Below are 138,922 nucleotides of genomic sequence, written 5' to 3' on the forward strand. Positions count from 1 at the left end.
GAGAGCACTTTGAAGATCCTGAAAAAGTCGTTTTCGACGTCCGTTTTTGAGGCCAAAAATGGGCTACAAAAATGCCATATCTCGGCTCTCGTAGAAGCTACGATCTTGCGGATGGTCTCGTTGGATTCAAAATGCCGAAACTAAGACAAGATTGTTGGAATTTTCCCGATAGTTCCCATAGAAGCCGAGATATCGACCTCCAAATTTTATTTTTTTTCATTTTTCGGGCATACCCCCCCGTATCGAATTTTTCACCAAAAATTGATTTTTTTCGAAATCAAACTAAGTATACCAGCGTCTTATTTGGATCACCTAGATTACGAAAACACCGGGTTATAACAGGATCCGAGCAGAACTAAGGGAATGAGAGCACTTTGAAAATCCTGAAAAAGTCGTTTTCGACGTCCGATTTTGAGGCCAAAAATGGGCATCAAAAATGCCATATCTCGGCTATCGTAAGAGCTACGACATTGCGGATGGTCTCGTTGGATTTAGAATGACGAAACTAAGACAAAACCGTTGGAATTTTTCCGATAGCTCCCATAGAAGCCGAGATATCGACCTTCAAAGTTTGGGTTTTTTCATTTTTCGGGTATACCCCCCCGTATCGAATTTTTCACCAAAAATTGATTTTTTTCGAAATCAAACTAAGTATACCAGCGTCTTATTTGGATCACCTAGATTACGAAAACACCGGGTTATAACAGGATCCGAGCAGAACTAAGGGAATGAGAGCACTTTGAAAATCCTGAAAAAGTCGTTTTCGACGTCCGATTTTGAGGCCAAAAATGGGCATCAAAAATGCCATATCTCGGCTATCGTAAGAGCTACGACCTTGCGGATGGTCTCGTTGGATTCAAAATGACGAAACTAAGACAAAACCGTTGGAATTTTCCCGATAGCTCCCATAGAAGCCGAGATATCGACCTTCAAAGTTTGGGTTTATTCATTTTTCGGGTATACCCCCCCGTATCGAATTTTTCACCAAAAATTGATTTTTTTTGAAATCAAACTAAGTATACCAGCGTCTTATTTGGATCACCTAGATTACGAAAACACCGGGTTATAACAGGATCCGAGCAGAACTAAGGGAATGAGAGCACTTTGAAAATCCTGAAAAAGTCGTTTTCGACGTCCGTTTTTGAGGCCAAAAATGGGCATCAAAAATGCCATATCTCGGCTATCGTAAGAGCTACGACCTTGCGGATGGTCTCGTTGGATTTAGAATGACGAAACTAAGACAAAACCGTTGGAATTTTCCCGATAGCTCCCATAGAAGCCGAGATATCGACCTTCAAAGTTTGGGTTTATTCATTTTTCGGGTATACCCCCCCGTATCGAATTTTTCACCAAAAATTGATTTTTTTCGAAATCAAACTAAGTATACCAGCGTCTTATTTGGATCACCTAGATTACGAAAACACCGGGTTATAACAGGATCCGAGCAGAACTAAGGGAATGAGAGCACTTTGAAAATCCTGAAAAAGTCGTTTTCGACGTCCGTTTTTGAGGCCAAAAATGGGCATCAAAAATGCCATATCTCGGCTATCGTAAGAGCTACGATCTTGCGAATGGTCTCGTTGGATTTAGAATGACGAAACTAAGACAAAACCGTTGGAATTTTTCCGATAGCTCCCATAGAAGCCGAGATATCGACTTTCAAAGTTTGGATTTTTTCATTTTTTGGGTATACCCCCCCGTATCGAATTTTTCACCAAAAATTGGTTTTTTTCGAAATCAAACTAAGTATACCAGCGTCTTATTTGGATCACCTAGATTACGAGAACACCGGGTTATAACAGGATCCGAGCAGAACTAAGGGAATGAGAGCACTTTGAAAATCCTGAAAAAGTCGTTTTCGACGTCCGTTTTTGAGGCCAAAAATGGGCATCAAAAATGCCATATCTCGGCTATCGTAAGAGCTACGACCTTGCGGATGGTCTCGTTGAATTTAGAATGACGAAACTAAGACAAAATTGTTGGAATTTTCCCGATAGCTCCCATAGAAGCCGAGATATCGACCTTCAAAGTTTGGGTTTTTTCATTTTTCGGGTATACCCCCCCGTATCGAATTTTTCACCAAAAATTGGTTTTTTTCGAAATCAAACTAAGTATACCAGCGTCTTATTTGGATCACCTAGATTACGAGAACACCGGGTTATAACAGGATCCGAGCAGAACTAAGGGAATGAGAGCACTTTGAAAATCCTGAAAAAGTCGTTTTCGACGTCCGTTTTTGAGGCCAAAAATGGGCATCAAAAATGCCATATCTCGGCTATCGTAAGAGCTACGACCTTGCGGATGGTCTCGTTGGATTTAGAATGACGAAACTAAGACAAAACCGTTGGAATTTTCCCGATAGCTCCCATAGAAGCCGAGATATCGACCTTCAAAGTTTGGGTTTATTCATTTTTCGGGTATACCCCCCCGTATCGAATTTTTCACCAAAAATTGATTTTTTTCGAAATCAAACTAAGTATACCAGCGTCTTATTTGGATCACCTAGATTACGAAAACACCGGGTTATAACAGGATCCGAGCAGAACTAAGGAAATGAGAGCACTTTGAAAATCCTGAAAAAGTCGTTTTCGACGTCCGTTTTTGAGGCCAAAAATGGGCATCAAAAATGCCATATCTCGGCTATCGTAAGAGCTACGACCTTGCGGATGGTCTCGTTGGATTTAGAATGACGAAACTAAGACAAAACCGTTGGAATTTTCCGGATAGCTCCCATAGAAGCCGAGATATCGACCTTCAAAGTTTGGGTTTTTTCATTTTTCGGGTATACCCCCCCGTATCGAATTTTTCACCAAAAATTGATTTTTTTCGAAATCAAACTAAGTATACCAGCGTCTTATTTGGATCACCTAGATTACGAAAACACCGGGTTATAACAGGATCCGAGCAGAACTAAGGCAATGAGAGCACTTTGAAAATCCTGAAAAAGTCGTTTTCGACGTCCGTTTTTGAGGCCAAAAATGGGCTACAAAAATGCCATATCTCGGCTCTCGTAGAAGCTACGACCTTGCGGATGGTCTCGTTGGATTCAGAAGGACGAAGCTAAGACAAGACCGTTGGAATTTTCCCGATAGCGCCCATAGAAGCCGAGATATGAGTCTTCAAAGTTTGGGTTTTTTCATTTTTCGGGTATACCCCCCCGTATCGAATTTTTTCACCAAAAATTGATTTTTTTCAAAGTCAAACTAAGTATACCAGCGTCTTATTCTGATCACCTAGATTTCGAAAACAGCGGGTTATACCAGGATCCGAGCAGAACTAAGGGAATGAGAGCACTTTGAAGATCCTGAAAAAGTCGTTTTCGACGTCCGTTTTTGAAGCCAAAAATGGGCTACAAAAATGCCATATCTCGGCTCTCGTAGAAGCTACGATCTTGCGGATGGTCTCGTTGGATTCAAAATGCCGAAACTAAGACAAGACCGTTGGAATTTTCCCGATAGCTCCCATAGAAGCTGAGATATGAGCCTTCAAAGTTTGGGTTTTTTCATTTTTCGGGTATACCCCCCCGTATCGAATTTTTTCACCAAAAATTGATTTTTTTCAAAGTCAAACTAAGTATACCAGCGTCTTATTCTGATCACCTAGATTTCGAAAACAGCGGGTTATACCAGGATCCGAGCAGAACTAAGGGAATGAGAGCACTTTGAAGATCCTGAAAAAGTCGTTTTCGACGTCCGTTTTTGAGGCCAAAAATAGGCTACAAAAATGCCATATCTCGGCTCTCGTAGAAGCTACGACCTTGCGGATGGTCTCGTTGGATTCAGAAGGACGAAGCTAAGATAAGACCGTTGGAATTTTCCCGATAGCTCCCATAGAAGCTGAGATATGAGCCTTCAAAGTTTGGGTTTTTTCATTTTTCGGGTATACCCCCCCGTATCGAATTTTTTCACCAAAAATTGATTTTTTTCAAAGTCAAACTAAGTATACCAGCGTCTTATTCTGATTACCTAGATTACGAAAACACCGGGTTATAACAGGATCCGAGCAGAACTAAGGGATTGAGAGCACTTTGAAAATCCTGAAAAAGGAGTTTTCGACGTCCGATTTTGAGACCAAAAATGGGCTACAAAAATGCCATATCTCGGCTCTCGTAGAAGCTACGATCTTGCGGATGGTGTCGTTGGATTCAGAAGGACGAAACTAAGATAACACCGTTGGAATTTTCCCGATAGCTCCCATAGAAGCCGAGATATGAGCCTTCAAAGTTTGGGTTTTTTCATTTTTCGGGTATATCCCCCCGTATCGAATTTTTTCACCAAAAATTGATTTTTTTCAAAGTCAAACTAAGTATACCAGCGTCTTATTCTGATCACCTAGATTACGAAAACACCGGGTTATACCAGGATCCGAGCAGAACTAAGGGAATGAGAGCACTTTGAAAATCCTGAAAAAGTCGTTTTCGACGTCCGTTTTTGAGGCCAAAAATGGGCTACAAAAATGCCATATCTCGGCTCATGTAGAAGCTACGACCTTGCGGATCGTCTCGTTGGATTCAGAAGGACGAAACTAAGATAACACCGTTGGAATTTTCCCGATAGCTCCTATAGAAGCTGAGATATGAGCCTTCAAAGTTTGGGTTTTTTCATTTTTCGGGTATACCCCTCCGTATCGAATTTTTTTACCAAAAATTGATTTTTTTCAAAGTCAAACTAAGTATACCAGCGTCTTATTCTGATCACCTAGATTTCGAAAACAGCGGGTTATACCAGGATCCGAGCAGAACTAAGGGATTGAGAGCACTTTGAAAATCCTGAAAAAGGAGTTTTCGACGTCCGATTTTGAGACCAAAAATGGGCTACAAAAATGCCATATCTCGGCTCTCGTAGAAGCTACGACCTTGCGGATGGTCTCGTTGGATTCAGAAGGACGAAGCTAAGATAGGACCGTTGGAATTTTCCCGATAGCTCCCATAGAAGCTGAGATATGAGCCTTCAAAGTTTGGGTTTTTTCATTTTTCGGGTATACCCCCCCGTATCGAATTTTTTCACCAAAAATTGATTTTTTTCAAAGTCAAACTAAGTATACCAGCGTCTTATTCTGATCACCTAGATTACGAAAACACCGGGTTATAACAGGATCCGAGCAGAACTAAGGGATTGAGAGCACTTTGAAAATCCTGAAAAAGGAGTTTTCGACGTCCGATTTTGAGACCAAAAATGGGCTACAAAAATGCCATATCTCGGCTCTCGTAGAAGCTACGATCTTGCGGATGGTGTCGTTGAATTCAGAAGGACGAAACTAAGATAACACCGTTGGAATTTTCCCGATAGCTCCCATAGAAGCCGAGATATGAGCCTTCAAAGTTTGGGTTTTTTCATTTTTCGGGTATACCCCCCCGTATCGAATTTTTTCACCAAAAATTGATTTTTTTCAAAGTCAAACTAAGTATACCAGCGTCTTATTCTGATCACCTAGATTACGAAAACACCGGGTTATACCAGGATCCGAGCAGAACTAAGGGATTGAGAGCACTTTGAAAATCCTGAAAAAATCGTTTTCGACGTCCGTTTTTGAGGCCAAAAATGGGCTACAAAAATGCTATATCTCGGTTCTCGTAGAAGCTACGACCTTGCGGATGGTCTCGTTGGATTTAGAAGGACGAAACTAAGACAACAATGTTAAAATCTTCCCGATAGCTCCCACAGAAGCCCAGATATCGATCTTCAAAGTTTGGGTTTTTTCATTTTTCGGGTATACCCCCCCGTATCGAATTTTTTTACCAAAAATTGATTTTTTTCAAAGTCAAACTAAGTATACCAGCGTCTTATTCTGATCACCTAGATTACGAAAACACCGGGTTATAACAGGATTCGAGCAGAACTAAGGGATTGAGAGCACTTTGAAAATCCTGAAAAAGTCGTTTTCGACGTCCGTTTTTGAGGCCAAAAATGGGCTACAAAAATGCCATATCTCGGCTCTCGTAGAAGCTACGACCTTGCGGATGGTCTCGTTGGATTCAGAAGGACGAAGCTAAGATAAGACCGTTGGAATTTTCCCGATAGCTCCCATAGAAGCTGAGATATGAGCCTTCAAAGTTTGGGTTTTTTCATTTTTCGGGTATACCCCCCCGTATCGAATTTTTTCACCAAAAATTGATTTTTTTCAAAGTCAAACTAAGTATACCAGCGTCTTATTCTGATCACCTAGATTACGAAAACACCGGGTTATAACAGGATCCGAGCAGAACTAAGGGATTGAGAGCACTTTGAAAATCCTGAAAAAGGAGTTTTCGACGTCCGATTTTGAGACCAAAAATGGGCTACAAAAATGCCATATCTCGGCTCTCGTAGAAGCTACGACCTTGCGGATGGTCTCGTTGGATTCAAAATGCCGAAACTAAGACAAGACCGTTGGAATTTTCCCGATAGCTCCCATAGAAGCTGAGATATGAGCCTTCAAAGTTTGGGTTTTTTCATTTTTCGGGTATACCCCCCCGTATCGAATTTTTTCACCAAAAATTGATTTTTTTCAAAGTCAAACTAAGTATACCAGCGTCTTATTCTGATCACCTAGATTACGAAAACACCGGGTTATACCAGGATCCGAGCAGAACTAAGGGAATGAGAGCACTTTCAAAATCCTGAAAAAGTCGTTTTCGACGTCCGTTTTTGAGGCCAAAAATGGGCTACAAAAATGCCATATCTCGGCTCTCGTAAAAGCTACGATTTTGCGGATGGTCTCGTTGGATTCAAAATGCCAAAACTAAGACAAGACCGTTGGAATTTTCCCGATAGCTCCCATAGAAGCTGAGATATGAGTCTTCAAAGTTTGGGTTTTTTCATTTTTCGGGTATACCCCCCCGTATCGAATTTTTTCACCAAAAATTGATTTTTTTCAAAGTCAAACTAAGTATACCAGCGTCTTATTCTGATCACCTAGATTTCGAAAACACCGGGTTATACCAGGATCCGAGCAGAACTAAGGGAATGAGAGCACTTTGAAAATCCTGAAAAAGTCGTTTTCGACGTCCGTTTTTGAGGCCAAAAATGGGCTACAAAAATGCCATATCTCGGCTCTCGTAGAAGCTACGACCTTGCGGATGGTCTCGTTGGATTCAAAATGCCGAAACTAAGACAAGACCGTTGGAATTTTCCCGATAGCTCCCATAGAAGCTGAGATATGAGTCTTCAAAGTTTGGGTTTTTTTCATTTTTCGGGTATACCCCCCCGTATCGAATTTTTTCACCAAAAATTGATTTTTTTCAAAGTCAAACTAAGTATACCAGCGTCTTATTCTGATCACCTAGATTTCGAAAACACCGGGTTATACCAGGATCCGAGCAGAACTAAGGGAATGAGAGCACTTTGAAAATCCTGAAAAAGTCGTTTTCGACGTCCTTTTTTGAGGCCAAAAATGGGCTACAAAAATGCCATATTTCGGCTCTCGTAGAAGCTACGACCTTGAGGATGGTCTCGTTGGATTCAGAAGGACGAAACTAAGACAACAATGTTGAAATCTTCCCGATAGCTCCCACAGAAGCCCAGATATCGATCTTCAAAGTTTGGGTTTTTTCATTTTTCGGGTATACCCCCCGTATCGAATTTTTTCACCAAAAATTGATTTTTTTCAAAGTCAAACTAAGTATACCAGCGTCTTATTCTGATCACCTAGATTACGAAAACACCGGGTTATGCCAGGATCCGAGCAGAACTAAGGGAATGAGAGCACTTTGAAAATCCTGAAAAAGTCGTTTTCGACGTCCGTTTTTGAGGCCAAAAATGGGCTACAAAAATGCCATATCTCGGCTCTCGTAGAAGCTACGACCTTGCGGATGGTCTCGTTGGATTCAGAAGGACGAAACTAAGATAACACCGTTGGAATTTTCCCGATAGCTCCTATAGAAGCTGAGATATGAGCCTTCAAAGTTTGGGTTTTTTCATTATTCGGGTATACCCCCCCGTATCGAATTTTTTCACCAAAAATTGATTTTTTTCAAAGTCAAACTAAGTATACCAGCGTCTTATTCTGATCACCTAGATTACGAAAACACCGGGTTATACCAGGATCCGAGCAGAACTAAGGGAATGAGAGCACTTTGAAGATCCTGAAAAAGTCGTTTTCGACGTCCGTTTTTGAGGCCAAAAATGGGCTACAAAAATGCCATATCTCGGCTCTTGTAGTAGCTACGATCTTGCGGATAATCTCGTTGGATTCAAAATGCCGAAACTAAGACAAGACCGTTGGAATTTTCCCGATAGCTCCCATAGAAGCCGAGATATGAGCCTTCAAAGTTTGGGTTTTTTTCATTTTTCGGGTATATCCCCCCGTATCGAATTTTTTCACCAAAAATTGATTTTTTTCAAAGTCAAACTAAGTATACCAGCGTCTTATTCTGATCACCTAGATTACGAAAACACCGGGTTATACCAGGATCCGAGCAGAACTAAGGGATTGAGAGCACTTTGAAAATCCTGAAAAAATCGTTTTCGACGTCCGTTTTTGAGGCCAAAAATGGGCTACAAAAATGCTATATCTCGGTTCTCGTAGAAGCTACGACCTTGCGGATGGTCTCGTTGGATTCAGAAGGACGAAACTAAGATAACAATGTTAAAATCTTCCCGATAGCTCCCACAGAAGCCCAGATATCGATCTTCAAAGTTTGGGTTTTTTCATTTTTCGGGTATACCCCCCCGTATCGAATTTTTTCACCAAAAATTGATTTTTTTCAAAGTCAAACTAAGTATACCAGCGTCTTATTCTGATCACCTAGATTACGAAAACACCGGGTTATACCAGGATCCGAGCAGAACTAAGGGATTGAGAGCACTTTGAAAATCCTGAAAAAATCGTTTTCGACGTCCGTTTTTGAGGCCAAAAATGGGCTACAAAAATGCCATATCTCGGTTCTCGTAGAAGCTACGACCTTGCGGATGGTCTCGTTGGATTCAGAAGGACGAAACTAAGACAACAATGTTAAAATCTTCCCGATAGCTCCCACAGAAGCCCAGATATCGATCTTCAAAGTTTGGGTTTTTTCATTTTTCGGGTATACCCCCCCGTATCGAATTTTTTCACCAAAAATTGATTTTTTTCAAAGTCAAACTAAGTATACCAGCGTCTTATTCTGATCACCTAGATTACGAAAACACCGGGTTATACCAGGATCCGAGCAGAACTAAGGGAATGAGAGCACTTTGAAGATCCTGAAAAAGTCGTTTTCGACGTCCGTTTTTGAGGCCAAAAATGGGCTACAAAAATGCCATATCTCGGCTCTCGTAGAAGCTACGACCTTGCGGATGGTCTCGTTGGATTCAGAAGGACGAAGCTAAGATAAGACCGTTGGAATTTTCCCGATAGCTCCCATAGAAGCTGAGATATGAGCCTTCAAAGTTTGGGTTTTTTCATTTTTCGGGTATACCCCCCCGTATCGAATTTTTTCACCAAAAATTGATTTTTTTCAAAGTCAAACTAAGTATACCAGCGTCTTATTCTGATCACCTAGATTACGAAAACACCGGGTTATACCAGGATCCGAGCAGAACTAAGGGATTGAGAGCACTTTGAAAATCCTGAAAAAATCGTTTTCGACGTCCGTTTTTGAGGCCAAAAATGGGCTACAAAAATGCCATATCTCGGTTCTCGTAGAAGCTACGACCTTGCGGATGGTCTCGTTGGATTCAGAAGGACGAAACTAAGACAACAATGTTGAAATCTTCCCGATAGCTCCCACAGAAGCCCAGATATCGATCTTCAAAGTTTGGGTTTTTTCATTTTTCGGGTATACCCCCCGTATCGAATTTTTTCACCAAAAATTGATTTTTTTCAAAGTCAAACTAAGTATACCAGCGTCTTATTCTGATCACCTAGATTTCGAAAACACCGGGTTATACCAGGATCCGAGCAGAACTAAGGGAATGAGAGCACTTTGAAAATCCTGAAAAAGGAGTTTTCGACGTCCGATTTTGAGACCAAAAATGGGCTACAAAAATGCCATATCTCGGCTCTCGTAGAAGCTACGACCTTGCGGATGGTCTCGTTGGATTCAGAAGGACGAAACTAAGATAACACCGTTGGAATTTTCTTGATAGCTCCCATAGAAGCTGAGATATGAGCCTGCAAAGTTTAAGTTTTTTCATTTTTCGGGTATATCCCCCCGTATCGAATTTTTTCACCAAAAATTGATTTTTTTCAAAGTCAAACTAAGTATACCAGCGTCTTATTCTGATCACCTAGATTTCGAAAACACCGGGTTATACCAGGATCCGAGCAGAACTAAGGGAATGAGAGCACTTTGAAGATCCTGAAAAAGTCGTTTTCGACGTCCGTTTTTGAGGCCAAAAATGGGCTACAAAAATGCCATATCTCGGCTCTTGTAGAAGCTACGATCTTGCGGATGGTCTCGTTGGATTCAAAATGCCGAAACTAAGACAAGACCGTTGGAATTTTCCCGATAGCTCCCATAGAAGCTGAGATATGAGCCTTCAAAGTTTGGGTTTTTTCATTTTTTGGGTATACCCCCCCGTATCGAATTTTTTCACCAAAAATTGATTTTTTTCAAAGACAAACTAAGTATACCAGCGTCTTATTCTGATCACCTAGATTACAAAAACACCGGGTTATAACAGGATCCGAGCAGAACTAAGGGATTGAGAGCACTTTGAAAATCCTGAAAAAGGAGTTTTCGACGTCCGATTTTGAGACCAAAAATGGGCTACAAAAATGCCATATCTCGGCTCTCGTAGAAGCTACGACCTTGCGGATGGTCTCGTTGGATTCAGAAGGACGAAGCTAAGATAACACCGTTGGAATTTTCCCGATAGCTCCCATAGAAGCTGAGATATGAGCCTGCAAAGTTTGGGTTTTTTCATTTTTCGGGTATATCCCCCCGTATCGAATTTTTTCACCAAAAATTGATTTTTTTCAAAGTCAAACTAAGTATACCAGCGTCTTATTCTGATCACCTAGATTACGAAAACACCGGGTTATACCAGGATCCGAGCAGAACTAAGGGAATGAGAGCACTTTGAAGATCCTGAAAAAGTCGTTTTCGACGTCCGTTTTTGAGGCCAAAAATGGGCTACAAAAATGCCATATCTCGGCTCTCGTAGAAGCTACGATCTTGCGGATGGTCTCGTTGGATTCAAAATGCCGAAACTAAGACAAGATTGTTGGAATTTTCCCGATAGCTCCCATAGAAGCTGAGATATGAGCCTTCAAAGTTTGGGTTTTTTCATTTTTCGGGTATACCCCCCCGTATCGAATTTTTTCACCAAAAATTGATTTTTTTCAAAGTCAAACTAAGTATACCAGCGTCTTATTCTGATCACCTAGATTACAAAAACACCGGGTTATAACAGGATCCGAGCAGAACTAAGGGATTGAGAGCACTTTGAAAATCCTGAAAAAGGAGTTTTCGACGTCCGATTTTGAGACCAAAAATGGGCTACAAAAATGCCATATCTCGGCTCTCGTAGAAGCTACGACCTTGCGGATGGTGTCGTTGGATTCAGAAGGACGAAACTAAGATAACACCGTTGGAATTTTCCCGATAGCTCCCATAGAAGCTGAGATATGAGCCTTCAAAATTTGGGTTTTTTCATTTTTCGGGTATACCCCCGTATCGAATTTTTTCACCAAAAATTGATTTTTTTCAAAGTCAAACTAAGTATACCAGCGTCTTATTCTGATCACCTAGATTACGAAAACACCGGATTATACCAGGATCCGAGCAGAACTAAGGGAATGAGAGCACTTTGAAGATCCTGAAAAAGTCGTTTTCGACGTCCGTTTTTGAGGCCAAAAATGGGCTACAAAAATGCCATATCTCGGCTCTCGTAGAAGCTACGATCTTGCGGATGGTGTCGTTGGATTCAGAAGGACGAAACTAAGATAACACCGTTGGAATTTTCCCGATAGCTCCCATAGAAGCCGAGATATGAGCCTTCAAAGTTTGGGTTTTTTCATTTTTCGGGTATACCCCCCCGTATCGAATTTTTTCACCAAAAATTGATTTTTTTCAAAGTCAAACTAAGTATACCAGCGTCTTATTCTGATCACCTAGATTACGAAAACACCGGGTTATACCAGGATCCGAGCAGAACTAAGGGATTGAGAGCACTTTGAAAATCCTGAAAAAATCGTTTTCGACGTCCGTTTTTGAGGCCAAAAATGGGCTACAAAAATGCCATATCTCGGTTATCGTAGAAGCTACGACCTTGCGGATGGTCTCGTTGGATTCAGAAGGACGAAACTAAGACAACAATGTTAAAATCTTCCCGATAGCTCCCACAGAAGCCCAGATATCGATCTTCAAAGTTTGGGTTTTTTCATTTTTCGGGTATACCCCCCCGTATCGAATTTTTTCACCAAAAATTGATCTTTTTCAAAGTCAAACTAAGTATACCAGCGTCTTATTCTGATCACCTAGATTACGAAAACACCGGGTTATAACAGGATCCGAGCAGAACTAAGGGATTGAGAGCACTTTGAAAATCCTGAAAAAGGAGTTTTCGACGTCCGATTTTGAGACCAAAAATGGGCTACAAAAATGCCATATCTCGGCTCTCGTAGAAGCTACGACCTTGAGGATGGTCTCGTTGGATTCAGAAGGACGAAACTAAGACAACAATGTTGAAATCTTCCCGATAGCTCCCACAGAAGCCCAGATATCGATCTTCAAAGTTTGGGTTTTTTCATTTTTCGGGTATACCCCCCCGTATCGAATTTTTTCACCAAAAATTGATTTTTTTCAAAGTCAAACTAAGTATACCAGCGTCTTATTCTGATCACCTAGATTACGAAAACACCGGGTTATACCAGGATCCGAGCAGAACTAAGGGAATGAGAGCACTTTGAAGATCCTGAAAAAGTCGTTTTCGACGTCCGTTTTTGAGGCCAAAAATGGGCTACAAAAATGCCATATCTCGGCTCTTGTAGAAGCTACGATCTTGCGGATCGTCTCGTTGGATTCAGAAGGACGAAACTAAGATAACACCGTTGGAATTTTCCCGATAGCTCCCATAGAAGCTGAGATATGAGCCTTCAAAGTTTGGGTTTTTTCATTTTTCGGGTATACCCCCCCGTATCGATTTTTTTCACCAAAAATTAATTTTTTTCAAAGTCAAACTAAGTATACCAGCGTCTTATTCTGATCACCTAGATTACGAAAACACCGGGTTATACCAGGATCCGAGCAGAACTAAGGGAATGAGAGCACTTTGAAGATCCTGAAAAAGTCGTTTTCGACGTCCGTTTTTGAGGCCAAAAATGGGCTACAAAAATGCCATATCTCGGCTCTTGTAGAAGCTACGATCTTGCGGATGGTCTCGTTGGATTCAAAATGCCGAAACTAAGACAAGACCGTTGGAATTTTCCCGATAGCTCCCATAGAAGCTGAGATATGAGCCTTCAAAGTTTGGGTTTTTTCATTTTTTGGGTATACCCCCCCGTATCGAATTTTTTCACCAAAAATTGATTTTTTTCAAAGACAAACTAAGTATACCAGCGTCTTATTCTGATCACCTAGATTACAAAAACACCGGGTTATAACAGGATCCGAGCAGAACTAAGGGATTGAGAGCACTTTAAAAATCCTGAAAAAATCGTTTTCGACGTCCGTTTTTGAGGCCAAAAATGGGCTACAAAAATGCCATATCTCGGCTCTTGTAGAAGCTACGATCTTGCGGATGGTCTCGTTGGATTCAAAATGCCGAAACTAAGACAAGATTGTTGGAATTTTCCCGATAGCTCCCATAGAAGCTGAGATATGAGCCTTCAAAATTTGGGTTTTTTCATTTTTCGGGTATACCCCCCCGTATCGAATTTTTTCACCAAAAATTGATTTTTTTCAAAGTCAAACTAAGTATACCAGCGTCTTATTCTGATCACCTAGATTACAAAAACACCGGGTTATAACAGGATCCGAGCAGAACTAAGGGATTGAGAGCACTTTGAAAATCCTGAAAAAGGAGTTTTCGACGTCCGATTTTGAGACCAAAAATGGGCTACAAAAATGCCATATCTCGGCTCTCGTAGAAGCTACGACCTTGCGGATGGTCTCGTTGGATTCAGAAGGACGAAGCTAAGATAACACCGTTGGAATTTTCCCGATAGCTCCCATAGAAGCTGAGATATGAGCCTGCAAAGTTTGGGTTTTTTCATTTTTCGGGTATATCCCCCCGTATCGAATTTTTTCACCAAAAATTGATTTTTTTCAAAGTCAAACTAAGTATACCAGCGTCTTATTCTGATCACCTAGATTACGAAAACACCGGGTTATACCAGGATCCGAGCAGAACTAAGGGAATGAGAGCACTTTGAAGATCCTGAAAAAGTCGTTTTCGACGTCCGTTTTTGAGGCCAAAAATGGGCTACAAAAATGCCATATCTCGGCTCTCGTAGAAGCTACGATCTTGCGGATGGTCTCGTTGGATTCAAAATGCCGAAACTAAGACAAGATTGTTGGAATTTTCCCGATAGCTCCCATGGAAGCTGAGATATGAGCCTTCAAAGTTTGGGTTTTTTCATTTTTCGGGTATACCCCCCCGTATCGAATTTTTCCACCAAAAATTGATTTTTTTCAAAGTCAAACTAAGTATACCAGCGTCTTATTCTGATCACCTAGATTACAAAAACACCGGGTTATAACAGGATCCGAGCAGAACTAAGGGATTGAGAGCACTTTGAAAATCCTGAAAAAGGAGTTTTCGACGTCCGATTTTGAGACCAAAAATGGGCTACAAAAATGCCATATCTCGGCTCTCGTAGAAGCTACGACCTTGCGGATGGTGTCGTTGGATTCAGAAGGACGAAACTAAGATAACACCGTTGGAATTTTCCCGATAGCTCCCATAGAAGCTGAGATATGAGCCTTCAAAATTTGGGTTTTTTCATTTTTCGGGTATACCCCCGTATCGAATTTTTTCACCAAAAATTGATTTTTTTCAAAGTCAAACTAAGTATACCAGCGTCTTATTCTGATCACCTAGATTACGAAAACACCGGGTTATGCCAGGATCCGAGCAGAACTAAGGGAATGAGAGCACTTTGAAAATCCTGAAAAAGTCGTTTTCGACGTCCGTTTTTGAGGCCAAAAATGGGCTACAAAAATGCCATATCTCGGCTCTCGTAAAAGCTACGACCTTGCGGATGGTCTCGTTGGATTCAGAAGGACCAAACTAAGATAACACCATTGGAATTTTCCCGATAGCTCCCATAGAAGCTGAGATATGAGCCTTCAAAGTTTGGGTTTTTTCATTTTTCGGGTATACCCCCCCGTATCGAATTTTTTCACCAAAAATTGATTTTTTTCAAAGTCAAACTAAGTATACCAGCGTCTTATTCTGATCACCTAGATTACGAAAACACCGGGTTATACCAGGATCCGAGCAGAACTAAGGGAATGAGAGCACTTTGAAAATCCTGAAAAAGTCGTTTTCGACGTCCGTTTTTGAGGCCAAAAATGGGCTACAAAAATGCCATATCTCGGCTCTCGTAAAAGCTACGATTTTGCGGATGGTCTCGTTGGATTCAAAATGCCAAAACTAAGACAAGACCGTTGGAATTTTCCCGATAGCGCCCATAGAAGCCGAGATATGAGTCTTCAAAGTTTGGGTTTTTTCATTTTTCGGGTATACCCCCCGTATCGAATTTTTTCACCAAAAATTGATTTTTTTCAAAGTCAAACTAAGTATACCAGCGTCTTATTCTGATCACCTAGATTTCGAAAACACCGGGTTATACCAGGATCCGAGCAGAACTAAGGGAATGAGAGCACTTTGAAAATCCTGAAAAAGTCGTTTTCGACGTCCGTTTTTGAGGCCAAAAATGGGCTACAAAAATGCCATATTTCGGCTCTCGTAGAAGCTACGACCTTGAGGATGGTCTCGTTGGATTCAGAAGGACGAAACTAAGACAACAATGTTGAAATCTTCCCGATAGCTCCCACAGAAGCCCAGATATCGATCTTCAAAGTTTGGGTTTTTTCATTTTTCGGGTATACCCCCCGTATCGAATTTTTTCACCAAAAATTGATTTTTTTCAAAGTCAAACTAAGTATACCAGCGTCTTATTCTGATCACCTAGATTACGAAAACACCGGGTTATACCAGGATCCGAGCAGAACTAAGGGAATGAGAGCACTTTGAAGATCCTGAAAAAGTCGTTTTCGACGTCCGTTTTTGAGGCCAAAAATGGGCTACAAAAATGCCATATCTCGGCTCTCGTAGAAGCTACGACCTTGCGGATGGTCTCGTTGGATTCAGAAGGACGAAACTAAGATAACACCGTTGGAATTTTCCCGATAGCTCCCATAGAAGCTGAGATATGAGCCTTCAAAGTTTGGGTTTTTTCATTTTTCGGGTATATCCCCCCGTATCGAATTTTTTCACCAAAAATTGATTTTTTTCAAAGTCAAACTAAGTATACCAGCGTCTTATTCTGATCACCTAGATTACGAAAACACCGGGTTATACCAGGATCCGAGCAGAACTAAGGGAATGAGAGCACTTTGAAGATCCTGAAAAAGTCGTTTTCGACGTCCGTTTTTGAGGCCAAAAATGGGCTACAAAAATGCCATATCTCGGCTCTCGTAGAAGCTACGACCTTGCGGATGGTCTCGTTGGATTCAGAAGGACGAAGCTAAGATAAGACCGTTGGAATTTTCCCGATAGCTCCCATAGAAGCTGAGATATGAGCCTTCAAAGTTTGGGTTTTTTCATTTTTCGGGTATACCCCCCCGTATCGAATTTTTTCACCAAAAATTGATTTTTTTCAAAGTCAAACTAAGTATACCAGCGTCTTATTCTGATCACCTAGATTACGAAAACACCGGGTTATAACAGGATCCGAGCAGAACTAAGGGATTGAGAGCACTTTGAAAATCCTGAAAAAGGAGTTTTCGACGTCCGATTTTGAGACCAAAAATGGGCTACAAAAATGCCATATCTCGGTTCTCGTAGAAGCTACGATCTTGCGGATGGTGTCGTTGGATTCAGAAGGACGAAACTAAGATAACACCGTTGGAATTTTCCCGATAGCTCCCATAGAAGCCGAGATATGAGCCTTCAAAGTTTGGGTTTTTTCATTTTTCGGGTATACCCCCCCGTATCGAATTTTTTCACCAAAAATTGATTTTTTTCAAAGTCAAACTAAGTATACCAGCGTCTTATTCTGATCACCTAGATTACGAAAACACCGGGTTATAACAGGATCCGAGCAGAACTAAGGGATTGAGAGCACTTTGAAAATCCTGAAAAAGGAGTTTTCGACGTCCGATTTTGAGACCAAAAATGGGCTACAAAAATGCCATATCTCGGCTCTCGTAGAAGCTACAATCTTGCGGATGGTCTCGTTGGATTCAAAATGCCGAAACTAAGACAAGATTGTTGGAATTTTCCCGATAGCTCCCATAGAAGCTGAGATATGAGCCTTCAAAGTTTGGGTTTTTTCATTTTTCGGGTATACCCCCCCGTATCAAATTTTTTCGATTTTTCTTAAAAACTATATTTTTTTCAATTTTAATAATTATGTGCAAGGTGCCCCTTTGCCAGGAGTGCTTGGTAGTTTTTAAATGAAAGCTTTATCTTTAATACCAAAAAAGTTATGCAAAATTTTCGATCTAAAAAAGTACATGTTAATTGTAAAAAACCGAAATTTCGATTTTTTTCAAAAACTATAATTTTTTCAATTTTAATAATTATGTGCAAGGTGCCCCTTTGCAAGGAGTACTTGACAGTTTTTAAATGAAAGCTCTATCTTAAATACCAAAAAAGTTATGCAAAATTTACGATCTTATAAAGTACATGTTAATGGTAAAAAACCGAAATTTCGATTTTTTTCAAAAACTACAATTTTTTTAGTTTTTAATTATTATGTACAAGGTGCCCCTTTGTAAAAATTAAAAATAAATAATTATAAAAACAAACACGATATAGCTTGACTTGCCTTAATCCTAACTTCTTCTGACTCGTCTTGCATCAGTCTGGTCTGGTCTGGATCATGCGGTATACCTCCGGAAAATCCAGATAAGGGCCAACCTTCTGGATTGTACTTTTAGAGGCCTAAATGGGGTCCATGCATGAGTTAAGTGAGTAAAATGATCCAAAAAAGTCATACCTTGACAACATACACGTCTGGATCGCATAGATGCAAGAGTAAAGTGATGAGGTTCCCTTGGATCTCACTCGATCCTTGAATGCCTCAAAATTGGTCTCCTGGCCAAGGGATGTTGCCAGATCTCCTAATAACTGGATCGAGGATCTCCTTAGACGTGGATCCTCTTGACTGAATAGCAACTTGATCCTCACTGCTCCGGTAACTTGAAAGGAACTGAATTTGAACCCTGGCAAACTGTTCAGGAGTTTCGAGAAGGATTGCAGGGACTCCAGGATCAGCTCGCTTTCGTTCCTAGATAAGGAAGAATGGGTCGATCATTTTGTAAATGATTAAATTAAAAGTAGAACCTTTCAAGGAACCTACAGTTGAGTAGCTCGTTGTCGAGTTATTTCTTCGGGTCCTATTTATTTATTAAGAAATAAATCCTGGAATTTTTACTGACTTGACTTAGAAAATGGACAATATTGATAATGTGGACTAAAAACTCATTAAAATCCATATTGAGATTTGATCACCAGAAACAAAGTCTGTGATAATCACAGAAAAGCTTGCCGGTCAATAAAATCAATCAATTAATAAATTGTCACTGTCAAAATTAGATGTTTTATTTGTAATTCTTATGGTAGAGATTTATTCAAAGTAAGTATATGTAAACGGAATCCAGGTATTAGAGGTTTTTAAAGAAGAAGAGGGAGAAGAAGAAGAAGAAAAAGAAGAAGCAGAAGAAACTTTGGGCTCAACTGCTTGTAAAAAATCAATAATTTTGTCCAGGCATTTAAAAAAGAGGAAGAAGAAGAAGGAGAAGAGAAGTAGCAGTAGCCAAAGTGCGAGAGAAAAGAAGAGAGATGAGAGATGAGAGAGAGAAAAGAGGACTCGTATGTCAAAGAAACCACTTATGTCGGGAAATCTCAGTTAATTCACCTCAGTTATGGGCTTAGTTTTAACACCTTTTAATAACAAAATAGATAACATAAATTGCTAGCCAAGAAACAGGACAGTTGTAACCTTACCTATTAATAATAAAAGCACTAACCCGGATTAAAACCTTTTAACGAAACCACGGAGTCAAAAGCGCCATACTTCTTTATTAAATAATGTAAACGAAGTGTGATAAACGAAGTAATAATCATAAGTATACTCCGAGCAGAAATGTAGGGTTTAAAGAATGTCATACATTTCCACAAATAAATAAAACATTTAAGACGCCCGATATTCTAATAGAACGAACTATAGCAAATTTAGAGGTCGTTCCGCTACATTATATATTTAAGAAAGAACTACGGGTTTGATAAATTTTTTTAATTTTCAAAATTTTTATAGACACTTTTTGTTCCAAATTAAAAATAGAACAAAATACAAAGAATAACATTTAACCGTAAAACGAAAAATAAAGGAGTTATGGGAGGTTTTTGAAATTTTTGAAAAATTGAAAAAAAAAATATTTTTTTTGGCAAATCGATAGACCATTTAAAACACTTTAAAAAAATTATATAAAACTTTTCGAAAAATGCATCAAAAAAAAGTTATACGCAAAAAGTCTTTCTCAAAAATGCAAAGGGTTATCCCTGGAAAATTGCTCATAAAATCGGTTTTTATTTTTTTTCGGGAAAAATATTGGTTGCAGAAAAAAAATTGTATTAGCAAAAGTTGTTTGGAACCTCAATGCCCATCAGATTCAATAAAAAAAAGATTTTTAAGTCTAACAGTTTTCCAGAAAATTGAAAAAAGCCTTTAAACAGTTTATCTTTATTTTCTCGAAAAATAGATGTAATATTAAAAAAAAAATTTTTGCACCGAATTTCCGATCAAAAACAGAACAAATCATAATGAACGATATTTAATCGTAAAACAAGAAATACCAGAATTATAAAAGATTTTTGAGAAAAGTTAAGAAACTTACCCCAAATTGTGATAATCCAAACAGTTCATTAAAATGCCCAGTATCTGATTGCAGTACCGCACCACGAGCTCCTTATTCAAATTCTCCGGGGCATACCCCGATCTTCCGCACCCAGCAGCTCTGGTCCAGCTGGACATCCAAAATCATCTCCAATAGGTTTTCTATTAAAACCGCCTGTTTGCACTCTACATTGTCCTTGATCAAGTAGGTAAAGAAAGCGAACACTACCGTCCACTAAGGTATCAGGTCCGACCGAATACTGGGCCCATAAAGGAGACGATCCATGACAAAGTGTGCTACATGTCTGCACATACGTCTCCTACCACTGTTTCGGTCATTTTTAGAAAGAGAAGTTAGTCCTGGTCGCTGCAGAGAGAGCTGGAGAATAAAAGGTACGGTCACATGTGAACGAGTGAGTCAACCCATATCCCCCACCCGCCCCACACTGTTTATCAGTAAGAAATTAAATACCCCCCCCCCCTTTCAAATTTTTTCATAATTTTTTTTTATTCGAATTCCAACTAACTATAACAGCGGATTATTCTCATCAAGTAGATCACGAAAATACCGGGTTATAAGGGAATCTAAGCAGAACTAAGAAATCAAGTATTTTTTCGACCTCGTTTTTGAGGCCAAAAATGGGCTACAAAAATGCCATATCTCGGCTATCGTAAAATCTACGACCTTGCGGATGGTCTCGTTGGATTCAGAAGGACAAAACTAAGACAAGACCGTTGGAATTTTCCCGATAGCTTCCATAGAAGCCGAGATATGAGTCTTCAAAGTTTGGGTTTTTTCATTTTTCGGGTATACCCCCCCGTATCGAATTTTTCACTAAAAATTGAATTTTTTCAAAGTCAAACTAAGTATACCAGCGTTTTATTTGGATCACCTAGATTACGAAAACACCGGGTTATAACAGGATCCGAGCAGAACTAAGGGAATGAGACCACTTTGAAAATCCTGAAAAAGTCGTTTTCGACGTCCGTTTTTGAGGCCAAAAATGGGCTACAAAAATGCCATATCTCGGCTCTCGTAGAAGCTACGACCTTGCGGATGGTCTCGTTGGATTCAGAAGGACGAAACTAAGATTAGACCGTTGGAATTTTCCCGATAGCTTCCATAGAAGCCGAGATATGAGTCTTCAAAGTTTGGGTTTTTTCATTTTTCGGGTATACCCCCCCGTATCGAATTTTTCACTAAAAATTGAATTTTTTCAAAGTCAAACTAAGTATACCAGCGTCTTATTCCGATCACCTAGATTACGAAAACACCGGGTTATAACAGGATCTGAGCAGAACTAAGGCAATGAGAGCACTTTGAAAATCCTGAAAAAGTCGTTTTCGACGTCCGTTTTTGAGGCAAAAAATGGGCATCAAAAATGCCATATCTCGGCTATCGTAAGACCTACGACCTTGCGGATGGTCTCGTTGGATTCAGAATGACGAAACTAAGACAAAACCGTTGGAATTTTCCCGATAGCTCCTATAGAAGCCGAGATATCGACCTTCAAAGTTTGGGTTTTTTTATTTTTCGGGTATACCCCCCCGTATCGAATTTTTTCACCAAAAATTGATTTTTTTCGAAATCAAACAAAGTATACCAGCGTTTTATTTGGATTACCTAGATTACGAAAACACCGGGTTATAACAGGATCCGAGCAGAACTAAGGGAATGAGAGCACTTTGAAAATCCTGAAAAAGTCGTTTTCGACGTCCGTTTTTGAGGCCAAAAATTGGCATCAAAAATGCCATATTTCGGCTCTCGTAGAAGCTACGACTTTGCGGATGGTCTCGTTGGATTCAGAAGGACGAAACTAAGACAAAACCGTTGGAATTTTCCCGATAGCTCCCATAGAAGCCGAGATATCGACCTTCAAAATTTGGGTTTTTTCATTTTTCGGGTATTCCCCCCCGTATCGAATTTTTCACCAAAAATTGATTTTTTTCGAAATCAAACTAAGTATACCAGCGTCTTATTTGGATCACCTAGATTACGAAAACACCGGGTTATAACAGAATCCGAGCAGAACTAAGGGAATGAGAGCACTTTGAAAATCCTGAAAAAGTCGTTTTCGACGTCCGTTTTTGAGGCCAAAAATGGGCTACAAAAATGCCATATTTCGGCTCTCGTAGAAGCTACGACTTTGCGGATGGTCTCGTTGGATTCAGAAGGACGAAACTAAGACAACAATGTTGAAATCTTCCCGATAGCTCCCACAGAAGCCCAGATATCGATCTTCAAAGTTTGGGTTTTTTCATTTTTCGGGTATACCCCCCCGTATCGAATTTTTTCACCAAAAATTGATTTTTTTCAAAGTCAAACTAAGTATACCAGCGTCTTATTCTGATCACCTAGATTACGAAAACACCGGGTTATAACAGGATCCGAGCAGAACTAAGAGATTGAGAGCACTTTGAAAATCCTGAAAAAGGAGTTTTCGACGTCCGATTTTGAGACCAAAAATGGGCTACAAAAATGCCATATCTCGGCTCTCGTAGAAGCTACGATCTTGCGGATGGTCTCGTTGGATTCAAAATGCCGAAACTAAGACAAGATTGTTGGAATTTTCCCGATAGCTCCCATAGAAGCTGAGATATGAGCCTTCAAAGTTTGGGTTTTTTCATTTTTCGGGTATACCCCCCCGTATCGAATTTTTTCACCAAAAATTGATTTTTTTCAAAGTCAAACTAAGTATACCAGCGTCTTATTCTGATCACCTAGATTACGAAAACACCGGGTTATAACAGGATCCGAGCAGAACTAAGGGATTGAGAGCACTTTGAAAATCCTGAAAAAGGAGTTTTCGACGTCCGATTTTGAGACCAAAAATGGGCTACAAAAATGCCATATCTCGGCTCTCGTAGAAGCTACGATCTTGCGGATGGTGTCGTTGGATTCAGAAGGACGAAACTAAGATAACACCGTTGGAATTTTCCCGATAGCTCCCATAGAAGCCAAGATATGAGCCTTCAAAGTTTGGGTTTTTTCATTTTTCGGGTATACCCCCCCGTATCGAATTTTTTCACCAAAAATTGATTTTTTTCAAAGTCAAACTAAGTATACCAGCGTCTTATTCTGATCACCTAGATTACGAAAACACCGGGTTATACCAGGATCCGAGCAGAACTAAGGGAATGAGAGCACTTTGAAAATCCTGAAAAAATCGTTTTCGACGTCCGTTTTTGAGGCCAAAAATGGGCTACAAAAATGCCATATCTCGGCTCTCGTAGAAGCTACGATCTTGCGGATGGTGTCGTTGGATTCAGAAGGACAAAACTAAGATAACACCGTTGGAATTTTCCCGATAGCTCCCATAGAAGCCGAGATATGAGCCTTCAAAGTTTGGGTTTTTTCATTTTTCGGGTATACCCCCCCGTATCGAATTTTTTCACCAAAAATTGATTTTTTTCAAAGTCAAACTAAATATACCAGCGTCTTATTCTGATCACCTAGATTACGAAAACACCGGATTATACCAGGATCCGAGCAGAACTAAGGGAATGAGAGCACTTTGAAAATCCTGAAAAAATCGTTTTCGCCGTCCGTTTTTGAGGCCAAAAATGGGCTACAAAAATGCCATATCTCGGTTCTCGTAGAAGCTACGACCTTGCGGATGGTCTCGTTGGATTCAGAAGGACGAAACTAAGACAACAATGTTAAAATCTTGCCGATAGCTCCCACAGAAGCCCAGATATCGACCTTCAAAGTTTGGGTTTTTTTATTTTTCGGGTATACCCCCCCGTATCGAATTTTTTCACCAAAAATTGATTTTTTTCAAAATCAAACTAAGTATACCAGCGTCTTATTTGGATCACCTAGATTACGAAAACACCGGGTTATAACAGGATCCGAGCAGAACTAAGGGAATGAGAGCACTTTGAAAATCCTGAAAAAGTCGTTTTCGACGTCCGTTTTTGAGGCCAAAAATGGGCTACAAAAATGCCATATCTCGGCTCTCGTAGAAGCTACGACCTTGCGGGTGGTCTCGTTGGATTCAGAAGGACGAAACTAAGACAACACTGTTGGAATCTTCCCGATAGCTCCCATAGAAGCCGAGATATCGACCTTCAAAATTTGGGTTTTTTCATTTTTCGGGTATTCCCCCCCGTATCGAATTTTTCACCAAAAATTGATTTTTTTCGAAATCAAACTAAGTATACCAGCGTCTTATTTGGATCACCTAGATTACGAAAACACCGGGTTATAACAGGATCCGAGCAGAACTAAGGGAATGAGAGCACTTTGAAAATCTTGAAAAAGTCGTTTTCGACGTCCGTTTTTGAGGCCAAAAATGGGCATCAAAAATGCCATATCTCGGCGATCGTAAGAGCTACGACCTTGCGGATGGTCTCGTTGGATTCAGAATGACGAAACTAAGACAAAACCGTTGGAATTTTCCCGATAGCTCCCATAGAAGCCGAGATATCGACCTTCAAAGTTTGGGTTTTTTCATTTTTCGGGTATACCCCTCCGTATCGAATTTTTCACCAAAAATTGATTTTTTTCGAAATCAAACTAAGTATACCAGCGTCTTATTTAGATCACCTAGATTACGAAAACACCGGGATATAACAGGATCCGAGCAGAACTAAGGGAATGAGAGCACTTTGAAAATCCTGAAAAAATCGTTTTCGACGTCCGTTTTTGAGGCCAAAAATGGGCTACAAAAATGCCATATCTCGGCTCTCGTAGAAGCTACGATCTTGCGGATGGTCTCGTTGGATTCAAAATGCCGAAACTAAGACAAGATTGTTGGAATTTTCCCGATAGCTCCCATAGAAGCTGAGATATGAGCCTTCAAAGTTTGGGTTTTTTCATTTTTCGGGTATACCCCCCCGTATCGAATTTTTTCACCAAAAATTGATTTTTTTCAAAGTCAAACTAAGTATACCAGCGTCTTATTCTGATCACCTAGATTACGAAAACACCGGGTTATAACAATATCCGAGCAGAACTAAGGGATTGAGAGCACTTTGAAAATCCTGAAAAAGGAGTTTTCGACGTCCGATTTTGAGACCAAAAATGGGCTACAAAAATGCCATATCTCGGCTCTCGTAGAAGCTACGACCTTGCGGATGGTCTCGTTGGATTCAGAAGGACGAAACTAAGATAACACCGTTGGAATTTTCCCGATAGCTCCCATAGAAGCTGAGATATGAGCCTGCAAAGTTTGGGTTTTTTCATTTTTCGGGTATATCCCCCCGTATCGAATTTTTTCACCAAAAATTGATTTTTTTCAAAGTCAAACTAAGTATACCAGCGTCTTATTCTGATCACCTAGATTACGAAAACACCGGGTTATACCAGGATCCGAGCAGAACTAAGGGAATGAGAGCACTTTGAAGATCCTGAAAAAGTCGTTTTCGACGTCCGTTTTTGAGGCCAAAAATGGGCTACAAAAATGCCATATCTCGGCTCTCGTAGAAGCTACGATCTTGCGGATGGTCTCTTTGGATTCAAAATGCCGAAACTAAGACAAGATTGTTGGAATTTTCCCGATAGCTCCCATAGAAGCTGAGATATGAGCCTTCAAAGTTTGGGTTTTTTCATTTTTCGGGTATACCCCCCCGTATCGAATTTTTTCACCAAAAATTGATTTTTTTCAAAGTCAAACTAAGTATACCAGCGTCTTATTCTGATCACCTAGATTACGAAAACACCGGGTTATAACAGGATCCGAGCAGAACTAAGGGATTGAGAGCACTTTGAAAATCCTGAAAAAGGAGTTTTCGACGTCCGATTTTGAGAACAAAAATGGGGTACAAAAATGCCATATCTCGGCTCTCGTAGAAGCTACGACCTTGCGGATGGTGTCGTTGGATTCAGAAGGACGAAACTAAGATAACACCGTTGGAATTTTCCCGATAGCTCCCATAGAAGCTGAGATATGAGCCTTCAAAGTTTGGATTTTTTCATTTTTCGGGTATACCCCCCCGTATCGAATTTTTTCACCAAAAATTGATTTTTTTCAAAGTCAAACTAATTATACCAGCGTCTTATTCTGATCACCTAGATTACGAAAACACCGGGTTATACCAGGATCCGAGCAGAACTAAGGGAATGAGAGCACTTTGAAGATCCTGAAAAAGTCGTTTTCGACGTCCGTTTTTGAGGCCAAAAATGGGCATCAAAAATGCCATATCTCGGCGATCGTAAAAGCTACGACCTTGCGGATGGTCTCGTTGGATTCAGAAGGACGAAAATAAGATTAGACCGTTGCAATTTTCCCGATAGCTTCCATAGAAGCCGAGATATGAGTCTTCAAAGTTTGGGTTTTTTCATTTTTCGGGTATACCCCCCCGTATCGAATTTTTCACCAAAAATTGAATTTTTTCAAAGTCAAACTAAGTATACCAGCGTCTTATTCTGATCACCTAGATTACGAAAACACCGGGTTGTAAGAGGATCCGAGCAGAACTAAGGGAATGAGAGCACTTTGAAAATCCTGAAAAAGTCGTTTTCGACGTCCGTTTTTGAGGCCAAAAATGGGCATCAAAAATGCCATATCTCGGCGATCGTAAGAGCTACGACCTTGCGGATGGTCTCGTTGGATTCAGAATGACGAAACTAAGACAAAATCGTTGGAATTTTCCCGATAGCTCCCATAGAAGCCGAGATATCGACCTTCAAAGTTTGGGTTTTTTCATTTTTTCGGGTATACCCCCCCGTATCGAATTTTTTCACCAAAAATTGATTTTTTTGAAATCAAACTAAGTATACCAGCGTTTTATTTGGATCACCTAGATTACGAAAACACCGGGTTATAACAGGATCCGAGCAGAACTAAGGGAATGAGAGCACTTTGAAAATCCTGAAAAAGTCGTTTTCGACGTCCGTTTTTGAGGCCAAAAATGGGCTACAAAAATGCCATATCTCGGCTCTCGTAGAAGCTACGACCTTGCGGATGGTCTCGTTGGATTCAGAAGAACGAAACTAAGATTGGACCGTTGGAATTTTCCCGATAGCTTCCATAGAAGCCGAGATATGAGTCTTCAAAGTTTGGGTTTTTTCATTTTTCGGGTATACCCCCCCGTATCAAATTTTTTCACCAATAATTGATTTTTTTCGAAATCAAACTAAGTATACCAGCGTCTTCTTTGGATCACCTAGATTACGAAAACACCGGGTTATAACAGGATCCGAGCAGAACTAAGGGAATGAGAGCACTCTGAAAATCCTGAAAAAGTCGTTTTCGACGTCCGTTTTTGAGGCCAAAAATGGGCATCAAAAATGCCATATCTCGGCTATCGTAAGACCTACGACCCTGCGGATGGTCTCGTTGGATTCAGAATGACGAAACTAAGACAAAACCGTTGGAATTTTCCCGATAGCTCCCATAGAAGCCGAGATATCGACCTTCAAAGTTTGGGTTTTTTCATTTTTCGGGTATACCCCCCCGTATCGAATTTTTTCACCAAAAATTGATTTTTTTGAAATCAAACTAAGTATACCAGCGTTTTATTTGGATCACCTAGATTACGAAAACACCGGGTTATAACAGGATCCGAGCAGAACTAAGGGAATGAGAGCACTTTGAAAATCCTGAAAAAGTCGTTTTCGACGTCCGTTTTTGAGGCCAAAAATGGGCTACAAAAATGCCATATCTCGGCTCTCGTAGAAGCTACGACCTTGCGGATGGTCTCGTTGGATTCAGAAGGACGAAACTAAGACAAAACCGTTGGAATTTTCCCGATAGCTCCCATAGAAGCCGAGATATCGACCTTCAAAATTTGGGTTTTTTCATTTTTCGGTTATACCCCCCCGTATCGAATTTTTTCACCAAAAATTGATTTTTTTCGAAATCAAACTAAGTATACCAGCGTCTTATTCTGATCACCTAGATTACGAAAACCCTGGGTTATACCAGGATCCGAGCAGAACTAAGGGAATGAGAGCACTTTGAAAATCCTGAAAAAGTCGTTTTCGACGTCCGTTTTTGAGGCCAAAAATGGGATACAAAAATGCCATATCTCGGCTCTCGTAGAAGCTACGACCTTGCGGATGGTCTCGTTGGATTCAGAAGGACGAAACTAAGACAAAACCGTTGGAATTTTCCCGATAGCTCCCATAGAAGCCGAGATATCGACCTTCAAAATTTGGGTTTTTTCATTTTTCGGTTATACCCCCCCGTATCGAATTTTTTCACCAAAAATTGATTTTTTTCGAAATCAAACTAAGTATACCAGCGTTTTATTTGGATCACCTAGATTACGAAAACACCGGGTTATAACAGGATCCGAGCAGAACTAAGGGAATGAGAGCACTTTGAAAATCCTGAAAAAGTCGTTTTTGACGTCCGTTTTTAAGGCCAAAAATGGGCTACAAAAATGCGATATCTCGGCTATCGTAAAAGATACGATCTTGCGGATGGTCTCGCTGATGGTACTACAAGGTGCCCCTTTGCAAGGAGTACTTGACAGTTTTTAAATGAAAGCTCTATCTTTAATAACAAAAAAGTTATGCAAAATTTTCGATCTAAAAAAGTACATGTTAATTGCAATAAACCGAAATTTCGATTTTTCTTAAAAACTATAATTTTTTTAGTTTTTGATAATTATGTGCAAGGTGCCCCTTTGTCAGGAGTACTTGGCAGTTTTTAAATGAAAGCTCTATCTTTAATAACAAAAAAGTTATGCAAAATTTTCGATCTAAAAAAGTACATGTTAATTGTAAAAAACCGAAATTTCGATTTTTCTCAAAAACTATATTTTTTTCAATTTTGATAATTATGTGCAAGGTGCCCCTTTGCAAGGAGTACTTGGCAGTTTTTAAATGAAAGCTTTATCTTTAATAACAAAAAAGTTATGCAAAATTTTCGATCTAAAAAAGTACATGTTAATTGTAAAAAACCGAAATTTCAATTTTTCTCAAAAACTATAATTTTTTCAATTTTGATAATTATGTGCAAGGTGCCCCTTCGCTAGGAGTACTTAACAGTTTTTAAATGAAAGCTCTATTTTTAATAACAAAAAAGTTATGCAAAATTTTCGATCTAAAAAAGTACATGTTAATGGTAAAAAACGGAAATTTCGATTTTTTTCCAAAACTACAATTTTTTTTATTTTTTTATTATTACGTACAAGGTGCCCCTTTGCAAGGAGTACTTGACAGTTTTTAAATGAAAGCTCTATCTTTAATACCAAAAAAGTTATGCAAAATTTTCGATCTAAAAAAGTACATGTTAATTGTAAAAAACCGAAATTTCGATTTTTCTCAAAAACTATAATTTTTTCAATTTTGATAATTATGTGCAAGGTGCCCCTTCGCTAGGAGTACTTAACAGTTTTTAAATGAAAGCTCTATTTTTAATAACAAAAAAGTTATGCAAAATTTTCGATCTAAAAAAGTACATGTTAATTGTAAAAAACCGAAATTTCAATTTTTCTCAAAAACTATAATTTTTTCAATTTTGATAATTATGTGCAAGGTGCCCCTTCGCTAGGAGTACTTGACAGTTTTTAAATGAAAGCTCTATCTTTAATACCAAAAAAGTTATGCAAAATTTTCGATCTAAAAAAGTACATGTTAATTGTAAAAAATCGAAATTTCGATTTTTCTCAAAAACTATAATTTTTTCAATTTTGATAATTATGTGCAAGGTGCCCCTTTGCAAGGAGTACTTGACAGTTTTTAAATGAAAGCCTTATCTTTAATAACAAAAAAGTTATGCCAAATTTTCGATCTAAAAAAGTACATGTTAATGGTAAAAAACGGAAATTTCGATTTTTTTCAAAAACTACAATTTTTTTAGTTTTTTATTATTACGTACAAGGTGCCCCTTTGAAAGGAGTACTTGACAGTTTTTAAATGAAAGCTCTATCTTTAATAACAAAAAAGTTATGCAAAATTTTCGATCTAAAAAAGTACATGTTAATTGTAAAAAACCGAAATTTCGATTTTGCTCAAGAACTACCATTTTTTTAGTTTTTGATTCTCACGTACAAGGTGCCCCTTTGCAAGAAGTACTTCACAGTTTTTAAATAAAAGCTCTATCTTCAATAACAAAAAAGTTATGCAAAATTTTCGATCTAAAAAAGTACATGTTAATTGTTAAAAACCGAAATTTCGATTTTTCTCAAAAACTATAATTTTTTCAGTTTTTGATAATTATGAGCAAGGTGCCTCTTTGTGAGGAGTACTTGGCAGTGTTTAAATGAAAGCTCTATCTTATATACCAAAAAATTTATGCAAAATTTACGAACTTATAAAGTACATGTTAATGGTAAAAAACCGAAATTTCGATTTTTCTCAAAAACTATAATTTTTTCAATTTTGATAATTATGTGCAAGGTGTCCCTTTGCAAGGAGTATTTGACAGTTTTTAAATGAAAGCTCTATCTTTAATAACAAGAAAGTTATGCAAAATTTTCAATCTAAAAAAAGTACATGTTAATTGTAAAAAACCGAAATTTCGATTTTTCTCAAAAACTATAATTTTTTCAATTTTGATAATTATTTGCAAGGTGTCCCTTTGCAAGGAGTATTTGGCAGTTTTTAAATGAAAGCTCTATCTTTAATAACAAAAAAGTTATGCAAAATTTTCGATCTAAAAAAGTACATGTTAATTGTTAAAAACCGAAATTTCGATTTTTCTCAAAAACTATAATTTTTTCAGTTTTTGATAATTATGTGAAAGGTGTCCCTTTGCCAGGAGTACTTGGCAGTTTTTAAATGAGAGCTTTATCTTTAATAACAAAAAAGTTATGCAAAATTTTCGATCTAAAAAAGTACATGTTAATTGTTAAAAACCGAAATTTCGATTTTTCTCAAAAACTATAATTTTTTCAGTTTTTGATAATTATGTGCAAGGTGCTTCTTTGCCAGGAGTACTTGGCAGTTTTTAAATGAAAGCTCTATCTTTAATAACAAAAAAGTTATGCAAAATTTTCGATCTAAAAAAGTACATGTTAATTGTTAAAAACCGAAATTTCGATTTTTCTCAAAAACTATTATTTTTTCAGTTTTTGATAATTATGTGCAAGGTGCCCCTTTGCCAGGAGCACTTGGCAGTTTTTAAATGAAAGCTCTATCTTTAATAACAAAAAAGTTATGCAAAATTTTCGATCTAAAAAAGTACATGTTAATTGTAAAAAACCGAAATTTCGATTTTTCTCAAAAACTATAATTTTTTCAGTTTTTGATATTTATGTGCAAGGTGCCCCTTTGCCAGGAGTACTTGGCAGTTTTTAAATGAAAGCTCTATCTTTAATAACAAAAAAGTTATGCAAAATTTTCGATCTAAAAAAGTACATGTTAACTGTAAAAAACCAAAATTTCGATTTTTCTCAAAAACTATAATTTTTTTCAGTTTTTGATAATTATGTGCAAGGTCCCCCTTTGCCAGGAGTACTTGGCAGTTTTTAAATGAAAGCTCTATCTTTAATAACAAAAAAGTTATGCAAAATTTTCGATCTAAAAAAGTACATGTTAACTGTAAAAAACCGAAATTTCGATTTTTCTCAAAAACTATAATTTTTTCAGTTTTTGATAATTACGTACAAGGTGCCCCTTTGCAAGGAGTACTTGACAGTTTTTAAATGAAAGCTCTATCTTTAATAACAAAAAAGTTATGCAAAATTTTCGATCTAAAAAAGTACGTGTTAATTGTAAAAAACCGAAACTTCGATTTTTCTCAAAAACTATAATTTTTTCAATTTTGATAATTATGTGCAAGGTGCTCCTTCACTAGAAGTACTTGGCAGTTTTTAAATGAAAGCTTTATCTTTAATAACAATAAAGTTATGCAAAATTCTCGATCTAAAAAAGTACATGTTAATGGTAAAAAACCGAAATTTCGATTTTTCTCAAAAACTATAATTTTTTAAATTTTGATAATTATGTGCAAGATGCCCCTTTGCCAGGAGTGCATGGCAGTTTTTAAATAAAAGCTTTATCTTTAATAACAAAAAAGTTATGCAAAATTTTCGATCTAAAAAAGTACATGTTAATTGTAAAAAACCGAAATTTCGATTTTTTTCAAAAACTACAATTTTTTTAGTTTTTGGTTATTACGTACAAGGTGTCCCTTTGCAAGGAGTACTTGACAGTTTTTAAATGAAAGCTCTATCTTTAATAACAAAAAAGTTATGCAAAATTTTCGATCTAAAAAAGTACATGTTAATTGTAAAAAACCGAAATTTCGATTTTTCTCAAAAACCATAATTTTTTCAATTTTGATAATCATATGCAAGGTGCTTCTTTGCCAGGAGTACTTGACAGTTTTTAAATAAAAGCTTTATCTTTAATAATAAAAAAGTTATGCAAAATTTTCGATCTAAAAAAGTACATGTTAATTGTAAAAAACCAAACTTTCGATTTTTCTCAAAAACTATAATTTTTTTAATTTTGATAATTATGTGCAAGGTGCCCCTTTGCGAGGAGTACTTATCAGTTTTTAAATGAAAGCTCTATCTTTAATAACAAAAAAGTTATGCAAAATTTTCGATCTAAAAAAGTACATGTTAATTTTAAAAAATCGAAATTTCGATTTTTCTCAAAAACCATAATTTTTTCAATTTTGATAATCATATGCAAGGTGCTTCTTTGCCAGGAGTACTTGACAGTTTTTAAATGAAAGCTCTATTTTTAATAACAAAAAAGTTATGCAAAATTTTCGATCTAAAAAAGTACATGTTAATTGTAAAAAACCGAAATTTCGATTTTTCTCAAAAACCATAATTTTTTCAATTTTGATAATTATATGCAAGGTGCCCCTTTGCGAGGAGTACTTATCAGTTTTTAAATGAAAGGTCTATCTTTAATACCAAAAAAGTTATGCAAAATTTTCGATCTAAAAAAGTACATGTTAATTGTAAAAAACCTAAATTTCGATTTTTCTCAAAAACTATAATTTTTTCAATTTTGATAATTATGTGCAAGGTGCCCCTTCACTAGGAGTATTTGACAGTTTTTAAATAAAAGCTTTATCTTTAATAACAAAAAAGTTATGCAAAATTTTCGATCTAAAAAAGTACATGTTAATTGTAAAAAAAACGAAATTTCGATTTTTCTCAAAAACTATAATTTTTTCAATTTTGATAATTATGTGCAAGGTGCCCCTTTGCAAGGAGTACTTGACAGTTTTTAAATGAAAGCTCTATCTTTAATAACAAAAAAGTTATGCAAAATTTTCGATCTAAAAAAGTACATGTTAATTGTAAAAAACCGAAATTTCGATTTTTCTCAAAAACCATAATTTTTTCAATTTTGATAATCATAGGCAAGGTGCCCCTTTGCGAGGAGTACTTATCAGTTTTTAAATGAAAGCTCTATCTTTAATACCAAAAAAGTTATGCAAAATTTTCGATCTAAAAAAGTACATGTTAATTGTAAAAAACCGAAATTTCGATTTTTCTCAAAAACCATAATTTTTTCAATTTTGATAATTATATGCAAGGTGCCCCTTTGCGAGGAGTACTTATCAGTTTTTAAATGAAAGCTCTATCTTTAATACCAAAAAAGTTATGCAAAATTTTCGATCTAAAAAAGTACATGTTAATTGTAAAAAACCGAAATTTCGATTTTTCTCAAAAACCATAATTTTTTCAATTTTGATAATCATAGGCAAGGTGCCCCTTTGCGAGGAGTACTTATCAGTTTTTAAATGAAAGCTATATCTTTAATACCAAAAAAGTTATGCTAAATTTTCGATCTAAAAAAGTACATGTTAATTGTAAAAAACCGAAATTTCGATTTTTCTCAAAAACCATAATTTTTTCAATTTTGATAATTATATGCAAGGTGCCCCTTTGCGAGGAGTACTTATCAGTTTTTAAATGAAAGCTCTATCTTTAATACCAAAAAAGTTATGCAAAATTTTCGATCTAAAAAAGTACATGTTAATTGTAAAAAACCGAAATTTCGATTTTTCTCAAAAACTATAATTTTTTCAATTTTGATAATTATGTGCAAGGTGCCCCTTTGCAAGGAGTACTTGACAGTTTTTAAATGAAAGCTCTATCTTTAATAACAAAAAAGTTATGCAAAATTTTCGATCTAAAAAAGTACATGTTAATTGTAAAAAACCGAAATTTCAATTTTTCTCAAAAACTATAATTTTTTCAATTTTGATAATTATGTGCAAGGTGTCCCTTCGCTAGGAGTACTTGACAGTTTTTAAATGAAAGCTCTATCTTTAATATAAAAAAAGTTATGCAAAATTTTCGATCTAAAAAAGTACATGTTAATTGTAAAAAACCGAAATTTCAATTTTTCTCAAAAACTATAATTTTTTCAATTTTGATAATTATGTGCAAGGTGCCCCTTTGCTAGGAGTACTTGACAGTTTTTAAATGAAAGCTCTATCTTTAATAACAAAAAAGTTATGCAACATTTTCGATCTAAAAAAGTACATGTTAATTGTAAAAAATTGAAATTTCGATTTTTCTCAAAAACTATAATTTTTTTCAAAAACTACAATTTTTTTAGTTTTTGATTATTACGTACAAGGTGCCCCTTTGCAAGGAGTACTTGACAGTTTTTAAATGAAAGCTCTATCTTTAATAACAAAAAAGTTATGCAAAATTTTCGATCTAAAAAGTACATGTTAATTGTAAAAAACCGAAATTTCGATTTTTCTCAAAAACTATAATTTTTTCAATTTTGATAATTATGTGCAAGTTGCGTCTTCGCTAGGAGTACTTAACAGTTTTTAAATGAAAGCTCTATCCTAAATAACAAAAAAGTTATGCAAAATTTTCGATCTAAAAAAGTACATGTTAATTGTTAAAAACCGAAATTTCGATTTTTCTCAAAAACTATAATTTTTTCAATTTTGATAATTAGGTGCAAGGTGCCCCTTTGCCAGAAGTGCTTGGCAGTTTTTAAATGAAAGCTTTATCTTTAATAACAAAAAAGTTATGCAAAATTTTCGATCTAAAAAAGTACATGTTAATTGTAAAAAATCGAAATTTCGATTTTTCTCAAAAACTATAATTTTTTCAATTTTGATAATTATGTGCAAGGTGCCCCTTTGCGAGGAGTACTTGGCAGTTTTTAAATGAAAGCTCTATCTTGAATAACAAAAAAGTTATGCAAAATTTTCGATGTAAAAAAGTACATGTTAATTGTAAAAAACCGAAATTTCGATTTTTCACAAATATTATATTTTTTTAAATTTTGATAATTATGTGCAAGGTGCCCCTTCACTAGAAGTACTTGACCGTTTTTAAATGAAAGCTCTATCTTTAATAACAAGAAAGTTATGCAAAATTTTCGATCTAAAAAAGTACATGTTAATTGTAAAAAACAGAAATTTCGATTTTTTTCAAAAACTACAATTTTTTTAGTTTTTGATTATTACGTACAAGGTGCCCCTTTGCAACGAGTACTTGACAGTTTTTAAATGAAAGCTCTATCTTTAATAACAAAAAAGTTATGCAAAATTTTCGATCTAAAAAGTACATGTTAATTGTAAAAAACCGAAATTTCGATTTTTCTCAAAAACTATAATTTTTTCAATTTTGATAATTATTTGCAAGGTGTCCCTTTGCAAGGAGTATTTGGCAGTTTTTAAATGAAAGCTCTATCTTTAATAACAAAAAAGTTATGCAAAATTTTCGATCTAAAAAAGTACATGTTCAAATTCAAATTCAAATTCAAATATATTACTTAAAATTGTACAGTATTGTTACAAAGTTAGTGTTTGTGCCCTAAGTCACAAGTGACTTGTCGGGACACAGTATTTCAGAATACAATAATAATTTAATAATAAATTTGAGAGCTTGTTATAAAAACCAAATTAAATTAACTTAGATTAAATTTGTAAAAGTAATATTTAAATTAATTCATTCTTTTATTCTATCATTAAATAATATTTGCAAATATACCTGTAATTATAACATTTTTTTACATTAGAAAAGGTAGCTTTAATAAAATATTTTCATAGTTACACCTGATCCATTCGGTTATGCGTATATTAAATAGTTTTTTTCTTATAGCCTTAAAAGCGTGTGGTATGAAATTAAAGATTCTTGGCCCCACATAAGATATATGACGTTGACAAATTGTAAAATCTACTTTAGTCAAATAAACATGTTCTCTCGTGACAGATCTAGTAATATTAAGGCGTTGGGGTAGAATCTTATAAATGTTTTTATTCTTCATAAAGTTAAGGGTGCTCTTCAGGTAAAGTTCTCTTACAGTAAGAGCACCACTTTCCAAAAACAAATTAACTGTTGGGTATCTTTTTGGTTTTTTATTTATTATTTTTAGTATATATTTTTGAGTGATAACCAGGTTTGTTAACATTGTGCTACACGCACTACCCCAAATTCTTATACCATAATTTAGAATGGATTCAACCAGAGCCTGATAGACCATCTCCAATAACTCACGAGGCATAAATTCGCGTAGTTGATATAACTTATAAATTGTTTTCCTTATCTTTTTAGTTATGTAATCAATGTGCATATTGTATCTTAAATTTCTATCAATATAGACGCCGAGGTATTTTGTGTACGAAACTGAAGAAATCCTAGAGTCGCAAGTACAATTTTCCATCTGATTTGCAAAACAAGGATAAGTATGTATAGTTAGTTCCACAGGTTCTTCTTGTTGATTAGTGTTATAAATCGAGAAATTTATAAAGTGGGTTTTATTACTATTTAGAGTTAGAAGATGCTGATCCGTCCAAAGTTTAATTAATGTGATATATTTTTCAGCTAGCTTTTGCACTTCTGACCATGATTTTGCTTTTACTAGAATTACTGTATCATCAGCGTAACAAATAATAGAACAATTTATTTCAGGTAAAATTCTTGTAAGGTTGTTTATATAGATCAAAAATAAGAGTGGCCCCAGGACTGTACCCTGTGGCACACCACATTTAACTGTACCCATCTCTCCAACAAGATTATTAATTTTTACTTGTTGTGTTCGATCACTAAGATATGATTCAAAGAGTGCTAACTCAGTACCTCTTAAACCTACGTCACCCAGTATTTGCAAGAGAATGTGATGTGCCACAGTGTCAAAGGCTCTTGCGAGATCAATAAAAATGCCTAAGGTCTTATAACCCTCATTAAAACCATTCAATATTGTTAATTGTAAAAAACCAAAATTTCGATTTTGCTTAAAAACTACAATTTTTTTAGTTTTTGATTCTTACGTACAAGGTGCCCCTTTGCAAGGAGTATTTGACAGTTTTTAAATGAAAGCTCTATCTTTAATAACAAAAAAGTTATGCAAAATTTTCAATCTAAAAAATTACATGTTAATTGTAAAAAACCGAAATTTCGATTTTTCTCAAAAACAATAATTTTTTCAATTTTGATAATTATGTGCAAGGTGCCTCTTTGCGAGGAGTACTTGGCAGTTTTTAAATGAAAGCTCTATCTTGAATAACAAAAAAGTTATGCAAAATTTTCGATGTAAAAAAGTACATGTTAATTGTAAAAAACCGAAATTTCGATTTTTCTCAAAAACTATAATTTTTTTAATTTTGATAATTAGGTGCAAGGTGCCCCTTTGCCAGAAGTGCTTGGCAGTTTTTAAATGAAAGCTTTATCTTTAATAACAAAAAAGTTATGCAAAATTTTCGATCTAAAAAAGTACATGTTAATTGTAAAAAATCGAAATTTCGATTTTTCTCAAAAACTATAATTTTTTCAATTTTGATAATTATGTGCAAGGTGCCCCTCTGCGAGGAGTACTTGGCAGTTTTTAAATGAAAGCTCTATCTTGAATAACAAAAAAGTTATGCAAAATTTTCGATGTAAAAAAGTACATGTTAATTGTAAAAAACCGAAATTTCGAATTTTCTCAAAAACTATAATTTTTTCAATTTTGATAATTAGGTGCAAGGTGCCCCTTTGCCAGAAGTGCTTGGCAGTTTTTAAATGAAAGCTTTATCTTTAATAACAAAAAAGTTATGCAAAATTTTCGATCTAAAAAAGTACATGTTAATTGTAAAAAATCAAAATTTCGATTTTTCTCAAAAACTATAATTTTTTCAATTTTGATAATTATTTGCAAGGTGTCCCTTTGCAAGGAGTATTTGGCAGTTATTAAATGAAAGCTCTATCTTTAATAACAAAAAAGTTATGCAAAATTTTCGATCTAAAAAAGTACATGTTAATTGTAAAAAACCGAAATTTCGATTTTGCTTAAAAACTACAATTTTTTTAGTTTTTGATTCTTACGTACAAGGTGCCCCTTTGCAAGGAGTACTTGACAGTTTTTAAATAAAAGCTCTATCTTCAATAACAAAAAAGTAATGCAAAAATTTTCGATGTAAAAAAGTACATGTTAATTGTAAAAAACCGAAATTTCGATTTTTCTCAAAAACTATAATTTTTTCAATTTTGATAATTAGGTGCAAGGTGCCCCTTTGCCAGAAGTGCTTGGCAGTTTTTAAATAAAAGCTTTATCTTTAATAACAAAAAAGTTATGCAAAATTTTCGATCTAAAAAAGTACATGTTAATTGTAAAAAACCGAAATTTCGATTTTTCTCAAAAACTATAATTTTTTCAATTTTTATAATTATGTGCAAGGTGCCCCTTCGCTAGGAGTACTTAACAGTTTTTAAATGAAAGCTCTATCTTAAATAACAAAAAAGTTATGCAAAATTTTCGATGTAAAAAAGTACATGTTAATTGTTAAAAACCGAAATTTCGATTTTTCTCAAAAACTATAATTTTTTCAATTTTGATAATTAGGTGCAAGGTGCCCCTTTGCCAGAAGTGCTTGGCAGTTTTTAAATGAAAGCTTTATCTTTAATAACAAAAAAGTTATGCAAAATTTTCGATCTAAAAAAGTACATGTTAATTGTAAAAAATCGAAATTTCGATTTTTCTCAAAAACTATAATTTTTTCAATTTTGATAATTATCTGCAAGGTGCCCCTTTGCGAGGAGTACTTGGCAGTTTTTAAATGAAAGCTCTATCTTGAATAACAAAAAAGTTATGCAAAATTTTCGATGTAAAAAAGTACATGTTAATTGTAAAAAACCGAAATTTCGATTTTTCACAAATATTATATTTTTTTAAATTTTGATAATTATGTGCAAGGTGCCCCTTCACTAGAAGTACTTGACCGTTTTTAAATGAAAGCTCTATCTTTAATAACAAGAAAGTTATGCAAAATTTTCGATCTAAAAAAGTACATGTTAATTGTAAAAACAGAAATTTCGATTTTTTTCAAAAACTACAGTTTTTTTAGTTTTTGATTATTACGTACAAGGTGCCCCTTTGCAAGGAGTACTTGACAGTTTTTAAATGAAAGCTCTATCTTTAATAACAAAAAAGTTATGCAAAATTTTCGATCTAAAAAGTACATGTTAATTGTAAAAAACCGAAATTTCGATTTTGCTTAAAAACTACAATTTTTTTAGTTTTTGATTCTTACGTACAAGGTGCCCCTTTGCAAGGAGTACTTGACAGTTTTTAAATAAAAGCTCTATCTTCAATAACAAAAAAGTAATGCAAAAATTTTCGATGTAAAAAAGTACATGTTAATTGTAAAAAACCGAAATTTCGATTTTTCTCAAAAACTATAATTTTTTCAATTTTGATAATTAGGTGCAAGGTGCCCCTTTGCCAGAAGTGCTTGGCAGTTTTTAAATAAAAGCTTTATCTTTAATAACAAAAAAGTTATGCAAAATTTTCGATCTAAAAAAGTACATGTTAATTGTAAAAAACCGAAATTTCGATTTTTCTCAAAAACTATAATTTTTTCAATTTTTATAATTATGTGCAAGGTGCCCCTTCGCTAGGAGTACTTAACAGTTTTTAAATGAAAGCTCTATCTTAAATAACAAAAAAGTTATGCAAAATTTTCGATGTAAAAAAGTACATGTTAATTGTTAAAAACCGAAATTTCGATTTTTCTCAAAAACTATAATTTTTTCAATTTTGATAATTAGGTGCAAGGTGCCCCTTTGCCAGAAGTGCTTGGCAGTTTTTAAATGAAAGCTTTATCTTTAATAACAAAAAAGTTATGCAAAATTTTCGATCTAAAAAAGTACATGTTAATTGTAAAAAATCGAAATTTCGATTTTTCTCAAAAACTATAATTTTTTCAATTTTGATAATTATCTGCAAGGTGCCCCTTTGCGAGGAGTACTTGGCAGTTTTTAAATGAAAGCTCTATCTTGAATAACAAAAAAGTTATGCAAAATTTTCGATGTAAAAAAGTACATGTTAATTGTAAAAAACCGAAATTTCGATTTTTCACAAATATTATATTTTTTTAAATTTTGATAATTATGTGCAAGGTGCCCCTTCACTAGAAGTACTTGACCGTTTTTAAATGAAAGCTCTATCTTTAATAACAAGAAAGTTATGCAAAATTTTCGATCTAAAAAAGTACATGTTAATTGTAAAAACAGAAATTTCGATTTTTTTCAAAAACTACAGTTTTTTTAGTTTTTGATTATTACGTACAAGGTGCCCCTTTGCAAGGAGTACTTGACAGTTTTTAAATGAAAGCTCTATCTTTAATAACAAAAAAGTTATGCAAAATTTTCGATCTAAAAAGTACATGTTAATTGTAAAAAACCGAAATTTCGATTTTTCTCAAAAACTATAATTTTTTAAATTTTGATAATTGTGTGCAAGTTGCGTCTTCGCTAGGAGTACTTAACAGTTTTTAAATGAAAGCTCTATCCTAAATAACAAAAAAGTTATGCAAAATTTTCGATCTAAAAAAGTACATGTTAATTGTAAAAAACCGAAATTTCGATTTTTCTCAAAAACTATAATTTTTTCAATTTTGATAATTATTTGCAAGGTGTCCCTTTGCAAGGAGTATTTGGCAGTTTTTAAATGAAAGCTCTATCTTTAATAACAAAAAAGTTATGCAAAATTTTCGATCTAAAAAAGTACATGTTAATTGTAAAAAACCGAAATTTGGATTTTTCTCAAAAACTATAATTTTTTAAATTTTGATAATTATGTGCAAGTTGCGTCTTCGCTAGGAGTACTTAACAGTTTTTAAATGAAAGCTCTATCCTAAATAACAAAAAAGTTATGCAAAATTTTCGATCTAAAAAAGTACATGTTAATTGTAAAAAACCGAAATTTCGATTTTTCTCAAAAACTATAATTTTTTCAATTTTGATAATTATTTGCAAGGTGTCCCTTTGCAAGGAGTATTTGGCAGTTTTTAATTGAAAGCTCTATCTTTAATAACAAAAAAGTTATGCAAAATTTTCGATCTAAAAAAGTACATGTTAATTGTTAAAAACCGAAATTTTGATTTTTCTCAAAAACTATAATTTTTTCAGTTTTTGATAATTATGTGCAAGGTGCCCCTTTGCCAGGAGTACTTGGCAGTTTTTAAATGAAAGCTCTATCCTAAATAACAAAAAAGTTATGCAAAATTTTCGATCTAAAAAAGTACATGTTAATTGTAAAAAACCGAAATTTCGATTTTTCTCAAAAACTATAATTTTTTCAATTTTGATAATTATTTGCAAGGTGTCCCTTTGCAAGGAGTACTTGACAGTTTTTAAATAAAAGCTCTATCTTAAATAACAAAAAAGTTATGCAAAATTTTCGATCTAAAAAAGTACATGTTAATTGTTAAAAACCGAAATTTTGATTTTTCTCAAAAACTATAATTTTTTCAGTTTTCGATAATTATGTGCAAGGTGCCCCTTTGCCAGGAGTACTTGGCAGTTTTTAAATGAAAGCTCTATCTTTAATAACAAAAAAGTTATGCAAAATTTTCGATCTAAAAAAGTACATATTAATTGTAAAAAACCAAAATTTCGATTTTTCTCAAAAACTATAATTTTTTCAATTTTGATAATTATGTGCAAGGTGTCCCTTTGCAAGGAGTATTTGACAGTTTTTAAATGAAAGCTCTATCTTTAATAACAAAAAAGTTATGCAAAATTTTCAATCTAAAAAAAGTACATGTTAATTGTAAAAAACCGAAATTTCGATTTTTCTCAAAAACTATAATTTTTTCAATTTTGATAATTATTTGCAAGGTGTCCCTTTGCAAGGAGTATTTGGCAGTTTTTAAATGAAAGCTCTATCTCTAATAACAAAAAAGTTATGCAAAATTTTCGATCTAAAAAAGTACATGTTAATTGTTAAAAACCGAAATTTTGATTTTTCTCAAAAACTATAATTTTTTCAGTTTTTGATAATTATGTGCAAGGTGCCCCTTTGCCAGGAGTACTTGGCAGTTTATAAATGAAAGCTCTATCTTTAATAACAAAAAAGTTATGCAAAATTTTCGATCTAAAAAAGTACATGTTAATTGTAAAAAACCGAAATTTCGATTTTTCTCAAAAACAATAATTTTTTCAATTTTGATAATTATGTGCAAGGTGTCCCTTCACTAGGAGTACTTGACAGTTTTTAAATGAAAGCTCTATCTTTAATAACAAAAAAGTTATGCAAAATTTTCGATCTAAAAAAGTACATGTTAACTGTAAAAAACCAAAATTTCGATTTTTCTCAAAAACTATAATTTTTTTCAGTTTTTGATAATTATGTGCAAGGTCCCCCTTTGCGAGGAGTACTTGGCAGTTTTTAAATGAAAGCTCTATCTTTAATAACAAAAAAGTTATGCAAAATTTTCGATCTAAAAAAGTACATGTTAATTGTAAAAAACCGAAATTTCGATTTTTCTCAAAAACTATAATTTTTTTCAGTTTTTGATAATTATGTGCAAGGTCCCCCTTTGCGAGGAGTACTTGGCAGTTTTTAAATGAAAGCTCTATCTTTAATAACAAAAAAGTTATGCAAAATTTTCGATCTAAAAAAGTACATGTTAATTGTAAAAAACCGAAATTTCGATTTTTCTCAAAAACAATAATTTTTTCAATTTCGATAATTATGTGCAAGGTGTCCCTTCACTAGGAGTACTTGACAGTTTTTAAATGAAAGCTCTATCTTTAATAACAAAAAAGTTATGCAAAATTTTCGATCTAAAAAAGTACATGTTAACTGTAAAAAACCAAAATTTCGATTTTTCTCAAAAACTATAATTTTTTTCAGTTTTTGATAATTATGTGCAAGGTCCCCCTTTGCCAGGAGTACTTGGCAGTTTTTAAATGAAAGCTCTATCTTTAATAACAAAAAAGTTATGCAAAATTTTCGATCTAAAAAATTACATGTTAATTGTAAAAAACCGAAATTTCGATTTTTCTCAAAAACAATAATTTTTTCATTTTTGATAATTATGTGCAAGGTGCCCCTTTGCGAGGAGTACTTGGCAGTTTTTAAATAAAAGCTCTATCTTGAATAACAAAAAAGTTATGCAAAATTTTCGATGTAAAAAAGTACATGTTAATTGTAAAAAACCGAAATTTCGATTTTTCTCAAAAACTATAATTTTTTCAATTTTGATAATTAGGTGCAAGGTGCCCCTTTGCCAGAAGTGCTTGGCAGTTTTTAAATGAAAGCTTTATCTTTAATAACAAAAAAGTTATGCAAAATTTTCGATCTAAAAAAGTACATGTTAATTGTAAAAAATCGAAATTTCGATTTTTCTTAAAAACTATAATTTTTTCAATTTTGATAATTATGTGCAAGGTGCCCCTTTGCGAGGAGTACTTGGCAGTTTTTAAATGAAAGCTCTATCTTTAATAACAAAAAAGTTATGCAAAATTTTCGATCTAAAAAAGTACATGTTAATTGTAAAAAACAGAAATTTCGATTTTTTTCAAAAACTACAATTTTTTTAGTTTTTGATTATTACGTACAAGGTGCCCCTTTGCAAGGAGTACTTGACAGTTTTTAAATGAAAGCTCTATCTTTAATAACAAAAAAGTTATGCAAAATTTTCTATCTAAAAAGTACATGTTAATTGTAAAAAACCGAAATTTCGATTTTTCTCAAAAACTATAATTTTTTTCAGTTTTTGATAATTATGTGCAAGGTCCCCCTTTGCGAGGAGTACTTGGCAGTTTTTAAATGAAAGCTCTATCTTTAATAACAAAAAAGTTATGCAAAATTTTCGATCTAAAAAAGTACATGTTAATTGTAAAAAACCGAAATTTCGATTTTTCTCAAAAACTATAATTTTTTTCAGTTTTTGATAATTATGTGCAAGGTCCCCCTTTGCGAGGAGTACTTGGCAGTTTTTAAATGAAAGCTCTATCTTTAATAACAAAAAAGTTATGCAAAATTTTCGATCTAAAAAAGTACATGTTAATTGTAAAAAACCGAAATTTCGATTTTTCTCAAAAACAATAATTTTTTCAATTTTGATAATTATGTGCAAGGTGTCCCTTCACTAGGAGTACTTGACAGTTTTTAAATGAAAGCTCTATCTTTAATAACAAAAAAGTTATGCAAAATTTTCGATCTAAAAAAGTACATGTTAACTGTAAAAAACCAAAATTTCGATTTTTCTCAAAAACTATAATTTTTTTCAGTTTTTGATAATTATGTGCAAGGTCCCCCTTTGCGAGGAGTACTTGGCAGTTTTTAAATGAAAGCTCTATCTATAATAACAAAAAAGTTATGCAAAATTTTCGATCTAAAAAATTACATGTTAATTGTAAAAAACGAAATTTCGATTTTTCTCAAAAACAATAATTTTTTCATTTTTGATAATTATGTGCAAGGTGCCCCTTTGCGAGGAGTACTTGGCAGTTTTTAAATAAAAGCTCTATCTTGAATAACAAAAAAGTTATGCAAAATTTTCGATGTAAAAAAGTACATGTTAATTGTAAAAAACCGAAATTTCGATTTTTCTCAAAAACTATAATTTTTTCATTTTTGATAATTATGTGCAAGGTGCCCCTTTGCGAGGAGTACTTGGCAGTTTTTAAATAAAAGCTCTATCTTGAATAACAAAAAAGTTATGCAAAATTTTCGATCTAAAAAAGTACATGTTAATTGTAAAAAACAGAAATTTCGATTTTTTTCAAAAACTACAATTTTTTTAGTTTTTGATTTTTACGTACAAGGTGCCCCTTTGCAAGGAGTACTTGACAGTTTTTAAATGAAAGCTCTATCTTTAATAACAAAAAAGTTATGCAAAATTTTCTATCTAAAAAGTACATGTTAATTGTAAAAAACCGAAATTTCGATTTTTCTCAAAAACTATAATTTTTTTCAGTTTTTGATAATTATGTGCAAGGTCCCCCTTTGCGAGGAGTACTTGGCAGTTTTTAAATGAAAGCTCTATCTTTAATAACAAAAAAGTTATGCAAAATTTTCGATCTAAAAAAGTACATGTTAATTGTAAAAAACAGAAATTTCGATTTTTTTCAAAAACTACAATTTTTTTAGTTTTTGATTATTACGTACAAGGTGCCCCTTTGCAAGGAGTACTTGACAGTTTTTAAATGAAAGCTCTATCTTTAATAACAAAAAAGTTATGCAAAATTTTCTATCTAAAAAGTACATGTTAATTGTAAAAAACCGAAATTTCGATTTTTCTCAAAAACTATAATTTTTTTCAGTTTTTGATAATTATGTGCAAGGTCCCCCTTTGCGAGGAGTACTTGGCAGTTTTTAAATGAAAGCTCTATCTTTAATAACAAAAAAGTTATGCAAAATTTTCGATCTAAAAAAGTACATGTTAATTGTAAAAAACCGAAATTTCGATTTTTCTCAAAAACTATAATTTTTTTCAGTTTTTGATAATTATGTGCAAGGTCCCCCTTTGCGAGGAGTACTTGGCAGTTTTTAAATGAAAGCTCTATCTTTAATAACAAAAAAGTTATGCAAAATTTTCGATCTAAAAAAGTACATGTTAATTGTAAAAAACCGAAATTTCGATTTTTCTCAAAAACAATAATTTTTTCAATTTTGATAATTATGTGCAAGGTGTCCCTTCACTAGGAGTACTTGACAGTTTTTAAATGAAAGCTCTATCTTTAATAACAAAAAAGTTATGCAAAATTTTCGATCTAAAAAAGTACATGTTAACTGTAAAAAACCAAAATTTCGATTTTTCTCAAAAACTATAATTTTTTTCAGTTTTTGATAATTATGTGCAAGGTCCCCCTTTGCGAGGAGTACTTGGCAGTTTTTAAATGAAAGCTCTATCTTTAATAACAAAAAAGTTATGCAAAATTTTCGATCTAAAAAATTACATGTTAATTGTAAAAAACCGAAATTTCGATTTTTCTCAAAAACAATAATTTTTTCATTTTTGATAATTATGTGCAAGGTGCCCCTTTGCGAGGAGTACTTGGCAGTTTTTAAATAAAAGCTCTATCTTGAATAACAAAAAAGTTATGCAAAATTTTCGATGTAAAAAAGTACATGTTAATTGTAAAAAACCGAAATTTCGATTTTTCTCAAAAACTATAATTTTTTCAATTTTGATAATTAGGTGCAAGGTGCCCCTTTGCCAGAAGTGCTTGGCAGTTTTTAAATGAAAGCTTTATCTTTAATAACAAAAAAGTTATGCAAAATTTTCGATCTAAAAAAGTACATGTTAATTGTAAAAAATCGAAATTTCGATTTTTCTTAAAAACTATAATTTTTTCAATTTTGATAATTATGTGCAAGGTGCCCCTTTGCGAGGAGTACTTGGCAGTTTTTAAATGAAAGCTCTATCTTTAATAACAAAAAAGTTATGCAAAATTTTCGATCTAAAAAAGTACATGTTAATTGTAAAAAACAGAAATTTCGATTTTTTTCAAAAACTACAATTTTTTTAGTTTTTGATTATTACGTACAAGGTGCCCCTTTGCAAGGAGTACTTGACAGTTTTTAAATGAAAGCTCTATCTTTAATAACAAAAAAGTTATGCAAAATTTTCTATCTAAAAAGTACATGTTAATTGTAAAAAACCGAAATTTCGATTTTTCTCAAAAACTATAATTTTTTTCAGTTTTTGATAATTATGTGCAAGGTCCCCCTTTGCCAGGAGTACTTGGCAGTTTTTAAATAAAAGCTCTATCTTAAATAACAAAAAAGTTATGCAAAATTTTCGATCTAAAAAAGTACATGTTAACTGTAAAAAACCAAAATTTCGATTTTTCTCAAAAACTATAATTTTTTTCAGTTTTTGATAATTATGTGCAAGGTCCCCATTTGCCAGGAGTACTTGGCAGTTTTTAAATGAAAGCTCTATCTTAAATAACAAAAAAGTTATGCAAAATTTTCGATCTAAAAAAGTACATGTTAACTGTAAAAAACCAAAATTTCGATTTTTCTCAAAAACTATAATTTTTTTCAGTTTTTGATAATTATGTGCAAGGTCCCCCTTTGCCAGGAGTACTTGGCAGTTTTTAAATGAAAGCTCTATCTTTAATAACAAAAAAGTTATGCAAAATTTTCGATCTAAAAAATTACATGTTAATTGTAAAAAACCGAAATTTCGATTTTTCTCAAAGACAATAATTTTTTCAATTTTGATAATTATGTGCAAGGTCCCCCTTTGCGAGGAGTACTTGGCAGTTTTTAAATGAAAGCTCTATCTTTAATAACAAAAAAGTTATGCAAAATTTTCGATCTAAAAAAGTACATGTTAATTGTAAAAAACCGAAATTTCGATTTTTCTCAAAAACTATAATTTTTTTCAGTTTTTGATAATTATGTGCAAGGTCCCCCTTTGCCAGGAGTACTTGGCAGTTTTTAAATGAAAGCTCTATCTTTAATAACAAAAAAGTTATGCAAAATTTTCGATCTAAAAAAGTACATGTTAATTGTAAAAAACCGAAATTTCGATTTTTCTCAAAAACAATAATTTTTTCAATTTTGATAATTATGTGCAAGGTGCCCCTTTGCGAGGAGTACTTGGCAGTTTTTAAATGAAAGCTCTATCTTTAATAACAAAAAAGTTATGCAAAATTTTCGATCTAAAAAATTACATGTTAATTGTAAAAAACCGAAATTTCGATTTTTCTCAAAGACAATAATTTTTTCAATTTTGATAATTATGTGCAAGGTCCCCCTTTGCGAGGAGTACTTGGCAGTTTTTAAATGAAAGCTCTATCTTTAATAACAAAAAAGTTATGCAAAATTTTCGATCTAAAAAAGTACATGTTAATTGTAAAAAACCGAAATTTCGATTTTTCTCAAAAACTATAATTTTTTTCAGTTTTTGATAATTATGTGCAAGGTCCCCCTTTGCCAGGAGTACTTGGCAGTTTTTAAATGAAAGCTCTATCTTTAATAACAAAAAAGTTATGCAAAATTTTCGATCTAAAAAAGTACATGTTAATTGTAAAAAACCGAAATTTCGATTTTTCTCAAAAACTATAATTTTTTCAATTTTGATAATTAGGTGCAAGGTGCCCCTTTGCCAGAAGTGCTTGGCAGTTTTTAAATGAAAGCTTTATCTTTATTAACAAAAAAGTTATGCAAAATTTTCGATCTAAAAAAGTACATGTTAATTGTAAAAAACCGAAATTTCGATTTTTCTCAAAAACAATAATTTTTTCAATTTTGATAATTATGTGCAAGGTGCCCCTTTGCGAGGAGTACTTGGCAGTTTTTAAATGAAAGCTCTATCTTTAATAACAAAAAAGTTATGCAAAATTTTCGATCTAAAAAAGTACATGTTAATTGTAAAAAACCGAAATTTCGATTTTTCTCAAAAACTATAATTTTTTCAATTTTGATAATTAGGTGCAAGGTGCCCCTTTGCCAGAAGTGCTTGGCAGTTTTTAAATGAAAGCTTTATCTTTATTAACAAAAAAGTTATGCAAAATTTTCGATCTAAAAAAGTACATGTTAATTGTAAAAAACCGAAATTTCGATTTTTCTCAAAAACTATAATTTTTTCAATTTTGATAATTAGGTGCAAGGTGCCCCTTTGCCAGAAGTGCTTGGCAGTTTTTAAATGAAAGCTTTATCTTTAATAACAAAAAAGTTATGCAAAATTTTCGATCTAAAAAAGTACATGTTAATTGTAAAAAACCGAAATTTCGATTTTTCTCAAAAACCATAATTTTTTCAATTTTGATAATTATATGCAAGGTGCCCCTTTGCGAGGAGTACTTATCAGTTTTTAATTGAAAGCTTTATCTTTAATAACAAAAAAGTTATGCAAAATTTTCGATCTAAAAAAGTACATGTTAATTGTAAAAAACCGAAATTTCGATTTTTCTCAAAAACTATAATTTTTTCAATTTTGATAATTATGTGCAAGGTGCCCCTTCACTAGGAGTACTTGACTGTTTTTAAATGAAAGCTCTATATTTAATAACAAAAAAGTTATGCAAAATTTTCGATCTAAAAAAGTACATGTTAATTGTAAAAAACCGAAATTTCGATTTTTCTCAAAAACTATAATTTTTTCAATTTTGATAATTAGGTGCAAGGTGCCCCTTTGCCAGAAGTGCTTGGCAGTTTTTAAATGAAAGCTTTATCTTTAATAACAAAAAAGTTATGCAAAATTTTCGATCTAAAAAAGTACATGTTAATTGTAAAAAACCGAAATTTCGATTTTTCTCAAAAACCATAATTTTTTTAATTTTGATAATTATATGCAAGGTGCCCCTTTGCGAGGAGTACTTATCAGTTTTTAAATGAAAGCTTTATCTTTAATAACAAAAAAGTTATGCAAAATTTTCGATCTAAAAAAGTACATGTTAATTGTAAAAAACCGAAATTTCGATTTTTCTCAAAAACTATAATTTTTTCAATTTTGATAATTATGTGCAAGGTGCCCCTTCACTAGGAGTACTTGACTGTTTTTAAATGAAAGCTCTATATTTAATAATAAAAACGTTATGCAAAATTTTCGATCTAAAAAAGTACATGTTAATTGTAAACAACAGAAATTTCGATTTTTCTCAAAAACTATAATTTTTTCAATTTTGATAATTATGTGCAAGATGCCCCTTTGCCAGGAGTGCATGGCAGTTTTTAAATAAAAGCTTTATCTTTAATAACAAAAAAGTTATGCAAAAATTTCGATCTAAAAAATTACATGTTAATTGTAAAAAACCGAAATTTCGATTTTTTTTAAAAACTAAAATTTTTTTAGTTTTTGATTATTATGTACAAGGTGTCCCTTTGCAAGGAGTACTTGACAGTTTTTAAATGAAAGCTCTATCTTTAATAACAAAAAAGTTATGCAAAATTTTCGATCTAAAAAAATACATATTAATTGTAAAAAACCGAAATTTCGATTTTTCTCAAAAACTATAATTTTTGAAATTTTGATAATTATGTGCAAGGTGTCCCTTCACTAGGAGTACTTGACAGTTTTTAAATGAAAGCTCTATCTTTACTAACAAAAAAGTTATGCAAAATTTTCGATCCAAAAAAGTACATGTTAATTGTAAAAAACCGAAATTTCGATGTTTTTTAAAAACTACAATTTTTTTAGTTTTTTATTAATACGTACAAGGTGCCCCTTTGTAAAAATTAAAAATAAATAATTATAAAAACAAACACGATATAGCTTGACTTGCCTTAATCCTAACTTCTTCTGACTCGTCTTGCATCAGTCTGATCAGTTTATCGCAGACAGTTTCCAGTGAAACTTTAGTAGTTTGGCGTAGAACAAACCGGTGACAAGGGCGGGATTGGCCCTTAGACACCACCATTAAACCAACTCGTCCTCGATTTGATCCCCAAATAACCTTGATATCATTGATTCCATAAATCCCTAATTAAATTCAAAATAGATCACAGACAAACTGCATGAATATTACATTTAAGGTGCTGCCATTTACTTACTATGCGTTTAATTAACTCCTTAATAAAATCCGTGAACATCAAGTCGGTGTCGTCGCCCAAACACTCCTGGATCATGCGGTATACCTCCGGAAAATCCAGATAAGGGCCAACCTTCTGGATTGTACTTTTAGAGGCCTAAATGGGGTCCATGCATGAGTTAAGTGAGTAAAATGATCCGAAAAAGTCATACCTTGACAACATACACGTCTGGATCGCATAGATGCAAGAGTAGAGTGATGAGGTTTTCTTGGTTCTGCTCCTTGAATACCTCCAAATTGGTCTTCTGGCCAAGGGATGTTGCCAGATCTCCTAATAACTGGATCGAGGATCTCCTTAGACCTGGATCCTCTTGACTGAATAGCAACTTGATCCTCACTGCTCCGGTAACTTGAAAGGAACTGAATTTGAACCCTGGCAAACTGTTCAGGAGTTTCGAGAAGGATTGCAGGGACTCCAGGATCAGCTCGCTTTCGTTCCTAGATAAGGAAGAATAGGTCGATCATTTTGTAAATGATTAAATTAAGAGTAGAACCTTTCAAGGAACCTACGGTTGAGATATAGAATAGATAATAGAACAAATTAGAAAGAATAACATTTAACCGTAAAACGAAATATAAAGGAGTTATGGGAGGTTTTTGAAAAATTGAAAAAAAAAATTTTTTGGAAACTCGATAGACCACTCAAAATGCTTGAAAAAAGTCTTATAAAACTTTTTTGAAAAATTTACCAGTAAAAAGTTACGAGCAATTTTCCCAAAAACTCGTCTGCAAAAAATTCAAAGGGGTATCCATGGAAAAATGTTCATAATTTCTGTTTATATTTTTTTTCTGGAAGACTATTGGTTGCAGAAAAAAATTGTTTATGTAAAAGTTGTTTGGAATCTCAATGCGCATAAGATGCAATAGACAAATAATTTTTAAGTCCAGCAGTTGTACAGAAAATTGAAAAAAAACTATTAAATAGTTTTTCCTCATTTTCTCGAAAACCAATGGGAAGATTAAAAATTTTCTTCTACCACTGAATTCCTGATCAAAAATAGAACAAACCCTAAGGAACAATTTTTAGTTGAAAAATAAAAAATAAAGAAGTTATGAGAGATTTTTAAAAAATTTGACGATTTTTAAGCCCAAATTGAAAAAAAAAAATTGAATTTTTTTCTTTTTTGGAAACCGATAAATCACCCAAAACACTTCACAAATGTCTCATAAGACTTTTTTGAAAAATGTACCAAAAAAAAGTTATACGCAAAAAGTCTTCCTCAAAAATGCAGAGGGGTACCCCTGAAAAATTGCTCATAAAATCGGTTTTTATTTTTTTTTCGGGAAACTATTAGTTGCAAAAAAAAATTGTTTAAACAAAAGTTGTTTGGGACCTCAATGCCCATCAGATTCAATAAAAAAAAGATTTTTTTTAAGTCTAACAGTTATCCAGAAAATTAAAAAAAACCTTTAAACAGTTTATCTTCATTTTCTCGAAAACTAGATGTAATATTAAAAAAAAAATTTTGCAATGCATGCGTTTTGCATTTTGCATGCCGAATTCCTAATCAAAAATAGAACAAATCATACAGAACGACATTTATTCGTAAAACAAAAAATACCAGAGTTATAAAAGATTTTTGAGAAAAGTTAAGAAACTTACCCCAAATTGTGATAATCCAAACAGTTCATTAAAATGCCCAGTATTTGATTGCAGTACCGCACTACGAGCTCCTTATTCAAATTCTCCGGGGTATACCCCAATCCTTGAACCTCGATGTTCCGCACCCAGCAGCTCTGGTCCAGCTGGACATCCAGAATCATCTCCAGTAGATTTTCTATTAAAACCGCCTGTTTGCTCTCTACATTGTCCTTGATCAAGTAGGTAAAGAAAGCTACCACTAACGTCCTCTGGGGTATCAGGTCCGACCGAATAATGGGCCCATAAAGGAGACGATCCATGACAAAGTGTGCTGCATGTCTCGACATACGTCCCCCACCACTGTTTCGGTCATTTTTATAAAGAGAAGTTGGTACCGGCCGGTGCAGAGAGAGCTGAAGGATAAAAGGTTCGGTCAGATGTGAACGAGTGAGTCAACCCTATTATCCCCCCACCCACCCCACACTGTTTATCAGTAAGAAATTATATACCCCCTCCGATCTAATAAAGTACATGTTAATAGTAAAAAACCGAAATTTCGGTTTTTCTCAAAAACTATATATTTTTGAGTTTTTGATAATTACGTACAAGATGCCCCTTCACAAGGAGCACTTAACAGTTTTTAAATGAAGGCTCTATCTTTAATTACAAAAAATTTATGCAAAATTTTCTGGATCGAAGATCTCCTTAGCATGGATCCTCTTGACTGAATAGCAACTTGATCCTCACGGCTGCGGTAACTTAAATTTTTAAAAAATTGAAAAAAAAAACTTTTTTAAATCATAAATCGATAATGTTAATCGATAGACCACTCAAAATACTTTAAAAAAGTCCTATAAAACTTTATTAAAAAATTTACCAGTAAAAAGTTACAACAAATTTTCCCAAAAACTCGTCTGCAAAAAATCCAAAGGGGTACCCATGGAAAAATGTTCATAATTTCTTTTTTTGATTTTTAATCTGAATTATCCCATCACTAGATTTAGTACCAGTTCCTACCACAGCGGTATCCTCCGACGTCGATGAGTCATCGGACGAATCAGTTTCAGGCGCTTTGTGACGCGGCATTTTTATTTTATTAAATATTTTAAACTTACTTTCCTAATGAGTTTATCCGTTAACTCAATACAAATTACTAAATTTTACTTTATATAGCAACTTATACCTAACCAGAAATATGCTATTTAGCTTTCTTTTCACTAAATGCATAAACAAGAAGAGTTTAGTTTATACGTTAACAATAACGTCAAAACAATACGGAATTAAAAAAAACTATTATAAAGAACTATTTTCTTTAAACCAACACCGTACACCGTACTTATAAGGCTAATGTATACGATAATTAGCTAAATTAAACACCCTTATACTTTAAATATCTAAGAAACCCAATTTATACGTTAATTGGTACTTACTAAACTTTTTTTTTCAAACAAATATTATAAAATCTGTGTACAATAAAAACACTTCATTAGTTTTAATTATTTTAGGATCACAATAAGCACTACTACTACTACACTAGTTTCAAAGGTGAATCCAACCGCTGCTTCTATGAACTATCGGGACACACTTTTAATTAAATCAAACAACTTGATTCGCAAAACAAATTATAATAAATAATTTAGGAACCAATCTAGACGCGAATGCACAGGCGAACATATGGGTCTAACTCTTCAGACTTCAGCCGCTGCAATTTACTTACACGAGAATTCCAAATAGCGCTAAGGAATTTCGTAGTTCGACGTTTTGCATTGATAACTTTTTATAGGGTCGGAATGTGAACGAGTTACGTGCATAAGCTTATAGAGGAAAGCGCTCTCCAAAATCGAATTTTACTCTTATTTTTTGTTCAATTTCTCTCTTTTGACCGTCGTGTACATACCTGTAAGAAAAACACCCGGTAGGTTGAATAAAATTATATTTATTTAAATTTTACCCGTTTTTGTGCATAGTATTTTACTGAAAAGTTAAAATATCGCAAAAAGTACTTGGTTTAGCTATAGGATATATTAAATAAGAAATGAAGGTATTTGAGGGAAAAACTTAATTAGATAAAAATATACAGGGTGTTCCATTTGAAAAATTTGAGATATTGCGTATTTAATTTCAACAAGTTTGAAAGTTCTTTTAAAACACCCTGTATTAAAAAATTATCATAGTCAGCCTAGAGGAAGTACCCTAGACTAACTGTGGTACAAGTTTCATAGGCGCAGAATAAATTTTAAGTTAATTATGATTTTTTAAACGAACCCTCTAAAAGGCAAAAAATAACATAAAAAAATTAATTACGTTGCAACGTCGCACGCAAATTTTAAAAACGTTATACCAAAGTAAAGTACTCTTTTTGCCTCACATTTTAGTACCATTAAAAAAAAATCATATTTTATAGTAACTTTTTTGTGACACACCCAGTATACATAAAAATATTTTTAGTTCGTAGGTTTTTGTCAACCCTACAACTTTGCTGTAGAACTTTTTGCTCTACCTCGTATAGTTAAGGCGCTATTTTAGCCGTACACCTTGTTGGCACACCCTGTATATGTTTCCCTAATTCCTAATTTGTCCAAACTAGTTAAACCAAGTAAACCTATAAAGTCACCATGAAAGGCATGGATTTTTCGATATTTATTGAACTCTTAAAATTGAACATTATTTGCTGTGCGTGCTTTCTAGTTAAAAAATATTTCCCGCTAACTATTTAGTTCCTGTGTAACTCTGTCTATTGAACTATTTTTGAGTTTTTTCTGTATAAACATCTACCGTCCACTTGAGAATAATGGCTGAATTCAAGTGCGATTCCTGCCAAAAAATCGTTTTGGATAAGGAGAAATACAAACTTCGTTGCAGTGGGGAATGCCGCCGTAATTTCTGTATGGGCTGCACAGGTCTGGACAAGGTAACTACAAAGGTCCTTCATCAGCAGAAATACAAATTAGATTTTTCAGCAGTGTTTGCGATTCACCAACATTAAAATATCTTCATGATAAAGTTTCGCAGCTGCAAAACTCTCAGATATCTCCAGAAAATGTCAATGCTCTGGGTACCAGTCTAAAGAAGAATAACGACCTTCTTCCAGTATTTTTAGAGATGTAAGACATTTTAAATTCTCACGACTCCAAATGGAAGAATCTCTATGACAAAATTGATGACATTCATCGCCTCCATACTATCTCTGAAAATGGACAAGAATCTCTTTTCCATTCAATCAGAGATATGAAACAGGAAATTGATTGATTCATGTTGATTCAATTGATCCATGATTCTTCCAATGAAGAGTTAAAAAGTGAAGTAGAGAATCTGAGGAAAGATGTTAAACAAATGGCTCGCACCATAGAATAATTAGCTTGATTGAAAACCAAGGACATTGCACATTCCGACTTCAAAATTGGTGTGCAGAACTTAAATCACTTAAAGCGGCTGAAGGATATTAGTATGTGGCCACCGGGCACTCTCATAAATTCATATTTGGAAACCTCTACAGCGCCAGTCCAAATAAATAGTACCACCTCGCCCAAATCTAAGCCTTCCCAGTTTAAGTCTCAGCCTCACTGTTCAGACAGCCATAACCTGCCACATCGCTCAGTTTCATCAACATCTGCTACAATATCCAGAGAGGTTCAATCTTTGAAAATTAGTTCTGATAGGGAGGCCATTGCTGCCTCTAAATCCCTTGTAACAGAATTATTAGAGGTTGATTTTGTCATCGATAATAATTCAGTGGCGAATAAAGCAGCAAATATGGACCCGTTGACTCCACCAATAGTGCGACTATCAAGAGACTCAGATGCGACTGATGGTCGCTATTTATTGGCCAGACTGAGAGACCCTTTCATCTTAAAACCTCTTAGGCTATTCCTTGCCTATCTGCATGGTCAACCTCCAGTGTGTGTTTTGAAGGACATACCAACACCAGCATCCGATTGGCACTTGCATCAGAGGGACTTCCTGGTGGCGTGGACGCTTTGCGGAGGCTCTACTTTCGGTACCATGATGCCTATGATATTGACATAAAACTAATGATTTATTTCTTTTACTAGAAGTACTTCATTTTTCAGAAATCGTTGCCATAACTGAACATTGATTGCATGTTGGTGAGCCTGTGGTGGTGGATAATTATACTACAGTTGCCAGATTTGATAGAACAAATTTAACTCATGGAGGTACTGTGATATTATCTACTAGCAACGACTTTTCAATGGTAACCAGGTTCGATAATTTAGTTTCTGAAAAAATTTTTGAATTTTCCATTGTCTACAATAATAATTTTGATCTTTACGTTGTTTGTATTTACAGAACACCTGATGCTGACGTAAATGTTTTTTTCCAAAAAATTACTAAGCTTGCTTGAGTCTCTGCCGTTAACAAGTAAACTCATTTTATGTGGCGACCTAAACATTGATTTTTCCAGTGTGTGTGCTGCTCAAGAATCTCTCCAGTCCATTTTCGACTCTTTTGGCTTAATCATGCACATTAAATCACCTACCAGCATAACTAAAACCAGCTCTAGTTTAATAGATTATGTCGTATCTTCCTTTGAGCCAGATTTCATCGATTGTACTGTCTTAAGCTCATGTTTCTCAGACCATGAAGCAGTGTTAACAAAGTTTTCCATAACTAAATCTAAAAGTAAAAATGTTCCACGCAAATTAGGCCGTATTTTCTCTGATTAAAATTTTTTACATTTTAGGCACCTTTGTCAATCAACTGACTGGAATATTTTCTCTGACGACGTTGATTCAGAATTCTCTAGATTTGTAAAAACGCTATCTAGTCTTTCTCACAAGTCCTTTCCTTTGAGACCTCTTAAAAAGAAGCAACATAACCCCTGGTCTACCCAAGGCTTGCGTACATCTGCTAAGAACATACGCTTATTATCTCATCTTAAGAAATTTTCAGACAGCGCTTTTTTTCATGAATGCGTAAGACTTTACAAAAAGATTTATCAGAGAACTTTAAAAGCAGCCAAGGATATTTACTATAATAGGGACTGGCTAAATCTAAAAATGTGGCTAAGGAAACATGGTCGATTGTTAATGCTTTGAGAAATAAGCCTTCTTTGTCAAATACTATCTCCACTTGATCTGAGAACCTTAATGATTATTTTGTAAATGTGGCAAATAATTTAATGAGTACCATAACTCCTTCCCATAATCCACTTTCATATCTTGCCATTGCAAATGAGAATTTCCACAGTTTTTTCTTTACGCCCGTAGTGTTACCAGAGCTTTGCAGTTTAATTAGGGAAATCAAAAACAAAGGCTCTTCTGGAATTGATGGACTTACTCTCAAAATGTTTTCAAATCTGCCTGAATGTACATTATGTCATCTTATTACTATAATTAATCAGTCTTTTCAAAAAGGTGTTTTTCCTAACTGCATTAAGATGGCGATAATAATTCCACTACATAAAGGAGAAGACAAAGATCAGTCTTCCAACTATCGCCCTATCACTCTTCTTCCCACACTTTCAAAAATTATTGAAAGATTAGTTAAAAAAAGACTTCTATCATTTTTGCTAAAATATAAAATACTTACTTCCCATCAATTTGGATTTTTAAATAACAAATGCACAAATGATGCTATGTTTTCTCTTTTTAATAATGTATACTCTAAAACAACCAACACCCTACAGCAACAATTGTCTGTGATTTTTCTAAAGCCTTTGATTGTGTTAATCATGACATCTTATTAAAAAAGTTGCAATATTACGGGTTCAGAGGAGCGCCTTTTGAATGGTTTAAGTCGTATCTCAGTAACAGAAGTCAAGCTGTGAGAATTGATTCGACTATGTCTTCTTGCAAGCCAATACAAAGTGGAGTGCCTCAAGGTTCCGTATTTGGCCCTATTTTGTTTCTTATCTTCATCAATGACATTGCTAATCTAAATATTAACGGTAAAGTCTGTCTATTTGCTGATGATACTAGTACCTGGAGTAATCCGGATATTTCTACACTTCATACAACCTTCCATTCTGGGGTACATGTAGTGCAACTCAATTTGACCGTATTTTTAGACTACAAAAGAGAGCTTTACGTTATACACTGAGACTTAAATACAGAAGTCATTGCCAGCATTTCTTCAAAAAATTTCAAATATTAACTCTTCCATCTTTATTCATATTTGAGTCCGTTTGTCTAATACGCAAACACGGTTCAGCATCTGATAGGCCTTCCCATAGTTATCCACTTAGAAACACGGAACATGATCTATACCTGCCTACCCCACATTCAGAGTTGGTCAAAAGTTCCATATTATATAATGCAAAAAAAATGCACAATCATCTGCCATTCGAAATTAAATCCATCACATCTTTTTTTGCATTTCGTAAAGCATTAAAAGCATTCTTACTGGAGAGAGCTTTTTACACAGTTAACGATTTTTTTTTTGTAATCATTGATTTGAAATTTCGCACTAGCTGATTATGTATTTTTACTATCTGTACATGTTTAGGTATACTGCGTTGTGTAGCTATTTTAGAATTTTTTATTATTTTTTACTTTTTTAAGCATTTTTTACATTTTTTTTTAACATAGAGAGATTTTTTAATGATTTTTTTTTTGACATTGTGTACATTAAATTGTATATTTGATAATAATATTTCTGACTACTTACAATTTTTAAATTGTATTAATCTGTATATATTGTAGATTTTCTATTTTATTCTATTTATTTATTTTTTTTAAATTTTGTTTTGTTTTTCTTTTCTTTAATTGTGTTTTGTTTGTATTTTTGTGTCTTTTTTGTTTTACAGCTTTGTCTACAAATTGTAACAATTTCTTGACAATAAAGCATTGATTGATTGATTGCCAATCCAGACGTGTCCAGGCACACCGAATTATTGTTATTCATTTATTTTTAATTGTAAAAAAAAACGTGATATTGTGAGATTTGAAAATCACTGTCGTAATAAATATTATTGTTTTCCGACAAAAATTCCTGTCGTGTTAATTTTTAAGCTATATGAATTTTTTTTAAAAGTAAATATTATAGTTTCTCTCAAACTTGATACTGAATATTTATCACGACAGTGATCCCAAGCTGATGAGGAATAGATCTTAAAAATCACTGATGTGATAAATAATTTAGTATGCATGAACAATAGATGATTTCGTCGATAATATCCAATCTAATCACATCAATTGTTTATTTAAATTTAATTAAATTTTATATATATAATTATTTAGTGTAAAAATTGGTATAAGATTATGTATTATCAACGAAATCATTGGATGACGAAACACGAAAAACAGTGATTTTGCAGAAAAATTTCTTACTGGTAAATTGTGTGGGGTGGGTGGGGGGCTAAGGGTAGTGCAACTGAGAAACGGTGTTTTTTGCAGTAAATAATTGTCTTTAACGAGACAATTAAATGTATTAAATAATTTGCTTTTTTAGGTTACAGAAAATTAACAATAACTTGTTTATTTTTTATCAACACTACCCTTGCCCCCCCACCCACCCACATCTTTAACCAGTGAGAAATTCTTGTGAAAAATCACTGTTTTACAAAAAAGTGTGCGTGAACAATAAATGAGTTCGTCGAATCCAATTTTAGTAACACTGTTTGTTTATTTAAATTTGATACAATTTTATATATATTATTTATAAATTTTTAGTGCAAAAACAGTGTTCCTAGATTGGATATTATGGACGAAATCTTTTGTTCATGCGTACTATGAACGAAAAACACTGATTTTGCAAAACAATGTTTCACTGGAAAATTGTCCGGGGTGGGTGGGGGGCTAAGGGTAGTGTTACTGAAAAACGGTGTTTCTTACAGAAAATAACTGTTTTTTTATAACATTACCCTTGCCTCCCCACCCACCCCGCACAATTTTCCAGTGAAACATTCTTCTGCAAAAACACTGTTTTTGGTCAACAATTCTTAATTTATTAACACTTTTTTGTATTAAATATTTCTGTATAATATTATTATCGAATTGAAAAACTATATATTGGATCATGGTCTTTGTTCTATTTTAAAAAACAATGATTTTGCAGAAGAATTTCTCACTGGTAAGGTGTGTGGGGTGGGTGGGGGTAAGAGTAATTTTATTAAAAAACAGTTATTTTCTGCAACAAACACCGTTTTTCAGTAACATTACCCTTAGCCCCCCACCCACCCCACACACGTTACCAGTGAGAAATTCTTCTGCAAAATCACAGTTTTTCGTCCATAATCCTTAATTAATTAACACTGTTTTTGTATTAATTATTTATATATAAAATAATTAACAAATTCAAATACTATATATTGGGTCAGGGCCTTTGTTCTTCTGGGGCTATTTTTTTATTTAAATTTTAACTACTGAATAAATATCAAAATATAATAAAAGAAAAAGAGGGCACCTTTTTAACAGCTCCTTAGCTTAATTTAACAAATCCTGATTCAACTTCAAATAAGCAAATGTAAAAAGTAGTAATTCTAATCTTTTCTTCGTTTCTTTAGATGATTCTCAATTAATAAAAATTAAACTCGAAACTGAACTGGGTCGAATTTTGGACGATCTAAATGCGATTTGAACGGCAAATTTAAGGTACATACGGTAACTTTCATAAAATATAAATAGGTAAAAAAAATAAGCGAGCGGTGCTAAATCGGGTATGCGGAGAGGCCGTTCGATCCGTCCCCTTTGACCACCCATTAGAAAAGGTCTCATTTAACATTTTTATTAATTTATTTAATTCACAATAATAATAACTATCTTGTATACATGTTATATCCAACGTCTAATTTCATACATTTTATTTTGGTCGTTTTTAGATGGTAAATCAGGTGAGACATATGGGTAAGGAACTGTAGCACATTTCCGGGGAAATCGAGAAGGAATTCACCGATTTGGAGCGGAAGTGTCGTCAGAATAAAGCGGAAGTGGTGAACAAGGATGACGCGAAACCGGGAACAAGCGGGTCTAGTGGGTTTCATGAAAATTTGGTGAGTATTTACTTCCGATTTTACTGTTTTATTGTAAAAATTTGCCCTTTTTGCTACTGTACCTTGGTTTTTTGTATTTTTTTTGTTTAATCCTAAAGTGCGCTTTTATCAACAATTAAACAAATATAAGAAATCTATTCTCCATTGATTTTTATTCTGTTGTTTTAGCCTTTGTAAGTGTGAATCCGCGGTCCTTAATGCACGGTAAATAACGTAAAAATCAAGCGGTCAAAGGGTTTTATGAGACTTTTTTAAAGGTTTTTGAGCAATTTTGATGAATTTTCCTAAAAAAAATTTTTTCGCACAAAATTTTTTTAATTTTTCGAAAATCTTTTATAACTTCTTTATTTTTGGATTTTATAGCAAAATGTTATTCTATATGGTTTATTCTATTTTCGATTGTGAATCTAATGCTAAAAGAAAATTTTCTATTTTCCCACTAGTTTTTGAGAAAATAAGGAAAAACTGTCTAGAGATTTTTATCAATTTTCTGGAAAACTGTTGGACCTAAAAAATATTTTTCTATTGCATCTGATGCGTATTAAAATTCCCAACAACTTTTATTTTAACAGTTTCTTTCTACGACCAACAGTTTTCCAGAAAAAAAATAAAAACCGAAATCATGAACATTTTTCCAGGGGCCCTTTGGATTTTTTGACGAAGACTTTTGCGGTATAACTTTTTTCAGTTATATTTTTCAAAAAAGTTTTATAAGACTTTTTTGAAGCACTTTAAGTGAATTATCGATTTGCCAAAAAAAAATTCAATTTTAAAAAAAAAATTTTTTTTACAATTTTGCACCTAAAATTTTTCATTTTTTCGAAAATCCTCCATAACTTCTTTATTTTTTGATTTACGGTAAAATGCTATTCCATATAATTTGTTCTATTTTTGATTGTGAATCTAACGCTAAAAGAAAATTTTCCATTTTCCCACTAGTTTTCGAGAAAATGAGAAAAAACTGTTTAGAGGTTTTTATCAATTTTCTGGAAAACTGTTGGACCTAAAAAATATTTTTCTACTGCATCTGATGGGTATTGAAATTCCCAACAACTTTCATTTTAACAGTTTCTTTCTACGACCAACAGTTTTCCCGAAAAAAAATAAAAACCGAAATCATGAACATTTTTCCAGGGGCCCTTTGGATTTTTTGACGAAGACTTTTGGGGTATAACTTTTTTCAGGTATAATTTTCAAAAAAGTTTTATGAGACTTTTTTGACGCATTTTGAGTGAGTTATCGATTTGCCCAAAAAAAATTAAAATTTTTCGAAAAAATTTTTTTTTCAATTTTGCACTTAAAATTTTTCATTTTCTCGAAAATCCTCCATAACTTCTTTATTTTTCGATTTAGGGCAAAATGTTATTCTATATGTTTTGTTCTATTTTGGATTGTTAATTTAATGCTGAAAGAAAAATTTCCATTTTCCTACTAGTTTTCGAGAAAATGAGGAAAAACCTGTTGAGAGATTCCAAATTTTCCAGGCGTATTTTTATACAGGTAAATTCGTTCCAAACGTATTTTTACCCATGTAGTTACACGTATAATTAAAAAATTGGTGCAAGTGAGTTTGACCTCGCGGATAATTTTCAAGTTCACTAGAAGGTCGACACAAGGTGAGAGGTTCGAAGAAAAATTGGTGCAAGTGGGTTTGACCTCGCGGTTAATTCTCAAGGTCACTAGAAGGTCGACACAAGGTGAGAGGTTCGAAGAAAAATTGGTGCAAGTAAGTTTGACCTCGCGGTTAATTCTCAAGTTCACTAGAAGGTCGACACAAGGTGACAAGGTCGAAGAAAAATCGGTGCAAGTGACTTTGACCTCGCGAATAATTTTCAAGGTCACTAGAAGGTCGAGACAAGGTGCAGGGTCGAAGAAAAATTGGTGCAAGTGAGTTTGACCTCGCGGATAATTTTCAAGGTAACTAGAAGGTCGACATAAGGTGACAGGGTCTAAGAAACATTGGTGCAAGTGAGTCTGACCTCGCAGATAATTTTCAAGGTCACTAGAAGGTCGACGCAAGGTGACAGGGTCAAAGAAAAATTGGTGCAAGTGAGTTTGACCTCGCGGATAATTTTCAAGATCACTTGAAGGCCAAATCAAGGTAAATAATTCTCTTCGATCCTGTCACCGTGTGTCGACCTTCTAGTGACCTTGAAAATTAACCGCGAGGTCATATTTACTTGTACTTATTTTCTACGAACCACTTAACTTGTGTAGACCTTCTAGTGACCTTGAAAATTATCCGCAAGGTCAAAGTCCCTTGAATTAATTTTTCTAACAACTATTCACCTTGTGTCGACCTTGTAGTGACCTCGAAAATTAACCGCGAGATCATATTCACTTGCACTTATTTTCTGCGATCTACTTACCTTGTCACGACCTTCTAGTGACCTTGAAAATTATCCGCGAGGTCAAACTCACTTGCACCAATTTTTCTAAGAGCTACTTACCTTGTGTCGACCTTCTAGTGACCTTGAAAATTATTCGCGAGATCAAACTCAGTTGCACCAATTTTTCTAACATCTACTTACCTTGATTCGACCTTCAAGTGACCTTGAAAATACCTTTCAAGGTCAAATTTTCTTAGTACAATAAACTGTCTTCTTCTGTCCCAACTTAGGCTTCTATTTGATGGTACTTCTAGAGTACCATCATTATTTGACTTCTTCTTCTTCTTCTTCTTCTTCTTTAATGTTGTAAAATTTGCAGATGACCACTCGACCACCGAGGACGAGAGAAAGAAGAAGAAGAATCAGAAACGTAACGAACAAAGACAACACAAAACCGAGATAGAGAAACGCAAGGGTTAGTGCGGGTATACACGGTCCGGTTTCAACGGATGCGGAAGAAACGCATCCGTTTCTACTTCATGGGATTTACGTGATACACACTGCGTTGAAAACGGATATGCAGTAAGAAAATTTCCAAAATTTAGTTGCTTCGAGATTTTCATAGAGAGACGATGTCTTCGTTGCTGAGGATTATTTGTGGCCTTGAAGCAGAAGGTCTTTTGCGAGAGCCAAGACAACGTAAATATTTGAGGCATCCATATTTTGAAAGTCGTGTAGAAAAAAAAAATTCGAAAAATTTTATACAAATATTCGGCAGTACAATGACAAGTTTTTCAATTATTACCGAATGTCGAAAAAATTATTTGACGAATTGTTATCTGTGTTAAAACAAGATATTTCAAGAAGAAATACAACGATGAGGACAGCCATATCAGCAGAGGAGCGATTAACAATTACATTGAGGTAATTATACAAAATTATATTTTATATACAGTGACAGATACATGTGGCATCTACAATACATTATAACCATGATTTGATGTTAACAATTATCAGCAGGATTATTCAATTCTTCCAATTGTGTCATATTTTCATAGCTCTGTGGTTGTCTTGTCTGCATGGTAGAGGGTCAAGGTATAGAGGTTTGTTGATGACTGACCAATAAAGAGGATTGGTCAGGCGGATAGGGTCCACAGTGAGGTGACCGTGATGGTGGCCTACCAGAAGGCAGCGGAAATGCTCCGAAGGTTGGTGATGGGGATGGATCATGACGTGGCGATGGAGACGGTCCAGGAGTTATTGATGGCGATGGACTGTAGCTGGCTGATCCATAGTTCATGGGTGGTGATTGGGCTGGAAAATGAGATGATGGAGGCATATATATGCCAGTTGATGGTGGCCCATATGAACTATAGACGTTCGTTGAGGATGTGTGAGGATGGCATGGTTGGAATTGATAATGAGGTTGCTGCGTTGCAAGAGAATGACGTCGTTGATGATAATTTTGAAAAAATTGTAATGTCATTAATTTGAATTCAAGCTTTGCTTGATCATTCAATTGCTTGTAATCCGGCAGCAATGACATCATGAAAAATTTGTCAGCATCGTCCTTTTCTGGAGGTTTTTCAGATTTTTCTATTGATTTAAGTAATTGTATCTGGAATGCTGTCATTTTCTTCGTACCCGGACGTAAACTGGCTTCTGGTGGTGACTGAATAAGTGTTGGATCTCTTGATGAGCCAGCAATGTCATCAGGAGTTTCTTCGTCCTGCTGTGAATTTTCATTGTCCTCTACGTCCTGGGTATCCATATTGCCTGATGTTTTTCTCTTATCAACGGTAGTCAATAAGAACTGCAATGAATCAGCGTAGATGTATTTCCGCATTTTCATCGCTGGATCTCCACCTTTCCCGCGGTTCAGAGATTTTAAGAAATTATCTCTCACATGGCGCCATTTATTTTTCATGTCATTCACTAAAAAAAAAATATATTTAATTATCGATTTTTTATATTAGATTTCTTATTATTATCTTAATTTATCTATTATGTTATAGATATAAAAAATAATTGGAATAATTTTTTTCCAGGTATTTGTCAACTGGTAACTCCTTTGCGGCCTTACAATTTGAATTTAATATTGCCCGGTGTACAATTGGAAAAATAATACGTGAAGTGTGCCGAGCTATTTGGACCTGCTTAAAAGATAGAGAAATGCCAGAACCCACTACAGAAATGTGGCTAGATATTGCCGATAAATTTTATATGAAAACTGATTTCCCAAATTGTGTTGGAGCTATAGATGGCAAACATATACGTTGTATAAATCCACATAATAGTGGTTCTAATTATTTCAACTACAAAAAATATTTTTCGGTCGTATTGATGGCTGTGGTCGATGCAAATTTAAGTTTTATTGCTATAAATGTTGGAGCCTATGGAAAGGAAGGAGATTCTACAGTATTCCGAGATAGTCCGTTGGGGAAAAAATTATACTCAGGAGCCTTGAATTTGCCACCACCTCGTTGTTTACCGAATACAGACGACAATCCTCAGCCATTTGTAATGGTTGGAGATGAAGCCTTTAAAATATCATCAAATTTGCTGCGCCCGTATCCATCTCGTAATCTTACTCCATGTAAAAGAGTGTTTAATTATCGCCTCTCACGATGCAGACGTACGGTAGAATGTGCTTTCGGTGTTTTATCAAATAAATGGCGCGTTTTTCATTCCGCCATATTAGTACAACCCGAATTCATTGACGATATTGTTAAGGCTTGCTGTATCTTACACAATTATGTACGTAAAAGAGATGGAATTAATTTCGAAGATATGGATACTTATTCATTAAGTGACATTGATAATTTTGGCGAATCAATAAGGGGCCAAGGTTTAGATATTAGAGATTATTTTGCAAATTATTTTATGGGTCCCGGGGCAGTCAGTTTTCAAGACAAATATATGTATTAATCCGTATGTATACGCTTATAGGTATATCACATTAAAAATAATAAAATTTATTCATGTTACACTCAATAAATAAAATAAAATAAAATCTAGTGAATCTTAGTTATTAATATTATCTTACCTTTCTTGTTTCGTTCCTCCGCTGTCATGACCTCCCAATTTTCATACATCACCGCACCACAAGAAACCCAAGCCTTCTCTCTGGAGTCTTTATTACTATACTCCTTCGTCGCTTTGTCCCAAAGCACAGGTTGATCTTGTATAGAAATTATAAATTTGTCGGTATCGAACATGTTGCGCGGAGTAGATTTTCAAAAGGAAAAACACTTGAATTTTTGTTATATATTTAAGCGAGTACCGTACTCGTAAGTATCTGCGAATGCAACTGAAATGTCTGAGGAATGTAAGTCAAAATGCTTGACACCGCGCGTTTCAACCGGAAGGTGGAACATCATACATTGAAGTACGTGTGTTGCCCAGGATGATCCGGTTATCCGGCGCGCGGTCTTGCCGCAGCAAGCTGCGGCGCTGATCCGTCGATCCGGCATTGACGCATCCATGTATCGTCTTCTATTAAAACCTATGTGTTGTCGTGACGATCCGGCGCCGGACCGTTTTCGCCGGACCGTTCATACCGGATCGTGTATACCCGGCCTTACGCCGAAGACGCCTTCAAAGGAGAACTACAGCATGTGGATACCACAAGCCGATCAAACCGGAGACGGTCGTACCAGTTTGAATGAAAAATTCGGTTATTAATTAAAGAAACAACAAAATCAAGTTTATTAATATTTTATTATTATTATTATTTAGTGTCCACTTAACTATAAAGATTCAAAGCGTTCTATTCCTAACAGTCTATTGGATACAATAAATGGTACTTATTAAATATCACATAGGAAAATTTTATTTATTTGCTCTTTCTCCTTACGAAAATATATGGGGTAAGTATAGTTATAAATGAAATCTCTATCTTTAATACCAAAAAAGTACTGCAAAATTTACGATCTTATAAAGTACTCGTTAATGGTAAAAAACTGAAATTTCGATTTTTTTCCAAAACTACAATTTTTTTAGTTTTTTATTATTACGTACAAGGTGCCCCTTTGTAAGGAATACTTGACAGTTTTTAAATGAAAGCTCTATCTTTAATAACAAAAAAGTTATGCAAAATTTACGATCTAATAAAGTACATCTTAATTGTAAAAACCGAAATTTCGATTTTTCTCAAAAACTATAAATTTTTCAGTTTTTGATAATTACGTACAAGGTGCCCCTTTGCAAGGAGTACTTGGCAGTTTTTAAATGAAAGCTCTATCTTTAATAGCAAAAAATTAAGCAAAATTTACGATCTAATAAAGTACATGTTAATTGTAAAAAACCGAAATTCCGATTTTTCTCAAACACTACAATTTTTTTAGTTCTCGATTATTACGTACAAGGTGCCCCTTTGCAAGGAATACTTGACAGTTTTTTAATGAAAGCTCTATCTTTAATAACAAAAAAGTTATGCAAAATTTTCGATATAGTAAAGTACATGTTAATTGTAAAAAACCAAAATTTCGATTTTTCTCAAAAACTATAAATTTTTCAGTTTTTGATAATTACGTACAAGGTGCCCCTTTGCAAGGAGTACTTGGCAAATTTTAAATGAAAGCTCTATCTTTAATAATAAAAGAGTTATGCAAAATTTACGATCTAATAAAGTACATGTTAATTGTAAAAAATCGAAATTTCGATTTTTCTCAAAAACTACAATTTTTTCAGTTTTTGGTAATTATGTACAAGGTGCCCCTTTGCAAGGAGTACTTGGCAGTTTTTAAATGAAAGCTCTATCTTTAATAGCAAAAAAGTTATGCAAAATTTACGATCTAATAAAGTACATGTTAATTGTAAAAACCGAAATTTCGATTTTTCTCAAAAACTATAAATTTTTCAGTTTTTGGTAATTATGTACAAGGTGCCCATTTGCAAGGAGTACTTGACAGTTTTTAAATGAAAGCTCTATTTTTAATAACAAAAAAGTTATGCAAAATTTACGATCTAATAAAGTACATGTTAATTGTAAAAAATCGAAATTTCGATTTTTCTCAAAAACTACAATTTTTTCAGTTTTTGGTAATTATGTACAAGGTGCCCCTTTGCAAGGAGTACTTGGCAGTTTTTAAATGAAAGCTCTATCTTTAATAGCAAAAAAGTTATGCAAAATTTACGATCTAATAAAGTACATGTTAATTGTAAAAAACCGAAATTTCGATTTTTCTCAAAAACTATAAATTTTTCAGTTTTTGATAATTACGTACAAGGTGCCCCTTTGCAAGGAATACTTGACAGTTTTTAAATGAAAGCTCTATCTTTAATAACAAAAAAGTTATGCAAAATTTACGATCTAATAAAGTACATGTTAATTGTAAAAACCGAAATTTCGATTTTTCTCAAAAACTATAAATTTTTCAGTTTTTGGTAATTATGTACAAGGTGCCCCTTTGCAAGGAGTACTTGACAGTTTTTAAATGAAAGCTCTATTTTTAATAACAAAAAAGTTATGCAAAATTTACGATCTAATAAAGTACATGTTAATTGTAAAAAATCGAAATTTCGATTTTTCTCAAAAACTATAAATTTTTCAGTTTTTGGTAATTATGTACAAGGTGCCCCTTTGCAAGGAGTACTTGACAGTTTTTAAATGAAAGCTCTATTTTTAATAACAAAAAAGTTATGCAAAATTTACGATCTAATAAAGTACATGTTAATTGTAAAAAATCGAAATTTCGATTTTTCTCAAAAACTATAAATTTTTCAGTTTTTGGTAATTATGTACAAGGTGCCTATTTGCAAGGAGTACTTGACAGTTTTTAAATGAAAGCTCTATTTTTAATAACAAAAAAGTTATGCAAAATTTACGATCTAATAAAGTACATGTTAATTGTAAAAAATCGAAATTTCGATTTTTCTCAAAAACTATAAATTTTTCAGTTTTTGGTAATTATGTACAAGGTGCCCCTTTGCAAGGAGTACTTGACAGTTTTTAAATGAAAGCTCTATTTTTAATAACAAAAAAGTTATGCAAAATTTACGATCTAATAAAGTACATGTTAATTGTAAAAAATCGAAATTTCGATTTTTCTCAAAAACTATAATTTTTTAAATTTTTGATAGTTACGTATAAGGTGCCCCTTTGCAAGGAATACTTGACAGTTTTTAAATAAAAGCTCTATCTTTAATAACAAAAAAGTTATGCAAAATTTACGATCTAATAAAGTACATCTTAATTGTAAAAACCGAAATTTCGATTTTTCTCAAAAACTATAAATTTTTCAGTTTTTGGTAATTATGTACAAGGTGCCCCTTTGCAAGGAGTACTTGACAGTTTTTAAATGAAAGCTCTATTTTTAATAATAAAAAAGTTATGCAAAATTTACGATCTAATAAAGTACATGTTAATTGTAAAAAATCGAAATTTCGATTTTTCTCAAAAACTCTAAATTTTTCAGTTTTTGGTAATTATGTACAAGGTGCCCCTTTGCAAGGAGTACTTGACAGTTTTTAAATGAAAGCTCTATTTTTAATAACAAAAAAGTTATGCAAAATTTACGATCTAATAAAGTACATGTTAATTGTAAAAAATCGAAATTTCGATTTTTCTCAAAAACTATAAATTTTTCAGTTTTTGGTAATTATGTACAAGGTGCCCCTTTGCAAGGAGTACTTGACAGTTTTTAAATGAAAGCTCTATTTTTAATAACAAAAAAGTTATGCAAAATTTACGATCTAATAAAGTACATGTTAATTGTAAAAAATCGAAATTTCGATTTTTCTCAAAAACTATAAATTTTTCAGTTTTTGGTAATTATGTACAAGGTGCCCATTTGCAAGGAGTACTTGACAGTTTTTAAATGAAAGCTCTATTTTTAATAACAAAAAAGTTATGCAAAATTTACGATCTAATAAAGTACATGTTAATTGTAAAAAATCGAAATTTCGATTTTTCTCAAAAACTATAAATTTTTCAGTTTTTGGTAATTATGTACAAGGTGCCCCTTTGCAAGGAGCACTTGACAGTTTTTAGATGAAAGCTTTATCTTTAATACTAAAAAAGTTATGCAAAATTTTCGATCTAATAAAGTACATGTTAATTGTAAAAAACCGAAATTTCGATTTTTTTCTTCCATATCAGGCACTCACACTTTTGGTAAAGTTTAATTTAATTCGTTAAATAATTACTGCATGAAAATCACCGGCGGTCAATATGTATAAGGCTGTTAGCGGTTAGCTTTTTTTTCAAAACCTACTTGTAAGTGTGTGTAGGTACTACTGAGCGTACTTCTTTCCGATTTTGGCAATGCAGTTGGCATGCATTGTGCAAGGTCAGTAAGGTTACAAGCCCGCAAAACAATGTGCGTATTTTCGCGGAAAAATGTATTTTTAATAAAATAGTTAATTATTAAAGAACCATCCTATGATTTCCCAATTTAAACATTCCGAAAAATAATTAGAAAAAAAAGAAAAATATTCAATATTAATTAATCTTGGATTGATATCCAACACTGTTATTCATAGGAAAGCGAAGAAAAAAAATCAATAGGGATAAGAACAGGTTTTATTTTTTTTAAGACCTATGGGTCTGAGAAAAATATGGTGTATATAAAAGTTGTTTAAAATAATAACGACTTTGCCTAGAACGAGAAATTTTTCTTTTATTTTCTCATTTTCTCCAAATCTATGAAAAATTTTGGGTTTTTTAATATAGCAATAGATGCTCTCTTCGAAACCAAATCAAAAAGGGTTTTACATGTTTTTTCGAAATGTGAACCTAATAGAAGTTATTAACAATTTTTTGATTTTTGACTAGAAAATTTTCAAAATTTTTAAAAGTTATCAGGAACTAAAAAAAAATGTATTATGTATCAAGCAAGAATGGATAAAATGAAAAAAGGTTTAAGACAAAAGTTTCAATTTTCCATAGGAAAGCTAGGAAAACAATTATTTTCATTAAAAAAATCAATAGGGATAAAAACAGGTTTTAATTTTTTTTGAATTACCTATGGGTCTGAGAAAAATATAATTTATATAAAAGTTGTTTAAAGTAATAAGGACTTTGCCTAGAAGATTTTCCTTGTATTTCCCATACAGTGGGGAAAAAACCCCCTTCAGCTTTCAAGATAAACTTCAATAAAAACCTCACAGCAAATGAAACATTACCAGTAAAAACCCTTTTGCAACAAAGTCGCAAAAGACTTTGACAGGGTTGAAAAATGAACATTTTACTCCTCACTACCCCTAAACAACATGTCAATGGGGAAGAAAGCAAACAATTTATTCAAATTTAAACATATTTTATTACAATACTCAGACAAACTTAATTATAATAAAAACCACAAGTAAAAATAAAAGCCCGGGGAGCCGGGGAAATCGTAGCGGTGCGGCTCGGCGCCTGACCTGTTATAAGTTTGTACGTTAGTTTTTACGGCAAACGCAAGATGGTAGCGCAATTTTAAGTTCCGTCTACTGTCCATAGATGTCTCAAATTTTTAATTGACTTTAGGTGTTTCCCCACTTTTATTCAACTTAAAGTTGACAAATAAAGTTGGCAACTTTATTGTTTTGTTTTGATGTTGATGAGGTTATGGTTATGGTATGTTGTAGCGTTATACGCGTTTAATTTATCATCCGCTGATCTGGCAAATTATTATATATTTTGTCTTTGCTGTAAAAAAAATAGTTTATTTGCTGTGATATCATGTCAAAGAGAAGTGCGATATGGTAATATTTTTCAATAGTGGACAATGATAAAAAAGTTGCCAAATGTGATGTGTGTAAACAAAACATGTACTATAAGTATTTTGTTTCTAATATGAAAAAGCACTTTAAAAAAAAGCATCCAGATATTAAGGTGGATTTTGGTTCCCAGAATTCTTCAATACATGTCGAACAGCATGGTAATTTTGGTTTGGAGGATGAAGATTTAAATGCAAAGAGCGGTTCTAGCAAGACTGAAGTAAATAGTCAGGCATTAGCTACCGTTGCAACAACAAGTCAGGACAAAAATCAGATTAATGTTGAGGTAAGTGGCAGCAGCACTTACCTACATCTACTAGCCTTGTATCTGCCACCAATACTACATCCACCAGTAAAATGATCTCTGTGCCTAGCACATCCTCATATCAAGGTTCAATGAAAAATTTTTTAACAAAAAAAATTACTTCTAGTTTAAAATTAAAACTAGATAAGGAGATTTTGGGTTTATTTATTTATGACTACCAACCCTTTAGTATTGTGGAAGATAGGGGGTTTAAATCTTTTATAAATAAACTTAATCCTTCATATGTTTTGCCAAATCGTCATACCATATCGGCTTCAATGATTCCATTGGAATATGAAAAATGCTTACAAGAAGCAAAGGAAGAAATAAAAAAAGTTGTGAATATTTGTTTAACAACAGATTACTGGACATCCGTGAAAAATGAAAGTTATATGGCAATAACTGGCCATTATATTGACGAAAATTTTATCATGAATTCTGTTTTATTATGTTGTGAAAAAATGGAAGAAAGTCACACATCCGCAAATTTAGCAGCACGAATAAAAAGAGTTCTTAAAGAATGGGGATTGGAAAAAAAGGTTATTCTAATTGTGTCAGATAATGCCAGCAATATAAAAAATACCGTTTTAAAGGAAATAGGCTTGAAATGGTTTGGGTGCTTGTGCACATACATTAAATTTAATAGTTCAAGATGCGTTAAAACTTCAGCAACCTTTAATACAGAAGGTAAAAGACATAGTTTCTTACTTTCGGAAAAGCACGTTGGCAAATTCGAAATTAGAAAATTTTCAACGGAATAGATCAACCCAAAAAACTTGTACAAGAGGTAGCTAGAAGGTGGAATTCAACATTCCATAGTATGGAAAGATTTAGCGCACTGAAAAATCCAATAAAGTCTACATTGGGGTTATTAAATGAGCGACTTCCTCAGATATCTCCGGATGAATGGTTAGTTGTTAAAGAACTGTGTGATGTACTAAAACATTTTGATGAGGCTACACGATCTGTCAGTGGTGAAAATTATATATCGGCTTCATTAGTAATAGTTTTACAACGTGAACTTCTCAATGTCTGCGAAACTTAAAACGAAACGTTAACGAAAAATTAAAACTTGCGGGACTTACGGTCGAAACAATTACGGTTGTGGAATGTTTGGAAGATGGTTTGAGACAACGCGTAGGAAATATTGAATACAGTAATACCATGGCTTTGTGTACTCTATTAGATCCAAGATTTAAGACTTTCGCATTTAGACACCAGGACGCTGTCGAAAATATTAAGAAGTGTTTAACTAATGCGGTTGCCGATATAATTGGTAGAAATATTGACAAAGAACAAGTTCAAGCTCAACAATCTAAGGATATTGTTCTTAATAATGTTGAAATTGATGTACCGCCAAAAAGCCTAACCTTATGGGATTGCCTTGACGAGAGAGTTTCTAGTCATAAACCTAAATTTACTACTTCAAGCAGATATGGAGGTTCAAAGATACTTTGAAGATGAAATGTTACCTCGCCAAGGCAATCCATTTGAATGGTGGCAAAAGAATTATTATAAATATCCTAGCTTAAGTAAACTTTTTAAACAAAAATGTTGCGCTCTTGGTTTCTCTGTGCCTTGCGAAAGATTGTTTTCGAATTTCATGACAAATTAAGTATGCTTTTATTTCTCAATACACAGGTTTTAAGCATTAATAATTTGTTTGTTGATTTAAAAGCATTAACAATTTAAAGAGTAATGTTTAGGTTTTTTTCGTGTTAGAGCTTATCTGTACTCTTTACGGCTTTCAGCATCTCTGTTGAAGTTGTTCATTTATAACAATTTCAATAAGTTAGATAAAAAGAATTTATTTTTGAGGATTTATTTATCTTTTGTTATATTTTATTTCTTTATCAGCATGTTTGTCATATTTTTTTAAGTTACATGTTACATATTTATATGTTCCTATATTTAAGACTGATTGATACTGAGAAATTAAAAGTGTCGGGTTTATGTTTTTTTTAAGCAAAATATAATTTAAATTTTTGTTATTTCTGTGGTTTTATTTCAAAAACAGTATTTATATAGGTTATAAAAATACACATTTGTAGTTACGTATATTTCTTTTAACGTTTTATTTAATTTTTGTAATGCGGTCTATTTCATTTCATTTAAATGTGAACGCGCTAACCCGCTAAGTAACTCTTGCACATCATAAAAAAAAGCGTATGTATACCCACTCAAATACGGTTATGCGTTATACACCTATTTACACCCATACAATAAAAATCAAATAGTACAATCGAACTGTTAAAATAAATACCTAATACTTTTTATAGGTACAAAAAAATCAGTTACGATTTTTAGTAAGTACCACCATCAAACAAATTCAAAATTCGAATCGAATCAGTTTTACTTTTAAAGCGGATTTAGTCGGAACTGTTTTCGGCACTGTTTTATATTTCGATGCGGATCAGTCCCACGAGTCTGACACCAGGGATCAGTTTGGGTATTAGACAGCCATCCCTAAAATAGCGTGTTTGAATCGGGTATTGGGCCTCAAGGAGCCATATTAGGCCGATAAAATTAATAAATTTAGACCCTTAGATATCCAGAGCACCTTATATTTTTGTTTGTATGGAATTGTTTAGGGTTTTAAGGATGTTTACCTTCCCTAACAGCAAGTTTAAGTAGATTTTCTTAGGAAAGTTTTGAATGAGCCTCCAAGGTTTATACATAAGCTTGAAGCTTGTTTCACCCCCTTTAAGAATGTGTAGATCACTTTACCAAATTATTCCAAAAAAACTTGATTTTTTTCCAAGTTTTGTGGTTAACTCTATCACTCGAGATACCCACCATACTCACAGGTCCAAAAACTTCTCTTCTGAGTAACAGATTTTCTTCATTTTGGTGTTGAAAGCTTTAGAAGACTTTTCTGCAACTTTGAAGGCATAATTCAGTCACATGGGTTGAGCAGAATTGACTTAATCTGCAAATTTTTCAACGGTCCATCAAAAAAATCCTGTCTTGGTACAAAGTGAAATAACTTTTGATCTATCTATCAGATTTGCCTGATTCTAGCCTTAAAAGCTTTGGATTAACGTTCTGAATCGTTTAAGACATAAACCATTTAAATTGGTCCCATAGAACTGCTATTGTATACAAATATGTTAAAATTCTACATTCCCAAATCATTTTTGTATAAGGTTTAATATCTTCTCTTCTGATGTACAGATTTTCTTGATTTTGGTATTGACGTTTTGCAAAGTGCAACTATTAAGACACAAATTATTTAAACTGGATCAGCAGAAGTGCATTAATAAGTATATTTATAAAAATGTATCGAGAAAACCACTTCTTTTGTTCAAAGTGAAATAACTTCCGTTGTTTTCATCAGATTTGCTTGATTTTTGTTTTAAAAGCTTAAGGCAACTTTTACGACAAGAATTAGTACAATTGGATTTGCAGCACTGCATTTATAAGTGCATTTGTAAAAATCTACCAAGAAAACTTTTCTTTTATATTAGTGAAATAACTTTTGTTCTTTTGAACAGATTTGATTTATTTTAGTCTTGAAAGCACACTCGCAACTTTTAAGATATAAATAATTTAAATCGGATAGACAGAACAGGTTTTATTTAAGAAATGTCATGCCACCCTAAGAGAGATTTTTTTCTACAAAATTTAGTGTTTTCAGATATATATAAAGCAGTTTCACTTTTGTGCAAAAGAAAGTCCAATTTTTGAAAGTTTTGTGGTTACTTCCATCACCCGAGTGTGTAGTAATGTGATTTTCTTGTTAATAAATTTATTTATTTTAATGTTAAAGGCTTTGGAAGACATATTCCAAAGCTTTCAAGACATAAATGACTCAAATCAGATTAATATAACTGACTTTAGAGGCAAATTTGTAAAAACCTTTTGAGTGACCTTCCATTTTGTACAAAAAGGAATAACTTCTGTTCTTCTGAATAAATTTACTTGACTTTTGCTTTGAAAGTTTTTAAACAGGGTGCTGCAACTTTTAAGACATGAATCATTCAATTCGCTTCAGTAGAACTGTTGCAAAACGTCGTTTTAAAGCTTTCAAGACTAAAATCGAGTAAATAGGTCAAGAAGAAGAGAAGTTATTGCACCTAGTATAAAAATAGGGTTCAACTAAAATGTTTTTCATAATTTTCTATATAAAATCTATTTAATTTTTTTATTTTATGAGTTTATATAGAAAATTATGAAAAACATTTTAGTTTAACCCTATTTTTGTACTAGGTGCAATAACTTCTCTTCTTTTTGACCTATTTACTCGATTTTAGTCTTGAAAGCTTTAAAACGACGTTTTGCAACATTCAATACATCATTCATTTAAATTAGTTCTGTAGAACTGTTTTTATGCACAAATTTGTGAAAATCATGTACTCCTAATTCTCATAAGGTGCAACATCTCCCCTTCTATCCAACGGAATTTCTTCATTCTTGCACCAAAACGTCCTCAAAACTTCCCTTCAAATTTCAATATAAAAAAACATTAAAATCGGCGTATCAAAAGGAGTCTTTTATTCAACTTTTACCTCTAACATTTTTTTGCAGACACCTCATCCACTGGAGGAGCCATTGAGGTACCAAAGGAGACAAAAGAGCAGAGCAACTCTTCCAGATCGTAAAAAAGAAAAGGTGTAAGATTAAAAATAAAACTATTCATTAGTTATCTATTGTTTAATTGATCCCAATAGACCAGGGACAAAGTAATAAATCAACATTCAAAGCATAAGAACTACAGAACTAGAGAGAATAAAACACATTTTTATTTGTATTAAGGGTCAGGGGCAATGTTAGATTAGGGAAGTTATACGGTAATCCAACGGTTTTGTTTTAGTTTCTTCCTTCTGAATCCAACGATTCCTTTCCCAAAGTCGAAGCTCTCATATTAGCCGAGATAATAAATTTTAGTTTCCATATTATTTCCCTTCATATCGCACTTGCTTCGTTTAAAAGAGAAAAGGCTGCTTATCTAGAAGAGCTTCAAAGTGATAAGTCTAGTAAATTACTTTGGCGTGGTTTAAGACATCTTAATATTGGATGCCCTTGAGGTGATTCTGAACTTCCATCCAATTTAATAGATTCAAATGTAATTAATTATTTCTTCGTTAGTGTATTTAATAAGTCAAATAATTGCTTTGAGAAAATACATTTTTATTTGCATAAGAAGTTTAGTAATATTAGTTTTAACTTTTTCCTTGTTGATTAATATTCAGTGAAAAATATATTTAACGCAATAAAATTAATGACAATATTACTTTTTCAATGGTAAAGATGTATTTACCATTTTATCATTGACCCTATTACTAATATAATAAATAGTTGTTTGTTAACGGGTTATTTCTCTGAAGCATGGAGGGAGTCGACTCATCATTCCTTCTAAAGTTTCTAATCCACAAAATTTACGTTTATTGAGTGTAGGAGTCTTGGCAAAAGTGGTCTATATACAGTTTGCTACTAAACCTGACATCCAACAATATACTTCCTCCTCAGCAGTCGGGATTTAGGACTGGACATGGCACAACTAGTGCACTCTTGAATATTACTGACAATATCATTCAAGCGCTTAACCAAAAACTTTCTGTTATCATGATGTCTTTTGATGACTTAAAGGCCTATAGTAGACCATGACTTAATTATTGCCAAACTGATGTATTATGGGTGCAACGATATAGCCAACTGTTCTGAGTCAAAACATCTACTATCAGGGGTACCTCAAGGATCTATCCTTATGGGCCTCTTTTATTTCTTGTTTACACGTCAGACCTACCAAAGGTTTTAAATTTATCAGAAATTCACCAATATGCCGACGATACGCAGGTTCTCCACTACTTCGATCCCAACGATAATTTAATATTAATCCAGCCAAAACTAAAATGATACTATTTTCAAATAAAAATGTTTGTAAAAATATTATTTCATCCGTTAAATAACAACTAAATAACACATCAATTCCTTTTTCTGATATGAAGGTTCTTGGAATGACTTTAGATAGCTCTTTGCAGTTCAGAGAACATATGCAAAAAAAGGTGTTATTTAAGAATGCGTATGCTTCATGCTAACAAATTAATGTTAAATTATAAGACTAGGAAAAAACTTACTGAAGTTTTTGTTTTATCCATTATCCAATATTGTTTGATAGTTTATTTTCCCTGTTTAGATCAACAGGCACATTACCGTTAACAACGTATTTAAAACACCTGTTGCCGATTTATTTTTAATTTAAGAAGGTTTATTCATGTCTCTCAAGGCATTTATAATTTAAAATGGCTCAAAATATTGTATTTATTTAAGTTTTTATTGTCTACATTTCTATACCGTTTATATAATACCCGAAGCCCCAAATATCTATATGAAAAACTTTTACCTAGAAATCGAGTACATGGTCGAAATATTAGACATAATACCCTCACTATGCCACACCATTCAACTGCTCTGTTTACCAGTTCTTTTACGTACAATTTTTTTTATAATAGTCAAAATCCGGCTATAATAATCATATCTTGGCTTCTATGGGCAGTATTTGCAAAATCTAACGGTTCTGTCCTTCTGAACCCAACGAGTAATTCGCAAAGTCGTAGCTCTCATATTAACCGAGATAATAATTTTTAGTTTCTATATATGTGCTCTAAAAACCCAAATTATGTCGATATCTCGGCTTCTCAAGATAGCGTTATGACGACTAATCCTAGAGTCGCGAGAACGATGGCATTTTTAAATGGTATGGTCACTGGTCTTGGTGTTCGGACAACCAGCCCTGCAAGATCTGTAGGTCTCCCACGCGACCTACGAGAACGAGAGGTGAAGGCATTAATGCGCAGTCTAAGGAAATTGATGAAGTCCCTTTCAGACAAAAGTCCGGGAGGCTCCTGCAACCATCTGTGAGCCTCGGGGACGAGAGGGGCCACCCGCAGTCCATGCCCATCAATAGACCGACGCAACCTCTTGGACCACATCCTATGAATGTCATCGTGGCGGCCAAATAAATTGCCGCTGATCGTAAGCCGCTTGTCACACAGTCTCGAGCAAGCATCGGTTTCGACAAGTCAAAGGAATTTAGGAATTTATTCACTGATAAGAAGCGTGTTTACATTTTTTCTTTATACAGTTCGCATTATATTAAAAAAAAAAAGGATAAGTCCAGACAAAAAATAAAAATAGGGACTCACCAGAGCAACCCAAAAAACGCTCAGCAAGCTCTACCAGCTCAAAAAGGGATAGGTCACCCGGTAAGTCCCTTTCCCCCTTAACAAAAAAATCACATTCCCTCCAACTCTTAACAACGGAAAATAGTACTTTAAAAAATGAAATTGCTGAACTCCGCAGCTGTTTAAGGGGTATAGAGAGTAAAACAAAACAGCAAAATTAAGTCAACCAGATCCTTAATAATGAAAACAACAAACTAAATGAAATAAATACCTCTCTTAAAATTGATATTGAAAGACAAACCGAAAAAAACTCTTACCTTAATACTAAAATAAATACTTTAACCACTCAAAATAATGACTTAAGTGACCAGGTTGTCCATCTCAAAGAAGAATTGGCTACAATTTCCTGCGAAAATGCCAAAATTAAACTTGAAAATTTAACCCTTAAAAATAATATGGACAACCTGTCCACTAATCTAAAAAATCTGGAGATAAAACTTAATTTACTGTCCGAGGAGAACATGCATTTGTCTAATAAAATAAAGAATAAAGCGTTTGATTATAGGGAAACCCGCAGCGCAGAGGTAAGCGCACATGGGGATCTCTTGCCCCCCACTCCAACCCACGCTGGGTTTTCCCCCCAGTGTGGTGGGGAGACTGAGGGTGAAGGTTCCTCAACTTCTTTCCCCTCCGGGACTGAAGTCAACCACCCACCCCAAAATCCCATCCCTATTTTTCACTTCCAAAAGCCACCCCTAACAAACTAATTCACAAATGGAAACAGACTTTCCCCCTTTAAAACCACCACAAAAAACCCTCCTCTTAAAGCCACTCCCCTCACAAAATCACCCCTCAACCCTCCAAACCCGTCCGCCCGGAAACCCAATCGATCCCACCTGTAATCCTACGCAACACCACCAACTGGGTGCGTACGCATTCTTGGTTAATGCAAGAAAGGATCACATTTGATAAAATAACAAACCACCGTCTCGGTCTGGCCTTGTACCCACGCACCTCACTGGATCACCGTAAAACCACCAGGACCCTTAGGGACCACAATCTAGAATTTCACTCATACTTCCTAGAAGAGGATAGAAAACTGATTGTGGTTGCTAAGAGTTTGAATAACCGTATGACTCTTGAAGAGATCACAGAAGACTTAAAGGCAAAAGGGTTCGATCCAGAGGAGGTGGGTTGGCTCAGAGCTGGGCCCAAAAGAAATATAATCACAAACATCCTAAGATTCCTAGTCCCAAACACCCAATCCCATATCTACACTGTTCAAGAAATTAACTGTATAAGAATAAGCAAATTTCGCAGTGCCAGAGATGCCTCGAATGGGGGCATTCCCTGCAAAATTGTGCTGCAAAGCCAAAATGCAAGAAATGCGGTGGAGAGCACTCACCCAAATACTTCCGTTGTCCAAAAAACCCTAACTTCATCAAATCCCAAAGACAACCCTACGCACAAGCCATAAATTCTCACCAAACTCCCGCCCCTCCAGCTCATCCCATCTCTACCCAGAATCCCTCAAAAAACCGTACCCCAGACACAACCTAGAAGCCTCAACCCTTTACTGCAATTAATCCCTCTAACCGAGAACCCCGAAATCCTAAACCAAAAAATTGACATGATCCTAAACACCCTTATTAATAAAATTTCCGCTAACCCTCTCCTAAAAACCCTTTTTACCTAAACCCTTTCTCAAATTCAAAAGATGCAGGACGAAAACTCACACTGACACAAACATCCACCAAATGACTATTCTGTCATGGAACACCAATTCAGTCTTTCCCAAAAGATTTAAATTGGCAGATTTCATGACAGAAAACAACAATGACATAGTTCTGCTTCAAGAAACTATGCTCAGACCCCACACAAACTGGACCATAACTAATCAAATCCAAAATTCCTCACCAAATTGCACAAAATTCCACACTTCCATATCAATCAAATTTGCCAACAAAACCTTAAAAATTATCTCCATCTATAGACCACCCAAACAACCTTTTTCCGCAGAAATCCTTGATTCTCTCCTTGACCATCCTTCTAATCCCATCCTACTGGCCGGTGATTTCAATGCAACATCCACATCGTGGGGTTGCAGAAGAAATAACCAGGCCGGTAAAACTCTCCTAGACTACTCACAGTCCAATCTCATAACTATCCATGCTCCTCCAGAATCTTCCCATGATCATTATAATGGTCAAGATATCCTAGATCTAGCCATCACCAAAAACCTTCCCCATAATATCCAAATAAAAAACTCTGACGACCTTTCTACCTCCGATCATTCCCCTATAATTATTACCCTTTCTAACCTTCTTATTTCCATTTCTCTCCCTACAAAAAGAATCACTAATTGGACCCGCTTTAATAACCTTCTTAAAAAAACCCTCCCTCCCCCCCCATAAACAGTTCCCTAAACCCCTCCCAGATAAACAAAAGCATCCTTTCTCTTTCAAATAACATCCTTTCTGCACTCGAAAACTCATCCTCAATAATCCCCATCCCTCAAAAAAATCCCCACGTCCTCCCTTATAACATTAAGTCCCTCATTAAAAAAATAAATCGCCTCATGAAAATGTACCGCAAATTCCTAGACCCATCCAAAAAAGCAGAAGCCAAACTCTTATCAAAATCTATCCTGTGGCTTTGTAAAGGGACTCTCCACAGTTCACCAACTGTGCAGAGTCCAGCAGAGCATCATTGACTCCCTAAATCGTTCCCATTCCACCCTCATACGGGCTCTGGACGTTGAAAAGCGTTTAACCGAGTCTGGCATGAGGGTCTAATCCATAAAATGCATTCCTTTAACTTCCCATTGAATATCACTAAAATTATCCTCTCTTTCCTAAATAAACGTTCCTTTCAAGTCAAAATTAACAACATCCACTCCCCTATCCGCAATATTAACGCAGGTGTTCCTCAAGGCTCACCTCTGTCCCCTATCCTTTATACAGTTACCAAGCCGATTTACCAAAAACGCCCCGAACCCAAATAGCCCTCTACGCTGACGACACCCTGATCTATGTATCCTCTAAAAACCTTAAAACAATCCATTTATATCCAATCCCATATGAGCCTTATATCCGAGTGGTCTAGCCGATGGAGGATCAAAATCAACGCAGATAAAACTGAAGCGATTTTGGTCTTCCGCGAGGCGAGACCGCTCAATCCCCCCCATAAAAATCCACAACTCCCCGGTCCCATACAAAAACCAACTCAAATACTTGGGTTTTTATCTCGACCATAAAATATCCCTAAAACCTCACATAACTAAAACTCTCTCCATCTGTAACAAAATCTTTTGCTAAGCAAAAAAAGTCCCTTCTCCCTCAAAAACAAATTGCTCCTCTACACCCAAATTATAAGACCTAAACTCCTTTACGCCGCCCCTTTGTTCATAAACTGCCTCAAAACCCACCTACAAAAGCTCCAAGTTTTCCAAAACAAAATATTAAGAATAATTACTGACGCTCCATGGTTCATTAGAACCGCCGACCTTCACGCAGACCTAAACTTAGACACGATTAAACAACACTTAATAAAGACACACACAAAATTCAAAGACAAACTCACAACCGATAATAGTGAAAGTTCTATAACGAACTAACGGGGTTTACCTAACAAAACCCAGACCAGACAAAGCATCTTTTGAAAACCTTTTTCCACACTAATGCCCACTACAAGCTCCTCCCATTCATCTCCTGTCCTAAACCCCGCCCCTCATCAACAGCACTCCAGTCCCGCATATAATCGACGCGCTAAATTCACCTACCGCGCTATTAACGGTCCGAACACCCATCAGACCGCATAAACATAATGCACTGTTTTGTCTCGGATACGGATTGAGATCTTCCAGAGTAAATGTCTCAGATGTTTGATTCTTTTCTTTAATTCCTTTTTAAAGCCAATAATATATAATATTAATAATTAAATAAATTAAACAAATCATACATTAAGTATTAGTTTTGTGCCCTTTAGCAGCTGCGAAGGCAGTTCCCGGCCTTTGCACTCCATTCCTTCCATACACACACCTTCCCCTCCCTTCCCGATATTAATCCTTTCTCTCCCCTGTTCCTCGTTGCTCAGGAAGCAGAGCCATAAATAAAAAGAAGCCTGTCTAAAGTCCCTAAGCTGACATGTGACAGCAAGTCATAGAAAGGGCAACACCCACGCCAGGGTACGCCCGGTTTGCAACGCCATAGATAAGCCGCTTGTCACACTCATCCAACTCTTTTACGAACAAAGGAAAGAGAATCACACCCTGCTTAACATCACCAAAAAAAAAATTGAAAAAGTTTGAAAAAAGCCAAAAACAATTATTTATATCACCCTTTACCGAACGACTCTTTTAATATGATAATTCCAGTTTCCAAATATTTAATATTAAATAAGCAAAGTCATGTATTTTTTAAGAAATCTTGTAAAGAAATCATTTCGGAAGAATTCCTTTGCTACGAAACCAATCCCATGAATTCCAACGATGATTCTCCATGTGAAATCAATTATCAACTTCTAAACTTTTCACAAAAGCTGTAAACAACATCTGTGACTTAAACTGCGGATTTAGTATAATATTCTAAAGATACCACTGACAGAAGTTCACTCGCTGCGAAAAATGTCCTCCGGGATGTAATGCCTGTACTCTTAAAATAGGATATGGGTATAATTAAAAATCAATCAAAATGCGCCAAACAATTTGATGACAGATATGCAGAGTTCTAGCGATCTTCCTTGTATACTCGTCTCAGAGTTTTCTTCGATTGCTTGTAGCACCGCGTTCTCAATTTCAGGGGTTCTGACAGTTCGAGGTCTACCTTCCGGAGTATCTTTCTTGAAACAACTGGTCTGGCTTCTGTTGCATTGCCATCGGCGAGGCCATATACGAAATGCATTGCTGCCATTTCTTCATTGGTAGAATTTGTTATTGATGTTCTAGAAAACAAAACCTTTTCTTCCATTGTATTCAGAATTAAAAATGCTATTAAACTTTTTAAATGGGGGTGACATTTGAAAAGAAAAAGTTAGGGGTGGTTTCTCAGACGAATTAGTTAGGGGTAGTTTCGAAAATATTTTTGAAAAGAGCATTGTCTCCCATAAAAATCGAATTTTGAAAATTTCAAAAATAGCGAAGTTCTATGTTGTTAAAAGCATTTTGGGACACCCGATATATTAAATACATCGCTATCAATTCGTTATATTAGAGAAAAAAACATGTTCCATACTACTGATTTTTTGTTTTGTTGTAAAATTACCAATTCATCGCTTCCGAATTTTACGTAATTTATCGATTTTATATAACTCCTATGAAGGGTAAATTAAACTTTAACAAACTTGGAATCACAAAATGCAATTGTTTGTTCATAATTATATTTTCTCGGACTTGCTTGTTTCATTTCTTCCTATATAAACAAAAAATATACGTATTTTGGTAAACATGCATAATTAGTATAATTAATTAAATATATTAAACTATATAAAAAAAATTATACTGTAATGTATTAAGTGATTCTTTTTTAAAGCAATTATAATTATGGATATATTATTTCCCACGTTTTGAGCTTCCATACAGTTTTAAAAATGCAAACAAAAGCTCCATGAAGAGCTCAAAACGCTTCACTGTCTAAACCCATTTCTTGAAGAAATATGCCCATCGGTGTCCTTCGTAAACCAAGGACCTCCACTTTGTTCACAATTTTATTGCGAAAGTTTCTCAGCCTTAAAGAAGCATGGACGAAAATCACTATAAAAAGAATAATTATGAAATAAGTTAACATAAAAGGAACACCTTAGTTTCAGACATTAAGCCTACCTGAAAATGGAAGCAAAATACCCAAGAAGAAAACGAGAACACTTTGCAACATATGTGCAATTAAGTACAGAGATCCAAAAATTATAGCCAAAGAAATAATTGGATGCTTTTGTTTGAAATGAGCTGCTGCAACCTTTTCATTTGTTAAATAGATAAATATTGCAAATATAAGAAATGTAGTTAGGCAGCCAACAATCATCTTTATAGGGTGAATAACTCTGAAAATAATAAAATACATAGAACATCAGTGGTGGAACTTTGAAATGCGTTTAAGTAAATTATTGGGTAAATTTTTTGGTTAATACTGACTATACAGGGTGTCCCGTTGAATTTGTAAAACCTTTTAATTGGGGTTAGGTCTTCCTATGATGGGCTATCAAAATATGTGAATATGATCCTAGTAAAATATTTACGGGTTTCGAGGTATAAGCGAATTTTCAAATTTTTCAAAGATTCTGACCAAATTTTTCCAAAAAATATAAACTACGCCAATGACAATACCTGTCTAACTTTAATAATTTTATAATACTGTTCAATCATGAAATGTCTTAGGACAGTAATCACTTTTTCAAAGTTCTTCTTTATTGTGGAAATAATACAGGGAGTTTCCAGGATTATTCTTTTTTCACTTAATTACTATTTGTTTTGCTCTTATACTGTAAGAGAAATAATTAATGTTTTATCGTGAACATCAGTTTAAAAACTTCCCTGTTTCATTCTAATTTCATCATTTCATCATTATGTTACGGACAAGAATAACGATTTCTGTTAAATCTCAAGAATTCAAGGAATTTTTTACGGGAAAAAAATGGACTTAACGATCAAATTTGCAAATTAGTAGATCACAGAAATATATTATATTTCACTCCCGTCGCCTCATAATTTTGATTCTATTATTTGAAAGTTTTATTAAAATCTTGCTTTTGTTTTGTTGCAACGCATTGCTAAGGTAAACAAAATGTTCAGTTTGAGTTTTTTGTCACTGACATTTGGTGATTAAAATAAATATTTGTTCAATTTGTTTTGGAGTTAGTTTACAATGCCTTAGGTGCACAGCGCGTAAGTATGCAGAAACTCATCAAAATGCCATCGCTAGACTCTACAGGGATCGATTTCCTCTAAGAAACCATCCTAACTCTCGAGTATTTCCTGTTGTTTACAGAGCGTATTGCGACGGAAAAAGAAAGTTCCAGGAGATCTAGGAAGAGCTCATTAATATAATGATGAGGTAATCTTAGATGAAGTGCATGAAAATCCATTAATTTCAATAAGAGCTATACAACGACGAACGGGAATTTCAAAAACTACTGTGCATCCATTAAGAAGATACCAAAGGTACCCATTTCATGTTTCAAGAGTACACGCTCTTCTTCCAGCTATTTTGTCAAGATATGCTGAGAAGAATGTGTGCAGATCCAGACTTTTTTCACAGCATTCTGAGTGAGTCAGCATTTGGAGTGACGAATCCTCATGTCTACGTTTCGGAATTTTCAACATCCATAATGTACATGACTGGGCAATGGAAAATCCAGAATTTGCTATTCAGCAGGATAAATTTCAGTACCAGTTTAAAATTAACCTTTGGACGGGAATAGCCAACAACAGAGTAATTGGTCCAGTCGAAATTCCCGATAATTTTAACGGAGTAGCTTATTTGGAGCTCCTTTAAAAGTCAACTGCCAATTCTGCTAGAAAATGTACCTTTAGAGGTGAGAGGGAGAATGAGGTGGTTCGAGAATGACGGTTGTCCTGTTCATTATGCTGCATTGATTCGACAACATTTGGATAATACGTTCCCTGGAAGATGGATAGAGCGCTTGGATCCTATTCTTTGGTCACCACGTTCCCCAGATTTGAATCCTTTAGATTTTTTTTTTACTGGGGTTGGTTAAAATAGATTGTTTAAGAAGAGGGGTTAATACAAGAGAGGAACTAAAAGAAAGAATACTTGAGGCGGCACGAGAAACGAATCAAGCAGTACCTCTGTGTTGATTAAAAAAACATTTTGTAAAAAGATAAAGAGAACACTTGGTGAAAATTTATTGTAGGCCTCATCCCTAGGAACAATAAAAATTCAATTATTTGATTATTTTTGTAGCTTTGTTTTCTAGCTTTTGTTTTTTAGGCATAAGTTTTGAAGCTTTTGTTTTTAAGGCATTAAAAAAAAGATCTGATTTTTAATGCAAATGTAGGTTTTAGTGATAGTTTTTCGTACTATTATGTGTTTCTAAAAGAATGTTTCGTAGTATATCATAAAGCATAACTTTTAACAACAAGAGAAGACACCTGCATATTTTTTCACCGCTTTGAAATTAGAATGAAACAGTTTTTAAACTGATGGTCACGATAAAATATTCATTATTTCTCTTACAGTATAAGAGCAAAACAAATAGTAATTAAGTGAAAAAACAATAAACTCCCTGTATTATTTCCACAATAAAGGAGAACTTTTAAAAAAAAATTAAAATTCGCTTCTAACTCGAAAACTCGTAAATATTTCACTAAGGTTATATTCACATATTTCGATAGCCCATCATAAGAAGACCTAACTCCAGTTAAAATGTTTTGCAAGTTCAATGAGACACTCTGTATATAGGATGGCATTTTACAGTATTAAATCTTTCAAAAAAATTAATAAGATACTTTGGCATTTGCACATGCAACCATTGGAGGTATGTTATAGTTTAAAAATACCTTTAAAATTTACTTAATGCAAATTCCAATAGTTTTATGTACTTTAAAAAAATATATAACTTACCCGATTAAAACAAAAATACTAATTGCAAGCAAGCAATAATTGCTTTGGTAATAGAGTAAGTTACTTGTCACTCTATTGCCCCATTTCTCTAAATCTTGGAAGTTTGGGATTTGAAACCTTGCAGAGTCTAATAAAAAGTCATCCAGTGGCCTCAGAGGGACTATTGTCACACTCTCTCCTCCTTTCTTACTCATTATTTATATCCTAGGAAAAAAATAATTATTAAAAAAGTTGTTACTATGTAGAAACAAAAATAGACAATTAAGGAAATTAGGTAGATGATAATGATAAATTGTAAGTGTATAATATGTCCCATAAGAGATTGTATGCATGATGCAACCACAAATCTTAACCCTAGGACTGTTCGCAATTGAGTCTAAAAAATAAACATTACAAAAAGTACCTAAAAAAATATTTTACAAACAGGATTCAAATGATTTGTTGTTTCCTACAAACTGATTTTTATCTAAAACTAATTTTAGATAAATGAGTATTTTAGTTAATTTTTTTAAATATGGTCTATAAAAAATATCTGGTTTCAACATTATCTACTCATCTTAGTGTTTAGAGATGAGTTAAACTTACTTAAATCCCATAGTGGGATGGACAATCCTATCATCGAAAATTTGAATTAGCGTGAATCATAGTGAGATTCTTGGTGATATGCAGGATAGAGCTGTTATATATCTAAGAATATCCTACTTCATATGTTCCAGAAAGCAAATATTGAGACACTAAGGCAAAAATTGACCTTTATAAGAAATACGTTTTAGATTTTTTTAATAATATAGAAGTTAATTTCGCCAATTTTACGGTCTTCGGAATTGGTGAGACTAATATGAATGGGGTCCAAGACCATTAAAGGTGGTTCCATTTAATAGTAGAGCCTCCTTAGTTTCTAAGAAATTTTTGCCTATAAGATAATCCTTTGAAGGGGAAAACGGACTCTGCTTAAACAAGCTCATGAGGAACTTGCTGCTCATTCATTTAATGAATATGACATTTATATTCAATATGTAAGAGGCATAACCAAGTTTATAGTAAGAATTTTACCAATACTAACTGTGTTATATAAACATAGGAAGGCTGAGAAACAAATTAGATAAATTAAATGATATTTTCTAACAGAAACTTATATGACAATGAGACACAGTTCTTTAATATTGAAAGCTTTTTAGGGATTCACAATTGTAGAAGCATAAGAGGGGAAGGTACAAGTATCTACATAAAAAGCAATTTAAATCTTACCATAGATGATATGGTTGTAGAAACAGTATGGCTTTAGGAACAATAAATCTACAACCTTAGCAATAGATGGTTTAGTTGGGTATGTCGCAGAGGGTTTGGATAAGGGGCTGGACACCTATGCCTCATTTTTTGATTTGACAAAGGGCTTTCATTGTGTTGCTTTTGAAATACTACTGCAAAACTATCATTTTTTTTAATTTCTGTCCTGATAGCACAGCCTTTGTCAAGTCATATTTATCTGATTTTTGTTATAATGGGGAAATTTCTAAAAAACTAAAAATCAAACATGGTCCCCCAAGGTTCAGTTTTGGGCCCACTACTGTTCCTTATTTATATCAACAATCTGCCTAAGTAACATTGTTACTGATAATCAGACGGAAATACAAAATTGGTCCTTTACAAAGAAACTTAGTCTCAACCACTCAAAGGCGCAGAAACTAAACTTCTCATTCGATCCTTCAACCCGATCTTCCTTAGTGCAGTGTTATGCATTTAAAGTAGTGCCGTGTCAAACTCAGATTTTTTTTTACAATATTAAAGGGATGACCAAAGGTAACCCTTAAGTGTGTTTTAATGTAGCTTCTGCCTTTCCCGGGATGAAATTCAACCTATGGTTGTGGTTCTTCGAAGTAAGTGTAGAATCAGTTACGCGGTTTTACGTGGTGTAACATAAAGTGTTGGGCTCCCCTTAGATGTTGGGGATTCAGGAAATCGTAGCGCTCCAGGCATACTTACATTTCCATGTACTTATATTTTACGGTTTCTGAGTTATATCATTAAGAACATTGATACTTATACAGCACATCAAACCCATACATGATTATCCTACTCATTATAATGCCAATTTTATGCCACACTATCACAGACTCGCTAGAGCAAGCAGTGGCAGTGATTACGATGCTGTACAGCTGTACAATGTTCTACCACCCTATGTCAGGCAACTATCAGGAAGGCTTTTTATAAAAAGAACTAAAAATTCTCATTTCAAAGTGATTTTATTCTCTCGAGTACCTTGAGTTACCTTTAATAATTTTAAGGATTCTAATGTCTTATCTAGTATTTGTTTATTTATTATGTTTATATTTGTTATATACAAAATGTGTTTGAGTAATACCCTGTATTTATGTTATTATGAGTTTTGAGACTATAATTAGTACTAATCCTGTATTATTTTGTGCAATTATTACCAATAAATCTATCTCGATGCCAATTTTATGAATTTAGACGAGTGCAATATACTATTAGTAACCTTAACAAAAGCATTTGCAGTGTACAAAAGCATTTACAGACAACCAAACAGTAACATTCAAGTATTTCTTAGAGAAATAGAAAAATAATAGAGATGAAAAAACAAATGTCTAATAATAGGTGCCATAAATCTAAATCTGTTACAAGAAACAACTATATCTACAAGTAATGTTACTAAAAATACTACCCAAAGCAGCTCAATAATATACCATGTGATAATAAATAAATACTTACAATGCTAAATATCTTTTATCACCTTAGAGCATCGAAATAATGAAGATCAATTTAAATAGTAAAATTGAGAAATTTATAAAAAAACAAATTAATAAAAAGACAAAACTTGATAAAGAAAAAGGGATAAAATTGGGAGAGCAAAAAATGGTGCAGAACCCAAACCCTAGAAATTACTGGAAACTCAAAACAAAATGCTCTAAGCAACATACTTTCAATATTAGTACTAAAATTAAGTGGGTTACATGTCAGATGTAAAAGACCTCCTAACAAGCACACAGAAAAAACATTTAAAAGCATTTAAAAAAAAATATATGTTTAAATAAAGCTGGAAGAAGTCAGTGGAGACTAAAAAAACTTATAGGAGAGTATTAAATGATCTCTACAAAAAAAACAATATACCACAAATAAAACAAATTATACATCAAAATGGACAAAACATAAATAATCCGAAGTGTATAACTCAAGAAGTAAATAAACATTTTACTAATGTAGAAAAAAACTCTCAATAAAAATTGAAAACCCAAAAAATGTAAAATTTAAGGAAGAAGAAACAAAAAATAGGATATTTTTAGAGTAGACAGGCAAAAACGAAATTCAAAAAAATGATGTCGGAGCTAAAATAAAATAGTACTCCAAGCATAGACCAAATCGCTACTAGGGATATAAAAATCTTGTGAATATTCTAGGAGAAACATTAGAACAAATGATAAATAATACTTTACACACAGGAATAAATCCAGAGGAGGATCATCCTGACATACAAATGTGACAAAGATGAAGAGCTAAACAACTACAGACTGATATTCCATTAAGTACACTTTCAAGGGTCAGGAGGATAAAGTTCATAGAAACTTTAAATTTGATAACAAACAGTATGGATTTCAAAAACAAAGCAATACGAAAGTATTGCTTTGTTTTTGAAATCCAGTGCAGTATCAGATGTTCTGGAATATATCTTAAATAAGATAGATCAATAAAGGTATGTAGTGGTAATTTTTAAAGAAACTTTTGACATTTGATGGTTGATATACAATTATTACTTGAAAATTGATAAGAATGAGATTTAGAGGATCGTCTGAAAGTTTAATAGGGGCATTATTAGTTGGCAGGACACATTACACAATAGTGAATTATAATAGCATTAATGGACAGTTTATTTCATTAATCATTACTTTGTGACCAAACCTAGCTAACCTATTGCACTGAATTTTGAGACTGTTTGATTTATAATTTTAAGTCACTCTTCATAAATCAATGTTGACTTATCAATATTTCATTTAAACATAGAGAAGTTTATAAATTGATGTTGACCTCTTTCAAGTCATTTTATATGTACTTCATAATAAGGTGACAACACTAAACAGCAGTAATGCAAGTGGCTCCTAACCAGGTAAAAAATATAAATTTTTAAAAACTTGTAATATTTTGAAATCCCTACAAGATCTAGTAATAAATATTTTAAAAGCTTTGCCAATAATATGACCCATATGATCAGTGAATCTAAATTAAGAATCGAACGACACAATAAGATCTTATATGAGATTTATCTCAATATTATTTAGTTTATATGGAAATTTGATCTGGTTCGATTTTGTTTTCTGTTCACCAGTTCTGTGATTCAGAAATATCTGCCTACAGTGATTCTCATTGGACATCATTTTAAAACACTTTAGATAATTTGCAAATTGTAAGCATAATAAATTTTTTAAATAATTTGGGTATCATTAACAAACAACTCAAAGAGAAATGGAACCATATGTGATCCTCGGGATACACCAGTGGTAACTTCTATCTCTCTTGATTAATATCCACCTATTTCCACAATTTGTTTTCATTCTGTTAAATTGCTGTAGAACCAAGATAATAATGCATCACTTACACCTTAGGACCTTAATAATTTGTCAAGCAAGATATTGTAGTTGACTTTGCCAAAGGATTTTTTAAAATCAAGAAAAATTATGTCACCCTGGACCTTACCATCTAAGGCATTAGCAACATAGATTAGAAAAATTGCGAAATTAGTTTGGCAAGATCAACCTTTATAAAAACTCAGATTTTCTGAAATTTATTGCAAAAGGTTGCCATCAATTCATCATTTACAATTGATTAAAATATTTTCACCATAATATTCAGACCACAGATTGGCCTGTAATTTGTAATATGAGATCTATCGCCTTTAAATGATGGTGTTACATTGGCAATTTTTCATATTTGTAGAAATATCTTAGTTCTAAGAGAGTAATTGTAAATGTAAAAAAGTGGATATGATAATATAGGATTACAATTTTTTTTAAATACAGGTGGAATGTTTTCCGGACCAGAACCTTTATTTATCTCTAGATCAATTATCTTTTTAAAAACTACATCACTGTTAATTTCAATATCTGAAATGCATTGATTAAAATTAAATTTCAGGTTTTCAGCTGGTACCAGAAAAGAATTATCAATTGGCAAATCATATACAGACTCAAGACAGTCTGCAATGATCAATAATGCAAAAATTTGTTAAACATCCAAATTTCATTTTCTTAGGTTATCCTACCACATTACATCTTGATTTTACAAAAGACCAAACACATTTGACTTTTTTCAAAGTATTATGTTGCGTAAATGTTAAAAAATTTTCATAATCGAGATCAATAGATTTAATAGAGACCTTGAATTACTTGGGTTCAAATTCAAAAATTTGGAATTTCAAAATGTGCATACAATATTTTTATTATATATTTTACTTTAGTCTTTTATGAGTTTAATATTTGGGAAATTCTGTACAAAAGGAAAGAAAGTCTCTTCAGCACTGTCAGCTGGCTATAGCTGCATATAATACTGCAATATTATGCAATATAGCACAACATAGACAACACAGCAAATACTTATAATTCCTTAGAACAAAATTCTAAATAATCTAGCATTGGTTGAATTGAAGTTCAACCTCACCATAGCTCTCATATGTTTATAGTAAAGTGTACCAAAATGTACAACCCATGTATCTTAAAGATGATTATTGTTATTGTAGTGACATACAGGATAATTTTCTTTTTCTTCATACAGAAGACTTTCAGTTGGTTTTAATGATTCACACGAATATTAGAAATAATTAATTTAGAGTTATATTTGTATAAAAAGGAAAAAAGTTTCTATGGTCTATGGTATAGGTTATAGGTAGGATAAAGATACTTACTGTGGAGTTGGTTTTCGGCAAAAATGATCTTCGAGTTACTCGTAAAATATGTTGATTTTCTCAACACTTAAGCAATTAGAACTCTGTTGCTGTTATTCTTCAGTGCTCTCAAGTAAGAATTGATATATAGATATGATAAACCATACATAACATAATAGTTATTTATAAAGTGTGTGTCAACTGTGAACTGTGAACCACCTTAACTTGGACCACCAGCTCCTTATCCGAGAACGCAGCAGTTGTAGCGAAAATACATCTACGGCAAGAATATATGACAAGGACTCATTCAAGAAGACCGAAGAGAGGAGAGATATCTTGCGTGTGCTGAATGGACCCATTCCTGTATGGCAAGTTCGCTATCCCTACAATGCCATTCTGGGACTGGGGTTTGCGCAGTCGCGTAGTGCGCAACGCCTGCCTGGTAAATGTAAATAAAAATAAACACGTTAACAAGCGCGAAACATACAGAGTTCGTCCTGCGTTGAGTGCAGACCACCTGCACTTAACGTCGGAGTGTTCTCTGAACCAGTTTCGCTGTACCGAGTGTACCAGTGCGGCCGACAGTGGCGGCTCGTGGGAATAGGCAGGGTAGGCCGGGCCTACCCTAAAATTTTGAGCATACAAAATACAAAAATAAAATTTTAAAAATATTTTATTTTAATTAAATATCATGTTAACACACCAATTTATTTATTATCTTAACCCGCAAATATATTTTATTTAACGCAAAAAGCCTTAAATCGCTTAAACGCACTTAAAAAACCACTAATAGGCCCGAACGAATCTGGCCGACCCCATCCACAATATATCCCTATAGAAAAATCGCGCGACGCTGGTCAACGCGTCGGAGGATGGATTTTATATGCGCGCTTACGGAAGTCATTTAGGCCCGACACGAGGTGGCCTGCGTTTGTTTTCGCGGTTGAATGTTTGTTTTTAGCGGAAAAATTTATCGATTTGTACTTGAATTTGTTCTTAATTTGCTAATTCGTAATTTGAGGGTTCGTGGTTGAATGTTTTCGTGAATTAAAAAGTTGTAGTGTTTTTAATTTAAAAGTTGTAGACATTGGTAAAATGAAGTTGGTGAAGAACCTAATAATTAAATCCAGAAATTTGCAATGTTTTTACAAGGCTTTTGCCTATTACGTTTTTTTTTTAATTTAACACTAGTTGGTTGTGTAATTAAGATAAAGGCGTAAGAGGCCAAAGCCTTTTATTAGGTCTTTATTTTAAATTTTTATTTAAAAATTAAAGGCTAAGTTTGAGGACTTAAATATTACTTTTTTTGGAATGGTAAGATAATACAATAGACAAAAATGAGTTTATCTGAGCCTGAAGTTTTACCAAGTTACAGTACTAGTACCAATAATGTTATGTTGGCACTTGGCAGTGGATTGGACATTATTGTTTCGTTGTTGGAATTACCATTGGCTAAAAGACCTGAGGCTGAAAGACGAAAAATTATTTTGAGTGACAGGCCTATTCCAAAACTGTGTATTGACCAAAAAGATGGGAAAAAAGTACGTGCTTTTAATATCTCCTGGTATGATGTGTATAAATGGCTGTGTGGAAGTTGTATTACGAAGAAACTGTATTGTTGGCCATGTTTGTTGCTTTCGAATAAAAAGTGTGTATGGAATTGTGAAGGATACTCCAATTTAAAAAATATATCTGCATCGCTTAAGAAACATTCAACTTGTAAAGAGCATTTAAGTAGTTCTTTGTCCTTTAAGGATGTACAAAAAAGGGAGTTTTCTGTTCGTGACTTGCTAGACGAACAGTCGAAAATTTCAAAAGTCAAGTATAATGCTGAAGTTAAAATAAACCGAGAAATTATTAAAAAATTAATTGCTTTAACTTGTACTTTAGCTAAACAGGAACTGGCTTTTCGTGGCCACGATGAGTAAGATGACTCTCTAAATCCTGGAAATTTCAAAGCAATTTGGGAATTAATGTTAAATTCAAATCCAGAACTAAAAGATCACTGGCAAAAAAAGACTTATTTTAGAGGCCTCTCAAAAACGATACAAAATGAATTCATTGACCTGATTAAAGACGAAATTTCCATTTTTATTCAAAATGCCATCATTAATTCCCCATTTTTTGCATGTATTGTTGATGAAACAACCGATATAACTGAAAAGGCACAGTGTTCAATTGTATGCAGGTTAGTAGATGCAAAAGGCATAGTTCAAGAATATTTCTTAGGATTCTTTGATTTAGGGGAAGATCGAAATGCTCCAGCGTTACGCGATTTACTGTTTAGTGTGATTGGTAAATTTGACTGTAAAGCGAAACTAATTGCTCAAACCTATGATGGAGCTAGTGTTATGTCGGGCCAACTAAACGGACTACAAAAATTAGTAAAAGACTCTGCACCATTAGCTATTTTTACCCATTGTTTTGCGCATCGCCTTAATTTAGTTTTACAGCAAAGTTGCTCCAATATTACGGCAGTAAAAATATTTTTTTCGACTCTTCAAGGAATTTCCGCTTATTTTCACCAATCCTCCAAAAGATCCCATTTCTTAAATAAATTTGTCGGAAAACGAATTCCTACAAATAGCGAAGTGAGATGGAACTCGAATGCTAAAGTGTTAAATGCGGTATTACAGGAGAGAAAAAAATTAATTGAAGTATTTCAGGAGATAATGAATTGTCCAGAATCAAATGCGAAATCAATTAGGCAGGCAGATGGGTTTAAAAGAAAACTGGATGATCTGGAATTCGTATTTTTATTAAACGTTTTTAGCGACATATTTCAACAAACAGAGCTCTTATACAATGTGTTACAGAAAAAAAATAATGACATCCAGTTTTGTAACCGTTCCGTTTCCAGATGTCTTGAAGTGTTAAAAAGCTGGAGAAATGACCTGACCTTTTCTAAGCATATTAACGTTGCTGTTAGCGAGACAAATACAGAACTTACCTTAAATCGTAATGAACTTGGTGGTTTACCCAAAAATGATATTAATCAAAGCACTTTGGATAAAGCCAAAACTAAATTTAGACGAATATTTTTTGAAATTTTGGACAATAATATAACTCAATTAGAGCAACGTTTTTCGGACTATAGCAAGTTTCAATTTCTGCAGTTGGGTGATACTAAAAAATTTTCAGAATATGGAGGAGTATTTCCGCAAAAACCATTGGACTCGTTAATAAATACTTATGGAGCACTTTTTGATAAATCATTATTGAAAACAGAACTAGAAACCATTTTCTCACCAATACACCGTGAACAATTTTACGATAAAAGTTTGTTGGGTCTAATTAAAAGTATGCATGATAACGACACAAATGAAATTCTTCCTGAAAGTTACAAGTTGTTCTGTTTACTAGCTACAATACCTGCAACCAGTGCTTCAGTTGAAAGGACTTTTTCTACGTTAAAGCGAATAAAAACATCTTTGCGGAACACAATGACTCAAAATCGGCTTTCATCCTTATCTATTTTATCAATCCAAAAGGACATTCTCGCTCAATTAGTGGAAACTGGGGACACATTTTACGATAGGGTAATTGACAAATTTGCACGAAACAAAGATAGAAGAATGAACTTGCTTTATAGGTAATAAAACTCAAAACTGATAATTTGTTTGTGTTCAAAATACTTTAAATGACTCCTTCTTTCTGTGCCATTTTTAGTAGTTACTTGTTACTTTTATGTACGTAGGTAACAATAAATGTACATATTAAGCTTAACTACTGTCGTTTCGTTTCATAGTGTCCCCCTTTTTAGTTCTCCAGTTCTCCCAAATTTTTTAAATTTGATAGAAAAAAAAAAGTTTTTTTTTTGGAAAAAATTCTTAGAGTTAATGTTTCAAATGTATAATTGATGTATACTTGACAACACCGGCCTATTATATGATTCTTCGGGCTTCATCGTGAGTGGGCACTCCTGCTATGGCCTACCCAAAATTTAACCCCACGAGCCGCCACTGGCGACCGACCCCGCTGTCCTTCTGCCCGACAATTGAGTCAACCATGGCTCACAAGCTCGACGAACACTCTTCCTTCCTGTTGGAGGACGATGAGGACTTCTGTAACATGGACGAGGAAGAGGAAACACCCCAAGACGAGGCCGAAAAGAAAACGGACCTAGCTATCCTTCAATCCACCCCTTCAAACCAAGAAGAGCTAACCTACTACTACGTTGTCCTTATGATGCGTAGTGCCAAAAGGAGGCACGAGAAGAAAATGAATGAACTCCGCCGAGTCTTCCACCAGGCGACCAGGGCACTTAAGAACCGGATAAAGGCTCTCGAATCCGCCCTGCAGTCCACTTTCGCTGCGGTACAGGCCAGTACCACAGTCGAAGCCCCCCCTGCCGCCCTGGAACCGCCTGTGGAGTTAATCAAAATGGCCGAACTCCCAGCAGGAGCCTAGCTCCTGCCCTGTGACTCCAGCTGGTCTCCAGGACGAAGACGACGGGTTGGAACCCGTCGTCAGCAGGAGGAAGAGGAGGGAGACGTCAGACCCGGAGACGGTCCCGAGGAAGATGCCAACCTTCGCGCCACCCGACCAAGCTCCCTCTACCTCTAGGGCTGGGTTCAGGAACACTCCTCCTGAGCCCAGACCCGAGCCGGTTCCACCGACCCGCAGGACCCCTCCGATCGTCATAAGGGAAAAAACAAAATTCGAGGCAGTCGCCGCCGCCCTGAAGTCAAAAGGAGTGCAACATGGCCATGTTGTTAATACTCGCGACGAAATAAAAATCCTCCCTCAGACCATCACGGACTACAGAGTTACCCAGGACTATCTGAACTCCACAAAAGTGCCGTTCCACTTTTTCTCCCTACCAGAGCAGAGAAGACTGTACATCATCCTCCGAGGTCCCTTCGAGCATTGGTCGGCCGAAAGCATTCTGGAGGACCTAAGAAAGCTAGGCTTACACCATCACTCAGCGGCACGGTACTTCAACAGGAAAGGCAGCTCTCACCACTGGTCCTGGTGCAGCTCCCGAGAGAAGAAAAGTCGCTCACGGAGCTGCGCGGCGTGAAGATAAGGGTAGAAGCCCAAAGAAATAAAGGAAGAAAAAATATGAGAATACAGTGCCACAGGTGCCAGCTCCATTGAAACGTGTGAACCATTGAACACAAGTGCGTGAAGTGTGGCCAACTTCACGCCACCGCCGAGTGCACCAAACCACGCGACCAGCCGGCCACATATGCCAACTGTGGAGGCCCTCATACCGCCAACTACCTGGCATGAATCTTTTAGATTAACCTGAAAAAATATTCTTTTAAATAAATATCAGTTTCATAGTAAAAGCGCGAAACATGCGGACGGCGAACATGTGGCAGCGGGAGGGACAGAGAAATGAGGGAGGAAAAGAGAAAGACGATGAGACACGTACGAGAGCGGGGAAAACAAGCTTGTTGCACTAGATTGGGCTCCAGCGCGATGCATGGGGCAAGTATAGGAGATATCTCTCCTCCCTCCAGTCTTCTTGATGATCGCCATCCAAGAAGACTGGAGGGTGCAGACCAAGAGGGAGATGTATGCACAAAAGCGTGCAAGTAGTATTATAATTTAAAATCTTTGTAATTTGTATTTGTATCTTTGTAATCTTTATCTCTGCTAGATTATACCAGACCAGAAATGTTCTATGATTTGACTGATGTAAAAACTCTTTGCGAGTCAATCAATGTCCCAAATGTAGAAACAAACATAGCACTAGTATCTCAGTTTACTACCAAAACCCCCAACGATTAAGAACTAAACTGTATTGCCAACTTCATAGTGGCATTCATGATGCTAAACTTCTTTTTTGTATTCTGGTTTTTCAGAATACAATACATATAATAATCGTTCAGTTAATGCCAACATTTTAAAGAGAGGATTAGAGTTTTGATATCAATTGCAGTGTGCAAAGCATTAAGGAGCAAATACCTTCAGCTTCCTGATAACAGTGTTGAATAGCTCTTTATTTCCGTTGGATTGACTGATAACAACTTTATAATGGAAGCAGTGTATATCTCCTGTAATTCCACCACTCAAATATACTCAACTTATTCTGAAACGCTGGATTTCCTGGTCTTACAGATGCCGAACTCTGGTTTTTATATCATTGGAGATTTTAACTGGAATGCTTGTGTTTCACAGATGGGTTCTATATGCTCTATAGTAGTCTATAGTATCATCCAATATTGCATGACCTAATGGTCACGCAATACTACATCATCTACTTATTAAGCTTGTGGCCGAGTAATGTCCAACACATGCAGTTTTGACAATTTACACGAAATATCGTGATAATTCAAATGTAGTACTTATAATATTTTATTGTTAATTTATTATATCGCATATTACTATGCATGTATATGCCCAATTAGTAGAATAATTCCCCACCCTCTGGAAACAAGCTAAAATTCTGCCATTAGCTAAAGTAAAAAATCCTACGGATTAAAGCGATTTTCGCTCAATATGAATTTTGCCAGTTTTGTTTAAAGTTCTTGAAAAGTGGAGTCGTAGATCAATTTATTCTTGAAAAATATTTTTGTCCTGTAAAACAATCTGTCTCGTTCCAACTATAGATGTTCGACTGCATTTTTGATGTAACCGATGACATTTCCAGATCTTTGGACGAAAACATATCAACAGTGCTTGTTATGTTGGATTACAGCCAAGCTTTCTGCGATTGAGCTTTAGCTTGATGCGAATCTTTCATCTGGCGTTCCACAGGGTAAGTAGTATTTTGGGTCCTCTTCTTTACTCTATTATTCCATTTATACGTGTGAACTTGTTACGTGTTTAAAAAACTGAAAACATTATATTTATCCTGACGACATCCCCATAATTTTTTCCATTGATCTAGAGGGATTCTGATTACGCCTACCATTATTTAAAATTGCCATATGGCCGATCCTTAAGGCATTGTTTATAGCTAAATGCGAAAAAGTCCGTCGCTATGTTTTTTACTAAATATACTTTAAGACAAAACCATCCTAATTGCATTTTTATATCAACCTATTATAATTGGCTTTTAAATGTTCTACTGCGAAACTGTGTTTTTAAGTAACTTCAGAGAGCTTTATTTCTGGAGCTGAAACAAGTTCGGATAAAATATGTTCAGTTTTGTCAGCTTTTTGACTTTCGGAACAAAATGCAGTATCGAGAATTTTTCGTGAATGAGCCTGATCCATGATCTCAAAAAAAGCAAACTGAAACATCTGGCCCTAAAGCTAGCATAGCTAACATTATCTTGTCGGCTGCAGTAAGTAAAGGGATGTTAGAAAGAAATACTCCAAATTGTTGTTAAGCAGCGAAAAGGTGTTTACAGAATCTAACGCCTATACCAAAAGGACTGTCGCAAATCTCTACAGTGGTGTCCACACTATATGTATATTGAGAGCACTAGTAGTACAATGCCGTTACGCTTCCAGGCAGTTCAACATCATTTATTTGGTTGTCTCTGCGGGAGTGTGGATACATTTTTTTTACTCCTTATAATTTAATAAATTTATTTTGGAAATATTTGGATTATACTTAGCAATTATAAAGCCCTTAGATTCTTATTAAAAATTTAGTGGGGAGGTAAGACAAAATCATAACAGCATAAGAAATAACATAATTTATTCAAAGCCCCAAATAAATTTTGAGAACAACAACTCGATCTAATTTCTAGTAAATAAAATTATTAATGTCAATATAGTCACCATCTATGGTTCGAATTAAACAGCAAATCTTAAAAGGTACGCCAAAAATACCCTCACACAACTAAAAGGCCATATTGTGATAATGGGTGACCTTAATGCACATAACCAGGAATGAAGCAGTCATTCAAATAACATAAATGGCAGACAAAAAGGAGAAACGATCAATGAGATGGAACAAATACAAGAATTCAATCGCCGCTTAAAAATCCTGGCCCAATTGACTAATAAATTATTGCTTTAGAACTCCCAAGAAACAATTTGGGAAAGGCTCCTAGATTGTGGAAATAGTGACCATTATCCCACTACAGCCAGAATAAATGACAACTCCACAGCCAACAAGAAAGCTCAACACATAATTCAACACAAACCAACAAGAAAAAATCACAAAGCTGACTGGAAATGCTATCAAGAACATATACAGTTGTGAATAGACAACAAAGACGACACATTAAGATACGAGAACTTAGTCAATATAATTCAAGAATCGGCTGAGTTACGTTAACAAAATTGAAAACTCATAATGGGACCAAGAATGCACACCACAAAAAATGAGAAGACAAACTGTTTTTAATTATAAGAAAGCACTACTATGGAGAAGTTCATTGAAATGAAGCATCAAATTGTTCAAGTCATAAAATCTTATAGTTATTATAGCCCTGTGTGGTACAATTTTTTAATATCTCCTTTGGGGTCATCTAAAATAAAAGTTTCCGTATTGAAACATTTACGCACATAATGTCAAAAATTGATTTAATTTTTGTTTAAAGATTTGTCAAAAAAAAAACGGTCATAAATTTTTATATAAATAAGTTTGCAAACAAAAATTGTGATTTTATTTTTTTTCTCTGCTTTTAGATTATCGATATTCAAAAGGTTATTGCGCATTCATATTTATTTTATACCTTCATTTAACGATCATATCACAACATACCTCTCCATTTGTACAACAGAGGTGGGAGGGCGGTTTTTACCCCCAAATAAAAATAAGTATGAAACAGATACGAAAAAATTTAATCTTCAAAATAAGGGGATCCGTGATTTTTTACTTTTTCAGTAAGTAATTTGTTTATTTAAAACTTAATTTTTTTACTATCTACTTTATGAGGATTTAATACGGTTTCTATTATTTTTTAGGTAATATTTTTATAATGGAAAATAATAACAAAATGTCTCTTATCGCAATTATCGCAAGCTTGCAAACTTAATATATTTGACAATATTTTAAAACGTGACACACGACTGAAATTATTTATATCTCATTTAATAGTTATTTCATGAAAAATAAAAAGTAATTACTTAATTAAATTGAAAAATCGTATATAAGACCATTAATTTTCCTTGAACTGTATCCATTGAATTTTTGATGCTTTTATTACTACAAACATTAAAAATGAGAAGTCTTCAATTGTTATGTGTTGTGGTTGTGTTTATCCAGCTATCACACCAGGTAAGTTTAAAAAATACTTTTACTAGCTTTAAAAAAATCTATTTTTTAAGTGTTGTGGTAGTGACCCAGTTCAATTGTGTTGACTTTTAGGGGGAAGCTGAATAATGGGTCAATTAAAATCCAAGCTCTCCCAAACTTTTTTTCTTGTAAAAGTAACGTTTCGGACTATACTAGGCCTCCTTCAGGGCGAACAGAAAAATTAAAGGCCTTCGCTAGACTGTAAAAAGTGTGATTCCATTTGAGTTATTAGTTTTTCGAATTTGGAACCATAAGGTCTTGTCTGTTAAAAGCCCTAAGGGAATTAAAAAAAAAACAAATTATCAGGTGTAGTTAAGTTTGGTTAGTCGTGGAGTTCTTGGGGTATCATGCTTCAAAGAACCATAATGTATTTATACAGGGTGTTCGGCACATAAACCGACAACATTTTTTGGTATATTTTTGGGGTCATTTGAAAGCTTTTTACCCTAATACCTTGGGTCCTAACCCCAAGAATATGTCAAAAAATTTTGTCGGTTTATGTGCCGAACACCCTGCATAGTCGCGTTGTATGTCGGATCAAAAGCAAAACCGTTATGAAAATCATGTAACTTTAAAATTCAATATGTCAAATATTTGTCAAAATGTATTAATTGCATCCTAAATCAATGTGAAATATGAAATTTGAAGATCAATACGATCCACCGTATTTATATTTTTCTAAAAATTTGCCGAATTTTGCTGGCCGCAATACACAATTTTCCCCGATTAATATGCACATATTCGGAAAGTCCAGAGGTTTTCTGATTAGATGGTATCTTTAATTGACAGCTTCCGGATAGTTTTCATTGAAAATTTAACGAAACTGTGACACCCTTTCAAAAAAAAACAAGCCGAGGCACTTGCTGTAGGCGGCCATATTTCACCCGCATCATTTCACCCTTGTGGTGACGTTTAACGAAAAAAATTAACGAAAATTGACTTTTTTGTACAAGGAAAAAGTCCATTTTCGTTAATTTTTTTGGCGTTCATTTTTCAGGGGCAACCGCAAATGAATAAAACGCGAAAAATTCAAATATCTCAAAAACTATGAATGTAAGAAGAACTCTAATTACACGTAAATAATCGGCTTATTATAGTATTTGATACCTGAAAATATAAATCGTCCAGGTAGCGCCACTAGCAAGTTGTTAAATAAAATATGATATTTGGGTCGGACCTTCATAGGAAAAGGTAATTATTTCTCGTCCTTCTGGTAAATCACAAAAATTTCGTTTATATGACATCTGAAGAAAAATAATAAGGCTTTTTTTATAAACACTTTTTTCCCGAAATAAGTACCGTTTAGCGAAAAATTCCAAAAAACTGAAAATGTCAGAACTCTTTTTCAGTGAGAACAGAATTTTTTTTTTTTTCAAAAAAAAGCTCTAAATATGTCGTTCTTCTTATAAAACTAAGTGTTCGCCGAAATATTTTTTTTTAAATTATTTTTGAGCCTCTGAAGTAGTTTGAATTTTTTTTACTCATTATTGTTCTAAAGATTTATTGTTTTGTTACGGAATGCGATTATACAGGGTGTTTCAGAACTATGGGATCAAACTTCTAGGGGTTGTTCAGTGCAACAGTAGACTCCATTTGAGTATAGGTACCCATGTCCAGAAATGTGTCACTATGCCACTACGGCCCTAAGATGCGTTAAAATTTATAAGAAATATTAATTACCTAAATAGGATCTGATGCATATATTTTTACCTTTTGTATATGATACCATCACAACAATTGTTCAAAATGTCTTACTCCAACCTCAATACACCAATTTAAACGCCGCACATGATTTCGGCGGACTACACTAAAAATTTGATCCTCGTTTTGAATGATTTCAAATGCTGCTGTTATTCGTCCAATTAAGTCTAGCTCTGATTCTACTAGAGTTTCGTAGAATAAAGAATTTACATGTCCCCTCAAGAAAAAATCGAGCGACGGTAATTCGGGTGACCTAGGAGGGCAAGAAACTGCTCCACCTCTGGCAATCCAACGGTGCCCAAACCGCTGAGCCAAATACTCGCGTACTTGTACAGCAAAGTGAGCCGGCGCTCCATCATGCTGAAACCACATTTGCTGTCTAACGTTTAGTGGAACATTTTCAAGGAGTTTTGGGAGAACTTCCTCCAAGAAACGCAGATAAATAGGTCCTGTTAACCGTTCCTGTAGAAGATATGGCCCAATTAAATAATCATCAACAATGCCTGCCCATACGTTGACAGACCAACGATTCTGATGTTTTATTGGAAAATTTACACAAGGATTTTCTTCGTCCCAAACATGGCTATTCCTACTATTAAAAATACCGTCTCTTGTGAAAGAGGGTTCATCGGTCCACAAAACATATCGTAAAAAATTTGGTTGTGCAATGATGTGATCCAGAAGCCATCGACAAAATTCTCTATCGACAAACTCTAGGATGATAATCGGCTGCAGTCATACCTTGAACTTTCTGGAAGTGGTAAGGATGGAGTTTTTACTCGTGTAGTACCCGCCAGACAGAAGCGTTACTCGTATTCATATTCTTAGCGACGTCACGTGTGCTATTTGATGGTTCATCGGCAACTCGCTGAAGCACCTCTTCTTCAAATTCGACCGTTCTTACGGTTCGAGCAACACCAGTTACATGCATCTTGGTCTTAAACATGCCTGTCTCAGCGAGCCGCCGATGAACCGCAACAAACTTTTTGTAGACAGGATGCTGTCGTTCGGGATAACGTCCATGATACAACCGCGATGCTGCTCGTGCATTGCAGTTTGTTGCTCCGTATGCCAAATGCATATCTGCCAATTCTTGATTGGTAAAGTTTTCCATTAGCAATAAATGTTTAAAAATTGTAAGCCATAAAATTTTTAAACATGACATTGAGAATTGACATTGATAAGCGTTGATTTTAAACAATTGTTGTTATGGTATCATGTACAAAAGGTAAAAATAAATGCAGCAGGTCCTATTTAGGTAATTCAGATTTTTTATAAATTTTAACGCGTCTTAGGGCCGTAGTGGCGTAGTGACGCATTTCCGGACATGGGTTCCTATACTCAAATGGATTCTTCTGTTACATTGAACAACCCCCAGAAGTTTGATCCCATTGTTCTGAAACACCCTGTATAATAATAAAATACATTATTTTACCAATACATACCTAATATAGGCCGAAACGTTGCCATTAAAAAAACAGTTTAGAGAGTCTTTTAAAAAATATATGCTTTTAAAAATAAAAGAATCCTGAATAGTTAAAATGTGTAACGTAATAAAACTCCAAAATCTTATAAATATTAATTTCATTTGTAATTGAACAAGATAAAAAAAAGGAATAATAACAATAAGAATGTTACAAGAAATTTGTGTCACATTTTCATACATATTGAAAATTGAATGATAGATATCGAATATGTATGTTTTTTTAAATTTATTTTAAATATATATATTTTTTAAATTTATTAGGCGGCAATTGAAAATAGAATTGTTAATGGTAAAAGAGTGTCTATAGAAGACTATCCGTATCAAGTGGCTTTATTTAAAAAAGAAGTAATAAATGACAAGTTTACATTTGGATGTGGCGGATCCATAATCTCCCAAAAATATATTCTTACTGCTGCTCATTGTGTATCTTTCAAAGGGTAAGATAGTATTATAATATAACTGATCTTAAAATGTAAATTCATAAATTCAATTAATTATTTTAGGGAAAATATACCTGCTGAACATATTTTTCTTATGGTAGGAAAATCAAGTGTAGCTAATTTTGATGAACAGTCGGCATTCAAGTCTAATAAAATAATAGTACATCCGAATTACAAAAGTACATCAGTGACAAGTGATATTGCCATAATAAATCTTAAAGACCCTATAAAATATTCTAGCAGAATAAAACCAATCAGGTAACATTATGGTATTTAAATTTATTTCCAAAATCATTTTGTTATATGATGAGGATGATTGACTACCGATGGTACGTTAGCCGTTTATGGAAAAGAGAACGTAGCATTTTTAAGAAAATTTGGTAGCTGTGGTAAGAGACAAATGATCTATCAGTCTAAAATATTTTCAGCATTGCCGCTTATATAGAAAAAAAGCTTTGATTTTTTAAATGGAATACCCTATATATTTTTAGATATTTTAATTTTCTGTTTTGTTAGGAGTCTTTTTTACTGATACTTCCCTATACCTATCTCTAGAGTTTATCGTGTTTTTTGTTAAAAACCATGGGATAACTAATTGTTTATTTCTCAGCTAATATTTTTAATATCACTTTGAGAGACCATCTTAATTAACTTTCTATACCCTAATTTAATCAGCATTATAAATAGATATTATAAATATATAGATTCCTTACGTCAAAATAATGTGATTGAGGTCGACTTGCCTTATCCTAACTTTAATAGTAGGTAACTGAAATACGGGGTATTATTTGATTTATCATTTTTTTCTCATAGGTTCTGAACCAAATGACATACTGACATGAAATTTAGAACATACGAGTCTTATAAAAAGAAAAATAAAATTTCGTATACAGTTTTCATGTTTTCGGTAGAGGCCGCTTGTTGCGTTAGTTTTTACTTTTTAAATCCCCTAATTTTTTTGCAGATTCGTATATTAGTTTGAAAAGTATCAAAAGAATGTCCTTTTTTAATATTACATAGAAAATGTATACCTTATTAAAGTCGCTAGGAGCAACCATTTTCGGAATAATTGCACTTTTAGGTTTTCATAACTTGCGAATGACTTAAATTTACTAGATTTTTGGCAATGCAATCCTAAATAAAATAAAATTAATACCTAAGTTTATTGATATTTATGTAAAATTAGAATAGTTACTAAATAAAAAAAAGATATTACGACTTTTTTGTTAATTCTTATATCATAACCAAAGTAAATGATATTTATTTTTTTATATTTTATTTTCAAACAAATATACCAAAAACAATAATAAACAAAGAAACATACAAATAACGCTACTGTAAAAACTGTTCAAAATGCCCTCTATTTAAATTATATATGCATTTTGAAATACGTTTAACAAATGACTGCCGTATCTTAAAAAGAAGATCCTCATTATTTTTTAACATATTTACAGAATTTACAATTTTTTAATTTAGTTCATTTAAATTATTTATAGGACTATCATATACAATTCATTTCAAATATTCCCAGTTTAAGTCTGGACTACGCGCAGGCCAAAACAAAGGCCCTCCACGGCTAATCCAACGTTCGGGATTTTGTTCGTCAAGGTACTTGCGTACCTGTCAAGAAAAATGCACTGGCGCCCCACCTTGCATAAAATACATGTTCTGTCTAACATTTACTTAATGGTAGATCTTCCAAAAAAACCTCCAAGTTCATTTCGTGAGAAATTTAAGTACGAGTCTCCGTTCAAATTAGGTGATAGTTCATGGGGGCCTATTATATGGTTTCCAGTAATACTACACCAAATGCGATACTACACCTAAATTCATGCGACTGACAACAAAATGGGGGTTTTCAGTATCTCGCATATGAGCATTTCTAAAGTTAAAAATTCTAAATACGCCGCGTCTAGTAAATGTAGCCTCGTCTGTGAATAACACTCTGCTAATAAGCATTGGATTTTCGTTTTGCATGCGGTCCATTAAAATGTACTTGCGCATGTTTACGCGCAAGCATATCACGTATCTCCAAATTGGTAAACAATTCCTGGCCAATCAAAAGTACTTATGATTAAAATAAGTGAGATAAAGCTAAAAAGAAGAAAAACCGAAGACACTTCACCTGGTTCGAGCAATATCCCACCAGTTGAAGGGAATTAACTAGTGAATTTCCTAGAAGGTGTGATAAATGATGGTGATGATATTGTGCTAAATAGAATTTTGCGGCCATTTTGTACAGAACTGACTTTTCCATAACCCATAGATAAAGTTGGAGAAAGGTTAAAGAAATCAGGGTATGGAAAGTTAATCAAGTTGGTCTCTTAAAGTAATGTTTACATTGTAAGTTTCTTAGGAACTTAAATAACTAATTAGTTATCCTTTCGGTTTTAACAAAAACCGCTAAAGATGGGTATAGGGAAGTATGATTATAAAAAGACTCAAAACGAAACAGGGAATCAAAATTTTTTAAAATATATAAGATGCCAATAAAAACATCAAAAAAGTTGCCGTTTTTCTATATAAACGGCAACGCTGAAGTGCTGAAAATATTTTAGATCGATAGCTACCAAATTTTCCTAAAAATGCTACATTCTATTTTCCATATACGACTACTGTACCATCAGTGGTCAATCACCCTGTATCATATCTCTTCGGTTTACAGGTTACCAAATCAAAATGCATTAGATTCATCCTATTATGGTAAGATCGCTGTAGCAACTGGATATGGCTTATTATATAATAATACAAAGACTACAGATTTACACGCTGTTAACCTTACAATGCCGAAGTCTAGAGGCTTGCATTGTGATGCTACAGATATTTGTATCCCACCACAGGAAAATCAAAGGTAACGAAAATCAAATGTGGGATGAGATATTTATAAATCAAGGTAATCTAAAGTTGTGGTGACAAAAGCCTAAAGAATGAAATAAATATTTTCCTAAAATTCACACGTACATTCCATTGTTTCAAATAGATAATAGACGAGACTGCTATCTTCAACATAAGAAAATAAACGCGTTGTATTAGCCGCCCTTGTTCCCTATCATTCTTATAAGTTTTCTGCTGATGGAGAGATTAATTGATCGGTAACTAAAAGAAAGCACCTTCGTTGGAAGACCACTGCATACGCCTACCAGACGGGCAAATCCACGGACTGCTGGCTCTGGGAAATGGTAAAGACTGCCTGGGTATGTTTCTAGATATTGAATGAGCCTTTGTCCTTGCCAAGCACTCAAATGTCATGGCTTGGAATCATTGGTGAGATGGATAGTTTTGATGAGATTTCGCAGCGATATGTATCTGCCCAAGTTACCAGCGAGGTTGTCAAAACGTTGCTGGCTAGGGGCTCGCCATAGGGAAGAGTATTATTCCAAACCCTGTGGTGCCTATTAGTCGACAGCGTAATCAATTATTTAAACAGGGTGGCTTATACACGCAGACCTACGCTGACCACCTGGTAATCCAAGATAGCCCGATAATGAGGGCCTTGCTTATAGTGGAGAAATGGCGCCTCTCGGAGGTCTCAGGATCATTAGACTCTAAATTCTTCTGGTACGATCATGCATACATCAGAAATAATGAGGGGACCTGCCGACTTTGGACCTGCAGGAGGGCTTTCCGTAGAATCTGGGATCTGTTCTTGAAGATCCTTCGCTGAATTTACTAATCTATTGTCAGACCACTTTTCATGCACGTTCGTGAGATCACATATCGTTTGGTGACTCTGTATGGGGAAAACAAAAATTCGGACTCAACTGGATACACTCCAACGCCTCGGATGCCTAAGCACCATGGGTTGCATGCGAACGGCCCTAAAATGTCCTCTCCTTCTGATCTGCAGTGTTTATATGGCACCTGAGATAATAAGTTGTAACAATGAAATGTTTGGATAAGTGGACCCTCTTAAGATGGAAGGAAGCACCTGGCATGAGATAGGCTAAGGTACACATAGATATGGCCTCTGTCTGTCTCACCAGAAATCTACAGTACTTAAAAAGACTCCAAATTCGGCTAGAGAAATGCCTTTTAATCGAATACTGGTACTTAGGACGCCATCTCCATACCATCGGCATTGCGGACAACCCGGAATGCCGGTGGTGTTGGGAGGAGTGTGAAACTGCACACTACATTATCGAGGAGTACCCAGTACTCACGCGCACTACTTGGGCAACACCTGCGATATATCGAGCGACTTTGAGTCCTTCAAACCAAAGAGACTCATTGTTTTTTGAAAGACTATTGGCCTCTAGTAACCTTCGGTGGGGCAGGACGGGTCTATTAGAAGACTTATGGGCATAATAGTACCTTTGACCGTCCTCTACGGTGACCATTACTTGTTCTTATATACTCGCCAGACCATGGTTCTGGAAAATTTCCATAACGTTCCACTCATCTCCAGAGATATCGTGCGGTGTGCCCGTTTATGTATGTCTAATAATGGACAAGTAAAAATACCTAAAGTAATGAATTTACATATATTTATAGGTTCGGTAATCTACGAACGCGAACTAGCTGAACTGGATTTCTGAGGAATGATGGTGCTGAATAAGCACTAACCGTGGAAGAGGCTACATAACTCGTTTTTAAACGTTTTAACCTAAATTTAAAGACGTATTTAATTAAACAACTACTTTAAAAAAATACTTATTACACTAACTTTTTGCTGTATCTTGAATAGTCTTTTCACCACAGCTTGAGACACCCTGTATAACGTTATAATACAGTTTAAATCTACTAATTTTTTCGTTGAAATACATTTAATTAAGACTTTGGTTATACATGTATAGTATGTACATACACAGTGTCCCATTTTGGGTACTTTTACGGGGCACCTATGTTATTTTTAACGTGAATGGGATGGGGTTTTCGCCACAGTATTTTATTCTTTCGTGAAGCTAAAGATGCCGCTAACAAAAGTTTTATAGCGCTTTTAGTTTTTGAAATATAGGGCATTTTTGAAAATGTTGCATTTTGGGACCCCCTCGTATCTCAGTTATCCTTTATCGAAAAGGTACAATAATATTTTTATAGATTTTTGTTCCGTAGAATGCAGTGGTGTACAATATAAACCAAACTTGTTTTAAATGTAAGAAATTGTTAAAAAATAAGTGTAAAACAAAAGTAAAAAATGTTTCTTGTAAAAATGTTTTTTTAAATAGCACACTCTGTATATTTATAAACTTTAATCTCTATCTTTTTTTTACCGCTTTAAAAATATATAATATTTTATTTAAAATGCACTTTTTTTCAAAAACACTCAAGTAAATAAAAAATGTTTGATAAATTAAATTCATAACATTAAAAAACCATGATTTATGTTTATGACAGGAAACAAAAATAAATGTCAAATATATCTGTATCTTATCGGTTTTTTGATCGACTTTTGGTCAATTTTCTAGAACCAGTTTATTTTCGTTCTTTTGGTATTTTTATTTAACGGACGTATTAGCACTGAATATTCGCGCACTCCTTTTTAAATTATAAACCATACCAGGGAACATGGAGCATGTTGCGCATGCCTAAAACTCACTGCTGGATGGGAAGAGAGAAAACCATTTTAGCGTATCTTTGATATACTCTTGCTGGACTTTCCTTCGAATATAAAGTACGCATATTTGCTAAATAATTGCAAGATAGTAAACGTGGTTGTGGATTGTATTCACGAGTTAATGAAATAAACTGACCATTACTTTGACCATTACTCGTGGGCTCGAAGTGCGAGAGCCGTTGATGTAAGGTATGCAAACATTTATCATACAAATGATATTTATCAAGTTCTTCGAATAATGGATGAAATTACATACGTATTATATTTTTGGTAATTATTACATAATATAATATTTTTCTATTAAGTTTGTGCTTGCTAGATAACCAGAAAGACGGGAACCGCTTTTGGAGATATCTGCTCGTTTAAAAGTAAATTTAGTTGCACGCATCCTTTATTTAACCGCGTCCTAAAACGTACAATAAAAAAACCATGGAAAAAAAGAGATAGATGTTTTGGGATATATAGAAGCAACCTATAGCAGAACCTATAATAGAAGCAGACTAATAGTTTATAGGATTTTTGAAGGTCTTACAGCATTCACGTAACTAGAAATCCTTGAGGCAGTTATTCCGAAACTGCTCGAAAATATTCCATTAACCGAATATAATGCTGTTTAAATACAGCAATATAGTGCGCCAAGTCATAACTCTAGGCTATTAAGGGTATTTGTTGACTCTAGCTCTTAAGGGTATTGATAATAACTTTCCTGAAAGATGGATAGGTACCAACGAATCTGTTAAATGTCTGCTTTAGATTCTTGTTTATGGGGCTATATACAAAATGAAGTATTTAAAACACGATACGATGGTAGAGCTTTGAGACGCAATTCATTTAACCTTCCAAAATCTGCAAAAAATACCAATGATTTTTTCTAATGCTATTCAAAGAATTACAAAGATGTTCCAAAGATTTTGGACTAGAAAACCGATGTTCTCGGTTCCTGTATTCAAAAGCAACCCAATTAAAGGACCTAATGTTGTAATTATGTAGTTTTAAGTTTTAATAAACCCAACTTTTGTCCTATTCACATGTATTTTAATATGTTATTTTTGTTTATTTTTATTCGTTTTAACCATTTAACCTTGTCTGAGGCCCTAGACGTATAAATTTGACAGGACCCCTTAATCGTTATCCCTGATGATTGACATGTTCTAAGTCCGAAACATCCAATCCATGTTTTTGATGGTTTTTAAATAAATTTAGTGGAGGATGAGCGGAATACATTCAGTTACCATTAACAAATTTTTAAGTCAATAAATATATAGAGTGTCCCATTTAAAAAGACATAAGTTTGGTTAACTAACTCAAAACTGCTAAATAGGTAAGATTATTTTTCTCTATTAAATCTGCTATTACTTAGAGGAAATGAGACCAAACGATGCAATGAATATATTTCTTTAAAAATCGCTCCATACTTTATACTCTAAATCAGTTTGTCTAAAAATAAGTTTTTTAAAAAGTGTGTATGCTTCTAATTTCAAAATGTTACGTTTTTTATATAAATGTCTGATTTCTAAATCTAACCCTTTTTTCTTAGCAAAAACTTCAGCCTTCTTGGCAAAGTGAGATTTACTTTTAAAATATACATCCGTTAAAGAAAGTCCATAAATCTGGCAATAAAACGAGACCAATTGTCTCCACTATAGGTTCTCCAACTTACAACATTAAAAAGTTTTTAGTAAAGTAATTTGATACATTAAAAATAACCTTATGAATGTTTTTCAGTCAAAAACAGCCAACAGTTAATTTGAAAAGTCAATAATTTAATTCTAAGGAAAAATGAAATTCTTGTTTCTTGTGATGTTTTTTCTTTGTTCCCAAGCATTCCTATACCAGAAACTTAGAATATCTGATTGAACTTTTGGAAAGTAATAGTAATAAACTTTTTACTTTAGGAAAGTAATAAATCGATAATATCTTAGAAATAACTAAATTAACAAAACTTTGCTTGTCACAAAATATTTTTTAATTTATGAACTCGTTCTATGAACAGCTGGAAAGTACATCCATGGGTAATTGTGTAGGGTTTTATTTTTTTATACTAGTACTAGGTACTAGTTTTTCTAAATTTATTTATTATTTAATATCACATTTAAATCCTTTGCAGCCCTACTTTTATGTCAATATCCAAATTCTCACCTTAACTACTGCTTCAGTTTTGCGTCTGTTCACTTTGGGGGCAGGTGAAAGACACACGTTTGAAGGCCTTTTCGGGTGTTTTCTCTGAATGGCTCAATTTTGGGACTCTTTTAATATAATTATGTATTAAACAAGTATCAACATTTAACATCGCCGAGTGATTTTTTCTTAATATCTTTTAAATGCAGTTATAAAAAAGTTAAACTTGATAATCACATGTCACGTATTCTCGAAACTTTCTTTGGTGCAAAACCCTCATGGTTGAGGTAAGTCTTTTTGTCTGTTTTTGTCTAAAATCTCTTTTATATACCTATAATACTGGTGATTATAAAGCCGAGTTTACATTGGTATAGTAAACGGGTTAGTTACTGGTACCAGTAGCTTGTAAGACAACAACTAACCCAATGTCAACCTATCAATCAGGCAAGTACTTGTGCAAGTAGCCAGGACAGGCAAGTGAATAACCCCATCTATTTACTTGCTTACTAGCCTTCTCCTTTCACCACATTTCGCACTAGCCAGGCAGGTAGTCACATAACACATAAGAAAGTCACATAAGTCACATAACACATCTTATGTGTTATGTGCAAGTAGTTTAGTAACTAGTCGAGTGTAGACGGGTCTGGATGCGCTTTGGCAAGTGAAAAAGTGAAATCAGTGCGGTAGGTAATTTTCTTAATTTTTATTTGGTATTAAAATGAAGTGGTCCGAGGGGGAAACCGTTAACTTTATCGGGAATACGAGTGTCTCTGGAATGTTACCAAACTCAGTTACAGAAACAATCAAATGAGATCGGCAGCTTTGGAGAAATTAGTGCGAGATATGGGTGTTGATGGATTCACCGTAGCCGATGCTAGGCAAAAAATAAAAAGTCTGAGAAATACTTACAGCCAAGAGTTGCAAAAAATAGAAAAATCTATTAAATCGGGAATGGAAGCTGATGATGTATACACCCCAACATTAAAATGGTTCCATATTATGCATGCATTTATGAAAGAGACAAAAGAAAAAAGACCAACTCAAAGCAACATGGTAAGTTTATTTTCAAATTACAGATAAATTAATTAGTAATAATATTAACAGAACTGATTTTTTTTCGGACAAATCTTTCATAATATTATTTAGTAGGTAGAAATTCTGAGGTTACATTTCGTGTTCTAATTTTCATTGTACCGCAGTGTAAGAGATGACCCATTTATCTTGGAGTATTAACTAATTTCATAAAAAACGTAGCACTATTTTTTTAATGGGACATTCAGCCTATTAAATGTTTGGATTTTCTGACCAGCTACTTTTTTTTTAAATTACGGTTTACTTTAGGACTTTAGGACTATTTTAAATTTAAAAAACTAAAAAAAGGAAGTGTATTCTAGCTCTTTTATTTGTTTATTTACATAATAGTGTTACCTAATGTAGCAATTAAAATATAGGCCCTACAATTAGAAGTTATTCTGATTTCAACAAAATGCGTACTAAATAATAATAATAATAATAATAATAATTAACAGCGTAACTCATATTAATAGATATAGGTATTTGTTTTTTGATAACACTAATAAAATTAGTAAATTCTTGCTTCTTGCCATGGTACTGCTCCTTCGTTGTTAACGTATCTTTTAAGGTAATCCCGGAAATGTCTAACAAGTCGAGATGATTTGTAACTAGATGTTGCCCTTGCAAGATGGCTTGTTGGCCTTTCTCAAATTTGACACCTCAGCTCTCCATTTTCTTGGAATTATTTCTCCCGTGTCTATATTTTCTTCATCGAAACAGCCTGGTGTAGAAAAAAAATACTTATTCAAATTCTTATTTTTCTAAAATAAGTATTTGAATTTGTTTTACGTAGCCAGTTATGTAAGGCACAACAAGCTTTTACTATTTTGTCAACAGTTGCTAATTTGGAGGCAATTTTTTTCTCAAATACTCGAAATCTGCTAACAGAATACCAAATGCATTCTCAATGATACGCCTTGCGCGACTCAGGCGATAATTGAACATTTTTTCTTCTTTTGATAATGGCACAGAATTGAATGGTTTAGTTAAATACGTTTTTAGAGGGAAGGCATCGTCACCAACTAAACAAGTTCCTTCTGGAAGTATGCCTTTTTCTAAAGCTTCGTACATCGAGGAGTTTTGAAAAACCCCTCTATCGGATACAATACCATTACATCCAACATCGATATACGAAAAACAGTAATTCTGGTCTGCAATTGCCATGAGGTCCTTTATAGTTGAAAAACTCTGTTCCACAGTTTGGAGGAGCTTGAATTAATATGTGCTTACCGTCGATAGCCCCGCAGCACCTGGGAAAATTCCATCTTTCTTGGAAACCCCTCTGTTTCCAAGCTTCTAAAGTAGAAGGGACCTGAAAATAATAATCATTCTCAATAGACAGAAGAACAATGTTTGATTATAATATTTAAATTTTCCCTTTTTTTTCTTTTTAGATCTCGCAGCCAATTAGACAAAGTGAAGAAAATACGAAGAACGAACTGGAATCGGAACCTGGTACTTCTAAAGAAACATCAAATGCAACTTCTCAAACTACTACAACATCTGAAGTTCGAAACCTTAAAACAGCTTCTCAGAAAGCATTAGCATGCAGTTCCCTAGCGGGATCAAAAAGGCGATACCAGGATTTATCAACCGCAGTTTCAGAGCTTCGTGACATTAATTGTTCCTTACTGCAATCTGGTAACGAAGAAGATGAATTTAAGGCTTCTGGAAGATATATGGCCATCGCTTTAAAGAAGCTTCCGTTACACTTGGCCCTACAATGTCAAAATGAGCTGCAGACTACACTGACCCGATATAGGTGCATGAGTCTTACTCCATCACCCTTTATGTCACAAAATCTACCAAGTCCTACTGGATCTTCCCATTCTTCTGGTAAAACCTTGGGGTTCAAACTATTCAACCCAACCACCGTTGCAGTCGCCGCAATCTCCTGGATACCAACTACCGTCGACGCCGGCACCGTCTTCTGAACAGCGTTCACCTCTGTAATCTCCTGTACAGCAACCATCTTTATTATCTCCAACAATTTATGATTTACCACCGGCACCTCTTGACCAACAACAGCAATCATTCTCGCCTCCTGGATACCAACTATTCCAATCAACTTCAGAACAGAATGTATCATTATCGTCTACCACATCAACAAATAATAATTTGCAATTTGAAAATGTAACCTTTAAAAATATTAATTATTCCGTCTCGAATATTCAAAAAAAAAGATCGAAAGGAACTTTAAGTTATACACTTTCGTTCTGTATTCTTGATTTCATTTTACTCACGTAATAATGTGTTCATTAATTTCATATGTTTCTATGTTTAAATATATACATACATTTATAAGAAAAAAAATATGTTTAACTTACCTTTATATACTTATTCAGTGCATCATAAATTGCGTCGCAAACTTCTGGTACAAACTTCGATATTGACGTCTTTGGAACTGGAAAAAAATGTTGAAGGGTTCTATAGCTATTTCCAGTTGCCAAAAAATTAAGGGTAACTTCTAATTTAACATGTGCTGGTAAAGCGTCTCTTAAAACTGTATTGTTTCTTTGAATTCTAGGCAGAACCATATTCAGCAAGTCATTAAATTTACTCGGTGTCAATCGAAGGCATAATCTATATTCTTCAGGATCTTCCATACGAAGTTCTTTTAAAAGAAGAGTGGATGCACCTCTTGTACCTCTTCTATCTATCCACCTTCGAACCCGTATCCTTTTCGAAGGACGATATTCTTCTTCTTCAATCAAACTAATAGTTTCTTCAATTAAAATGCTCGATATTTTCAACATTATTCTTTTAACGCGATTTTTAATTATTAATTTTGAAATGCCCAAAGCGTGACGCCGGCAATGAAAAGGAGTCATCTCATCTACTGCACGTTGGGAACTGGCTAGCGAATAATTACTTTTATGTGTAAACACCTACTAGCGAATGTGAACTGTCCTGGATATACTTGTACAAGTAACTGGTACAACTAACTATACCAATGTAAACTCGGCTTAAGAAGGCTTTTGTCCTTCCAGGGTTTTTTTATTTCTGTTTATGCAAGAATTTTGAGACTGGAATGTTGACCTAACTTCAACCGATTTTTCCCTTTTCCTCAACTTTAACTTTTGCTACTCGCTGGATTACGTATTGACAAGATATTGTCCTGGATCACTGTTCGCCGACAGCTATACCTTGGTTTACCTCATGTACCAGACTAAAACTCAGCTACACCTTTCGAAGTGACCACATGGTAATTACCTAGTTTCAGTCGGAGGATTTTTAAGGCCAGTTGTCATTTTTTTATATTAACATTCTGTTTAAAACATAATATTCACCAATTTATTTAAAAGTTTTTTACTTATCCATTCATCTTTTTATATATAATATTTAATCTTATTTTGACATTATTACCTTTAGCCTTGTATTGTATATAGTGTATGTACATTAAAATAGAGTATCTATTTAATCTTTGGCCAAAGACAATCAATATTATCCGGTATAAAACAAAATAAAAATGGTTTCAATGCATTTTTAATTTGGTTCTTAGTTCGGAATCACAAGAGTTATTTCATGTATTTTGTGTAGATATTTAATTGGGAATTTTTATAATAAACCTGATTGAATCCTGATACAAAAGTGTTGTTCTATTCGAAATAACTTTCCAGTACTTAAGAACAGTTAAATAGTGAGTTAATGTTTCTCAATTCAAACAATTAAAAGTGTGGTAAGTATGTATCAACGTACAAACAAAGGCCTACCAATATAGAGTTGCTATTCGCTGTGTAGCAATATTTATTTACCTATAACATCTTTAAAAAAAAACGCTACGATTGCCTTTCTCCCTTTTTAGCAGAGCTCATCATGAACCGTTTTGAGTTAAATGCAAGAAATACATTCCAAAACTTTCCTCGAGTTTGGTTAATATATGTTAATGATGTGTTTCCCATGTTCGACAAAAGCAAATCCAATATTAATAATTTAGTACAACAACTCACAAACTGTTTACCATCTATTAAATTTACCTTTGAACAAGAACAAATAACCCACTTCCATTCTTAGATACTCTTGTCATCAAAAATGATAATCAGTTAGAATTTGATATTTATAGAAAAGAAACAAATACTTTTAGATACACAACTAGTAACCATTGTTTTCAACATAAAATGGCTAGCATGCATTTCTTGGTACGTCGTTTAGTCTCATTTCCTCTAAGTAATAACAGTTTTAATTGAGACAAAGTAACAATTAAGACAATTGCTAGGGGTCAATGGTTATGACGATAAGATTATTGATAACCTGATTAGAAAACATAGGTTTAAAGTTAATCTTAGAAACTCTACCATATTTCAAAAAGATGAAATTAAGCAAACTTTTGTTGCAATACCATATGATTCTACCTTAACGAGAGGCTTTGATAAGGTATTCAAAGACTTAGGTCTAAGAATGGTTCTATCAAAGTTCAGCCAAGTTACGAAATCCTTTAAGAAACCTAAAAGATAAAATAAAGACCAGGAGGAGAAACATGTAGCTCATTTGAAATATGGAAAAGTTGAAAAAGTCAAGTTTGGCTGAACATATTTATACTAATAACTTAATACTGATCAATTTGTAGGGATAGACAACTTAAAATTACTTAAACCAGTTAATAATAACAGAAAATTAGATGCATACTAAAGTTTAGCAATGTGCAAATATCAAAAAAAATATTCTTTAAGGGATAAAGGTCCAATCTCTTATAGTCATTTATATAGTTTAGTTAGTGTTTAAAAATTATTCGAAGAATTGTGGTTAGTGGTAAAACTGTCTTATAATTTGAGAGTCACACCAAAAGTTCCAACTATAGGACTAATGGAGATCCCGCAAAAGTGCCCAAAATGGGACACTATACATACGACATGTTTTTTAGTTTATAGATATAAGTATATTATAGTTTAAGTGTTATTTATTCAGGGGTATTTGTTCGGATGATTCTGGCGGACCTTTGGTTATAAATGGAGTACAATATGGAATTATATCCAATATGAAATTACAATCCGATAGTGATCATTTCTGTCAAAATGCAGAACAATTTAATTTTGCTAATGTCGTTTACTACAGAGAATGGATATCTACGAACTCTGATGTTGATGATCAGCATCCTAATATTAATGACGATTCGAAGGATGATAGATATAAAATATAATAAATCGAAGAGATGTATACAAAACTATGCTTAAAGGTCTAATAAGTTTGGAAATTAAACGTTTATTATACTTGAAAGGCTGTTTTAGCCAAATTGTACATTATATATTATATAACAATTGAAAATAATAAAAAAAACATTTTTAAATAAAATTTGTTGAGTTTTAATTTCAAAATGTAAAATTCAAAACAGTCGCACTTTATAAGTGCATATAAAAATTTCCTCTTTTCTGTAAGAAAAATTTAAGATTTAAACTGTTAAAAATGGTAAAAGACTAAAATGGAGAATATTACTTAAATGTCTCCGATTTCGTGATATTTTAACAAGCTAATTTACGCTTATTAAGCTAAATTACTAAAAAATAAAAGAATACAATTGTAAAAGTCGGGTCATAAGAGAGGAATGAACTACCATAGTATCTCAAAAATACTACGAATTTAAATATTATTTCTCAACAACAAAACTTATCTGAACTTTTAGAAACATGCTTAGAGAATACCACTTCCACAGATTTATACAAAGCACCCAGGTCATCACTTTCCACCACCAGATTCAGACTCATAGTGCGGGAGCCCGTCTACAAATACGTACACCTGTGGTACCAGTTAAACTTGTTGACGACATACAATTAGACGACGAATTGACTGTCAGCTGGCCAGGTTGCGTTGCGTAGGAGTGCTAGGGTTACAAAGACGTAAAAGAAAATATGAGAACTATTTGATACAGTTTGAAACTCATATAAGTGAAAGTTTATGTTATAAAATTAATATAGAAAGAAGTCGTCAGTTGGCCCGAGAGCGTTGCTTTATCCATCAACTGACCAATCAAACCCATTAAATTAAATCATGAAAATTTAGAATCATTTGACACCAATTTTAACTTTTGTGGGTATTATTAATTCTCTATTCACGAAAAAAAAACGTCAGCTGCGTGTAGGTTTTTGCGAATGTCGTCAGTCGACACCCACAAAAGGCTTACGCTGTATCAAATGATTCTCATTATATATCTGATATTTAAAAGCACACAGATCACATAAATTATAATCTCAGTGTAAAAAGCTTTTTTAGCACTAAATTTCAATTTTAAAGCTAGATATATATTATATAAAATTATATATATATAAGCAATGCGTAAAGCAATCCTGTCTCAAATCAATCCCTGCTAGCTTTGAGTAGCAGGCCCTGCGACTTGTAATAATCAAACCAAATGAACAATACATGAATATATCCTACATATCAGTATGATAAGAACTGCAATTGGAAAGCAAATTGTATCATATTTAATCTTTTTCTTTAGTTAAACATAGAAAAAGTATTAAGCGAAATGTAGTTTAATATAAAATAAAATAATAATTTATAAAATAAAGCCTAAAATTCTCAAAAAAATAAAGATATATAGAACTGCAAATAACAAAAAATATAATATATTTCAATAATAATTTCAATTATATTTCAATATATCTCAAAAATCACTATAAAATAAATCTATATAAAAACTATATTATTTATGTAACTGACATAAAGTCTACATAAAATAATAATAATATTGTTTATTTCCTTAGTACAAGGCACATATACATAGATAAAGTTCTCTAACTGAAGCAAAGGCATATTTATAGCGCAAAAAAGAAAAATCTTATTAAAAATCTTACATCAATATACATATATTAATTACATACATATAAATTATCTAATGTTCCAATTTACAAATTAATATATTTAAGGCATCTCTTCTCTAAAAATCAACAATAATTAATAGAAAAATCCATAGATAGGCCATGTACACCAATTAATAAATTACTGGTATAGTCTGCATTGGTTCAGGTTCAAAAATTGAAGATTTGAAAGCTGGCAAAGTTGTACATGAAATAATAAAAGACAGAACAGTAAAAGGCAATATGTATTCAATTCATCACAAATAGTTGCACAGACCTTCATCCTTATAATTGAGTGCAAGTGTTTAATGCAGTTGGACTTGGATTTGCTAGTTTGAATGGATTCTGCTACAAAACCTGTCGGGTATGTACCCTGTTCCCCGAATCGATATTTTCACAATTTTTTAATACTGAAATGCACGGTTATGCTTCCCCACGATGCATCCGGCCTGGCTACCGGCGTGAATAGGTTCAGCTACCACTGGCAAAGGGCAGGGAAGGGTCTAGAAAAGGAATGCGAAGGATAGGAAAGGAAAGAACGACCACGTGTTGACTGGGTGCAGGATGACGCGGAAGTGTTAAGTTATGTGTGTGACGTCCAATGTTAATGCAGTTAATTATAAAATTCTTTCCAACCTCCGACTAAACTGTATGTTGTATAAGAAATAGGACACTGGTATGTTTACCTGGAGTTTTTACTCCGACAAAAGTCTTTAAACCCTGAAATTATTTGACTTTTTTCATAGCATTTAAGAGCTAATAATGAATTCTTTAGTTCATTAGGATTTTCTTCTATAAACTGAAACTTTCCATCATTATAAAGAGACATTAAAGAAGCACTATAATACACCTTCATTTATCAGAAGTATGGATAAATGAAGATAAATGAAAATAAAAATACGTCAATTTGGATAAAATTGATCATGATGGATTTATGGGCATTATACATTGCTTTTGTATAACAATTTCCTGTTCAGAACTTTATCTTGTGAAAGACCAGCATTTTCTACAGAATGCTTTTTCTGTTCTCTAAGAGAAAAGAATATTTATCAATAAATTTTGTCGAAATATTGGAGCAAACCCTGATAGTATTGATGGTGAACTAAGGAATAATTAATGGTAAATTAATACGTATATACGTGTAAAAAACCTTCCAAATTCTACAAATTTAAACTAGAAATCACGGTAAATGCACAGCTATTAATTCCAGCAAATTTTCCTTGATCAAAATATAAATAGAAAAAAGTCAAAATTGTCTAACATCGCTACTGTGAAATTTTCCTAATGTCAAGTCACTCTGAACCTGATGGCCGCCGTCCGAAATTCCCGAGAGTTTTGGCGAATCAAGTTTTATGGGGCTGTTGCCAATATTCAACCAACGATTTTATATTATAGAATTGCAATGAAGATTCATCCCTTTACCAAAACGGGCATTTTTTGTCGATGAGAATTTATTTTTAAATTTCTTAAAATGGGTCAGTTGACCCCATCCAAAAATTACCAATCAGATATTCGATTGAATTATTGACGGGTTCGGGGTTAGGCTGATCGATGATGCCCAGGATTGTGTACCTGCAGAATTGATCTATGCAGATATTTAGATCAGTTCAGCAAATCAGACATAGCAACATCTAGATGCTTGCGCCATCTTTAATTTCACCCTGCGCAATCTTCAATCTAACCCTGCGCAAGCATTCTTCTTTACCGGCACAAACGCCGGTTTGTGTATGCATTTTTAAGGTGATGGGCCAATTAACCAGGTGGGTGTAATTTTAGGTATATTATTTTTTACCTAACTGTTTATTTCTCAAATATCCATATTACTTGCTTAATTTAGCATATATAGGTGGGTCGTATGTGCTTGATTCAAATATTCTACTATTCTATGATGCAAGTGATTGTGTATCTGTCTCTATCCCACTGATTTTGAGAATTACGGGGCCGTACCCAAATAAATTTTTGGGCTGTTTTTGTATTACTTTCGACGTGTTTTTAAAGAAATCTTTAAGGATGGGGTTTATCGCCTTTAAAATAGTTGTTGGATGGGTCTATCACCTTTAACAGTTGGGAGGGGGGTCATGCTAGATTATTTGATGTGTTTTGCCGGTTATGCTTTTTACACGTTTATGAAAGTGGTGAATTTAGAATTTGGCCTGTATTTGTCTAAATTGTTTGCAGTTTTTACTGTGAGGAAGTGTGTTTTTTTATTTGTGTTTGTGATTTCTTTTGGTATTATACCTAAAGACCTTAAAATGTTTCGACCCTGGGAAAATAGGCAGGAAAATTTGGCAAATGAAGAGGAAAGTGTTTGTGCGGACTTATGAAGACCTTGGGTGTACAAGAAAGACAATAACATTTGTGATGAAAACAATAAGAGTGATCTGGACAGTGATTTAGACTTACATATTTCATTTTCTAGTGTTGAGGAAGCAAAAAGAAGCAAGGGAAGTACAAGCTACAGGGGAAAATGAAGCAGTTTTAAAACGTAATTGTTTAAGTACAGACGCCAAACAAATTTATCTAAATGTCTATAACAATCTAAGGAATGATCTTGAGTTCACAAATGATTGTAGTGCTTTGCAAAAAACAGCGTTTTTAACAGGGCTTACCTATAGTACAATATGCCTGTAAAAAAGGGATTAAAGACAGAATAAAAAGGAAAGATGCAGGACAATCAAAGGGACTTGACACGGATAATGCCAAATTGCTAAAGAAAGGTGTGTATTCTAAATACAAAAAAATGAGGTTCTGACCATAGAGATGGTTAAGGACACCTTATCGGCAAGGGACAAATATTTCTCAGTCTTCTCAACCTTGCGGAAATACCTGATAAAACTTGGATTTATCCTTAAGATGGTTAACAAAAGAGCTGCTGTAATGGAATTGTCAGTTGGTGTATAGAATATCTGAAGAAAATTAAAAAATTTTGGGAGGAAGAAAGATCCATATTATTATTTAGCCGAAACATAGTATCATACATTTATGATTGATGTATGATTTCCATTCTCTGGGAAAGAGTCCCTTTTTTGCCATAGTAAGAAAACCATATTTTTATTAATTAAACAAGTTTAAAATTTTGTTTTTTTACAGCTTACTGCTCCTGTTTCTCCTTCAGTGACACAGATTAAAAAAATAAAGACTAAAAATAATAAAGACTGCTTCTTCCACCATTCTCTGGAAAAAGTCCCTTTTTTGCCATAGTAAAAAAACCCTATTTTTATTAATTAAACAAGTTTAAAGTTTTGTTTTTTACAGCTTGCTGCCCCTGTTGTCCTTCAGCGACACAATAAAGTATATATAATGTAATGCTTTAGTATCCATATGCTGATGTGCCGGATGAAGTTGGAATCCATAGCGGCAACACAGAAACTGTTTCCTTTCTTAATGGAAGAAACTGCTAAAGAACAAAGGCAAAAAACAGAATTTAGAAAATTGTATTAACTCTTTGCGCCAGATTCAAAAGAGTGATTAAATTTATAAAAGTATTTAGTATCCTCACTGTAGTTTTAGGATCCAGTATACTTAAAATGTAGTGTTTTGTATAAGATTTTTAGTTTTTAGTATAATCATTTATTTTTGTTAATTTTCATCTTATCTCTCATAATATGAACAATAACTAAATATGAGGCAAACAAATTAATAAATATTACATTCAGGATGTAAAGTGTGTTTTTTTTATAAGTAAAACTTGTGTCTTTTACACGCATAAGATATAGACAGCTAGATGATTTTTAATGTAAAAGTTTATTTAAAAAAATATACTTCCACTTCTACATAATTACTTTTTATCAAAAGAAGTTAGTACTAAATATAGAGATGGGGGTTTTCATGAGTATATTATTATAATAATATATCATAATATGTATTAATAAAAAAAAAATAAATAGGACATTGAATATGGCAGCCAAAATCCCCATTAATAATCACCACCAAGTAAAAATAAATCTTAATACCCAAAAAAAGGAAGACAAACTTATATATAAAATTTGAAGAGAAACCAAAACATTTTACCCTTTTGTGTCAAAAAGTAAATCTTTAATACCTTAATCCACAGAATAAATGGGCCTTAGTAATTTGTATCACCTATTCTCTTATCACTTGTTATAAACACCCCACTGATGGCGCTAAAAACTAAACTTACTAAATAACATTTTTTCAATTAAAAATTTTTGGTTAAACTCATTTTACGTACTTAAGTCTTAGTTAAATTAAATATTATCTTGCTATCAACTATCCTGAATTTCTAACTTAATAAAACTAAACCCAAAAATCACGAATAATAAAATTTTAAATACAAATAATTTTTAAGACCGTCCTGTGCAACTTTTCAAACGGGGCGCATGTAGTCAAATTTTACGAATCAAATGTATACATTATGATTAATACAGAATGATTAAATATCTCTTAGAATATTACTTTATGACTCTTTCCACATAACACTTTGCGACTTAAACATGCATGTAATGTGACAAAACAAGCAACACCGGCACACGGACTATTCGCGGCACATCAAAGATTCTAATAGATCTCTGAACTGAACTATATGAACCCTGTTCCCCGAATCAATATTTTCACAATTTTTAATACTGAAATGCACGGTGACGCCTTCCCTACGATGCATCCGGCCTGGCTACCGGCGTGAATAGGTTCAGCTACCACTGGCAAAGGGCAAGGCAGGAAAGGGTCTAGGAAGGGTTCCAAAGGATAGGAATATAGTATGTTGTATAAAAAAGTAGGACACTGATATGTTTGCTTGGAGTTTTTACTCCGACAAACTAAGTCTTTAAACCCTGAAATTCTTTGACTTTTTTCATAGCATTTAAGAGCTAATGAATTCTTTAGTTACTTCATTAAGATTTTCTTCTGTAAACTGAAACTTTCCATCATTATAACGAGACATTAAAGAAGCAATATAATACACCATTCACTAACATCGCTACTGTGAAATTTTCCTAATGTCAAGCAGGGCCATTCTAGGGTATCTGCCGCCCGGGTGCGAAAAAAATTTTGCCGCCCCTCCTTTACCCCACTGAATCCGGCCTTTGATAAACATTTGTAAATAAATAACTTGAAATAAATTAACGCTAAAAAAACAACATTTTAGAAACATAAACACTTTATTTTATATTAAATCATAATTTTATTTGTAATGTAATGTATTTACAAATAAGTTGTAATTAAATACATACATACATATTATTTACATACGCAACATGTACTTTATAATATGTATATGTACACATAAAGGGGCAAGTAGCTAACATATCCAATGATTATACAAAGTTTGCTTTTCTCGCTTTTTTTTTAATGCAAATGTTTTAACAATGTTAAGACAAATCTATATTTTCTGCAATTTCTTTTTCAATACTAATTATTGATAAGTCAGAAAGCCTCTCTTGACCCATTGTGGATCGTAAATAATTTTTTATTTTTATTAAATTTTAAAAATATTTATTAAAAAAATATTTATTTAGTTTTTTTTTGCCGCCCGGGTGCCCCGCAACAACCCCGGAACGATGTCAAGTCACCCTGAACCTGATAGCCGCCGTCCGAAATCCCGAGAGTTTTGGCGAATCAAGTTTTATGGGGCTGTTCCCAATATTCAACCAACGATTGTATATTATGGAATTGTAAAGAAGACATCCCTTTTACCAAAACGGGCATTTTTTGTCCATGAGAATTATTTTTAAATTTCGTAAAAGGGGTCAGTTGACCCCATCCAAAAATTACCAATCAGATATTCGATTGAATTATTGACGGGTTCGGGGGTTAGGCTGATAAACGAGGGCCAGGATTGTGTACCTTCAGAATTGATCTATGGAGATATTTAGATCAGTTCAGCAAATCAGACATAGCAACATCTAGATGCTTGCGCCATCTTTTATTTCACCCTGCGCAATCTTCAATCTAACCCTGCGCAAGCATTCTTCTTTACCGGCACAAACGCCGGTTTGTGTATGCATTTTTAAGGTTATGGGCCAATTAACCAGGTGGGTGTAATTTTAGGAATATTATTTTTTACCTAACTGTTTATTTCTCAAATATCCATATTACCTGCTTAATTTAGCATGTCATCTTAATATAGGTAGGTCGTATTTGCTTGATTCGTACCAATAATACGAATCTTATTTGCCTGTTGACATTTTTTTCGTATTTATTAAAGCAATAGAAGTGTACTAAGGTAATAAAAATTACTATTATAAATAAGTATATGCAGTATGTAAGAAAAATTAAACTTTCAGTTGTCTTTTTCAGTTATAGAAATTGATTTATCATTTAAAAACATAAATTATATGCTCATACGGATTTTACTATAATACTAAATAATTATTTTACACTTATTCACTAGATGAAAGGAATAAGGGATGTTTTTGATGACTTTTTTAAACAATATCTGTTACAAAGTGTTGACGTATATACGGATGTAATAAATTATTATCTAAAATAAAACATACACATGCGCCAAGCATTAAGAACAAATGAGATCCATTGAAACTACGTTTAATTACAAATACACTAATAAATATTTACGAAAAAAAGTCGTTGTTTTTCTTCAGTCGATTTAAAATTGCGTAAGAGGAATAAGGAGGGATACCTATAGCAAAGTCTAACAATTAACAGTTGAAATCTATATACTTTGCCTATATCAATAAAATTCTACAATCCACAAAGTCCTATTAGGATTTTACAGGAAAGGCAGCAGGTGGCTGAATGGAAATATCCCTTTGATGTGAAGCCCTATGGACTTTTCCGTTAGAAGTACCTAATTAGAACAAAGTTTGTTTTGAATAAACAAATATAATTTGATTCAAAATAAATTAATAAAAATATTTATTAGAAGAAACAATTGTTTACAAGGCAACATAACATACAGACCTAATACTTTCTTGATAATTATTGATCGCTCTATTTTTGTTTAGGAGAGTAAAATATTTAATTTTACAAAATATTCTCCAAATAAAAAAAAACAACAAACGCTCCTTAAATTCTTTTTAAAACATTAAAATTTTCGTTTTTTGGTGAAAAATACTCCGGTTGGCAACACTGGATAGCAGGATGGGCAATTGTTAATTTCTCATATAAAAATATAAAGAAATTGCCTGATTCAGGTAGCAGTTTTTTTACTAGCGTCTGCGGAACCACCGTTCCTTGTGCCGCCGGCGCTCGCTCTCGCGGCAGAGCATAGTCAATGTTGCCGCTTTCATCAAACATATCATATTTTATGATTAAAACGCATTCTGGGTGAGCCGTTATGTGCTCGCTCGCAGTCTCGCAGGCTCAATGTTTAGCAATTTTGTATTTACTTGTTTATTTTAATATAAACAAATATCATTAGCTAAGTGATTGGTTTAAATGTATATCCATTTACATTATGCATGTATTGTGTTATTTCCAGCCACATTTGAAGATGATCTAAATATAAGGATAAGGTCGAAACGTCGGCATTTTTTTTGTAAGAAATTGGTTTCATTTCCTTATTGGGCAGTGGCGAAGCGTACGAGTAGACAAGGTAGACACTGTCTACCCAAAATTATCCAGTTATTTGTCATTAATTTATTTCGTTATTATTTCATGTAATTGTTGAATTAGAATTAAAAAGAAATTAACACAAAACGTAGTCGCTCCTTTATATAGTATCTAAACGGCTATAATATCTATCTATCGATAATATCTAAGGCGCGCCCCGCCTGACGCACCAATTAAAATAAAAATGCAGGGCTGACATGTATACGTGCCCCAGAAAGACACATTGATATTTATCTTCCGAAATTTAGAGCAATTAATCGAACCATATACGCATCAAGCAGGTGGCAGAGGTCCGGCCGCATCAGCATTCAGCCTATTACGTATGCAAAATTTACTCGCGGGAAAGACATTCGAGCTTTTGTCTATCGAAGTCGACCAGCTATTTTATTATGCTGTTGAGGGTTATTGTTTATTAACACGCTTGATCTGGTCGGCCGCAATACATCTTACAGGTTTTTTTAGTTCTTATTTATGAACGACTGTTCGATATTGGCAATTGTATTTTAGTTGTGTTTTTATTTGTCTTTAATTAATTTTAAAATAATGGATATTATGGATTTATAAGTTATAGTCATACCTATGTTGTGTTTTTTTAAAAGTAGTATTTATTTTTATTTATCTATCTTTTTATGCTAGTAGTAATTATTTTTTTCTTTTTTATATCACTACATAATTTTTCTCTTTGAGTTAATATTTCATGCGCTTTCATTCTCTATTTCATTAAAATGAATAATATCGAATACACATTTTTTTCTAATTAACGATTTTTATTATTTGTTTACCCGAAAAAAAAGTTCACGCTTCGCCACTGTTATTGGGTCCTACTTCTGGTAACCCTTCGCTACATAAATAAGTTTATTTTTTTCTTTGTTTTTTATTAATAAAATTTAGTTACCTATACTATGGTTTTATTTTGGATTGGTGCCTTTATTCCTTCTATTGATAGTGTTTAGATCATTAGAAAATTATTTTCTTTCTAAATTTGAAATATTTTTGAAATAATTGCTAATTTAAACATATTTCTCAAAAGCGATATTTTAAAAATTCCAAATCCTACATTATTACTATTTTAATGCGTTAATGCTCTTCAGTCTGTAATATGCAGCTAAATTTATTATCTATTTGCAGATAAACAATAAACAAATCGCATTTTCTTATGTATGTATTTACCTATGTAAAAAAATACCTAGGTATTTATTGAATAAAATATCAAAATGTTTATGAATCCTAAAAATTAGCAATTCAAAGGTTAATGGTTACATTCAGAGAAGTGCAATATGTTTTTACCATCTTTAGAGTCCTGCACAGTTGCCTAGTCATAGCAAGCACAATTTTCAACACATTTATCTCATGAATGGTTGAATAAAATAATGGCATGTGATTTTATTACATTATGAGTTCATTGAAATCGTACTAGGTACCTTTATCAATTCTTAACTCCTTTTAGAGGTCTATTTAATATTTTTACAATCAAGAGTAAACGTTTTTTGAAGAAAATTTAAAGAGGAGAGGCATTGTATAGTATTTTTATTTTTTGAAGGAAAAAAATGCGGAAAAATTAAGTTTTTTTGCGTGAAAACGAAAAAAAGTTATAAATATATATATAGAATAAATAAATAAAGTCAATATTCCCGGTACGCGGCTCAAAAGACACTAACCCAACCGATGGGAGGCTCCAACCCACGGTCGATATCCGTTTTGAGATCCAACTCTAAAATAAAGTCTCACTCCAACCCAGGCGCGCCCTTTCGAATTTTGTTCATTCAAACCCGTTAGAATTACCACCTTAAAAAATATCTCTCAGAGCTGCCGGCGTGGCGCGCAACATATGCAGCCGGTATTTTAATATGAATAGCGGCAACGTAGCACCACACATCTGACTGCAGAGGCACAGTGATTTCCAGGCGGCAGACGCTAGTGTTTTTTTTGGGTCCCGAAATTAATTCGAGACAAGTTATCTCAGCGCCTTCTCCAGAAGGTATAATATTCTGCCAGTTTGAATATTTTTTTTTTAATTTCTTAAAAGGGGTCAGCTTGAATTAATGTGACCCCACCCAAAAATTATCAATCAGGTATGCGAATGGACCAACCATTAATGGGCTGGCCCACCGCCGATTGCGAAGCGAGAGCGTGTACGGATTGTTAATGTATGCAGATATTTAGACCAATTCAGCAAATTTAGATTTGGCAGCATCTAGACGATTGCGCCATCTTTAATTCCACCCTGCGCCAACTCCAGTTTAACCCTGCGCAAAGTTTTTTACTATACCATAACAAACTTCAATTTGACGACGTATGTTTGAGTTTGTTTTTTTTTAGTTTTTGTGAATGTGGATTATTTATAGGATGGATATAATTTTGCGGATATTCTTTTTTACAGTAAGTAATAAGTCTTGTAATTTAATTCTTAATATCACTGTTATGTTGCCGTAAAAAAGTGAAGATTTAGTGAGTTTTATGTTTCAGCTATATGAACCATCATGGACTAAACAGTATTGCAATCATGCATGGTATAGGAAAAGGGTAATTTATAATACCAGAGAAATGTATTCCTTATATACTAAAGAAATGGATGGGACAATTCCCAACCACAGCTAAGCTATTAAATTAATAAAGAGTGATTTTAATTCTTCTTGAATCCAATCCTCATTTACTCTTTACATGATGAATAAGTATAGTGTCTCAAACCAGTAAATTTAAATATATATATATATATATATTTAAATTTACTGGTTTTTATATATATATATATATATATATATATATATATATATATATATACAGTATTACCTTAGTACACTTCTATTGCTTTAATAAATACGAAAAAATGTTTAATATTCGTATAAGTCAACAGGCAAATAAGATTCGTATTATTGGTACGAATCAAGCAAATACGACCCACCTATATTAAGATGATATGCTAAATTAAGCAGGTAAAATGGATATTTGAGAAATAAACAGTTAGGTAAAAAATAATATTCCTAAAATTACACCCACCTGGTTAATTGGGCCATAAACTTAAAAATGCATACACAAACCGGCGTTTGTGCCGGTAAAGAAGAATGCTTGCGCAGGGTTAGATTGAAGATTGCGCAGGGTGAAATAAAAGATGGCGCAAGCATCTAGATGTTGCTATGTCTGATTTGCTGAACTGATCTAAATATCTCCATAGATCAATTCTGAAGGTACACAATCCTGGCCCTCGTCTATCAGCCTAACCCCCGAACCCGTCAATAATTCAATCGAATATCTGATTGGTAATTTTTGGATGGGGTCAACTGACCCCTTTTACGAAATTTAAAAATAAATTCCCATGGACAAAAAATGCCCGTTTTGGTAAAAGGGATATCTTCTTTGCAATTCTATAATATACAATCGTTGGTTGAATATTGGGAACAGCCCCATAAAACTTGATTCGCCAAAACTCTCGGGAATTTCGGACGGCGGCTATCAAATTCAGGGTGACTTGACATCAGGGCCGTTTCCGGGTAATTTATAATACCAAATTCAATTCAAATTCAAAATTGTTTATTTTGCCAAAAGTAAAAAAATACATGTATCATTTAGTTACACATAATATATACAGTTGACAAAAAAGGACCAATTCACGATTACAAAACCGGTAACAGTGACCGCTGAGCGGACGCCTGCGAAAGGACTCTTAACCTAATAAATAGCTACTGTAATAAATACAAAAAATAAATTAAAAAAAATAGTACATTTAAAGTATGCAAAGAGAAATAAATAAAAAACTACTTAATAAAATAATTCCCAAAAAAACAAAAGAAAACAAAAAGACAAATTAAAAATAAGAGTTCTAAAGAGAATGGGAGCGCGGAGAAGGAAAACGAGTCTTGATGACAGTTAGATTTTAGGGATAAGTCAGGGCGTGGCAGAATATTAGAAACAATACGAAATAAAAAAATAAAAAATCTCAACATCGAAATTATTGTAATATTGATCTTATTTAAGTACTTAAATTTATTTATGTGACTTTTAAAACTTATAACCTAGTCTGTTCTTCCAATAGGATCTTATTTATTGAATTTTTAAAAAACAAAAATTTTGAATTCTTAAGTATTTGTGTCAAGCTATTCCACATTTTAACAGCAGTGTATGCAAAACTTTTTTCATAGCATGAAGTTCTATGGTGGGGTACAATATAGCTTTGGTCATTGGCGGTACGCTGTAGCCCTAAAGTAGTTCTTGGAAGCGGTTTAAATTTTTCTAAAAGGTAGGGGGGTTTGCCAGTACTTATTACTCTGTATATGAAACAGTAAAAATGTTGTTTTCGTCTGTTGGCCATATTTAAAATTTTAAATTCATTTAGATAGGGCGTTATATGCTCTCTATAAGATATATTATATGATAACGTCATACACCAGTTTTGCATCTTTTGAATGGACCTTTTAGTTACCAATGATAGCGAGTCACCATAGACAACATCACAATAGTCAAACAGGGACAGAACCAGAGAATTACATAAAAAATATTTTTGTTTTTGAGGTAGATACTTTTTAATATAATTAATATTTTTAAGTCTTAAATATGCAGTGGAAAGTTTACTCTTTATGTGTTGCTGAAAAGATAGGTCTGTGTCAAAAATAACCCCCAAATTTTTTGCATTTTGAACGACTGGTATAGTATTATTATTTAAAGATACCTGAAATATTTGTTCAATTTGTTCACGAAGTTGTTTATCTTTGTTTATTATAAGAATTTTAGATTTATTTGCGTTTAATTTTAAATTATGGTTCTTTGAATATAAGAATAATTGGTCTAAGTCATTAGTAAGTTTTTCTTTAGCTTCTATCACATTACTCTTCACTACAGGTATAGTAAGTTGGGTGTCATCGGCAAATTGACTGAATTTACAAAATTTAACACTCCTGTACATATCTGCTACATAAATGGCAAATAACAGAGGAGAAAGGACGGATCCTTGAGGTACTCCCTTTTTCACAAGTTTGAGATCCGACTTTATTATTGTAGAGTCTTTTTTTGTACTTACGTAACTATACCTAAAGGTTAAAATATTTTGTAACAAATTTAGTGCATCTGTAGAGAATCCATAATACTTTAATTTTGCTAATAACAGTTCAAGATGTACCGTATCGAAAGCTTTACTAAAATCTAAAAGTGTCATGCAAGTACTATTTGTTTGTTCTTGATTTTCTCTTATATCATTGAGGATATTAGTTAGTGCTGATGTTGTGCTAAAATTCTTTCTAAAACCAGATTGGCAGGTTGGGACTATATTTTGTTGTTCCATGAATGACTCAATTTGTGAGTAGATATGCTTTTCAAATATTTTTGACATAGCAGAAAGTGTACTAATTGGTCTTATATCTTTAAGGGTTTTTGGATCGTTAGTTTTAGGTAGTGGTAGAATTTTTGCAGTTTTCCAGATTGTTGGATAAGTTGAAGTTAATATGCAAGAATTAATAACATTTACAATAGCATCCGCACAAAAGGGTAGACACAATTTTATATCCCTTATTGATAAAAGGTCCTCGCCAATAGCATTAGATTTTATTTTAGAAATAATTTTAAACAAATTCTCATGGGTAATTAATTTGAATTTTAAATTAATATGAGTAATTAGTTTGTTGTTTTTATAAAAGTCAATGAGATGATTTGGTACTGTATTAGGCTCATTATTTGTTTCTAAAAAAAAAATCATGTATATGAGTGGCGTTATTAAGAGTTTCCAGAATGTCTATTTGATTATTTTTAGATGTAAGATGAAGTTTTTTTGCTGTACTCCAAAAAGCCCTTCCATTACTCTTCGCAAAAGTATTAAAAAATGTAATTTTTTCCCTAGCAATTGCATGTTTTGTGAAGTTTCGAAGCTGTCTGTAATACTGTAAATGTTGATCTAATTTTGTTCTTAAAAATTTTCTGTGGGCATTATCTCTTAATTTTATTAACTTTTTAACATTATCTGTTATCCAGGGTAAGTAACACTTTTCAACAATTTTTTTAGTTTTTAAGGAAGCATGTTCATTTATTATTTGTAATAAAGTGGAATTTAAAATGGAAACTTTTTCATTTACATCGTTAGCCCTATACAATCGATCCCAAGATATTAACTTCCCTTGGTTTATAAATGTGTCAATGTTAATGCTATTGTAATCTCTAAAAGTAATAGTTTTAAACTTATTATGATATTTTGGTATCTTGAGAAGAGAATATATTAAATTGTGATCCGTAATACTTTGACAACTAGCCAGGGATCCAGATTTTGTACAATTAATATTTTGACCTGTGATTATAAAATCAATGTGTCTGATGTGTAAAGTCAAATCTAGTAGGTTCCTGAATGTGCTGAGTATATTGAAATATTTGTAATAACTGCCTAAGCTTGTTGGGGTAGGTAGAGTTACTTAAGAGGTTTATATTAAAGTCGCCCACTATAATAATATTGTCATAGTTGACAGATAAGTTACCTAACATATCCTCAAATTGATCAAGAAATAAAGAATTGATCACTGTGGGTGCTTTATAAATATTGATAAAAATATGGTTTTTGTTTTTAATTATAAATTTTATAGCTATATATTCAAATAAATTTTGATTTAGATCAACTAGCGCAAAACTTATTTTTTTATTAATATACAGTGCTACCCCGCCTCCCCTTTGAGCCCTATCTTGCCTAACAAATCTGTATCCAGGAATATTATACAAGTTATTAGGTATACCTGGATTTAACCATGTTTCAGTCAAACCCAGTATATCAAATTTATATTCTGACCTATAATTTTGGAACTCAAATCCTGTATTTATCGATCTCACATTAAGATGACCCACCAAAAAACCCTGCAAGTCTGTAAGATAGTTATCATTTGACACATAATTATATACATTTTCTCGATGTTGAGCAGACAAGTGATCAGCCATATTCCCAAACATACCACCACATTTTCCCTGACTCCCTATTATGCTTAGTTAGCCCCAATTTTGCGCGCTCCATACCCCTAGAGAAAAAAATAACAAAAAAACTCCAAAAACAAAAAAAACATGATTTGTAAACATTTAGAATTAATTGAAATAAGTAAAACAAAAAACTCAACATATTATGTAAGTATGTATGTGTTTTGTTGACAACCGCCCAATGTAATATATTTAAAGTTTACATAAGTACCAACACCATAATGTACAAACATGTATAACACAGTCCAAATTAATAATTTAAAATATCTAGGGTATACATACTCTTATTAATAAAGTCTTAATCAAATTAATATATATGTATATTAAAGCAATAAGGATTTTTTTATGAAAAATACCAGAGAAATGTATTCCTTATATACTAAAGGAATGGATGGGACAATTCCTAACCACAGCTAAGCTATTAAATTAATAAAGAGTGATTTTAATTCTTGAATCCAATCCTCATTTACTCTTTACATGATGAATAAGTATAGTGTCTCAAACCAGTAAATTTAAATATATGTATATATATTACATAAGATAAATTTCTATATGGGAAACTCTCGCTTGATGGAAAATGAGTTTTATAGCATTGAAATCGATTGATATAATTAATGTAGTTTATACATGGGCGAACCTAATGACTTAGTAATTTGCAGTTGTTGCCAATAGTCCGACTTGCTTCTCCGCCGTTTTTGGGTCCTAATTCCGTCAAAATCCGCTGGTTTTCAGAACTCTTGACTTTCAAGTTACATAAATAAATTAAAGAACGAGATTTTTTAGGCATCCACATTTTATTTCGTAATTTTTTTTTAAATTCAATACTCTGTGCCTAATAAAATGTGAACTCCATCCGGACCTCAACTGCCTGGAAGAGATTACTGATTTTCTTTTAAAGACAATTTATGAATTTTATTCGGCGGTTTTTCTTCTTTTTCTTTTCCTTCTGTAGGTACCTGAAATAAATCCTTGATTAATTTACAGAAAGCTTATTAATTTTATCTTCTTTTTTTATTTCTTCTTCTTCTTTAAGCACATGAAAGACATTAAGGAATTTTATATAGGCAGTTGAGTTACTATATACCTTAGCTCTTCTTGTTTTTTTTCTTCATAACCACAACTGCCTGGAAGAAATTATTGATTTTTCTTTTACAGACAATTAATTTTCTTCTTGCATGCTTTCTCCTTTTTCTTTCTCTTGTTTTTCTTCTTTCAGTTCCTGAAAGAAATTACGAATGAGAATTATTATTAAGACTTATTGATTCTTTTACAGACACTTCATTCATCTTATGACCCACTTTTTCTTTGTCTTCTTTAATTGTCTGGAAGAAATTAACGAATTTATTACAGTTAGTTTAGTTACTACCGACCTCAGTTCTTCTCTTTTTACTTCAAAACGTCAGGTGCCTGGAAGAAATTATTGACTTTTCTCTGACTGGCAGATCAATTAGCCTGTCCAAGCGAGGGGTGGTTAAAACCAAAAGTAAATACCGCTTCATACAAGCGATATTTGGTATTTACCAAGAGACGTCAAATGACGTCACCAGTTTAACCGCTAGTAACCCTTTTTAGGAGGAAAGTTATAGCGTTCGACAGCCGACAAATATAAAAATTTAAAAACGGATTGTATAAACAAACAAAAACTATTTTAATATTATATATATTGACTTTCTCCTTCATCACCACAACTGCCTGGACGAAATTTTTGATTTAATTTCTTCATTGTTTTCTTAAATGAGTCACCAAGTTACTACTATTCGTATGATTCAATACAAATTCGAATAGCCCAACTCTTATACCGTATGCGTGGTGGCGAGACATTGAAAGAGTAACTATTCGTTACTCCAGTACTCGGTAATTCTTGTAATATATTATTGTAATAATATTTCTTTTATTAAGGAAGAAGTCCATTCTGAAGTGGAGTCAATATAATATTGAAAAATTAGTAGGGGAAGTCTTTTCTCTACAAATAAAATGCTAATCCTCTAATTTCAGGAATGATGCATTTCGGCAAGTGTTCTTGCCATCATCAGACTTGAGTCAGGTGTTAAGTAACTGATTAAATCTAATTTTTATAGATATTTTATATTCGAAGCTTGTAAAGAGTCGTGGTTTCGTTGAGCA

The 138,922-nt window shown here is 33.6% G+C and overlaps 5 protein-coding genes and 1 long non-coding RNA gene across 6 annotated transcripts; 3 read left to right on the top strand and 3 right to left on the bottom strand.

Annotated features, from left to right (window-relative positions):
- Nucleotides 1-17,894: 17,894 nt before the first annotated feature.
- On the bottom strand, nt 17,895-20,329 carry LOC126748551 (uncharacterized). Its single transcript, XM_050457869.1, has 3 exons — nt 19,973-20,329; nt 18,073-18,363; nt 17,895-18,017 (listed from the first exon to the last, which is right to left on the bottom strand). Exons 1-3 carry the CDS (start codon nt 20,107-20,109, stop codon nt 17,954-17,956), a joined length of 492 nt encoding a protein of 163 aa, XP_050313826.1. The 5' UTR covers nt 20,110-20,329; the 3' UTR covers nt 17,895-17,953.
- An 8,237-nt stretch (nt 20,330-28,566) lies between these two features.
- On the top strand, nt 28,567-38,493 carry LOC126748557 (uncharacterized). The gene is made up of 3 exons (XR_007664765.1): nt 28,567-28,712; nt 33,888-34,059; nt 38,468-38,493. It is a non-coding gene; the product is annotated as an uncharacterized LOC126748557 (long non-coding RNA).
- Nucleotides 38,494-50,245: 11,752 nt separating this feature from the next.
- Nucleotides 50,246-52,499, bottom strand: LOC126748546 (uncharacterized). Its single transcript, XM_050457863.1, has 4 exons — nt 52,172-52,499; nt 50,721-51,006; nt 50,531-50,665; nt 50,246-50,459 (listed from the first exon to the last, which is right to left on the bottom strand). The coding sequence occupies exons 1-4, from the start codon at nt 52,495-52,497 to the stop codon at nt 50,397-50,399; spliced, it is 810 nt and encodes a 269-aa protein (XP_050313820.1). The 5' UTR covers nt 52,498-52,499; the 3' UTR covers nt 50,246-50,396.
- Nucleotides 52,500-64,263: 11,764 nt separating this feature from the next.
- On the top strand, nt 64,264-66,447 carry LOC126748544 (uncharacterized). Its single transcript, XM_050457861.1, has 2 exons — nt 64,264-64,354; nt 65,479-66,447. The coding sequence occupies exons 1-2, from the start codon at nt 64,308-64,310 to the stop codon at nt 66,356-66,358; spliced, it is 927 nt and encodes a 308-aa protein (XP_050313818.1). The 5' UTR covers nt 64,264-64,307; the 3' UTR covers nt 66,359-66,447.
- An 18,473-nt stretch (nt 66,448-84,920) lies between these two features.
- On the bottom strand, nt 84,921-94,292 carry LOC126748548 (PRA1 family protein 3). The gene is made up of 4 exons (XM_050457865.1): nt 94,049-94,292; nt 88,138-88,341; nt 85,380-85,597; nt 84,921-85,310 (listed from the first exon to the last, which is right to left on the bottom strand). Exons 2-4 carry the CDS (start codon nt 88,329-88,331, stop codon nt 85,174-85,176), a joined length of 549 nt encoding a protein of 182 aa, XP_050313822.1. The 5' UTR covers nt 88,332-88,341; nt 94,049-94,292; the 3' UTR covers nt 84,921-85,173.
- An 8,736-nt stretch (nt 94,293-103,028) lies between these two features.
- Nucleotides 103,029-120,836, top strand: LOC126748545 (chymotrypsin-2-like). Its single transcript, XM_050457862.1, has 5 exons — nt 103,029-103,156; nt 106,623-106,798; nt 106,865-107,059; nt 109,467-109,652; nt 120,453-120,836. The coding sequence occupies exons 1-5, from the start codon at nt 103,073-103,075 to the stop codon at nt 120,682-120,684; spliced, it is 873 nt and encodes a 290-aa protein (XP_050313819.1). The 5' UTR covers nt 103,029-103,072; the 3' UTR covers nt 120,685-120,836.
- The last annotated feature ends 18,086 nt before the right edge of the window (nt 120,837-138,922 follow it).

The sequence above is a fragment of the Anthonomus grandis genome, chromosome 22, assembly GCF_022605725.1.
Source record: "Anthonomus grandis grandis chromosome 22, icAntGran1.3, whole genome shotgun sequence".
NCBI lineage: Eukaryota > Metazoa > Arthropoda > Insecta > Coleoptera > Curculionidae > Anthonomus > Anthonomus grandis.

What these genes read in the sequence shown, in the direction of transcription:
- LOC126748551 (XM_050457869.1), bottom strand. Translation starts at nt 20,109, where the DNA reads ATGTCCAGCTGGACCAGAGCTGCTGGGTGCGGAAGATCGGGGTATGCC. An exon ending in TTGGATTATCACAATTTGGG is followed by an intron (nt 18,364 to 19,972) that starts GTAAGTTTCTTA and finishes TTCCTTATCTAG; the next exon opens with GAACGAAAGCGAGCTGATCC. An exon ending in CAGACGTGTATGTTGTCAAG is followed by an intron (nt 18,018 to 18,072) that starts GTATGACTTTTT and finishes GACCCCATTTAG; the next exon opens with GCCTCTAAAAGTACAATCCA.
- LOC126748546 (XM_050457863.1), bottom strand. Translation starts at nt 52,497, where the DNA reads ATGTCGAGACATGCAGCACACTTTGTCATGGATCGTCTCCTTTATGGG. An exon ending in TTGGATTATCACAATTTGGG is followed by an intron (nt 51,007 to 52,171) that starts GTAAGTTTCTTA and finishes TTCCTTATCTAG; the next exon opens with GAACGAAAGCGAGCTGATCC. An exon ending in AGGAGTTAATTAAACGCATA is followed by an intron (nt 50,460 to 50,530) that starts GTAAGTAAATGG and finishes GAATTTAATTAG; the next exon opens with GGATTTATGGAATCAATGAT.
- LOC126748544 (XM_050457861.1), top strand. Translation starts at nt 64,308, where the DNA reads ATGAGGACAGCCATATCAGCAGAGGAGCGATTAACAATTACATTGAG. An exon ending in CGATTAACAATTACATTGAG is followed by an intron (nt 64,355 to 65,478) that starts GTAATTATACAA and finishes ATTTTTTTCCAG; the next exon opens with GTATTTGTCAACTGGTAACT.
- LOC126748548 (XM_050457865.1), bottom strand. Translation starts at nt 88,331, where the DNA reads ATGAGTAAGAAAGGAGGAGAGAGTGTGACAATAGTCCCTCTGAGGCCA. An exon ending in AGTATTTTTGTTTTAATCGG is followed by an intron (nt 85,598 to 88,137) that starts GTAAGTTATATA and finishes TATTATTTTCAG; the next exon opens with AGTTATTCACCCTATAAAGA. An exon ending in TATTTTGCTTCCATTTTCAG is followed by an intron (nt 85,311 to 85,379) that starts GTAGGCTTAATG and finishes TTCTTTTTATAG; the next exon opens with TGATTTTCGTCCATGCTTCT.
- LOC126748545 (XM_050457862.1), top strand. Translation starts at nt 103,073, where the DNA reads ATGCTTTTATTACTACAAACATTAAAAATGAGAAGTCTTCAATTGTTA. An exon ending in TTATCCAGCTATCACACCAG is followed by an intron (nt 103,157 to 106,622) that starts GTAAGTTTAAAA and finishes TAAATTTATTAG; the next exon opens with GCGGCAATTGAAAATAGAAT. An exon ending in CATTGTGTATCTTTCAAAGG is followed by an intron (nt 106,799 to 106,864) that starts GTAAGATAGTAT and finishes TAATTATTTTAG; the next exon opens with GGAAAATATACCTGCTGAAC.